This window comes from Malania oleifera, chromosome 7, assembly GCF_029873635.1.
Source record: "Malania oleifera isolate guangnan ecotype guangnan chromosome 7, ASM2987363v1, whole genome shotgun sequence".
Lineage (NCBI taxonomy): Eukaryota > Viridiplantae > Streptophyta > Magnoliopsida > Santalales > Ximeniaceae > Malania > Malania oleifera.
The window spans coordinates 110,284,695-110,428,873 of NC_080423.1; the positions used below are offsets into that span (position 1 = coordinate 110,284,695).

Sequence of the window (144,179 nt, forward strand, 5' to 3'; positions counted from 1 at the left end):
AAATTGGGGTTTATATATGATAAGGTCGTAAAGTAAGAGAAGAGAAATAAAAGGAAAAGGAAAAAGTGGGAAAAGTCATCACTAAAAAAATGATAAAATGGCTTTGTGAGAGTTGTGTGATTCTTTGTTATAAAGCCAGCATTGGTCAAATATTTTTCTCTTTCATAGTACACAGGGGATGTCATCCAACTCTCTTTGAACAACTTTTACCCTTTGGTCAAGCCAAAATTTGGATTTACTTATATATTTTTTATAATTAAAAATAAAATAAGATAACTAGATTGAGAGTGTTAAGAGAGATTATTGTTGATTAAAAGTACTTTTTTTTTTGGATTACGCACCGAGTTTCCACGTGTCCATTTTACGGTCCACGTGACTAATCTCGCGCCCCTTGAAGCCGACCCACAACTCCAAAGGGAGATTAAAAGTACTTTTTTTTTTTTTTATTTTATTACGCACCGGGTATCCACGCGTCCGTTTTATGATCTGCTTGACTAATCTTGGGTCCCTTGAAGTTGACCCAACAACTCCAAAAGTACTTCTTGATCCTGTGCTTGATGGTTCAAACTTTTAGGCAAGTTCGTTTTTTTGACGTCTTATAAGAAACAAGAGTTTGATTTGCAACTTCGTAATTGCATTGGCTAAGTTGCTTAACTCCCGCATTCGTTTTTATGCTAACACCGTGGTGCTTCAACTTATTCTCCCATATTAAAATAATCACTCCATTAGATCATTTAAGCTTATGTAATAATACTTATGTTTGGGGAGCCATTAAATTTAAATTTGTATTGGATTTGGATAAAATGTGATACAAAATTGTATTAAAATTTGTTCAAATTTACCCAAATCCAAATCTAAGTTCCAAAATCAAAGCTCCCAAACGCAGCGTAAAGTGTGAAGGAATATATGCTTTGATTTTGTAATAAAATTCTAGGATTTTGTGTTGAATAAACACAATTTTTTGCATTAGTTTAAGAATAAATATTTCCCAATGGGAAAAATTATGCAACTAACTTCCTTTTTCTTTTTCTTTCTTTTTTTGATATTTTCAATATGGGCTTAGGGAAATGAATAAAGTTTTTTTTTTTGGAAATAATGATTAAATTAATGTAAGACATTACGATTTTTCAAGAATTTCAGTTGGACAGGAGGTACCACTGCTAAGTTGATTTTCTTATGATGTTCATACTCTCATTACTTATTAGGGGGCAACACAAGGATTTCACAAAACGGACTCAAATAATAGTCATGTGACCTAATTACAGATATGAAACGGTTTTTTTCCCCCCTCTTTGAGACTTTAGAGAGTTAAATGTCATGGACCAAAGTTCATGAAGCAATATGCAATCAAGTGAAACTTTAGGGAATAGCTGTGTGTACAAAATGAACTCAAGGTACTTGTCACATGAGCTGACAATTGTGAGTCCATTTGACGGCAAAATGAGCTTAGGCATGATATCATAATATTTTGAAAGTATAAAGAATTTAAATGCTACAAAAGTTCGGGTAGCAATATACAATCTGCAAAAATTCACAAATTAACCACGTAATTTAACCTAAAAATTAATATTTTAGCACAAAATATTACAAGGATATGTTATAGATACCTAAAAATCACTTTTATGGCCACATCTAACAAATTAAATATCTAGATAAATTAGCTCTTTGACAACAAATATTTAATATATATATATATATATATATATTTACAAAAGAGATTAAAGTATGTTTAAGATATGTATGATCATGATCATGATCAAAATGATACCAAGATATTGATGTTCTAATTATATAGACCAGATAAAAACCAATTAATTGCGTATATTTGAAATGAGTGGAATGTATTCCATCATAAGTTTGAGCATCAATTATAAGATGATCAAAATAAATTAGATGTGACATGCATGTAATTTGAAATCGAATCTAATATATTCTCATTCCCCTTTAGCTATAAATAATGGCATGGCTTTTGGGAGCCTCAATTGTGTCCATCCATCACAATATTATAGAAGGATGGAGTTAAAATTGATACAAAAATAGAGTAGCCGTGTATGATAACGAAGAGGATGAGTTGATAAAGCATAATGCAATTATGCAAAATACATACCAAGGAAGAGTGGTCATGCATGAAGACAAAGAGTCGAGTTTGGTAGCCAAGAATGAGTTGCCGAATTCCACCTTAAGGCCTTTATATTTAGATATAAAGAGCAGCCTTGCAAGAAGCCCTTAATTTGGCAGTTAGGCACTCATTCTTGGCTAACCTAGTTGACCCTTGTCATTCATGCTAGATCTACTACTTTATCCACAAAAGTTAAGACTCTAATTAACATTTTCAATATGTATATTCTCAATGGTATATCTTCAATCTATGTGAAACAAATATGAAGTGGGAGGTTACATATATTGATGATGATGATGACGACAACGACGACGATGAGGATAGTGAAGAAGAGAATGATTATGATGAGTCAATCAAGACAAATGATTCAAGTTATATTGAGAAAAAGTGGCTTTACATGAAGATAAAGAGTCAAGTCTAGTGGCCAAGAATGAGTTGCCTAATTTCACCTTAAGGTGTATTTATGTATGTATACATAAACCACAAGATATACTACTCATTAAAGCTTGTGACTTCCCTATTGAAGGCATGGGAAGAAGTGTAGGATAGGGATGAACTACCTTCCATTGGGTAACTCAAGCCTGATGTGGGCATTCCTATCAAGTAAAAACAAAATATTTGTGTAGGAAGCTCTTTATTTGACATTTAGACACTCATTCTTTGCTAACTTTGTTGACCATTGTCATTCATGTCAAACCTACTATATTTTTTTTTACTAATAAAGTAAAACTCTAATTGTTATTCCAATTTGAATGTCTTGTCTTTGTATAAAAGAGATATATGTTGTGTGTCCCTCCTTGTGGGGCCCTTGACTTGAAAGCTGCACCATTCTTTAATGTTTTTGGCTTCCCAGGAAGGAAAATAGCTGCAACATGCTTTTTGTTTTAGGCTCCAAGGCCTCACGCGCAAGGGTAGCATGCTGCCCCTTCATCTCCTTTTTTACCATCTTGTCTTGTAATAGCAAATAGTCTACGCAACCAGCTGCCCTCTCCACTCTCTCTGTTTTTTTTATTGACGGAAACACCACACAGCTCCTCACGCCAACGTCTGCAGCCAATGCGGATCGTCTTCTCCGCTGCAGGCTGCTGTTCTTCCCTACTCCAGTTGTGTGTGTTATTTACAGCATATTTGGATTTCTTTTATTGTGGTCATTTGGTTGGTTCTTTGGAACTTTGTTCATAATATTTGGTGAGGCATTTCCATCTTGTTACATTTGTTTATACACTCTTGTGTATTTGTAAGGCTTGTACCTTTTTTGTATCCACTTTGTACAACATATTTGGTGATAATGGATTTGGACCGCCGTGCCCCATGGACGTACCTCAACATTTGAGGGAACCACGTTAAATTTTGTGTGTCTCATTTTATTTATTCATTTTTCATTACTCCATTGATTTACTTGTGGGAATTAGTTCATATTTAATATTCTTCCCTAACAAGTGGTATCAGAGCCGTGTTATTTGTACGCATTAAATTTGTGTAAATCATGGATGGTAATGTTGGCCGTATGATTAACTTCAATGGAAACAATTGGGTAACTTGGAAAACAAAAATGCAAGATCTTTTATTTTTCAAAGATTTGGATGGGCCTATTGAGGGTGATAGCCGAGACTAAAGACATGAGTGATGATGAGTGGAATAGGTTTAATAGGAAAATCGTTGGTGTTATCCGGCAATGGATTGATGATAGTGTTTTTCATCATGTTTCTACCGAAATTTCGGCATATGAATTGTGGAAAAAACTAGAGTCTTTATGATAGAAAGTTGGCTACAAATAAAACTTTTCTTTTCCGAAAATTGGTGAATTTGAAATATAAAGATGGTGGTCTTATTACTGAGCATTTGAATGAGATGAAAAATATTATCAATCAGTTTGCTACTATGAAAATAATTTTTGATGATAAATTGCAGGTCTTAATGCTTCTTAACTCTTTGCCGGAAAGTTGGGAGACTTTGGTTGTGACTGTTAGTAATTCGGCTCCCGATGGAATTGTTACTATGAATCAAGTAACTAGCAGCTTGTTAAATGAAGAAATTAGAAGAAAATCAGTTGGCTCTTCTCATTCAGAGGCACTTGTGATAGAAAACCGGGGGAGAGGTAGAAGTAAAAGTAGATATTCTCACCGTAATGATAAATCAAGAGGTTGATCCAGCTCAGTTTCGAAAAAAAATATTGAGTGCCACTATTGTCATAAAAAGGGGCATATGAAGCGGGAGTATAGAAAATTGAAATTTAAGGAGCAAAACAAAAAGAAAAATTTTGAGAAAAAACATGAAAACACAACTTTAGTTGCATCTGATGGTGATCTCATGGTTGTTTGTGATGAAAGTAGCACTAATTTGACAAGTGAAGAGACTGATTGGGTTATTGATTCCGGTGCATCATTCCATGTCACTTCTTAGGGAGATTTCTTCACCTCTTATTCCAAAGAAAATTATGGATTTGTTCAGATGGGAAATGAAGGTTTGTCAAAAATTGTTGGCATTGGAAATGTTTGTTTGGAAACAAATCTTGGATGTAAGTTAGTGCTCAAAGATGTGAGACATGTACCCGATATTCGACTAAATTTGATATCTACCGGAAAGCTTGATGATGAAAGGTTGACAACCATTTTGGTAATGGAAAATGGAAGCTCACAAAGGGTAATTTGGTGGTGGCTAAAGGCAAGAAAACCGGTACACTTTATATGATGCAAGGTAAAATTGGTAATGGTGTTATGAATGCAATTGAAAGTCATTCTTCCACTGATTTTTGGCATAAGCGGCTTGGGCACATGAGTGAAAAAGCAATGCCGTTTTTGTTAAAAAAGAAGCTCCTACCCGAGATGAAAGGTACCTTTCTTAAAGCTTGTGTTCATTGTTTGGCCGGTAAGCAACATAGAGCTCATTTTCGTACAAAGTTTGTTACTAAAAAATCTAATGTTTTAGATTTGATACATTCAGATATATGTGGTCCTTTGAAAGTTAAATCTCATGGTGGTGCACTTTATTTTGTTACCTTTATTGATGATTGTTCAAGAAAAGTTTGGGCTTACACTTTGAAGACTAAAGATCAAGTCTTAGATGTGTTTAAGCATTTTCAAGTTAAAGTTGAAAGGGAGACCGGAAAGAAGGTGAAATGTGTGCGCTCGGATAATGGTGGAGAGTACATTGGCCCATTTGATGCATATTGTTACAACCAAGGAATTAGACATCAAAAGACCGTCAAGAAAACCCCTCAACAAAATGGTATTGCTAAAAGGATGAACCGCACTATACTAGAGAGAATGAGATGTATGCTCTCTCATGCGAAGTTGCCAAAATCATTTTGGGGTGAAGCAATGAGGATGGCGATGGACTTGATTAATTTGTCTCCTTGAACTCCTTTACTTGGTGAAGTTCTTGAAAAAATTTGGAAAGGTAAGGATGTCACTTATGATCACTTGAAAGTGTTTGGTTGTCGTGCATTTGTTCACATTCCAAAAGATGAAAGATCCAAACTTGATGACAAGACAATGCAATGTATTTTTCTTGGCTATGGGCATGATGAATTTGGATACAGATTGTGGGATCCGGTTGACAAGAAAATTGTTAGAAGCCGAGATGTTGTATTTTTTGAAGATCAAACAATTGAAGATTTTGGCACGGTTGAGCAACCACAATCTAATGGGAATGATTTTGTTGACTTAGACTTACCTTCTCCACTTTTGGCACATGATGAAAATATGGAAGATGTTCTTCCACCTCTTGAAGATGTCGGAAATGATGAAATTCCTAATGATGTTGAAGATGAAAATGAGGGGGAGCAACAAGTTCAAGAGCAAGCTCAATTGAGAAGGTCTTCAAGAGAGTCAAGACCTTCATCTAAATATCCATCAAGTGACTATGTTACTCTAACAGATCAAGGGGAACCCGAAAGCTATCAAGAAGCCATGAACCATGAAAATAAAGTTGAATGGATGGAGGCTATGCAAGAGGAAATGAATTCTATAGTTGACAATCACACTTATGATTTGGTTAATCTTCCTCCTAGAAAGAAAGCTTTGAAAAATAAATGGGTGTTTAGACTGAAAAAGGATGGAAAGAATTTTTGGTACAAGGCTAGGCTTGTGGTAAAAGGCTTTGGTCAGAAAAAGGGAATTGACTTTGATAAAATATTCTCACCGATTGTAAAGATGTCATTTATTCGGGTTGTTCTTGGCATGGCAGCATACTTGAATTTAGAAGTTAAGCAACTAGATGTGAAAACCGCTTTCTTACATGGTGACTTTTAAAATGAAATTTACATGGAACAACCGAATGACTTCAAATAAAAAGGGAAAGAGAATTTAGTGTGCAAATTAAAGAAAAGTTTGTATGAGTTGAAGCAAGCACCACAGAGATGGTACAAGAAATTTGATTCTTTCATGATTGATCATGGTTACTCAAAAACCTCTTCGGATGATTGTGTGTTTGTGAAAAAATTTTCGGATGACACTTATATTATTCTCTTACTCTATGTTGATGATATGCTCATTGTAGGACAGGACTTCTTCAAGATTGACAAATTGAAGTTGGAGTTGAGCAAGTCTTTTGCTATGAAAGACTTGGGACTAGCAAAACAAATTCTTAGTATGAGAACTGTTCGTGATCGTGAAAAAGGGCTAATTTGGTTGTCTCAAGAAAGTTACACTGAAAAAGTGCTTGAGAAGTTCAATATGGATAAAGCAAAACCCGTTGGTTGCCCACTTGCTAGTCTCTTCAAGCTTAGTTCAAAACAAAGTCCTACAAGTGAAAAAGACAAGGAAGAGATGAAGAAAAATCTTTATGCTTCGGCCGTTGGTTCCTTAATGCATGCAATGGTTTGCATAAGACCATATTTAGCTTATGTTGTTGGAGTTGTTAGTCGGTTTCTCTCTAATCCAGGAAAGGAGCATTGGTTAGCGGTAAAATGGATTCTCCAATACCTTAGAGGCACTTCAAAGGTGTGCTTGTTCTTTAGAAATGGTAAATCTACGTTCCATGGATTTACGGATGCCAACATGGCCGGTGATGTTGATTCTAGAAAATCCACTTCGGGTTATTTGATGACTTTTGTAGGGGGAGCTGTGGCATGACAATCTAAATTACAAAAATGTGTTGCTCTATCTACTACGAAAGTCGAGTTTATTGCCATTACGGAAGCTGGCAAAGAATTGCTTTGGTTGAAGAGATTCTTGAAAGAGTTGGGGATGGAACAGGAAAGGTATGTTCTTTATTGTGATAGCCAAAGTGCAATTCATTTGAGAAAGAATTCTATCTTCCATTCAAAGTCAAAACATATTGATGTTAGATATCATTGGATTCAGGATGTGTTGGATAAGAAATTATTGCAGCTTTACAAAATTCATACTGATGATAATGGTTCGGATATGATGACTAAAGCATTGTCAAAAGACAAGCATGTGAAGTGTCGAGTTTTGGCCGGATTGGTGGAGTCGTACCCATAAGTCGGGAGGGGGAGATTTGTTGGGTGTCCCTCCTTGTGGGGCTCTTGACTTGAAAGCTGCACCATTCTTTAATGTTGTTGGCTTCCCAGAAAGGAAAACAGCTGCAGCATGCTTTTTGTTTTAGGCTCTAAGGCCTCATGCGCAGGGGTAGCATGCTACCCCTTCATCTCCTTTTTTACCATCTTGTCTTGTAACAGCAAATAGTCAACGCAACCAGCTGCCCTCTCCACTCTCTCTATTTTTTTTATTGACAGAAACACCACACAGCTCCTCACGCCAACGTCTGCAGCCAGTGCGGATCGTCTTCTCCGCTGCAGGCTACTGTTCTTCCCCACTCCAGCTCTGTGTGTTATTGGGATTTCTTTTATTGTGGTCTTTTGGTTGGTTCTTTGAAGCTTTATTCAGAATATTTGGTGAGGCATTTCCATCTTGTTACATTTGTTTATACACTCTTGTGTATTTGTAAGGCTTGTACCTTTTTTGTATCCACTTTGTACAACATATTTGGTGATAGTGGATTTGGACCGCCATGCCCCGTGGACGTACCTCAACATTTGAGGGAACCACGTTAAATTTTGTGTGTCTCATTTTATTTATTCATTTTGCATTACTCCATTGATTTACTTGTGGGAATTAGTTCATATTTAATATTCTTCCCTAACAATATGAAGTAAGACATCATATAATGGAGAAAAAAGTAGATGAGTGGATATAGAAAAATGCAATTATTACATATTAAGGAAAAGTGATTTGCATGAGGATAACGATTCAAGTTTGGTGTTCAACAATGAGTTGCCCAATTCTGCTTTCAGGGCAATATAAAACAATAATAACAAATCAAATCTTAAGTTCCCCATTAGGTGGGGTTGGCTACACGAATCCTTTTCCATCAATATACAATGATCATAGGCTCAAGCATGGAGTGGGTGGCAAGCCTAAGTCCTTATATCAAAAGAGCGCACAAAGGTTTTTCTTAAGGGATATATAATATATACATATATACATAGGCACTCATTTTTAGCAAACTTGATTCCCATGCCAGACCTACTACTTCTCCTTCATGGATAAAAGTTGAAATTATAATCATTATTGCAATATATTCATTCACAGAAAAAGGGAAAAAGAAAAAAACAAAAAAACAAAAAAAACAAATGCTCTTATTTCTAATGAAGAAGGGTCAATAATAAAGAATGCAATTATAGCATATATCAAGGAAGGGTGGTCTTGCATGAATACAAAGAACTAAGTCTTGTAACCAAGAATTAGTCATGTAATTCCACATTAAGGTCTTTATATATATATATATATATATGAAGAGTATATGATCCTATAGAAAGCCTTTAATGTGACATTCATGACTTATTCTTGGCTAACCTGCTTGGTTCTTTGTTGTTTTCTCAAAACCTATTATATCAATTTTACTGAAAAAAGTTTATACTTAAATTGATATTTCAATAGGTACATTTTCAATGCTATGCCTTCGATCCACATAAAAGAGGTATGACATTGGACGTTCCAATTATTAAAGAAGAAGGTGACGATGAGTTAATAAAGAAGAATAAAATTTTGATATATTGAGGAAGAGTGGTCTAACGCGAAGATAAAGAGTCAAGTTTGGTAGCTAAAAATGAATTGCGCAAGTCGTCCTTAAGGTCTTAATATGTATAAATAGAGAGTGGGCACATAAGAAGCTCTTAAAGTGTCATTAAGCACTCATTCTTGGTCAACCTGATTGGACCTTTTTTGTAATAACCCAAGAAAATTAATCAGGGCTTCGTCGATGAACGCAAGGGATTCGTCGACGAAGGTACAAGAGGATCGCGTCGACAAAGACGTGTCTCGTCGACGAGAAGATACCGAGAGACTATTTTTCCAAGTTCTGAATTTCGTCAACGAGGAAATAGCATTCATCGATGAACCTCCTTATTGACCTCGTTGACGAGATAACGTGGCTCGTCGACGAAATCCATAGTATAAATAGCTCTAATCTCGGATTTTACGCACAATTTACAGCAAAATCTCTTCCCTCTCTCTCCTCTACGGTTCCTCTCTCCTCTCTCTTTGATTTCGGCCCCGTTAGTCGCCAAATTGACGATCTAAGACCACCACGACGCTCCTGGGAAAGTTCTCTCCAAGTCTGTCGTAACGGATCGTTGGTGGGACGAAATTGAATTTCATCCCAAATTCATGGTAAGATTTTTATGCATTATTTGACTTTTCAATAGTTGTAGGAAATGTAGTAATCAAAGAAATAATGATATTTTTTTCTAGTAAATGTGATTTTCAGAGTGTTGAGTGGAGAACCCTGTAGGTGTAAAACCCGTCACAGTAGGAAATTTTAACAGGACTCAGGTAAGGAAAATATGTTATGTTAGGCAATTCTATTATGATTCAATACAAATCATATGTTTTTTTAGCAAATTATTGTTCAGACCATATATACAGTTTTTAGAGCTTGATAATATTGATATTTAACTGTGACATGAGTTTAATATTATATCAGCACAGGGTTTATATAATTTTCAGAATACCATGATTTACAGTATGCAGAAACTTGTATTTTACAGTATTTTCAGAATACTATGATATACAAACCACAGAACCATAACACTCAGTTACTACAACTAATCAGATATTTCAGTTATTTAGTTATGCAGATATCTCACATATTCAGTTATTACAGTTTATTCAGATCAATTTATATAATGTTATGGTTATTTCAGTTGTCACAAATCATGGTAAAAGGAGTATTTTAGAAATATCAGTAATATATATATATATATATATATATATATATATATATATATATATAGTATCAGACCCTAATGGACCATATTCATCCAGTAGAGCACGGTACCGTAGCTATATTCAGTTCAGAGTACAACCACTACTCAGATAGTATATGGTATTCAGAAGTCGATCGTGCCTATATTGTGACAGGCTCCCCATCAGATATAAGTTGAGGGGGCCGATCTGACTATCAGAGTTTAGTTGACTTACCCTGATCAGTCAGCCAGGTTAGGTCCCGCCTTCGGGCCACACAATCCTATCATAAGGGGTTAAATCATGACTTTCAGTTATCCATCCAAGGAATCTTTTTAGTTATTACATATATGTATGAATAGATTTACAGAAAATAGTCATACCTATAGTTATTAGCAGTATTATGAATAAATATTCAAGAAAATCAGTTTATGTTAAGCAACATAGGTATGGTTTATATTGCAACAAGTATACAGGTTTGACTCAGCTGTGTTATTTATGGTGTTTTCTAAGTTAGATTTTACTAGCATGTAGCTCACCTACCACACACTAGCAATAGCATATTTCTTCTTACTGAACGTCGTCTCATCCCAATAATTTGACATTTTTCAGGTGATCCAGTTAGGCGAGCAGGTCAGGCTCGCAGGTAGAGAGGCTACAGTGCTGCCCTGTCAATAGGATGAGTCTTTTGGGGAGGAGAGTATTTTTGTGGAGCCCTCGTTCAGTTATATATGTGTATTTTGAGAATATTCTGACACTCTTGTATTGTGTGTATATATATATGATTATGGATGTATGTGAATTCAGCTTCTTGCTGCTTAGGTTGTCAACTAGATTTGAATTAGCAGGTATCAGAGCAAAGTAAATTTCAGTATACATGAATATTAAATATTAAGAAAAATTTTTAGCAAGTCGTTACAGTTTGGTATCAGAACCTAGGTTGTTAGGTTGTGTAGACTTTAGAGTGCAGCGGAAGCAATACCAGAGTATAGAAGGGGATTTGAGGTTTGTTCTGTAAACTGAGTACAGGATTTCCGTGATGGTTTCTGTATTTTTCCTAGGGTGATGATTTCAGGAAAATCATAATAAACTATTGTCAGGACGTGTGTCTAGGTTGCAGAGCTGGATTTTGAATTAAAATCATGGAAAGTAGTTAACTATGAATATAGGGTTCAAGTTGAATGAAATGAATTAGGTTTGTATAGGAGATAAGGTTCTTAAAGTGTGTTCCTTGTTTTTCAGGATGGATCCAGGAAACAATGGCACGAATTCTGGGGAAGATAGGCCAGGACCTTCCAATATAAGAGGTGGAGATACTGATGTCATACTGCATGACGTCACCCAGCAGATGATAGCTGAGATGGCTAGGAGCTCAGGGGAGCGTAGCTGCACGATCGAGCAGCTTACGCAGATAAAGTCTCCATCTTTTACTAGAGGTGACGACCCGATTATAGCTGAAAATTGGGTCTAGGACATTGAAGAGGCGTTGGTTGTGCTTCCATGTACGGATGAACAGAAGGTGGTATTTGCAGAGTTCAAACTAACAAGGGAAGCGAGGCACTGGTGGAGGTCAGCGCGACTGATTGAGGAGTAAAGGTCGGTTCCAATACCGGTGACATGGGATTGATTCAAGGAACTATTCTTCGAGCGATATTTTCCCACTATCGTTCAGAGCGCAAAGACAGCAGAGTTTATGCATCTAGTACAAGGGCAGATGATCGTATCTCAATACGCAGCTCGATTATTGAGTTGTCGCATTTTGCCCCACATTTAGCACCAGATGAAAAGAAAAGGACAAGAAAGTTTGAAGAGGGTCTGAGGCAGAACTTGTTTGAGCAGGTGATTGGGTTCAAGGCTCAAACATTTGTGAAGGTTGTAGACAGAGTTACGATTATTGAGAGTGGTATACAAAGAGGCATAGCAGCTCAGAGTCAAAGGAAGAGGCCTGCATTTCAGGGTTTCTAGGCTGGCTCCAGCAGAGGTTCATGGAGAGGAGGCCGTGATAGGGGAGATTAGAGACAAACAACAGGACCTCGCGAGAATCAGGGTGTGCAGACTTTCTCGATATGTCAAACATGTGGGAGACATCATTTGGAGGAATGCCAGGCAAGGAGAAATGTTTGCTACCATTGTGGGAAACCCGGTCATATGGCGCGTGCATGCCCAAGTCCGCTAGATCAGGTCCCAGCTCCCAGGCCGTATTGAGAAGGATATCAGGTGCCTCATGAAGGCCAGCAAAGGAATGTGGCCCCAGCGAGGGTTTACGCTTTGACACCAGGTGATGCTGAGGCTGCCGCGGATGTGGTGACAGGTAGTGTTACTGTCTCATCATATCCAGTTATTATTTTATTTGATTCAGGTGCTACTCATTCCTTCGTCTCTACATCCTATGTTAAATTATCTGGAAGTGAGACCCAGTTATTTATTTTTTTCATTATTTCCAAATTCTGTTTTGCTAACATATGTTTAACTAACATAATATTAGAGGCATGGTTGCCAATCCTCCACCATTATTGGTGCTTCCCCACGTCATCGCTTGTCGTCGTTTATCCTTTTTCACCATTGGCACTCCACTACCAGCAAAGATCTCCCACCATCCACAAAATCTCTCTTTCAACCATTTCCCGTGCACCCAATCAACACCACTTGCCCATGTCATCATAAGATGCCTACTTCCTTGTTCACCTCTCTAGGTTTAGATCTGCACCTAGCTCTTTACTCTCCTCTTCTTGCTCAAATTTGCTCCTAACTCCTTGCTTATCTCTCCAAGCTCAAATATGCTCCTAGCTCCTTGCTCAAATATGCTCCTAACTCCTTGCACGCCTCTTCAAGCTCAAATATGCTTCTAGTTATTTACTCACCTCTTCGGGATCAAATATGCTCCTAGCTCCTTACTCCCCCCCCCCCCCTTCAAGCTCAGATAGCTTCTAGGATACTTAGCTCCATGTGCACCTCTCCAACCTTAAATTTGTGGACTACCATGACCACAAACGACCATGCTCCACCTTGCACTATTACCCCCTAAGTGCCTTATCCTAGTTGTTTTTAGCAGTCTGTTTTGAAACACAAGTTGGTTTCTTTTCCTCCTTAAGTTTAAGAGGAGATGTCAATAAAAGACAACTATGTGTGTAAATTATACATACCTACCTAATATAAATTGGCCCATGTGACACATTATACCTACCTTGTATAAATTAACACATGTGATTCATGTGTGTAAATACTTGTCTTCTATGGATTAAACCATGTGATCTATGTGTGTAAGAACGAACATTGCATTAATTGAGCCCTTTAAGGCCCAAAGAAGACACAAACTATCATTCATTCATTCTTTCTTTCTTTCTTTCTTTCTTTCCTATCTATGTTTTGCTAACAAATACAATTATACTAAATAAGGAAGAGCGGTCTTGCAAAGATAAAAAGATAGTTTGGTGGCCAAGAATGAGGTACCCATTTCCACTAGTTTGGTATCCAAGAATGAGTTGCCCATTTCCACCTTAAGGATATATATTTATAAATAAAATGGTCATGCAAGAAGCTTTCAAAATGGCATCCAGAGACTCATTCAACCTACTTAGACTTTACTATTCCTACTAAACCTACTAATACTTTATGTACAAAAGTTAAAACTTGTGCAATATATCCATTCATAGTTGTACGTCTATAAAGAGAGGCTTTTTATGAAGACAGAGTCTAGTCTAGTAGATAAGAATGAGTTTTCAAATTACACAAACGTCTTTATATGCATATACATAGATAAAGATCGATCATGTACAAAGCCCTTAATCTGGCATTCAACCAAAAAAATTTGTCTAACCTCTCAATCACTAAACATCTACGATTGATGTCCAACAAAATAAGATGAACCACAGTATCAACATCAAAGGGAACTTGCCCATATAATAGTAACTTTTAGCTCTCCAATTATAGTAAACAACAGCAACCTAACATAATTTGCGTACTACATTAGTTTGACCATATCAATGAACAAAAAAACTAGCAAAAGTCCTCCATCCAACTAGTAAAAACACCCTTGGAAATTGAAGTGCAACAGTAAATTTTTAAGAAGATTCCTTGGTAGCACTACAACCAAAGAAGAGGCGACTCTTATTAGTGTGTCAAGAACACACCCATGTTATAGAAGGGCCTCTTGTCATTCAAAGCTTCAACCAAATTGAGGAAAGCCAAGACAAAATAATCTCCTTGGATATTAAATGATTCCATGCTGAGAAGAAAGTAAAAGCTCCTGAGATAGGCAATTACAAAAGATATTTTTTAATGCTTATTAGAGAAAAAAAAAATGAGCAAATCTTGTACAGAATTTATAAACTATTACGTATAGATAAATTGATAGTGATAGGTAAATAATGAAAATGGTAGTAAGCATCACGATCTGATAGACATAAATATAAATTTAATTAACTCTTCAAATCTATTCTTAACTCTTATATAATATCAAATGCACTGAATCGGTTTGAAACTTATTGGAATTGTGAGAAGAACTTATGTTAGCATTAAGAGGCATACAGTTCAAAGTGAAACATGTTTACAGGGAGACGAATAAAAGTGTAGATTTCTTTGCCAAATTAGGTAAATCTGGTATTTCTCAATCATATAGTTGCCAAGATGATCTTCCTCAACAAGTCAGGAAAATGATTCAATTAGACTTGTTGCATTTTCCTTCTTTGCGCTCATGACATTTTGTGTTATTACACTTTTAGTGGTTTAGTTTCTTAGTTTTTGGGTTGCTGGTGTTTGATTTTTTGGTTTTATTTATGTTGATTAAGTTAGTTTTAGGGTTTTGAAATTTACTTTTGTTGTCCCAAAGTCTTAAAATTAAAGCTACGGTTTTCTTTCGCCATAAGTGAGAGGTTTTCTAATAAAGTTAGGAGGTGCCGCCCTCTTTTACCAAAAAAAAAAAAAGCACTGAATTGGCATTATCCCCAAATTCAATATTTGTAAAGTTGGAAATGTCAATGCTGAAAGGTGCAGTACCAATTTTAAATAGTCCAAACAGAACAAAGCAAAAGTGTGGGTGATTATGCTTTCTTTTTTGGATATTGGGCATGGGTTGTCTGATTCTTGCTTTACAGCATTGGATAGAGTATTCTTATCTTTTTTCATGGTGCGCAGAGAACCTCATCAAGTGCCATTGAACAGTGAACACCCTTTCGTGTTGTCAAATTTTGGATTTTTTTTTTTTTTTCATTCTATTGATTATAAATAAAATATTTTATATGTACTATTTTTGTGAGAGATAATTATGAATTAACCACGCTTAATGGCTTAATATGCATTTTAAATTGTAGTAAAGAAAAATATAAATTTTTATTAGTAATTCTGAGATTCTATATTTTAATTAATAAATTTAAGTATTAAAATGTTGTTTTAAAAAATATTTAAGTTATATAAGAAATTATGTAAATATAAATTTTAATTGTTACTCTTAAAAAAAACCAAATAGTTAAAATATATTTGTGTGAGATTAAGAGTAAAAATAATTACATTTTATATGTAATGGGCAAGGCATATACTTAAAAAAAAAGATTCCACATAAAAGCCAAGCTCCAAAAAGATAGATAGAAAGGTCCTATTTTATTTTATTTTTTCAAATTTTTTGCTGTAACAAAATTTCAAGAAGTTGCATAGCACAATAAAATAGGTGAGCTCTTTTCTTCATTGTGATATACATAGGAATATTTCAATGTACATAATTTTTAAAGTCTCATTTGAAATTCCAAAGAAAAAAAAATAGGGAAAGAAAAAAAAAATGTAAAGAAATTTACTTCTTCATATTAAATTATCAAAGAAAATGAGGAAAAAATAAGAAATATATTTAAATTAATGAATAATTTTTTTATTTATGGATAATTAATATTTAATTTCAAAAAAAATTAACCAAGTTAGAACAAATTTTTATTTTCAATAATATTTAATATAAAAGAATACAACAGAAAATAAAATTCCTTCTCATTTTTCTTTTCTTTATTTTCCTTTTTCTAATCATCCAAACAGACCTTTAAATAGTATATAAAATGATCCAATGCAATCAAATACCTGTTAGATTTCTTACTATTATTATATACCAAATCATCATTAGTCCCAAAAACAAAATTTATCATTGAGAATTAACATATAGTCTCTCACTTGTAATCAAATTAGACTGTTTCTAACATCAATTTGGTCCATCTTACCGAAAAGTTATAGCACAATTAAATAGAATTGTTTCTCAAATTTCTAATGCAGTTGAATCAAACTACCAGAAAAATGTGAATAGTAACTCATCGAGGTGCAAGTTTCACAATGCTTTAACCTCAATTTCCAAAAATAAATTAAAATGAATACCATTGAAAAATGAAATTAAACAATTAAACTATACAACAAATAATAACTTTCTTATTTATGCTATACAGCAATTAACTATATTCATAACTCATACCAATCAATCTTTGTCCAAAACAAATTGAAATTTTCAATGCATGAATATATTACAATTCAAAAGTTATTTTAATTATTTCACAAAAATAATACTGTCATCGCTAAAAAAAAATGATTTAGATACTTTCATGAATATAAGACCGAATAACTTTACACTTTTGGGTCAAATTGGTTATCAGTTGAACCAAATACATTAAACGTAACGAGTGGTATAAGACGATTTAATCAGAAATTTCACGAATTGATCTTTGCCATCCCATTCTTCTCATTAAAAATTAAAACTAAAGCACAACTAAAAAAACTTGTTCAATGGCTAAAATTGCTGGATTAAATTAGCTTTTTCAGGAACAATATTCAAAAATATTTACTAAATACACTAAAATAAATATACAAACATGCCCGACCATGATTGAAATAACAATTAACAAAGTTATTACAATCAAATATTGATCCTAATAGTCTAGAATAAATATTTAACCCCTAATTTTTCCCCTAACCTATATTCCTTTCCCTAAAAAATTTATCTCAAAACTGACCATATTCGTTCATGAATGGGAAGCCCCTGGAAACATACATTAACAGATCTTTTATTTCGACAAAGAATATATACCATTAAAAGTTTGAAAATTAACAATGACAGGACCAATCAACAAAAGGGAGGGGATAATATTATTGCCCACACAATGGGACAAAGGAAACAGAAAAATTAGCAAGTGAGATGCATAAACTTTGATTGCAATAGGTCTCATTCTGGTTTGGCTATAAATAATAGCATTGCAGTTGATAGCTTTAGTAGGATCCATCAACCAACGTAGTGTAGAAGGAAATGGAATCAGGGTTGTAGAAACAGAGCAGTTGTGTATGATAAAGAAGAAGACGAGCTGATAAGGACGGAATTATGGATGAAGAGTGGCCTTGCATGAACATGAAGAGTCAAGTTTGGCAGCCAAGAATGAGTTGCCCAATTCTACTGTAAGGTCTTTATATGTATATAAAAGAGTGGTCCTGTAGGAAGCCCTTGATCTAGCATTTAGGCACTCATTCTTGGCTAACCTGGTTGGCGCTTTTTGTTCATGCTAGACCTACTACTTCATTTTCATGGACAAGCTAGAGTTGAAAATAAAAATTTGTTATTTCAGTAGGTATATTCGTAGCAGGTATTTCTTTGATCTGCATAAAAGAGACGTAAAGTGGAAAGTTTCATGCAATGAAGAAGCAGGCATGGAGTTGATAGAAGAATGCAATTATGATATATTGAGGAAGAGTGGCCTTGCATCACGATAAAGGGTTAACTCTGGTAGCCAAGAATGAGTTGCCCAATTCCACCTTCAGGTCTTTATATGTATGTATAAAGAGTGAAATCCTAGAAGGTCCTTACTTTGGCATTTAGGCACTCATTCTTGGCTAACCTAGTTGGCCCTTGTCGTTCATGCTAGACCTACTACTTCACTTTCATGGACAAGCTAGAGTCTAAACTAAAAATTTGTTACTTTAGTAGGTATATCCACCGTGGGTATGTCTTTGATCTGCATAAAAGAAACATGAAGTGGAAGGTTTCAAATGATGATGAAGAAGAAAAGGAGTTGACAAAAGAAAGCAATTATGATATATTGAGGAAGAGGGGCCTTGCATGAAGATAAAGGGTCAGCTCCGGTAGCCAAGAATGAGTTGCCCAATCTCATCTTAAGGTCTTTATATCTATGTATAAAGAGTGATATCCTAGGAAGTCCTTAATTTGGCATTTAGGCACTCATTGTTGGCTAAGCTGGTTGGCTCTTTTTGTTCATTCAAGACCTACTACTTCATTTTCACAGACAATCTAGAGTCGAAACTAACTTTTTTATTTCAATAGGTATATTCACGCCAGTATTTCCTCAATCTGTATAAAAGGGAGATGAAGTGGAAGGTTTTGTATGATGAAAAAGCAGTCGAGTTGATAGAAGAAAGCAATTATGATATGTTGAGGAAGAGTGTTCTTGCATGAAGATAAAGAGTCAACTCTGGTAGCCAAGAATGAGTTGCCTAATTCCACCTTAAGGTATTTATACATATATTTAAAGAGTGATCTTCTAGAAAGTCCTTAATCTAGCTATAGGCACTCATTCTTGGCTAACCTGGTTAGCCCTTTTTGTTCATGCTAGACCTACTATTTCATTCTATGGACAAGCTAGAGTCAAAACTCAAAATATTTCAAATTTTAACCGGCATATTTGCAGTTGTATTTCTTGGATCAACGTAAGAAAGACACGACATCGGAAGGTTTCACACGAGGATGATGAAGTTGACTCAATAAAGAAGAATGCAATTATGATATATTGAAAAAGAGTGGTCTTGCATGAAGATGAAGAGTCGAGTTTGGTAGCCAAGAATGAGTTGCCCAATTCGACCTTAAGGACTTCATGTGTGTATAAATAAAGAGTGGTCACGCAGGAAGCCCTTAAATGCGATTTTTAAGCACTCATTCTTGGCTAACCTGAGCAGCCCTTATCATCCATGCCAGACCTACTGCATTGACAAAAGCAGCAATTCTGATCAATACTACAATACATGCATTCCCAGCACATCTCTGATCAATTCGATAGGAGTCCTACTTGATGAAGAAGAAGATTGACGCAAAAGAACACAATTACAATATACATTAAGAGGAAGATAAACAGCCAACTTTGGTAGCCAAGAATGAGTTGCCCCATTCAACCTTAAGATCCTTATGTGTGTGTGTGTAGAGCGACAGAAAGAGAGAGAGATCATATAAAGTCCATAATCTGGCATTAGGTACTCATTCTTCATTAACTTGGTTGGCCCTTTTCATTCATGCTAGACATACTACTGGACAAGCTAGAGTGAAAACCAAAATATTTGATATTTGAAATAAGTATGTTTCGGCGGTGTTTCTTCCATCCATGTAAAAGAGACGTGGAGTGGAAGGCTTCGTGCGATGAAGATGAAGAGGTTGATCCAATAAAGAAGAATGCAATAAAAAAGATTATTTGTTGGTGGTGTTTGATTCATGTTTTCATTGAACATTTTGCCTATACTCCACTGCTCACTATCATTCTGTGGACTCTGCAATAAAATAACCTATTAGTTTTATGATCTGCACATGCATAGGTCAACAGTGCATGGATAAAAAGAATAGAATGGAAGCCAGGACCAGACAAGGTTCATTTCTCCCAGACCATCCCCTACGTCATTCATTAAGAAGGTTCCTCCAAGATTGAAATATCACATACAGTATGAAGTCAATGCATGTGCATGTATATAGGTGTTCTACTCTTAGACATTTTAGCACAGATACAATAAAATTTGTCAATTGCAATCCTAAACTTTAACCCCAAGCTTGAAAACTTCATGTTCGAACCTTAAATTTAGATTGGTATGAGTTTAAACAAAACCATGATATAGAATAATATTGAATTTCAACTAAATCCATAAAAATTAAAGGCCTGAAATTGATACTCCCAAACATAATCTAAGAGAAATCATACATAAGCTGAAGCAAATTTCCTTTTTCCCCCCTCAAAAAAACTCCTTAAGATCTCTAGTTTACGAACAGGTTAAACTGTGATTAACCAAGAATCCATTTCCACTGGGGATGATGATTTCCTTACAATAATATTTTTATTGGAAAATCTTGGGAAACAACAAGTGTAAAACCGAAGGAATGTAAGGTGCCCTACTAACATTTATGCTCAAACTCCCTACTTTATTTTATAATAAATTCCATGGTATTCTTAAAATAAATCACCAAAATTGGTTACATATCATTTCAAATAACTTCTAAATTCTGTTACTACATGGTAGAAACAATTACAATTTTGCCAACAGAAGTGCTAGAGAACAGAGACGATGAAATTAACTGCTTGAAAGAAATGGTGTTGCATTTCCACAAGAGAAAGTCGCCCCATTTTCTACAATCTACAGTTGAAGAAATTCACGTGCAGAGATGCAAATGCTTCATTTTTTTTTAATTTTTCCTATTATTCTTTCCAGTGATTTTCTTTGCCAAGCAGAAGAGTAATACTGCAATCTCAACCGAAAAAAAGAGGGTATGAGGCGCAAAGGGATAGAAAATAATCAAATAATCTATAATCTAGAAGACCTAACCACAAGACCTGTTTAACTTGGGTTTGATTGCTTTGCCAAGGCAGCTTCACGTTCCTGATGACGACGTTCTCTCTGGAAAAATTCAATACACACTAATAAACATGAATAAACTGATTTTTTTTTTTAAGATAACAAAAACTTCATTAATGCAAGAAGGAAGAATTACAAGAGAGAGCATAAGCCATCCTCCTTTGTATCAAAAATAAACATAAAAAAAGAAACTAAGTTTTTACATCCATGTTGCCTTCCAATCTCTCTAGGTATTGGACAGCGAAATACCCATAAAAACCCCCCAAAAGAATGAGCCCGTAATGCAGCTAGAAACAAAGCTTTCTCACCAAAAAAATGCATTGGAATCTTCATATCTCTGAAAATCCTGGCATTTCTTTCCAAAGAGTCCATAATATAGCAAAAACAACACAAAACCATAACCCTTTCATTTTTTCTCTTCCTTCCAGAGTCCCAAAACTGTCCCAGTATGAAATCATAAGTAGTCTTCAGGGCCACCCAATCCTCACTGCTACAGGAAAACAAATTATTCCACAACACCCTTGCCACCTTGCAATGTATGAATGAATGACAACTAGTCCTACTTTACTTGCCACACATCAGACAAAACGTTAGGACTAAGAGCCTTATAGGGCTTCCTCATCTGAAGTCATTAGCATCAACTCTATTGAGAGCAGAAGTCGATATGGAAGCTCGAATATTAAAAGAGACAACGGCCTTCCACACTACTTTCTGCAAATGAAAAGGATTGAGGATAATAGGTTTAGTCGGATAGACAAAAAAAAATTTTGAAAAGAAAAAACCTGAAGACCGGTACTAGGAATGAAAGAATTAAATCCCAAGACATAAGACCCCTCTCAAAAGAATAAAATTCAAAAATAGGAACATCATGCACCAGTGAAGGTCTATGCAATGGAGTCACAAGGTATCCCAACTAAGTCTCACAAACCCACATATCGTCCCAAAAATTAACCCTATTCCCAACACCAACAAAAAAACAAGTGAGAGGAAAGAAATAGCCAGAAACTTGAGAGACAAATATGTAAGGGCATGCATGAGAACCAATTCCGCTCCCCTTAGTATCCCACCCATTCCTATGAATACCATACTTGCTCTTTATTACTTTATGCCATAATGAACCAGACTCTAAGGGGAATCTCTATAACCATTTGCCTCTAAAAGAGATGTTTTTAGAAACCAAACTACCGATGCCCAGGCCTCCCTCAGATTTTGGTCTCGTAGCTGCCCCCAGCTAACAAGATGATCCCATCTATCCTCCCCAATACCAGACCACATAAAATCTCTCATAAGGTGATATTAGAGAAACCAGTACCGATGAGAGTTACCCTACCACCCAAGGAAATATAAGCCTTTCTTCCATCCTTCTAGTCCCTTCCCTAACCTCTCAAGCACGGATCCCAAAAAGCTGTGGACAATGAATTACCCCCAAGAGGACAGCCAGGATACAAAATGGGCCAAGACAACAAATGCAACCCGCTAGAGATCTAAAAACCTCCAACTTCCTACTAATCAAATTAATGCCAACCAATTCAATTTTAACCAAATTAATTTTCAGTCCTGAAATCTTCTAAAAAAATTTTTAGCAGCATGATTACCATCCAAAATTTCTCTATAAAGTTCTCTAAAAAGAAAATAATACCATCAACAAACTATAAGTGAGATACCTCCACCTTATACCTACCTACCTCGTAACTCCAAACTCCAGGTCACACGACACAAGCCTACTTAAAACATCAACAACCTACATGAACAAGAAAGGAGATAAAAAATCCCTCAACTTAACCCCCTAAACATTTTAAACCACTCACTATGCTTTCAATTAATAATCATAGACAAGTTGTTTGAACTAAGGCAACCTCTGATCCACTGACGCCATAAAAACCCAAACCCCTGCTTAACCATCACATTATCCAAGAACCCCCAATTAACCATATTGTACGCTTTCTCAAAATCTAATTTGAAAAATAATGTCCTCTCCTTTTAACATCCTCTATGACTTCAATAGCTACCAGAACTGCAGCTAGAACCTGTCTCTCTTAAACGGAAGCAGGCTAAGCTAATGAAATAGTTTCCCCCAACACCTCCCTAAGTCTCCTAGACAAGACTTTAATAAGAACCTTATAGATGCTAGGGACTAAACTGATTGTTCTGAAATCTCTCACCTTTCTTGACCACTCTTTTTTCAATGCCCTTACACACTATACCATTATTAAGAAATTCCCCCCCCCCCCCCCCCCCACCCTCTCCCACCCCAAAAAAAAAAACTTATCATGTCATCTGACATCCCAACAAGCCAAAGTGAAACCATTTGGCCCTAGAGCTTTATCCTTATCCATTTCCATCACCACCTTTCTTATCTCTTCCAATTCATGAGGCCTATCAAGCCAATTAGCATACTCTTCCCCAATGTTCCGAAGCAAGCCCCTCCACCATCAACATATTCCCACAATCGTCAAAGTAAAAGGAAGTGAAAACATTAGTAATGTGTTCCTCAATTTGCAACTGATCCCTCACCATAATACCCGGATCCTATTCCAAATCTTTAATCAGACATTTCTTCTCCTCCCATTAGCAACTCTAGTTTACAATCTAGTATTGGAATCCCCATCCTTGGCCCAACGAACCCCAGATTTCTAATGACACATTCTTTCTTCTATCAACAAAAATGCTTCCATCTCTTTATTGAGATGAGCCCTCCTCTCCCTCTCTTCCTCTCCCAATAAACCACATTTCTCTAATCTACCTAACCTTTCAAAGTATTCAAAATGTGTTTTTTAAATAGCAATTTAAAGTATTCAAATGTCATCCTTTGGATCCCTAATATTCCCAAACACCTCTTTGTTCCACACTTTAAGCCTATCTTTAATGAACTTCAGCTTTTTCATCACCCTAAAACCTACCAACCCCAAAACTAGACACTCCTTCCACCACTCCAAAATTCTTTCCCTAAAAGACAAATAAGTCAACCACATATTCCCAAAACTAAAGGGAATGGGTCTCCACTGAATGCCTAGGATCCACAAAAATCGGGCATTGATTGGGGGGTAGGGCTAACCAGCACCTGTTGTACAATATTCGGAAACCTATATTCCCAAGCATCATAAAGAGGATTCTGTCAATGCTAAAACAAGCTCTATCACCTGAGCCCACCCAAATAAAGCCGCCATTATTAAGGGAAAATCTCTAAGGTTGCATTCCCAAATAAAATAATCAAATCTTTTTTATTCAGCCTGCAAACACCCCAATCTCTCTCTCGTATTACAAACAAAAATAAAATCACCCCTTGCCACCCATTGTGGGTTACAAAGACCAAACAAGCTAGCAAAACTCTTCGAAAAAACTATTTCGCTGAGAATAAATGGCAGGGCCGTACACAAAAGTAAACCACCACCCCCCAACTCCCTTAATATCTAACAAAATGGATAGGGAAAATGAAACAAGAATACAGTCCATAACAAACAAACTCTAGTACCACCCACTGAGTCCCAGAAGATGGAAAAACCACCCACTCCCTAGACCTCGTATCTGAAATACTCCTAAAAATCTGGGGGGAGACTAATGTCCCCTAACTTGATTTCCTAGAGAAATTAAATATCAGGACCAACTCTATTAATCAAAATCTAACTAAATATATTGAAATTAGCATATCAATGAATGCATAGTGAACAAAGATTTCCATTTAATTTGCTAAGACCATACATGATACACACTGCCGACATTACACAAGTCCATATCACCTAGTACTGCCCAAACAAAATTTCTCTGCTTCTCTGTTAGCCATCCACTTACATGAAAAATGATAGGAAAGTTCTCCTAATGACAAGTTCATCCAACTGGCAAATTTTACAAGGCCAAATGGGCATTAAGGTCTCACAAACACTGGTCAAATTGGCATTTAAAAAATTTGGGGTGAAAAAGAAGAAATATACATTACAGCTAATTTTCAGACAAACACGTATCTAGTTGAATAGCTTATAAAGACTTTCAAAATTGTCTTTTTCTTTTGGTGGTGCGGTGAGAGGAAGGGGAGACTACATTCACCTCTATTATTTTGACAATTGTAGGCACCTCCTTCTAGTTTTTGAAACAATGATCTCCCCTGAGGTGCAAAAGAGGTTTGATAACATCACGTATATTTTATTCAATAAGATAATCTTCAGTTAACATAGCCATTATTTTAATTCAATAGGACCATTAATGTAAAGTTTTAGGTGCTTATATCATTGCTATAGATTTAGAAATTAGGATTTTTTTTTTCAAGTTTGGAAAATTTGGTTATTCTTGAAGTTTGGTTAATTTAAGAGTTATTTTGGGTGTTTCAAGTACTTCCAGGTTATTTTGTAATTATTCTTTTTATCTTTATTATTGGGTGTATGAGTAGTTTGTGTATTATACCATGATGGGACAGGTATTATACTTGAATTCAGAAGTGTTTTCCCTCTCCCTCTATGTACAGTTTTTCCTCTTCCTTCCCTTTTCTTCTCCCCTTCTATTCTGTCTCTTTCTTCCCCTAATTATATATCACTTCCCTAATTCTATTTCCCTATACATACATTTTCTCTTTCTGCTACTGTGCCATTTCAGGACTCGAGGTTGAGTTCTCTCCAACAGGGGGAGTTCCATGGAGGGCAACAATGAACTTTAGATGCTTATATTGTAGCTATTGATTTAGAAATTAGGATTTTAGTTAGTTTAGGATTATTTTGGGTCTTAAGTATTTAAAGGTTATTTTGCAATTAATTGTTCCCTTTGTAATGTTAGCTGGATAAGTAGTTTGTTATTGTACCATGATGAGATAATTATCAGATTTGAATGCGTTAAGTGTTTCTCTTCCCTCTTCCTCTGCCTACAGTTTCTCCTCATCCTTCTTCTTCCTTCTTTCTCCTTCTGCTTCCCTTCTCTTCTCTCTTTCTTCCCTACTTCTCTCTCCATTCCCTTGTAATTCCCAATTGTCCTGCATCACTTAGCCTCCTCGAAGCTCATAAGATTATACAATTTATTATTTAAGTTTTCGCATATTTGTTAAACATCTTTCAAGAAAAGGAAAGACAATTATTAATCACCCCTACCCAGGGAAAAAACAAACAAAAAAAAAGAAACATATATATACACACATGCACATTTAACCATGCCGTTGCATGGACTGCAATGTCCTAAACAAATGGGTTCAATTTCAATTAAGCCCCCACCAACTAATCAAACTGATTACTACTTAATAATAATTTATATAATTAGATTCTTTAAATATTTTGAACATCCCTTAATTACTTCCCCCTGGTGGGAATTTTTTTTTTTTTTTTTTAAATAAAAAGAAAAGAGGATATATATACACACACACATGCACATTTAGCCATAGCACTGCATGGACTGCAATGTCCTATAGAAAAAAATTCAATTTCAATTAAGCCCATCAACCAGTCAAGCTGATTATTATTTAATATTAACTTTTCTAATTAAATTCTTCAAATATTTTGAACATCCTTTAATGATTTTTATCTAAAAGAAAATTTTTTTTAAAAAAAAAGTCATTAATGGGACATTTGGTTTGCAAAATCAAAAAATATTCCCGCAGAATCACATTCTTAGGTATGCGATGTGTACCTCATTGGGATATTTTTAATTGATTTGCGTTGTAAGAGTCTCAGAAATGTACATGGGACGCTTCTGTCAATATTTGATTTAACATGAGAACGCTAGTAGACTTTTCAAGAAGGTGACCACTATACCCTTGACCTAAGGATCGAAAACATATGAGAAACAATCATATTTTCAGCACAACAACCTATTAAGAATATGGATTTAATTAAATCCATGCCCTAAAAATTTCAACCAACAAAAATTAAAAAACTCAACACTTAATAATCTAATTAACCAAAATAATTGGGCTCAATTCTATTGTATTGTGTTATAATAATATTACTTGCATTTTTACTATTGATTTCTTTTTTTGCTGTTATATAATAATAGCATAGGATGGGAGCATTATTGTCTAACCAACCAAAATATTAAGGCAATTTGGTCCCAAAAACAGAAGCCTCATGGAAATGAGATTCCAATGAAACTCACACAGTGGGAGAAAAGAATAAAATTCCCATGCTTTGTGGGAATCCTTCAATTCCTAGGACTGTGAGATTACTGCCTTGTCAAATTCTAGCTCCAAAACAAGCATGGGAATGAGATGTGCTATGAACAGCACATTCCTAGGAATATTAAAAGATGTTGTGAACCAAATGCCCCTAAGGTTTTATTAGGATCTCCGTTTGGAAGATTAGTAACTTAGGAAAAGCATTCTAAATAGTCAGTGTCCGCAAATTGTTCATTAGAACATACAGATGTCTCCAAATCAGGATTATCCTTCAGAAGAGAGCCAGCTTAAAAAATGCTGGATTACAAATTATGACACACGTATAAGGTAAGAAGACAGGCAAACTGCAGAACAGGCAAATGAAATAAAAAATGACACTTTTTTAACATCCAGAAGAAAACTGACATTTCAAATCAATAAACAAATAGAAACAAAAACAGATGTAGTAATTTCCAGTTTCATTAGACAAACTAAAAGGAAAAAACTCAAATAACAGGAAGACAATTACAATGATCCGGGCGATGACAGTTTCCCAGCCAACCACCCAGGTGGATTCTGTCTCACTAACTTGCTGAGCCCCTTCATGTGTGAGCTCAGAAGCTAAACATTAGCACTTAATGGGAGATTTAAAGCAAATAATAGAACTTTTACTACTAAACATACATTTTTGCTCCAGTTGGGACAAAAAAAAAGTAATAAAGAGAGTTGATTATACTAAAAAATTGCATGTTCTCTTGTTCCAATTTGCAAAGAGACAATTAAGTTCAGGAGCATACCCTTCTTTCCCAATATGGAAGGAAACAAACAAAATCATAGACTGGAGTAATAGTTGACGCCAAAATAACATTGAGTCCAGTAAACAGCAAGAGTGCTGTCATAGGGCGGGTTCTATGTGGCATTTTCCTTATGTCTAAGCTTCAAGTTGCAATCACGAGCAGATGTTAAGAAATCAATCCCTGTTTGGATAATACACATAACTCATTATGCAAACCCACATGCTCAGTTATGACAGAGAAACTATTTAAGTTAAAAAAAAATTAAGGTAAATACAAATATGTCCTATGATTGTGTTATCTAAAAAAATGCCTTATGAATTATATAGACAAACTTGCCAGCAAGCACCAATAATAAGGCCAGTATTCAATGATTCACAAATAATAATAATAATAATAATAATACAACAACAAGCCTTAAGTCCCATTAGGTATAGTTGGCTACATGAATCCCTTTCCGCCAATTCACCCAATTTAGAGCATTTTCCTCTATTAGATTAAGGGCTATTAAATCCTTCCTCATTACCTCATTCCAAGTAATTTTAGGTCAACCCATATACTTTTTTATGCCAGAAACCATAACTAACTCAATCTTCCTCACACATGCTCTACTAGGCCTGCATTTTAAATGTCCAAACCATCTAAGTCGCCCTTCCCTTATCTCATTTTCAACAGGTGCTATGCCTAAATTTTTGCGTATATGCTCATTTCTTACTTTATCTTTTAATGCTAAACCACTCATCCACCTTAGCATACGCATCTCAGCAACTTTCATTCTTTGTATATGTTGTTTCTTAGTTGCCCAACATTTTGAAGTCTGGACCATAAAGCATAGCTGGCCCTATAGCCGTCTTATAAAATTTTCCTTTTAATTTTAAGGGTATTCTACAATCACACAACACACCTAACGCACTCCTCCATTTTACCCAACCTGCTTTAATTCTATGTACTACATCTTCTTCAATTTCCCCTTTCACTTGCATAATAGATCCAAGATATCTAAATCTATCGGTGCTATTAATCTCTTGATTATCCAATCTTCTCTTTGTTGCTACTCCATGCATTACTGAAATTACACTTCATGTATTCAATCTTATTCCAATTTATCCTAAACCCTTTAGACTCTAATGTGGCTCTCCAAAGTTCTAACTTAGATTCCACTCCGCTCCTACTATCACCAATCAACACAATATCATCAATAAACAATATACACCAATGAATCTCATCTTGGATATTCCTAGTAATTTCATCAATTACTAAAGTAAAAAACATAAAGACTTAAAGTAGAACCTTGATGAACACCTATTGAGATTGGGAACTCTCTAGACTCTCCTCCTATGATCCTGATGCTAGTCATTACTCTATCATACATATCCTTAATGACCTTCGTATATCCACTGCAAACTCCCATATCTTCTAGTACCCACCAAAGCCCTTCCGTAGATACTCTATCATAAGCTTTCTCTAGATCAATAAAAACCATATGCAAGTCCTTCCTCTTTTCCCAAACTTTTCCATTAAACTTCTTAAAAGATAAATAACTTCTATTATTGATCTCTCAGGTATTGAATCAAATTGATTTTTTGAAATCTTCATTTCTAATCTTATTCTATTTTTTTGACACCAACTCGTTGACTCCTCTAAAATAATATAGTCTAGCTCTTGCTTCAAAATTACCATCCTCAGTCACTCCTTTTTAGAAAGCCCCTCATGAATCTCATTCCTATCTAGCACATTCAACTCAAAATAATCCCTTTTATAATTATAACATCTCCCAACACCTTGAATTTCCACTATTTAACCTCCTTTTCAACTCTTTTAGCTTCTTCATAAATCTAAATCCTTCTCAACCAACAACATCATAACTACTCCAACACTCCCTAACCAAATTACAAAAACTATAATGATCAGTAAGGACCTGAACCCGAGTGGGTTCCTAAATATAAATTTTCTAGTGAAAGCAAATAAATCTAAATTATTTTTATTACCAGAGTACTAATTAACTTTATTACAAATATATATTTCAACTATTAAAATTAACATTCTTAAAATTCTAAAATACACAAACATATTCTAAAATTGCATTATGCTAAATTTTTATTCTACTCTACTCTCTCTATTCCCACCCATGCACTTGCTACGCTAGATTTCTGGTACACTCTTCAGAATTATCTGAAATGTAAAATAATGATTGGGGTGAGACGATACTCAGTAAGTAAATAAGATTATTATTAATGTGTGGCCAAAATGAACTTTCATAATATTATAATTTCGTAAAATAATATTTAATATTGAAACTTCAAGACTACATTTAAAATAAATGTAAATTTTTAAAAAAAATTATAAAACTTTTAACATCAACTATAGCAGTAAAATTTTATAATTATACACTGCAACTGTTAAATTGAACTTGTTAATTTTAAAAATGTATCTATAATACTTAATTATATATATGAATATTTTTCCTTATACGTTTCCTTCAGATCATTATTTAGGCACAAAAATGACCCTATTCACATAAACATATATTTTTCCTTCAAATCATCAATAGTACTATACACGTAATTAAATATGTATATACATATACTATTAAAACCTCCCTTAGGTCTGTTAATCGTAAGTCATGTTTACCTCCACGACTAGGTTGTACAGTTCAAAAACTTGACTTAACTAGCTAGTCGGCCGACCAAACTAAATTAATGTACATGATCATTAAGTAAGATTTTTCCTATTAAGTCCTGACCCGGAATCAAGTGTGCACTCAGAAGAAATCCACTACCATATATAATCATTCTGTAAACAGTATGGGTGCACTCTAATCCATTTAAACTTTAGGTTACGGTACCGAACATTTGTAATTTTCTGTATCCTCCGAGCCATAAGGTGTTTTGAAAACATCTTATTATATAATTTATGCAATTAAAATAATATCATGAAGATCTCATTTTAACTTATATTTTTATGAAATGTGTAACGTAAAAATAAATTCATGTAGTTTTTATTCATATTTTCGTGAAATATGTAACATAAAAATAAACTCATGCCACACGATTTTCGTGTTAGAAATATTTTCTTAAATAGAAATTAATGTTGTAAAATGTCCGAGGGGTTTAGAACATTTTTTAACTCAAAAATAAATGCAAGTATATTAAAAAAAAAGCTGGTATAATTAAATATGCATAAAAATAAACTCAAAAAATTTTTATGAAAAATAACTAACATGATCAAAATTTACTTACCATGACTTATTCCTGTGAAGCGGTCACACTAAACTTTCAACTCTTATAAGAGTGAGATTGGAAAAAGTGGAGAAATGAGAATTTAATGTATAACAAAAATTCTCCTAACGCCACTCAATTTTTTTCTCACTCTTTTTTTCTTCTTTCCGTTTCTTTCTCATTTCTCTTCTGTCTTTCTTCATTCCTCACAACTCCTTATATAGCCGTGGGAGTAATGAGGATATGATATATAGAATCATTTATTTATTTGTTCTTTCATTATCCAATGGAGCATAAAAGGCGTGGATGATTGAGAAAGCATGGGAGTAAATGGGGATGGGTGAGTGGTGGGGTGATGATGGGTGAGTGGTGGGGTGACGGCTATCATTATACATATATATATATATATATATATATATACATTATATTTCAATTGTGGGGGACATGGGGGCTGCTTACCTATTACATATTATATATATATATATATATATATATAGGATGGTAAGGCATGCGGCGGCTTTATATATATGTATATTATATGCATGTGCTTGTTTCATTATTTTTATTATTTCTAACAATTTATGTGCATGGCCACCTACTTTTTATATGTATATATATATATATATATACACATACATTATACGCAAGTGATTGTTTTGTTGCTTTTATTGTTTATGACAATTCATGCAAGTGTATGCATAATCACCTACATTATTATTATTATTATTATTATTATTATTATTATATCATATATTTCTACAATATATGTCAATTAAAAAATATTATTTTATATATATATACCTATATATGTACACTAATTGTGTCTACTCTGTTTATCCTATGAAATTCCACTTTGGCCAGGCCGACCTCCAGGGAGTGACTGAGCCGCAATGGTCTCTAAGCACTCGCTTAGACAAGGTCTTTCTTAGACATCAATCATGGAATCAAGAATCCTAACAGATAAACACCTTCATATTGATATTAACTTAATGACCATTTTTATTTATTTTTTATTATTATGCTTTGATCATATATACATTTTTTGGTCATTACATGATCCATCCACATATTCTCAAACTAAAATGGAGTTGGGCCTCTAGCCTTTATAGACTCCAACCAAACACGAAACTAGTTAGAAATAGGCCCAGCTAGAATCTCCAGAGTGAGATTAGGAAACTTGTCCTCCCACTCTTCAGTAAGTAGAAATGATCAAATCTACAAGCTATTGCTCTAACCCCCACCCCCCACCAGTCCAACTAAATGAAGCGCTCTACAACTAAATCTCTCTCCAACCATACTCTCTAATTAAGCAATAAAAACATTGCATACAAAACAAAAACCTCACACCAACATTTTTCTCTCACGAGAATCTCTCAAAGTTGAAGTCATCCTCAATCATTTACCCAGGATAAAAAAACCCATAAACAGCCCCCAATTCCTCCCAAAACTGAATTCATAGGTAAGTATAGAAGGACCATAAACCTAATTAATTCAACACTACCCCTACCCTATACTTCCCACAACACTAACAAGGAAAAAAACCGCTAATGCAGTTTGCTAAATTAACCACCCAAGTGCCCCTAATGAGCAAGATACCACCAAAAACCACTCAAAAAGATAGTGCAGCCCAATATTTACCTCCACCTAGCCAAATTTTTCTAATAATAACAATGAGACCTCATGAGAATATCAAGCCACCACTTTTCGAACTAAACATCTTTCCATCTCCTATCCTTCTAACATTCCAACTCATTGACCTCACATATTAACAATGTTACCTCCTCTATCAAACCCTCTGTGCCCCCCCCCCCCCCCCAAAAAAAAAAAAATAAACAATTAAGGATTGTAATCCACACGAGTCACAATTTATTTTAAAAAAAACGCAAACATAAATAAAAAACAACATACTGGGTGCCTAAAAATTTGTAGCTTACCAATATGATCAAAAAATTGTAATTAAAACCAACAACAGCAGTGACAACCAAGTCTTTAATCCCATTAGGTGAGGTTAGCTACATAAATCCTTTTTCCACCATTATGCACGATCTAGGACAACGGACAACATCCACCAACAAATGGAGGGCTATCAGATCTTATTCACTATCCCATTCCAAATTACTCTAGGTCTACCCCTCTCCCGGGGGGCCTCCTACTGCCACTAACATTAAATAGCTCACTCCTACTATTCGCCTATTTGCCCTACACTGCAGATGCCCCAACAATTTTAAGCACCCCTCCCTTATCTTATCTTCTACAAGTGTTGTTTTAACGACCTCAAAATTCTTATCATTTTTTTTTTTTTTTAATATATATAATAAACATTCCTACGCAGTGGAAATACAAATCATAAAACCATTTATACATAAACTGTACAATACCAGAATCCAGAATATACAAACCATACAAAAATGTCCCTCCAGTGTCATCTATCCAAAAACATACACCACTCTGACAAAAACTCGCCCTATAACCAAGGTAATCTGAGCTACACTCTATTCGCGAGCCTGATCTGCTCACCTCACTGGTTCACCTGAAAAATGTTAGAGTAATGGGGTAAGTCGACGCTCAGTAAGTGGAAATATGCTATCACTAGTGTGTAACAACTAAGTTAAAGATACTTTTAAAAATAATAACTGAATTGCAATATAATAAATCATCTGTAAAACATATCTTTCTTTCACAATTTAAAACATATTGTATCGTCTGTTTTTCTACTTTTCATACTGGTAATATCATACTATACTCATCATATACTGTAAAACTGTAAACATATATATATAACTGTGCTTTTATTCCTGGAACTCTGTACGTCATGATTTGACCCCTCATGACAGGGTTGTGCGGTCCGTAGGCGGGACTCTATCTGGTCGGCCCTCCAGATAAGTCATCATACTCTACACTACCTCAGCCTGGCCAAACTGCATCCTCTCCTAAGCTCGGGATTGGTTACTACCTCGTCAAACCGGCCCCCTCAATCCAGTGTACTGGGGAACTGCATACTCTCCGAGCACGGCTGACGGTACCCACATACTATCTGAGATATGTGGTTGCACTCTATTTGTATATAGCAACAGTACCGTGCTCTGTAATTCGTATCTATCTGTGTATCTTTCCTCAGAGATCTGATACTATATACATATATACTCTTTTACTATTTTCATCATGTTTCCAAAATTACCGTAACGCTATCTTTATATACTATATACATATAATGTAAAACTGTATACTGCATCTATAACATCTTGATGCTACCTTTGCATCTCTGTCTGTATATTACGGTAATAGGAAACATAGCATACTAAATTCTATATAAAACTGTGGTATAAATACCGATCTGAATAATACTGTATAGATGTATATGTATATATATATATATATATATATATGTATATATCTCTGTTTCAAGAAACTATTCTTATAAAACTGTAAATGCATGTACATTCTCTATATAATCTCTGTGAATATATATATATATATATATATATATATATATACATCTGTATATTCTGTATAATTTTGTATATTGAGAAAAACCATATAAACTGTACGTAATGTCTACTTCCATGCATTCCGTATAGTATGATATATATATTATTAAAGTTATATAAATTGCTTCATCTCATGAAAATCACTTAGGCCACACATCATTTAAACTCATATTCTAAAACAAATACTGTTTCAAATTCATATTCTGAGAATTCTGTATAGTAAAATGGTGGAGTTATGCATCTATAAAATCTCTAATATCGTTACAAAAACTCCTAGCATAGCATATTCCCCTTACCTCAATTTTGAAAAGCCCTTATAAAAATCTAGCTTTATACCCGCATGATTCCTAACTCAACATCCTGAAAACACAATGTCTCAGAACAAAACATCAGTATTTCTTAGTCTACATCATTTCCTATAACTGTCAGAAAGTCAAAAACTCAATAAAAGACCTTACTCTGAATTTGGGATGAAATCCAACTTCGTTTTCTCGACGATCCGCTCCGGCAAACTTGTAGAGAATTCCACCAGAAGCGTCGTGGTAACTTTGGATCGTCAATCCGGCGACTGGTGGGGCCGGAAACGAAGAGAGAAGGGAGAGGGAGACGTAAAGAGAGAGAGCTCGGTGAAAAATGATAAAAATCCCGAATTTCAACTATTTATAGGGTCAGGTTCATCGACGAGACACGTCACCTCATCGACGAGCCCTTCACAAAATTCGTCGACGAGACTTTGTGTTCGTCGACGAAATTCAGAGCAGCCCGAACTGTCTCTCGGTATTTTCTCGTCGACGAAACTCTGTGTTCATCGACGAAATTCTGAAGACCTTCATCGACGAGACCCTTTGTTCGTCGACGAAACTTGGCAATTTTCTGAAATTATGATTATTTAATATTATCTCCAAAATACAATGTCGTCGACGAAGTCTACGGCCTCCTTCTGTTTCTGTATCTATTTTCTCTCCCTCTTATTATTAAAATGTTATTATTCTTCAGGTCACTACAGTTGTGTAGATCACCACAAAAAATAATCATTCATTAATTTATCTTTCAGAGTTATACCGCACATCCACCTTAGCATTCTCATTTTAGCAACTTCTAATTTTTGGTTATGTTGTTTCTTAGTAGCCCAACTTTTTGATCCATAATCCATACCATAGTTGGTCTTGTAGCTGTCAAACTTTCCCTTTAAAGTTTAGGTTTTTCTACAATCATACAACCCACACAAAGCACTTCTTCATCTTACCCAACCCACTTTAACTTTATTTATTTAATTTTTTATATCCAAGGTATTGAATGTACTAGTAGCATTATTCTCCCATATTTCTTGTAACATGATTATAATTACTTTTGGAATATATTATTTCTTAGTTGCCTAACATTTTTATTCATATAGCATACCTGGTCTTATAGTCATCATCTAAACTTTTCTTCTAATTTTAAGGGTATTCTACGATCACACAGCATTGCCCAAAACAATTCATTTCACCCAACCTACTTTAAATCTATGTAAAACATCATCAAGTTCTCATATCTAATGCAATTAACTGAATCTACTAGTGCAGAAATGCTACTAATTTTTCAACTATCAAGCTTAATTTTTTATCAAATATTCCTCCTAATAGGCTACAATTACATTTTACATGTTTTGTCTTATTTCTATTTACCTTGAAACCTATTCTACAGTTTCTCCTCATAATTCTACTTAGATTTTATTCCACTTCTAATTTCATCAATATCATCTCCAAACACCATACACCATGAAACCTCATTATGTTCATCCATCACTCGGAACAAACCCTTGATGTACACCTATTGGGATAAGAAATCCGTAAACTCTCCACCTATAAACCTAACTCCTAATATTAGTTATTAATGCATTGTAAGCATACCTAATCACATCCATATACCTATTACATACCTTTTTTAATAGAACCCACCGTAAAATTTCCCTAGATACCCAACGATAGATTTTCTTTAGGTCAATAAAAACCATGTGCAAGTCTCTTCTTTTGTCTAAACTTTCCAGCTAATCTTCTTAATAGATATATAGCTTCTATAGTTGACTCCTGAGCACAAAACCAAACTAATTTTCTAAAACCCTCATTCCCAACCTTCACCTTTATTCAATTATCCTTTCCCAAAGTTTCATTGTGTAATTTAAGAGTTTAATTCCATGATAGTAATTAAAATTTTGAATGTCTCTTCTTCTTTTTTTGTACATAGGAGATCCCTTTCTACTACTCTCATGGATGAAATGGAAGTTCAATGCTCCTTGTTTGAGCATTGCAAGATGCACAACAGTTGTAACAAAGCCTGTCTTATCAAAACTAATTCAAAAATATAAATAGAAAAAAAATATGTGTGTGTGTGTGTGCGCGCGGAGAGGAATGATACGCATCTTCATAGGGACATCATGCAAGATTTCGTAAGATTTTGTGAGCAAGCCAGTGGACAACTTCTACTAAAGAGCATGTAGGTGTGATTCAATTTTTTTAATATGTATGTATGATATTGTATTAACTATTATTCAAAAAGAAGCAAAATACACTCACATAAGGGATTAGACAACAAACGCCCAAATTTAAGCATAAAAGAGTTAAGGGCCTTCCATTCACTTCATGTACTTATGCTATAACTACCAATAACTAGTGAAATTAAATTCACAATAAAGCAAATTAAATTCAGATTTGATGCAGAACAATAGCACAAACATAGGCAAATGAAAACAGAAAATCTTTTAAAAGCAAGTCATATAGTATATTACTGTATAGGTCCCTCAGTCTTGACCTCAACTTCCTCGCAGCAAAATCAGATTCCTGGAAAATTTTGTAATATTTTATTCTTCTCGCAGTAAAATGGCAAATACCACCAATTGATAATTGAACTGCACGTTGTAAAAAAAAAAAACAAACAAACATAAAAACTTGAACTAAAACTCAAAAACCTAAATGAAACAGCTTAATTAATTTGAAGAATACCTCTTATTTGTAAATCAAAACTCGTTAGAGCATTTTAGCAAACAACTTGTGTGCTCTTCGCTACGCAAGAGACACAATCACGGAGAGCCAGGAGTGGAGAACACCCGCGCACTAACGCAGAGAGACAGAGAGAGAGAGAGAAAGTGGCTGGAGAATGTCTCGACGGAGTCGACGGACGAACACGCAAAGACCGGAGTAATAAGACCAGACCGGAACAATCTCAAGGTTTTCCTTTTTTTTTTTAAATTCAATGAACAGCTGTGGCATAAAAAGAAATAGACAAAAAATAAAAATATTTTTAAATTCCTTGGATAAATTAATAAAAATTATCCAAAAAAACACTTATTATCTTCATTATTAAACTTCTTATTATATTTATATTCTTTTTAAAATATCGTATGCTAAATCTTTTATATATTCAACTAATTCACCGAAATAATGAGTTTACCATTCTACCCTTCTTCACTTAACTACTAAGTTATTATCTCAAATAAAAAGTCAATCTCGAAGAATGAGCTCTTAGTTTTGGCTTTTCCATATAGTTTTACGACATGGCCTATGCCCACATTCATTTTTTATTACTAATGCAAATTTTTTACCTTTTTAAAAAAAAAAATTGAACCCTAAGAAATATTGAATATTATATCTCTGACTATCTACATCCACACTAAGGTATAATTTGATCGTATCTCTGTGAATATGAGTGTGTCCCTAGTTGAAATACTTTTGAGAGCTATGTTTTCTTTACTTATATGGGATGAAGTACAATTGTTGCATTTGTAAAAATGCATGTCAACTAAATTACCACGTCTTCTTAAATTCCCGACTACTCTGGTGTTTTCTAAGATAAATTATTTGTTTTTTGTGTTAATTTTATTATAATCTGTTGTGTCGTGCTTATTCTTTCTTCTAAGTTCTAATATAGTTTCTTGTATTTATCCAAAAGAAGAATATAAATTTATTATATTTTTTATATTTGTGGTTTTTTTACTATCTTCCATTTCGTTTATACAAATCGTATGTTCATAAATTTGAATGTGAAACCTTCAATATAAAACTACAAAATTCTAAGTTGAGTCATCGGTTGGGATGCTAATTACAAAAAGAATGTATATAGTATTATATCGGTATTAGGACAAAAGAAACTAACTTCACATGATATTTACCATAAATATGTGAACCTCTTCCGATGATTAAACTAACAAAGTGAATAAAAATATATATATTTTACCATTATTATGTTTGAAATTATATAAATATTATCAAATTTTCAATTCTAGCTCCCCCGGGCAAAAAATAAAGCATGAGATGACAAAGTCAAATGAAAAATTGTGAATATTTTGATTATTTGATGGTAAGGTGATGAAAGAGGTCGAGGTGTGAGTCAAGTCTACTAGTAGGTCACTTGAACTGGATCTTTATAACTTGACTTTGTTAGATTTTACACGCATGAGTTGAGTTCAAGTTATTAGAGTAACTTAACAAATCGAGTTTGTAATAATACTCACGAGCATAACCAATGCATCAGAGAAGGTTATGCCCACATAAAATGTTTTGCATGCCCAAAAAGAGCTAATTGGTTCAACGAGACATTGTTTTAACAAAGAATGACATTATTTCCTTACAAGTTAAAGATCTGAGGGAGACATTCTTGAATGGGAGGCTTTGGTAGGATTGACATCTTCATTTAATTTGAAAGAGATATAAATAAATATATATTTAATATTATTGTACAATTAGATTGAGCTTAATCGAGTTAACCTTGAGCTTTAAGATTTTCAGACAAGTTGAGTTTGAATCCAACAATTTTGATTACAAACTTGATAATAATAATAATAATAATAATAATTTATTTTTTAAAATATCTGTACTATATAAAAATCATATTCATATATTTAGAGTATGCCTAATTAGAGCTACAAAACTAAATTTAGAATGTAAAATAATTAAGAATTTACAAATAGGCAAACTTTTAGCTCAAATTTTTTTCCCGGCAACATATAATATTTTACAGACACAAAATAAGAGGACTATGTAAAATTTATCAGGCATCAAATCTCATTCCGTTAAATCATCTATTTTTATTATTAAAAAAATGTAAACGGTGGACCGGTCAACCCGAATCCTCTCTCTCATCTTTCTCTCTCTAAGAACGCGGATTGCAGGATTCATCTTCTCAGCTCGAAGCTGGGTTTCGTTGCGAAGTTCGGAAGATCAAAATGATTACAATTCCATATTTAACTGCTTTAAGCACGTATTTCAGCTACGGGTTGCTCTTTGCGTTTGGCCAATTCCGCGATTTCTTCAGGAAAATCTTCGATTGGTGGCGTTCCAGCAATCTTGAGGTTTCTCTTCATTTTATATATCCATCTGTTATTGTTTTTGCGGCTGTATTTACAGATTTGTGTATCTGGATAATTTAAATGATTTTGGTTGATAATAATGTGATTTGGTGTTTAGGGTTACGCGCCGATCTGCTTAGGTCTTGAGGATTTCTACATTCGTCGTTTGTATCATCGTATTCAGGTATTATGTCATATAATTTCATTCATCTCAATGATTGAGAAGCTGTTATGTTCCAATCTCATTGATTAGAACATAGCCGGCTATTCGAAACGAATCAAGAGTTCAGGGAAGAGAAAACGAAGATAGATGAGAAGGTTAGAAGAAGAAAAAGAAGCAGAGAGAGAGAGAGAGAGGGTTATATTCGGATTCAATTCATTTCCAGAAGCTACAATAATTCTATCATTTCCAAAAACGAATTATTAACTGAAATCAACAATCTCTCTCTCCTTTGGAGGCCTTCCAACAAACAATTGCTGTATATATTTAATACACTTGTGCTGTTCCATTCCATACATCTGCTTCCGCCCTTAGCCTCTTCATGTGACTGGAACTTTAGTACAACATAGAGTCCTTCACAATCTGAGAACTTGCGCAAATGCCATTTCCAGCAATCCCATTGTTGGAATCTGTCAGAAGCATTCTGGCCACAAAAATGCTTCACTTCTTAGATGAGCTCTAGTGTTATTGTATTGGCTGAGTTCAAATTTTTGAGAATGGACTACACAATCAGCATATCCATCTTGTTGTATTTCAATGTTTTCATTGAGTAGATTTTCCATTTTCACCTGGAAAAAAAAATCAGATTTTTTTTTTTTGATGGAAGCAATTTGGTTAGAGGCGCAAAATCCAATTTAACCATCAATTCCACTGACATACTTGATTGTTGCGACAATAAAGTCTGGTAGCAGTTCCATTTCAGCCTTAAACACACTTCCTTTCAGCATCACTAGTTTATTTTTGCTTTGAATCTCATCAGTTCTCAAATATAATTGCTAACTTGCAACAAATTTTTGATTCTATGACCCTCGTGTCTTGTGATTCATTAATCATTTCTTGAACACTCAAGGGAATAAAGTTTTTGTATAGAATGTTGGTCATACCACAATCTTCAATATTGATTTTTCTAGCACTCTTGAGCCCTAGATAGAGTAGTGCAATGAAATATTCTGCAAAATTCCTTGTTTATGCCTCATATTAATTTTTGCTAGGGATGGGTTCTCGGATTTGATTTTGGAAAGATCTGTGGATGGGCAATGATATTCTAGCCACGTCTTTTCCACGTTTCTTTCATTTGAGCTTAGGGCAAGATAGTATGATTTCCTTCTTTGTGGTTGATTTGGCTAGCCCTTTGGTTTCTTGGAATTTTCATTCCAAAGGACCTCTTAACGTAGAGAAATGTTGGAACATTTATCCTTGTTGTCATTATCGAACAATTGTCATCTTCGTCTTGGTCTTGGGATTTGGATCATTTAGGGGGTTCCTCTTGTATACCTTTTTTTTTTTAATTTCTTTTTGAGTTTTTGACCCATTCTAATTCTTATTTTCCCTTATATTCTTCTATTTTGGAGGCAAAGGCTCCCTAAAAATTAAGTCTTTCACATGGCTGATCGTGCTTAAAAAAACCAATACTAATAACTTGTTCCAGACTAAGAGACCTATGAAATCCTTATCTCCAGATGTCTTTGTGTAATACTCTTTGAATTCTAAAATGGCACCTCATTTATTTTTACACACTGACTATGCCTAGAGAATTTGGAATAATTTATTTGGTGTAATGGGAGAATCTTGGACTGTCCAACATCGGTGGAGGAATTGTTGTCGATTTTGTTTGAGGGGTTTGTTAGAAGGAAGGAGAGGAAAACACTATGGAAGTGTGGTATTTTTGCAGTGCTGTGGGGATTATGGTTTGGGGGAGGATTCATTACTTGGCTTATGGTATGTTGGGTTTGGTTACTTTAAGGGAGGTAGTTTTCATATATTCCGCGAGAGTGGAGGAATCTTCTTCTCCTATGAATTTTTTTTTTTAGTTTTTGTTTTATTACAACAACAAAACCAAACCTTAATTCCCACTAGGTGGGGTCGGATATATGAATTCTTTTCCGCCAATTTATGCAATCATGAACTATTTCTTTTGACAGATTCAGGGATATTAAATCTCTACTCACTATCTCCTCTTAAGTTATTTTAGGTCTACCCCTACCCCCTATACTACCCTCCACAATAACTAATTCACTCTTCCTCATTGGTGCATTATGTGGCCTACGTTGCAAGTGTCCATACCATCTAAGTCGTCCTTCCCTTATCTAGCTACACCTAATTTACTGCGAATATGTTCATTTCTTAATTTATCTTTCAATGTTATACTTCTCATCCATCTAAGCATTCTCATCTCGACAACTTTTACTTTTTGGATGTTATGTTTCTTTGTCACCCAACATTCCGATCCATATAGTATAGCTGGTCTTATAGCTGTCTTATAAAACTTCCCTTTAAATTTTAAGGGTATCTTGCGATTACAAAGCATACTTGAAGCAATTCTCCATTTTACCCAACTTGCTTTAATTCTATGTATTACATCATCTTTAATTTCTCCTTCAACTTGTATAATAAATCCAAGGTATCGAAATCTACAAGTGCTATTTATTTCTTCATCATCAAGTTTAACTTTGCTTCCAAATATTCCTCTTATCATTACTAAAATTACATTTTATATATTTTTTCTTATTTCTGCTTATCCTAAAGCCTCTAGATTCCAAAGTTTCTCTCCATAATTCTAACTCAGCCTCTACTCCGTCCTTAGTTTCATCAATTAATATAATATCATCTGCAAACAACATACACTATGAAACCTCATTTTGAACACTCTTAGTCAATTGGTCCATTACTAAAGCAAAAAGATAAGGACTCAAAGCAGATCCTTGATGTACACCTATGATGATTGGAAATTCTCTAATTTCTCCATCTATAGTCATTACTCTAGTCATTACTTCATCATACATATCCTTAATGTCATCAGTATGCCTACTACATACACCTTTTTTTTCTAAAATCCACCATAGAACTTCCTTAGGTATCCTATCATATGCTTTCTTAAGGTCAATAAATATCATATGTAAGTCCCTCTTCTTTTCCCTAAATTTTTCCATTAATCTTCTTAAAAGATATATAGCTTCTGTGGTAGATCTTCCACATAAAATCAAATTGATTTTCTGAGACCTTCGTTTCTAACCTTAATCTTTGTTCAACTACCCTTTCCCATAGTTTCATCGTATGACTCATAAGTTTAATTCCACGATAGTTATTACAATTTTGAATATCTCATTTATTTTTGTATATGAGTATTAAAGTGTTTTTCCTCCATTCATCTGACAATTTCTTAGTTTTTATAATGTATTAAATAAATTAGTTAAACATATAATTCTGTTATCACCTAAGCATTTCCAAACTTTAATTGGGATGGTATCTGGTCTCATAGTTTTCCCTATTTTCATCTTTTTTTAGTGCAAACTTAACTTCGTTAACTCTAATTTTGCAAAAAAATCTCATATTTTTAGTTTTTTCCTCATTTGACAATTCTAAGTTTAAGCCTTCTTTTGGTTTTCATTAAACAAATTACTAAAGTAACTTCACCATCTTTCTTTAATGTCTTCGCCCTTAACCAAGACAATATCATCCTCACTTTTTATACATTTTACATTTCTTAAGTCCTTACTCTTCTTTTCTCTAGCTTTAGCAAGTTTAAAAATCTCTTTACCATTCTTTTGTAGTTAATCTATCATACAAACTATTAAATGATCTGTATTTAGCTTTGCTAACGGCCTTTTTTGTATCTTTTCTCGTCTCCTTATACTTTTCAAAGTTATTCCTATTTCTACATTTTTGCAATGCTGTGAGGATTATGGTTTGGGGGAGGATTCATTACCTGGCTTATGGTATGTTGGGTTTGGTTGCTTTAAGGGAGGTAGTTTTCGGATATTCCGTGAGATTGGAGGAATCTTCTCCTATGATTTTTTTTTTTCAGTTTTTGTTTTATTAGTTAGTTTATTTTCTTTTCTTTTTTTCCCCCCATATATTGACAGGAGAAGTCTTTTTCTCCTGAAATATCTTCTTTTGCTATCCAAAAAAAAAAAAATCCATTAAAGCATCATTTATTGCCAACGCAATAGGCATCCACTCCTCAAAATTTTCCTCACAATGAGCCGCTGGGGGTTTCTGTTCCATCTTCATCAATTCAAGGTTGTCTGGGATTGTGTTCAATCCTTCCATTTAGGGGTGGGCTAAAAAAAAAATAGAAAAACCAATTTGAACCACTAAACTAAACAAAGCTGAACCGAACTGGTTAACCATTTTTTCTGGTTCAATATTTTTTTATTTTTGTTTATTATTTTAGATTCAGTTCAACAAATTATATATTTGTGGAGTATAGATATTGATTTTGAGGATTAATATTTTTGTACATGTCCACTCCTATGCAGGACTGTTTTGAAAGGCCAATAGCAAGTGCTCCTGATGCTTGGTTTGATGTGGTTGAGCGTTACTCCAATGATAATAACAAGACGCTAAAGTGAATTTTCACATATTTCTATTGGAAATTATTTGCTTTATAGTTCGATAATCGTTTAATTTTTCTTTTAAAGCATGCCATTCTGTCTTCTTTGTTTGTTTTGTTTCAATTATTTTTCCAGTATACTGTACAAATACTTTTCAGCTGCTAATTTTAAAGGCTGTGCTGAGCAATTGGTAAATTCTTCAGCATACACGTAAGTGCATAACATGATAAACTATCTCATGAGAGAGTTGGATGGAGACACAGTCTAATAGGTTTGAAATTTGATATAAAATCAATAATTTAACTGTCAAAATGGTCGCTTACTCTTGTATGTGTTAAAACAATTGTTTGATCTAAAGACTTGAGCTCTTAGATTGATGTGTAACTGTATAAGTGTAATAGTGGTCTAGCAGTCTCCCTTGCATGTGAGTCCTCCCACACTCAAAGTGTAAATTTTGAATAGTGGAAGTTAATCCCAGCATTTGAGCATTGGACTTTGTTGCCATAATTGCTCTGATACCATATGATACTGCTACTGCAACTGAATGCATAAGCTGTTAAATTGAGGTGTAATAATGATGTAATAGAATGTAAATTCGCAGAAAAAGGGTAAAGGAAGTGCATCTAGGTTCTTTGTGAGAAGCCAAAAAAAGAGCCAACTCAAAAGTTCTCTCACTGAAACACTGGTAAAAAAATTAGTAATTTGTGTTTTGGAAGGAGAGAGGACTGGGCTGCATTATGGGGGTTATGGTTGGTATGTAATGCACATATCTTTTTAGGGAAGAAGTTGAACTGTGACTGAACCGTGTGCTGGTTTGGGAAAAGATTCACTACATGGGCATCGTTGTGGTGTGTTGCATATGGGCATTTCAAAGGAGTGAGGTTTTTTCAGATGTTCAGCAAGATTAGCATTATCTGATGGCTTGATTATGGGAGACGTGGTTTTTTGTTTGTTTCCTTTTCTTTGTTTCGCTGTTTTGTATTTTCATCCTGATTTGTCACAGATTTTCTTTAGGGAGATGTCTTATTGTCTCCTGTCTATTACCAATCTATCACTGAAATTTCTTATTTTGCTATTCAAAGATAAAAAATAGAAATCTGTTGCAGACTGATCTGCTTAATTTTCCCATGCAGACGAACAACAAAGACAAATAGATGCCTTAATCTGGGATCATACAATTACCTTGGCTTTGCTGCATCAGATGAATACTGCACACCACGTGCAATTGAATCATTGAAGAAGTTTTCTCCTAGTACCTGTAGTGCTCGCGCTGATGGAGGTAAGCATTTTATTTTGCAAGATGTTCCTGTTGATTTATCTTGGAGCTGCTAATCCCATGAATCATCAGGTACTACAGCATTGCATGCTGAACTAGAGGACTCTGTTGCAAAATTTATTGGAAAGCCAGCCGCTATAGTCATTGGCATGGGCTATGTGACAAACTCTGCCATCCTTCCAGTCCTGATTGGGAAGGTTTGTATATATGCTTTAATAAGGATACCATCTGTTGTATATGGTTCTTGTAATACTTGGTCGTGAAGTTCCTCGTAGTTAAATATTTTTTGTTTGATTATGATCATTCACAGGGAGGGTTGATCATTAGTGATTCTTTGAACCACAATTCAATTGTCAATGGTGCTCGAGGATCAGGAGCTGCTATTAGAGCTTTTCAACACAATAGTAAGTTCGTATGATGAATATTAGCTTTTCAACAAATTAGAGCTTTGCAACATATGTTAAATATTTTCTTCTCAGAAAACTTTGCCTCTCAATTAAATGGTTAGTTTGTATTCTCTTCATTGTTAGCGCCATCGCACTTGGAGAAGGTTCTGAGAGAACACATTGCTGATGGACAACCCAGGACTCATAGACCTTGGAAGAAGATAATTGTTATTGTTGAAGGAATATACAGCATGGAAGGGGAACTCTGCAAGCTTCCAGAGATTCTAGCAATATGCAAGAAATATAAGGTTGTGCATTTCTTTAATGTTATCTTATACATTCGGATTTTGAACATGATATACTCATTACAGATCATTTGAAGTTATTCTGCTTCGGGAATGAATAAGCTCGGTAATCTTTTATCAATGTCAAATATTTTTAAAATTTTATTTTGGTTCTCCCTGTGACAAAGTTCTACCTGATCTTTGTGAATTTTTATTTTATTCAATTTGTCCAGGGTTGGTTCTTGTTTTTGCATGTGATCGCTGCTTTTCAAATGCGATGTAGGCATCTTTATTCGGTTTGAACCTAGATGAAGTTCTGACCGTTTGTCATAGAAAGTGGATTTTGTAGAATTCTCTATAAATTTTTCAATTTTTTCTGTACTTGTCATATTTTAAACATTTTCAAGAACTCTCTGAATTTGTTGGTCAAGTTGAATGCTTCTGCCTATGTAGTAAGTCTTGTTTTTACTTTTTCTTTTCTCATCTATCTAATTAAACCAATAATTTACCAAGAAAAATAAATAAACAAACAAAATAAACCAATGATTTTGTTTTTTATTTTATATTTGTGCAAGGCATTTTACAATTTTATTTTTTACTTGCTATAGGCATACATTTACTTGGATGAAGCTCACAGCATTGGGGCAGTTGGAAAAACTGGAAGAGGCGTATGTGAGCTCTTGGGGGTAGATCCAGCTGATGTGGATATTATGATGGGAACTTTCACAAAATCATTTGGATCATGTGGTGGTTATATTGCTGGATCCAAGGTTTGACTCTTTTGCACCTTTCCTTTGTTCTCTTTTTTTACTTTAATAGATAGATTATAAAACAGAAACTATGGACAATGTATGGCTACCATTAACTGGTGTTGCCTCGTTCTTTCTAGGGGCTAAATTGAAGTGAAATAAAAGCAAGAGCATTTGGTGGACAGACATAGCCAAATAATGTAATGATGTGCCCAATTAACATTCCTTGATTGACAAACTTTTTTTTTCGGGGGGGATAAAAAACAAGATATATTAAGAAAGAAATTACAACCTAGATGAAGGCATGAAATCCTCAAAATAAATAAATAACAAAAAACATAATAAAAATAAATTCTTAACATTAATTATACAAGAAATCCTCTCTTTAAACCCTTCGTACCATAATTCACCGATCACTTCAAATTTGCTTGTTTCCTATGACCCTTCTTCATGTTAGTTTACCACCATCTAGCTGAATTTCTTTTCCTCCATACTCAGACATCTGTAAACCCAACCAACACCTCATGAGCCAAAAAATTTAGCCCAGAGCATACGGCATGATGGTTCGGGATTCATCCATCAACAGCAGCTTGTAAATCCTTCCTAGAAATCTCCTCTACGGGGATGGGCAAAATTTCATCCTCACATTTCCTTTTTATCCATACCATCATTTTCAAAAATACATATCCCCTCAAATCCTTTCATTATGGTGGTGGACGTTTTGCAAAATTATTTGTGGAAAGTCATGTTTGAAATTGAGGGACAGAAGCTGTAATTTTATTTTCTTTTCTTCCTTTTATTGTTTCCCAACATGCAGAATGCAGACTGACGAAGAGAGAGATGAGGAATTACTGAATAGCAAGAGAAATAGAAAGAGGAAGTGGGAAGGAGAAAGAGGAGGAAAGGAAGAAGATCAAAGACGGAGTGAAGTTGGTTCATGAATTCTGCATGAGGAAAATAAGGGTCTGGAATCAAACAGAAAAAAGAAGAACAATGAATTGGAAGAGAAATAGATGGGAGAAGGGAAGGAGAAAGGAGATACAAAAGAGGGGGGGGCATGACCACTTCAGTTTTCAAATTCACGAAAACTAACTCTTACATGGCTTTCACACCCTATTTATGAGCAAGCCTAAAGACACAAGAAAATTACTAATAAAGCCCGGAAGGTACGAAAAATTGTAAATGAATGTCTAAAAAGCACATATTTCAAACAACTCAAATCAGATTAACTGCTACAAATTTAACTAAGAACTCAATAATAACTACTAATTAAACAGATTTGGTTTAGGACTCGCCAATAATTTCCAATTCTTTTGAATTAGTCTCTAGGTCTACCCATGGTCCGCTTTTTTCCCTACATCACCTCGGTTACACACTTGGTAACTGTGAGCACATAAGGAGAATTACCTTTCATACCTTCATGACCTAGTAAAAAACCATCACTTCTGATATTACGTGTTGAACCACTACTGCTCACTAAGAGCTATAGACACAATAGAGAGAGTACGACTCAACTCCCTTAAGCGCTACATTGACTGATGTGACCCACACCTAGAGCCTTTACCGCATGGACTAGTTGCCTCAACACATTGGCCAACAATCTCCCTCAGGCAACTGCCTAGGTGGTGGGCAACAAACCCTTGAGCCATTTCACCCCAAGTGTCAGATATCATTCATTTTGCTGGTTAGTTCTTGCATATATATATATATATATATATATATATATATAATCTTGCATATATATATATATATATATATATATATTCCTATAAATATGGATTAATAAATGTTACCCTGATCTGATGATGTCATGGTGCATTGTACAGTTGAGCTTATAACTCAACTATTGCCATGTTTATTTTATAGTAATCATCTGTATGATTGAATTTCGGTAAATCATTATGCATTTGTCCTGATTAAATATATTCTATTATTTCCAGGAGCTTATTCAATATTTGAAACACACTTGCCCTGCTCATCTATATGCGACATCGATATCGCCACCAGCAGCCCAACAAATTATATCTTCTATCAAGGTTGTTCTTGGAGAGGATGGATCGAGTCGAGGTTTAAATATCTTACGTTCCCTTTGTCAATTTATTTATTTTTAACATACATAATGTATTTACCAAGGGCTTTAAGCTTTATAATTTTTCTTTACTCAAGTCATAACTTGAGCCACCATTTGTGTTGAATATAGGGGCTCAGAAACTTGCACGGATACGTGAGAACAGCAATTTTTTCCGGTCAGAACTGCAGAAGATGGGTTTTGAGGTTCTTGGGGATAATGATTCTCCTGTAATGCCAATAATGCTTTACAATCCAGCCAAAATTCCTGCCTTTTCTCGGGAGTGCCTTAAGCAGAATGTAAGTTTTGATTTTCTTATGCATGCATGTTTCATTATTTCATTGATCATTATGACTTGTATCTTTCAGTTTTGCTTTTTTGATGAGTTACTAGCGTCATTGTTGCCATTGCAGGTGGCTGTTGTAACAGTTGGTTTTCCAGCTACCCCACTACTCTTGGCCAGGGCTCGTATTTGCATATCTGCTTCTCATACCAAGGAAGACCTGCTCCGAGCCTTGGAGGTATGTGGAATTCATTTTGAAATCTTTTCCCAAATGTTTGTGATTGTCTTTTTCTCCCAGCTATAGTGGCACATAATATGCATGATTGATCATCTTGTAATGATTGGATGGTTTGACCAAAAGAATGACATTACACCTGGGCTTTGCAATATGAAAATGAAACTGTAATGTAAGTTTGGGAACCGCATCGAGATATTATTTCCATTTCATTTGAACATTTAAGTTCCTCATGGAAACTCGATTCCGTTGCCAAAAGATTACGATTATTAAGAAAATGTTCTCTCCTTTTTCTGTTGCATTATCACATAACTACAAATGATCCTAAACTAGGAAAATATACCTTTGATACATGTTTAGATGACTATATAAGTTCAAGATAATCCTAAGATTGGGAAATTGACCAAATTAAAACACCTTTTAACTTGATTTGGTGATAGGATGCGGAAGGAATGCAGTGGCTGAAATTTGGAATTATTTGGGCATGTTTTTAGCAGATCTTTTAGCTTCAGATTGTTCTTTATTGGCAATATGTGCCTCAAAATCACTCAAACATCAAGCAATTTAGGCCTCTTTCAGAAATCATATTGAAAAATGAGTGGGATTGAGAATCAGTCTTGTCATTCTCGTTCCCAGAGAATGGAAATGAGGATCAGGATGGGAATCATCAGGACGTACATGAGGTAGTTTTATTTTTTGTTAATGCATTTAAAGGATAATATTGCCATTTTGAAACATAAAAACCCATTCCTTACGTCTCGATTTGCAATTTCATACGGTCTTGGGGTTTTCCACTCCGAATTTCAAGAATGTGGGCAACCTAGATTCTGTGCTTAGGAACGGTTTTCAACATATAAGGTCCAAACATTGGAATGGAGTTTCATTTCTGTGGTGGATTGATTCCAATACACAAAAACATAACCTAAGGAATCTGATATTGTGTCCTCCAACTTGATAGAATAATGGATATTCCCTCATCTAATTTTGGAACCTTATGTTTTTGTCAGGTAATTAGCCGAGTTGGGGACCTGGTGGGCATCAAATATTTTCCTGCTGAGCCTAAGAAGCACCAGGAGGAAGGTGCGATGAAGTTGGACTGAGCATGGTGTTGACCTCACGCCTCCTTGTCTCCAAAAGTATGTCTAGGTTTAATTTAATTGCTGGTGGGTGTCAATCTCATCTATTTTGTTTGCCATGTTCACCCTGAAAATCAGGAAATTTTGTAGGTATCTGTTTATTCATACCCTTTTGGGGGAGCCTTTCTTTGTTTTTTGGTGTGTTATGGCATGACATTTTTGCATACTTTATGTACAGCTTCTATAATTCTTTTGTGTGTAATGATCAAATTGTTTAGCTTATCTTTGAAATGTTGCTTCTAGGCGCACCACCCATCCGAATCAGTTACAGCAGACGATAATATTTGTCAAAAACCTGCATGCTCAGGAATGCATTCCTGATTTTAAGGGATTAACATGGTCAATCAATAGATATCAGTGATATTTTCTTCCTTAAAATCTGCCAATCTCACACTCTTTGTCCCATCTTGTGAATAAGACAAGGGTAAAATTTACAAATAATTGATCAAATCAGGGACCACCGACAGGAGTTGAATCGGTTGATATATAAAACGCTCGGTAGCTGTGTCTTAAGGACCTACAGCTTTAAGAGTGGGATTTTTTCACAGGCCTAATGGTGGCCCTTCTTACTTGAAAACATGTTCAAGCTCCCTCACATTTGATTTGATTCGGAGAATGTTTATTCTTAAAAATAGTTTACTATTAATAAATTAGTCCAGAGTTAATTATGTAAGAAGTTATGTTGCTCCTATTAAGACAAAATAAGGCCATGAGAATTTCTATTCCTTTGATATTACATCTTGAATGAAATAATTACGATTATGTAAGCTCGCTATCATTAAATTTTAAGCTATATTTTATTTTATTAACGAACAAGTCAGTCCTAAGAGTCCAATTTGCAAACTTATGTGCTACTGTTGACTCGCCATTCCCATGGAATACACCTTCTCATTACTGACTACTCCCGCCGTTGCAATGAATCCCTACATTTGGGAAGAAATTATATACCCCAACGGTACAATCCTTGTAAATCAAGTGCCAACTACAAGCCTCGCATAATAAAGGAGCAGTAAGAGAAGAAAGCACGGAATACCTAAAACGGATCTTATATTTACCTTGGGCAACATTTGTAGTATTTCAACATGAACTACAAAGGTCCCAAATAGGGGCAAGAAATTATGACATTGCTAGTGATACATGACGACAAACATTAAATCTCAAAGTTCTCCAAATCCAATAACTCAAAATGGAGCCCTTAAATTTAAATTTATATTAGATTTGGATAAAAAGTAATAAAATTTGTTTAAATCTACTCAAATTTAAATTCAAGATCCAAAATTCATGCATGCTCCTAAAGCCAGCGTGAGATTGTAAATGATATAATGATCCTGACAAAGTAGAGTGCTAATTTCTCTTGCATTCACATTTCTGAACTGAATCTAACTAATCAAATACCTCATGATAGCAATGTATGGCATGTACATGTAGAGAATGAAAGCTTTCCTTCGTTTATGGCATATTTTCCGAATACTCCCCTATCTCAATTTCTGCAAAATGACAAATGTTTTCATCAATTATATTAGTAGATTGGTGTCATCATCATGTTCCCACAACTGTCTTCTTACCTGAACACAAATTAGCAAGCTCTTATTAGTAGGGGCTTTAAATGCTTATAAGGACTTTCTCAGTGCATGTATCACAAGCAGCAGTTCCACCAATTGAACACAATCCCAATACTAAGCAATGATTTTCATAAATGTCCATGCCTGTGTCTTTTTGTTGGTTTCTGGTCAACATGAGAATCTTACAAGGCATTTCAATACAATTACCAGAATACCCCAGATTTCTGTATCTAGCAATATATAAAAAAGGGACATTTTGATAAATAGTACATCTTATTTAATACTCTTAGATTATATAATAGCACAATGTATTATATAGTACTATAATACAATATGATATTGAAAGAGTTTGGGAAATGGATTCCCATGCTTGCAGAAAATCCAAATATGAGATTCCTACCACATCACTCTCTATTCACAAAACATTCTTGGGAACAACAGGATTCCTAAGCTTAAGAGAAAATCTGAATGGGAGAATGCTTTCACATCACTCACTAGTCACAAAACATTTGTAGGAATGGAATGCCATGGGCATCACATTAACTAGAATCTTGAAGGAGAAACAAAGGTCCATGAGTAACCATTCTTAAGGCAAGTCCTTGTTTGCTTGCAGTTATTAGCCCCCAACATTAATGGTCTAAAAATTAATGAACCTTAAGTAAATCTCTTGCTTGGGGCTGAAAAACCTCAAGCCAAATAAATAAATAAAAAATCTCTCGATTGCTAGTTTGCTAAGAGGTCAATTACGAGGATTTGTAAAGAATTTTTTATCCATGAAAAAAAAATATATTCACAATGTTCAATGCGTTTTATGACACACCTCTCAGCATCTCTCAAATCATATCTCAAACATGTTAGCTGCCAAACAGGTTAAACAATTTAGCATTAAGATTCAAAAACTAATCCAGTTATTGTCAGAATCCGCTCACATACTTGGAGCTACATTCATCGTTAAGCACTTAATACTATGTCAAACACCCCCCAGAGACTGCCCAAGACTTCTTTCATAGGAAAAATAAATTTTACTAAAAAGCTGAAGGGAAATATAGATAACAGCAAAGGAGCTCAACATAAAAATGTCAAGTATTATGTTCAAGAAATATGCACCAAAAGGATAATCACTAAATAAAATCTTCAATAAATCTTTCTCCCCACCTCGGCCCCCATGTCTAAGAATTCCATAGTTAATCTAACATAACCCGTAATCTCACAAAAAAAAATCCAAAGTAAAGCAACTGACTCAGCAATTTTATGAGGCTTCTCCCACCACAAGGTTTCCTCCTAAAAATGAACCAATAATCATTATCTCACACCACCATGGAGGCTTGAATCAATTGCTCAATAAATCTATGTACAAACAAAAATATTATTGAAGTCAACAAGCAAGGACAACACGAAACTTTAAAAGATCTGCAGAACATGCTTGATGTATAAAAACTCTACATGTGGCAACCTTTTCCCATAGCCCTGAAATAACTCCCTTCTCCCTATGGGAACTCATGCATTTTTTAAGTTCTGATTCAGGACTACGAAACAATGAAGAAAAAATACAAAAACATTCAAATAACTAGCATCTAGCAATACTTAACCACTCACCTTAAATGTGGCTATCCTCAAAATCTTCAACACAATATCCCCATAAACCAATCAGCTTATCGTCCAATTCAATGAGCTTTTCTCAGATCAATATGCAAAAATTTACTTTGTACAATAATATGTAGCATCATCGAGTAGAAGCTTGATATTTGGATGGTAATACCAACTTTACATCCTACTGAATTGCTTTTTTTTTAAGATGATGCCAAGCTTACTTGCCCCAGGCTAATTGATTTTAAGAGTTCTTAATGCATGGCCTGAACACCACTACAAAACATCTCATAACTTGCTTAAAACATCATAAAGAACCATGCCTAAGTATGCAGAACATATACATAGATATTCACCTTACCTAGAAAGGACAAGAGAAATTGAGTTAAATCCACATACAACTCTAGATTTTTACCAATCTACTAGGTTCCACCAAATTCGTATGTTCGGTTGAGGATGTTTATTTTAGAAATTCTGTGACATGGCACTCCCATTAGCTGCATCACAAATTGTAGATGGTACAACACACAATAAACAACACAGCAATACAAAGATTAGCTGGCAAACTTAGCACTAGTTAACTCTCGAATCACTTGCAACTGGACAATAATATCTATTAAAACATTTCATGAATTATCTCATTTAAAATGGAGTATTGTAAAACGGGTTATAGAAATATTTAGTCAGATATACGCAGCCTTTTTTTTCTGTGCCAGATATTGTATGCTTGTTAAAGGTTTTTTCTTGCCAATGAGAGCCAGAGAGAAATAAAAACGAGCAAAATCATCACTGTACTATTCATCAGGCCACTGAATTAACTAGAATGTACGTAGAGAGAAATACGAAAGAGGGCAAAAAAGCATTTCATTCAATACTAGCTTGCTTGGAAACATATATAAATCCCGAACCGATTCAGACAGGGGTCATTAATCACCATGGCTGAGGGTTTTCTTTTCTAGCATTACAGCGGACAGAACAAGCAAACCAAAATCACGAGAATCCCTTTCCTAGTTTCTGAATTGCACAGAACATTTTCCTTCTTGAACCAACCGCATTTATCCCCATATCCTTGAGATCCTCCAAAGTCAACATTGGCAACACCTCATCATCAACCTCATGTATCTCAAAAACGGGAGCATACCTCCCAAGCCCTAACCCATCCAGCCAAATTCGCACCCCATCCTCTGAATATCGACATCTCCCCCTATTTGTCCCCGACTTCCAATCCCTCGCGTCCGTATCTGACGGCCCATCCAATTCAATGCCATCCTGCTCTCTACCCTCCGAAGTCCTAGCCCTAATGTGCCGCCTCTGTCCAAAAAAATGCACCTCCCTCTCATTCTCTTGCCCTCTATCGGAAGACTGAATTGGGCTCTGCTCTTTTTCCGATCCCTCCGCCTCAAAATCCCGATAACCATCATCAACGTCCTCCCCGGCACTAAATTTCTCATCTCCTCCTTCGCCTCCTTCGTCCACCTTCGAAACCCCCCAAGTAGACCTCACTCTCTTCCTCTTGGACTTCAAATCCCTCACCTTCCAGCTCCCAATCGCAACGCTATCCAAGTTCCCCTCCTTGTCCTCCCCCTCTAGGGTTAGGGTTTCGTTGAACTCACCACCACCACTACTCACCAAGTTCGTCAAAGGACGAGTCTTTGACCCCTTACCAGACGCATTAGGCTCCTTCCGGGGCTTGAAATCGTTCCAGGGCTTACCCCTCCGGACGTGCGCGTCGTACGATAGAGTCGCCGGCTGGTCTCCAATGTCCCCTAACCGGACGCTCGGCCGGCGCTGGCGCTTGGACCCGACGTTCTCCGCCGCCGACGGCAATACCAGTGCACCCCCGTTGATCTGAGCTTCCGGTGGCTGTATTTCTGCCATTTCTGCACAAAATCAAAAGCCAAACAGTGGATAAAACCGATTCAACCTCTTCTCCAAACACCCCCCCCCCCCCTCTCTCTTCCTCCTCCACCCACCCCCTTCTCACTCCTAGGGTAGCACCCTGCCTGTTGAGCTCCAGCTGAGACCTCTTGATTGCGAGATTTTATATATACACAAAGTATAGAGAGAGAGAGAGAGAGAGAGAGAGAGAGAGAGACGAAGAGGAGGAGCCGAGATCTCGAAGCGTTTTGAGTGAGCAAGCGAGCTTCCAGTGAGTTTCATTCACGTGTTGAGTTGTGGACACGTGTCCGAAATGAGTAGATGATGATAAAGAAGGGGCATTTCCCACGCGCTGTCTTAGGAGCGTGGGCAAACTCTCTAATCTTCTCTTTTCCATATTTGGCAAAGGAAGTAATAGAGGGGGAAGGAGCAAAGCTGCAAAGGGCACATGGCTTGCTTGATGTCTTAAGTAGCGTTTGGGAGGCAAAATTTTAAATCCTCAATTTGCATTTATACAGATTTAAATAAAATATAATAAAACTTTATATCACGATCCATCTAAATATATATAAATTTAAATTTGAATCTCAAAATTTATGTTCCCAACCAAGTGTAATGAATTTTTAGAATTGTGCACTTTGAATTTGAATTCACTTATAATGAAAAATAAAACTCTTGTTTTGTTAATGTATTTTCTTTTTTCAGAAAATAGACATTGAAAGAAGTAGGATGATGATTTGTTTGCTCCTCATTGCAAGAAACTATTATGAATGAAAGGGAATTAGGTTTGAGTTGATAATTAATATTTAAATTTAATTATACTATATTTTAGAGTATAGTTTTTAGATCTTATATTTAGATTTGGGTAAATATTAACACAATTTAATATAATTTTATATTACGTTCTATTTAACACACAAAGTAAAGTCTAAGACTTCTCTTAAACATAGAGTAAATGTTTGAAAATTTTCGAAAAAAAAATTGAAATGATTCTAATTTCATTTTAAGAAATTTTTATAAAATTTATTTCATAACTTTACATTTATGAAATTTAAAAGTATAATATAAAAACTTCATCAAAGAGCAAAATTACAACAATCATTTTTTCTTTGTAAATTGTTATATGTGTATATGATGATTGTTTAATAATAAATATTGACAAATTTAGTAGCAATAATGGATACCACTATAACTCACATCCTACCTCAACTTTGAAAAAGAAAATTGCTCCCGATCTTATACTGCACTTCAAAAAAGGTAATAGCGAGAATGAGAACACAAAAAAACAGACAATGGTGTTATTTCGTTCACAAGAAATTTATTTTTGAAAAATGAAAAGAGGGAAGTTTGAGAAGATCTTTAACTCTATCCCATATTTTAAATTTATTCTAACTTTATCCTCACCTATAATGAGAGAGAGAGAGAGAGAGACAGAGGAAAAGAAGAATGATCCCCTTTAACAAGCAAGCAGTGCCTACCGATGTGCACTGATTTATTGAGTAAATACTTAGTCGAATCGAATCGATGTGTTTCCTACTAAACAAGTCATATCGAGAATCTTTTACTTCCAATCCTCCGAATTTTGTCCAACTATATTTAATAATTTCATATTTACTATTCATTCTATTACATTCCTTCTCCTCCTACACAAAAAAGAAAAAGGTATTATGCCAATTTGGCATTACACTCCTTTATCCAAACATTTTATAAAGCTCCCACAAAGGGCAAAAATGCATCCATTGCACCTTGCTTCATTTTGTGAATCTACTTCTAGGCTTTTAAAAAGGAAGAGCATCAAAAGACATGAACAAAAATCCACAAATATGCACGTTTTGTTCTTTTGGTGGAGAGTGACGGCTAAGAATGTGAGCATCTAATAGTCATGGGTGACCATCCAAGGCCTACGTGGACGCCCACGTGGATGCCACCTCACCCCATTGAACACCCAACAAGTGTCAACAGCCCACCTTCTAGGCCTGAGGCCCACATGACAATCATCAATTCCTCATCTGTTATTAATTATTTGGGTTTGCATTTTTGTTTTTTGGGGTAGTGGAAGAGAGCTTTCAAAACCTATTGAAAGAATGAGAAGGTGCAAAAGTCGCTTAGCTCTTTTCTGTGTCGGATTCAGCAAGAACCAGTTTAGAATGTATACACTAGTCCGTTTTTGTTTTTCATTTTTAATATGAAAAACCATAGAGCGATGAATGGTATATTTAATTATATATTAAGAGTTAATTGTTTAATTTAATATAACTAAGCAATTTCTAAATAAATTACTAAAAAAATATATTTGTCACGATATGAATATATTTTTTATTCCTTAAAAGAACAATAAATACAAATCTAATTTATGTGAGCCATTATATTTAGTATATTATTTATTTTGTTGTATTTGTGTGTGCGGCTCTTATACCCGTTGGGGCTCATAAACAAAGGAATAAGAAAAATATATGAATTCATTGGTACTGAGCAGCAGAGACTCATCGATGAGTAGATATCGAGAGTACGAGAATTGCAAAAGTTCTAAGATACCGACAGCAGGAAAACAGAAACTCGTAGACTCGTTGACGAGTGGCCTTCTCTCTCTCGTCAACAATTGTCTTGTTCTCGTCGACGAGCGATCTAGACTGCAAGAAAGAATTCAAATTTTGAATTGGAACGTTAGAACGATTTGGTACTTAGAGGGAAACCTCCAAGGGGTTGTTAAATACGTCCTTCTAGACATATTTTGAAAAGGGAGAGATCATTGTATGAAGTGTATTGCAAACTTTCATTTCATAGTAATATTATTGGCTAGATTGCTTCCATGGATGTAGGCATTGCCGAACCACGTATATTCTTATGTTGTTTCTTTATTTGCTTTCATATATATTGGTTGTGTTGTCTTGATGTTTCATCATTTGCTGCAGTTTACAAATTCCACCGTGCATCCTATACTCGATTTCCACAACATATTTATTTATGGACAAAACACACTTACCTCCCCTAAGATTTAGTAAAAAGACGAATATTTCTCTTTAAGTTTTAAAGATGTCACAGACCTCTCATGAACGGAGATTTGACAAAAAGACATACCTCATTGAAATTTCAAAAATGTCACAAACTTACCCTAAAATTTCAAAAATATCACAAACCTTTCCTAAGATTTGGGCTACCACTAATTCAATCTTCAAACCAAAAGCCAAATCTTGCTACTAGAAAATCGAAGGAGCCTTTTGACAAAAACGCGTAAACTTCCTTTCAAAACACTTACCTTTTCGCAAGATATATGAGGGGGGTTTGTATCATTTTGACACTTTTGAAATCTCAAAGGAGGTTCGTGAAATTTAGAAAGCTCAAAAAAGCTTATTGTCTTTTTGCCAAAACTTTAGGAAAGTCAATCTCTTCTACCCCTATTTTATTTATAAAGCTTTTTAAAATCTGTTCTTATCTTTTCATTTCATTTTTTTTTAATTAAAGTCAGCATTGAAATTTTGAAAGAAGAACCTATTGTTGTACTAGTAGGGGAGGCCGCCAATGAAGCCCCATATTAATTCAGTACATGAAATTTCTTGGAGCTTGTTTGCCGGTTTGGAATAGAAAAAATGAAAAATAAGTTAAAATTAATTTTTAATTTTATTTTTACATTAAATATTATCAAAAATTAAATTTTGTTCAAACATGTTAAAACTCTTTTTAAAGAAAATCAAAAGGTGTTGTCTATTGATTAGCAAAATTTTATTTCATCTTTTCATTTTTTCCATATAGCTAAGAAAGACATGCCTCTAAAAGGCTACTTTAATCATGATCAAAAGTGGATTGCTTCATATTTGCATTTTCTTTTCTTCGTACTCTCGAGTTCCAAAGGAACCTAAGGCAGACCAAAAGTAAACGTACTCGAGAAAGAAAATAGGAAAGAACTTTTTATGACCTAGAATATAAAATATATGACGAACACCAACAACCCTTTTTTGTTTTTCACTTTGGGCTTGTCATCAACCTTTGATTTTTCTTAAATTTCAATTATATTTGAATAAATGTTTGTTTTTAAATCATGTTTTAGATATAGAAACAAATTATAGTAGAATCTTACTATTTTGATTTCCATCTTAGTTTCTCTTTCTACATTTGGTTTAAGGGAGGATGTGCCTTGCACCAAGAATACTCCAAAAAGCAAACAAGTAGGGATCACAATATCATAAATCATAAAAGGTTTCATAAAGTCTTGAACCAAACCTGAAATGTTTAGTCATGCTACAGTGCCATTTCCCTGCAGCCAATGAACACAAGGAAGAAAGTTCAGCAAGAGGGAAAAAGAAAATCACCCCAACTCTGATGCTGCAAATTTCATAACTTCAAATTGAGCATTAAAAAAAATCAAATAACTTGGTTCCTCATCACCCAACCATGGGATGTGGTCCAACCTGCAAAGAATCTTTGTCAGCCAGTTCCTCCAGTCTAAAGACATGAACAAGGATTACAAAAAGATGGATCAAAATCATCATGCAGCAGATTTAAATGGTATGGGGCCAAAGAAAGTACCAAAGGGAACAAAAAGTTCGGGCAGGATTTGATAAAAGTTTAAGAAGAAACAAGAAAGTTTAGGTATCAGATGATAATCCACAAAAATGGGAATAAGAACCATTATACATCAATATCATTAATGTTGCTCGCAATGCTAAAGAACAATACTACAGTCTAAGGCATCAGATAAATTTTGAATATTCTTCATTTCTGGCATTTTCTTACATTTTCCTCATCGACAAACAGAAGGGAAAACTGTGAGCACTTCATAAAGGAAGAAATGTGAGAACTGCAATGCTTTCAAAATTTTGAAGAGCAGGATGGATGCAGCTGTTTCTAGGAGTATAAATGGACTTAGCACGCAGTTCTTCTCGTTGAAACCACTAGCCAGTGTCCAATGTACAGTGTGACCTACAAAAAATTTGTTTCATGCTGTGTCTTTCAGGAAGTGCCTCACATAGCATATCATGTCCAGTTTCCACAGGTTCAGCCGGTTGGCACCGTGCAAAGCAGACCGTGTCCAGGACTATGCTCCAGTGGGTACATGGTTGCACCTTTAACAAAATTCTGATGCTGAACAACAGCCCTTTTGAGTCTAAAAGTTTGTGCAGGCTTTCTCTTAACTTGTTTCTTAATAATTGAACATGCATTTAGCGGGTCGCCAGATCCTGCTCCAACTCTTCTATTAACAAAGAAAAAAAGGAAAAATTCCACATCAGAGTACTTCTTTAACTGATATGAATTAGATATTCCATATGAAGTCTAGTAAGTACTTGATACAATAGAAAATATGAAAGATTCATGATTTTATCCGATCAAAATAGATATATATGTATATATATATATATATGTTCATGCTACGATAAGAAGGTCAAAGGCAGAAAGAGAGTATGCATTTCAAAAGAAACATCATGCAGACTTTATTTTACATGCATAGGAAGGTCAAAATTAGTATTTTATTGTCTGTTTTCTATACAGTAGATTAGAAAATGCAGATTTCGATACAAAATTTTTAATCATCTTGTTTTACCATGATATATGTATACCCAGGATGAACAGTGGCATCTACGTACATATGAGTAATCTTTCAATTAAAACCCCTTAATGGTGCACAAGAAGGTGGTTTTAAGTTCCTGCATACTCATATTCATTAAGGATGCATTTGTTTCGGTGTTTAAGGTTTATAGGATTGAACTGAACTCGACTGGCCTGGCTATAAATATTATCCTGAACCATGTATGAATTGCAACACCTTGGAATAGGCTAAATTTTCAAAACGACCAAAATACCCTTGTTCAACTCTGGTGGGATTAGGGTATGCATGGAGATGGGGGCAGCATCACCTTATTTTGCAACACCACAGCAGCCAGCCAGAGCATCAGTCGTCCTCCCAAATCAAAAACTGTTTCTGATGCAATTCTTCGATCCCCTCTACGACTCTGACCACTGAAAACCTGAACCACTGTTCAACTCTGTCTAGTCCTTCCTCTGGCAAAGGTCAAGAACCTTGACCCCGGCTTTGACTTCCTGGGCTGTGCCATCAACAGCATCGCCAACTATGTCAACTTGCGCATCGACCCCCAAGTTCAAACATGGCATATCAGATAGGGGAGTTTGGAGCAGCATGACCAGGGCATCTTCGTCCTACAGAATCCTTTTCTGCCTTAGCCAGGGCTGGCCAGGAGGGAGGCAAACAGCCAACCCTACACCACACAAATGGGCCAAGCCACCCCCCCCCCCCCCCCCTTCTCTCTCTCTCCATTCCTATTCTTTTTGTATATTACACCAAACATGGGTGAAGGGGCTAGTCAGCAAACCAAATGCACCCTAAATGCATTTAAAGGCAATGGGTGTTTATACATATATATATATATATATATATATATATATATATATATATATAAAATCTATTATGGGAAGAAAGATTAGTTGGGATTTAAACAAAATCCAATGGTTTAGAGTTCAACTCACAAGATTACTTGGGCTGTTTGATAAAAAAAAAATTATAAAAAAACAAAAAACAAAGAAGAACAAGAAAGAATATTTAAAAACTAAAAACCAGCAAACTGTTGGTCAATATTTCTAAAACTAAAAAAAATCAAAAACTTGATTGAACAAATGCTCATTTTTGTTATGACCTCTTCTAGAGGCATTATCTAGAAAGCAATCCATTTTGAATGCATTCATACAAGAAGCCAACATAGATATTGTGGGTCATTTTTTTTTCCCTGAATTTCATTCACATCTTCGATCTAGAAATTGATTCATTTTCCATACCACAAACGAGCCGTTACTTAAAAAAATATGATTTAAATAGTAAATATACAAATTTTAAAAATATTATAATAAAAATAGAAATATTACAATTATTTTACTTAATTATGACATTTCAAAACGCTTTTTAGTGCTATAAGAACAATGTTACTGTAAATGACAACTGAAAAATAGCAAAAATATTTTTTGAATGAAATTTACTATTTTTTTCAAAATTCTAGAAGAAGTCTAAATATTTTTATTTTAATTAAATTTTAAATTCAAATGGTCACTTTATTTTAGTCTAATTTTGCCAATGAATAGGAAGGTGAAACAGATTCATCCAAGTTACTTCTACAATCAGACAAGTGAGCCCATGTGCACACTCTTTACTCCTGATTAATAATAATCACCAAGTCTAAGTTTTACGAGGTATTAGATTTACAAGGTATTTCCATTTTTGAGTTTAAGTTTGGCTTATCAAAAAAGTGTCAGATATAAACTTGAGGAACCACCATCCACTGGCCCAAAAAAAAGGCTAAGGAAAAGCCAAACCTCCCACTGAGGTGTCTGTGAAGGCCAACTTACCAAACGGCAAAAGATGGCATTCCATTAAAGGTCCGTCTTCAAATCACTTCATTACCTTTGGGTTTTTTTTCTCATAATTAAATTCAACACAAAAGAGAGTGAACCATTATTTATTGACAAGTTGAGTAGCCAAAATAAAAGTGGGCGTACACATAAATTGAAAGAATTCCATGCAATTATTTAAAATATATATATCTTAACCAAAAACTCTCAGCAACTTTCCTTGTCAGTTTTTTTTTTTTTTAAATAAAATGTATAACTCCAAATCTGCTGGCATAGAATATTTGTTATTAGTTAACGATCAAATTCAGACTAGAGAAGTCATATAATATTGAAGCAATTAGCTATTTAACATGTGGGATGGGGGAAAAGAAAAAATGGGGTTAGTCAATGGGTGCCAACATCACAACATGCGGGATATTGATGATGTTCCAGAAATGAGAGCCAATGTCAGCTAACACAATAAACAATGCAGGGGAATTTTTCACTGACATTTCGATATTGCCTTTATTATAAATTTTCTAATTAAAGGTTATGAATTGACACAACTCGCTATCTTGGTTATATGGTATATAAAAAATGTGAAGTCTTTAGAAAAAACGGCTTCTTTTTCTCTTCATCATATTCAGAGTCATCACTGGCCAGACAAAAGTGTATGCTGTTTGCTAGCAATTGCAGATAGTTAAAATCCAATTTAAGACCAAACATTACTGCCTCTTCAATATAATTTAATTTAAATAAAACAGAAGAGTAAAAGAACTGATAATACATTACCTCAACAATTTCTCAGACGCAATTCTAGCAGCACTAATCATGCTTCGGCTTGGCACCCACTTCACAACACGATTTGGATTTGCTCGCATAGGAGAATGGATTTTGATAAGCTGGGGAAGGGCCAGACAGGAAACATCAAAAGATGTTGATATTAAGGATCGAAGTGAATTATGGTTCTATCCTACTTGTCACAAAAGGATGATGTTGATAGGTAAATGAACAATTAGCGAAAAGGAAAGACATGATGAGTTGTTCTCCTAATCGTGACAAAGAGATGACGTTGACATTGAAGTGGAAAAAACTACTGCATGTATTAGATAATATCAGAGCAGGAGCTCATGATGGATTATTTTCCTACCAGTCATAGGGAACATATGACAAAGACACAAAGTAGATAACCACAATAGATGTATTTTGAATGTTTTGTTAGAATGAATGATGAGAAAAGTGCAGAACAGAAATATGTATCATTTGAAATAGTGAGATGATATTCAACTTGAGCATTTATAATGGGATATTCCCATCTGCGCTCCATGAAGGGTTAGCAAGGAGTAAATATTCCGACACACTGCATATGCACATTTGCACAACATATTTAAAATTAAAAAAAAAAAAAAACAATCTGATATTGTCATCGTGATGTTCAGAGAGAGAGAGAGAGAGAGCAGTAGCAAACTTACACCCAAGCACTCCATCATCTGGTAGTAAGCCCTACCCTGTAGAGGTGTATGACCTTTTCGAGATTCTGAGAAATATCGAGTCCTGAACGATAGTGTAGGATTCCTTTGTCAGCGAAATTAAGATTGTGAAACTAATTATGTCATATTAAATTTTCCCCAGAAATCTCTCACATACCATTCCTTGTAACCAGGATCCACAGTGAAACCATACATATCCACAGATTCACAAATTGAAAGAGCAAATTCAAGAGCCTTGAGCCCAGTTCCTTTTGCTGCAGAGCCAAAGGATGCGCCTAACATAAGATATACAGGATTGTGTATTGGAACTTCCTGCACAAGGTAGGAAACCAATACATTGTGACTCGAACCATTCATAATTGACCAAGCCTTTAGCTGGACACTTGTGCTTAATTATATCACCAGCAACGTCCCCCACCTCTGTGTGGCGCATGTGGGGAAGTTGTTTCCATGATTGGAACATATGACGCCCAAATCACAATGGAGCAGAAAAAGTGAAAGATAAATAAGCCACAATGGCATGTTTTTCTAGCCATTTATATAATGTGTACACATAAGATTTTTTTTCGCATGAAGAAGCCAAAAAACAACTAAAAGCCAGCCACATGTTTGTAAGAAAGATCAAACAGAAAACCAAAGCATACCAACCCGGATCATTTTGCTCATGATGTCATGAACTGTTGTTTTAATGATCAAAACCTCCTTCCGAGTTTCTGCAGAATGCAATTTTTAGTGTGCTTCTAATAGAAAGAGATGGACTTCAAAAACAAGTGGAGGTTTGCTCATACCATCTAATTCTACCACTTTATCAAGAGCTTTGGCTGATCCTCTATTAAGCAGGCGAAATGTACTTTTCTTGCCAACAAACTCTGTATAATTCTGCAATACACAAAAGAATAAAAAAAGAATATTCATGAAGAAATGAGAGAGCAACATGGTGGCTGCTTTCCTATGCTGAAGCAGCAGAGCAATACCTGGATTGGTGCACCATTTTCTCTAATAACAACATCATAACCATCTATCTCCTTGCCAAGTCTTGTCTTCAAAAGATCTCCTGAATTACCAATAACAGCACACCGACCAAACTGCCGTGGAAAATATGGTGGTGTTTCAGGGAGTACCAGAGAAAGTTTTTCCATGCAAAGCGTCTTATTCTTACAGTGGTTGCTGTAACACAAAAAAATGAGCTACATCAGAGCGCATATGTTTTCAGAATCTTCCAGTGCTTTTTAAAAATCCAATTCATTAGACTATTTTCGAAAATAAAAGAAAAATCCCAAATTCCTGTGGTCTTTGCAGCAAAAGAAACTCTTAGGAGATTTGACTTTCATTTTCTGAGATTTCGTAACATAAATCAAGCATTAGAAGCAATGAAAACACATAGAATTCCAATAAAAATGCATATTTTATATTTTTCTGCAATAATAATTTTTTTAGAAAAATTGGAATTACCAAAATACTTTGAAATCCCACCGTATTTCATTTAATATTACAAAGACAAGTAAATATTTTAGTGTTAGTTTCCAGACAGGTAATTGCTTTGAGGTTTATTCATTTTTCCGAGGAACTTGCCACATGCTTTGGAAAATTGGATTCAAAGCAGTATCACTATCAGCTTTATGCACTTCCCAAAAAGTAGAAGGATTTCCCTTTATTTTTTCCCTTTTCATCTCCTTTGAGGTTACCCATTTATTGAATAATCAGTCAGTCGTTCTATCATCAATCACATTACAATACTTACAGAAGCACTCCTTTATTAATCCTACGCCATGCATATTCCTCCCATCCATTCGGTAAAGCATCAATGAACTCCTTCGTTAGGATAGTGCTACTATTACGAACCTGAAGAATTCAACTGACTAAATAATAGATCAATTTGAGACCATAAAACAAAATCCTAAACAAGCAATTTAACTGGGAAAGGTTCCCATGGACTTGATCTAGCCATCTAGGTAAAGAGTAGAAGAATAGCAAACTTGACTTCAAGGTCTGCATGCACATTAAATAAAATTAAAATAAAATAAATAAAAAAGCAATTATAAACACCTGTTCCCATGTAGCCACAGCCTCACAAAGATTAAAATCAAATGATAAACCTTCAAGTTCTCCTGTTTTCAGATCTCTCTGCCACACATTCAATTGCACAGACAAAAAATAAATAAATAATTTAGTTGGAAGTATGTGATGACACTCATGGGCTCCTGGTGTTATATGAGAACATCATATTCTACGAAAAATTATAAGCCACACTATGCATGATTAACATATTATCCAGAGTAGATGACCAAAAAATATATGAATTGCAAGCATACATACAACATATGAATAAAAATGAAGGAATGAACAAGATATGAGCTTACCCACTTTGGGACGGTGTCACTCGGAAAATTAATTGTGACTTCACAATAATCTTTCCCACTCACAGCTTGCAAACCTAACCCATTTGCTCTCTGCATCACCATAATAAAACAAGGTGAATGCATAAAAAAATATGCCATCAAGCATGGACTCATTTATGCTAGAGAAATGTATAAATTATGGTTTCCAATCAGATGTACCAAGGGGTGTCATAACAACTTAAGAATCAAATTATTTATAGATAAAATGTTACAATATCACAAATAATGATGATAGAACTTGAGATATCTTCACTCTATTAGCATAGATAACAGTACCCCAAAAAAAAAAAAAAAAAAAACAGCTTGGTGCACAAGGGCTCTGCAAATGTGGGATAGGGTCGTCTAATATATGCAACCCTGGCCCTGCCTGCAGAAATATGCTATTTCTGTCACTGATTCTTGTGAGACAAATTGGTGATGCCCAAGTCGTAATGGAGCAACCTTAAAAAATACACCAAGGCCCACCCTGTTATTGATTATCACTAACTTATCAATATATTTATGAGAAGACAAATCAATAGTCAAATCAATGCATTAAACTAACATCGCATTTTTAGAATACAAACTTGGGACATTGAATTTTGGAATTGTATGAATTTGGACACCAGTACAAAACTATTAGGAGTTTTACCAAAATTCAAATCATTTCAAATTCACAATCCCAAATTTGTGTTATTTGCAAGGCCAACAAAAATAGCCTTCTACATTGACCAGTTTAGCCATAATTTGTGCTTGTTCCATGTGCAAGATGATGGGGATGACTTGCATCAAAGGATTTTTAGTTTTTTACTTACTGAAAAGTAACCGTTCTTTAACCCAGTCTCACTTAGGCGTCCATAATTGGTATATTCATCTTTGGAGAAAAATTAGTTCAACTAAATTCTTCTGATTATTATACACGTCAAATTTTTCACAAGTTTGTAAATGATAGGTAGTCTTTAACAATATCAAGCAATTTGTGTGTTATAGCAACTGCTACCTACATCTTGTGTGAAGCAGCATCAGGACAATTTCGTTGATCAAAGAAAGCAATTCATTCACAATTACATACAATTTGGGACCTTAGTTTCAATCCTTAAAATATGGCAGTTGAAATGGCCACTGTAAATTTTAATGGCCTTATTTAAAAGGTAAACCAGAAATGAACTACTGATAACCAAGAGGGTGACAACCAGTGCACAAAAATGGATTATAAAAATTTTTAGAGAGAGCGATAGATAAAGAGAGAAACAGGATATCCACAGAGGTATGGATAAAGATTTCCAAATCTCCAGCAAAAAGCAAATATATCAAAGAATCTTTAATAATCTGTATATAAGATTCCTTTCCCTCTAAATGCAACGCAAAGTGGACATTTTCCAAACTATTTTCCTGCCTACACCAATATTGCTGATCCACTAGCTGTGAAGGGTTGCTGAAACACTGCTTCACATGACCCACCTGCAGACCATTGGCATATGCGATCCCACATTTCTTGAGCTTTGACAGTGAAGAATTAGATGGTTCGTTACATTAGTATTCTCCCCTGTTTCCTTTGCATGAAGCACCAACTAATGTGAATGACCCCTCTCCTTCCAAGACTCTTATAGAACTGCCTGCCAAGCCAAAAGAAAAGACATTTTCTTTGGGGCTCCGGCCTTCCACATGGCTTTCAGGGAAACAGACTTCTGTGCTGCCATTGATAAGATTAAAACAAAACTTGACAAGAAAAATACATTTTTCCCTGCCTTCCATCTTATATGACATCCTCACCACTTGGCCTTAATTTGGAATTATGCAACTTTCCCAGTACTTCCAGTACATCACTTACCCTCAATCAGTCGTTTCCCTTCTAAGGTAGACATTCGATGCTGCTCTCTTCTCACCTCTGAATAAGACATCCAGGACCAACTCTTTTTTCCTTTTTTTTATAATAAAATAAATTCATTATTGAGAAAATAAAGATGAAAGATTTGAAGAGCACCCAGCTCAATTTTTATTGTGGCAAGATTGAACAACATAGGGTAAGATTTTTATATATCTATATATATTTTTAAGTGCTTCCTCCCCACAGAACACATCCAACTAGAATATGATCCAATCACCACTGCCGAACTTTAATCCAATAAATTTTGAAAACAACAATCATCTGCCAAAGACGAACTCCATGTGAGGCAGTAACTACTTTTTTGAACCATTCCTCTTCAGTTTTCCCAAATTTGTCATTAACTATCCTCTTCCTTAGCCCGTCAAACTCGGCCGCATGCCTTCAAAGTCATTTCACAAAGAATGCTTGATAAAAACTTGTTAAGTACCCCAGCCTCACACCTCCATCCTGTTAGGGTCACGCACTAAATTCCAGTTAATTAAAATGGGATTCTTTATCTTCTTTACAGCTGCCTCAAAGAAAACCCCACTGTATTTTTTCTAGTTTTATAGAAATTGCTCAGAGCATGGTAAAGAGAGACATGAAAGGGGTTGGAAGATCGGTCAATGTGCTTTTGATGAGCATGATTTTTCCCCCATAAAAAAAATGCAGCCTCTTCCAACATCCTCTCAAAGCTCTCAACCACCTCATCTTACACTACCTTTTGACTTGAAGGGGGCAACAAGTGAGATTCCTAGGTGTTGGGTCAGGAATTTACTAATTTGCACCCAATAATCACAGCAATTCTGTCAATATTGCTGCCCTCTCCAACAGTAAATTATCTCATTATTCTTAATCTTGAATTTAAAACCTGATAAGGCATTATATCACAAGAAAATAAATTCAAGTTGGCCAACCTCCTCTTCATCCTTAGGATTAGTGCACCTTGCCGACACGTCCTTGGGTAACAACACATCCGAATAAGAATTTCGAATTTACTAAGCCAAGTCAATCTACACCCATCAATAAATCTATATGCAAATATGTTTACAAAAACATTTATTCCAACCCCAAAATAAAGGCTTCTCTCCGCTCTATGGTCTGAAAAGCTTACTTTGTTTGGAAAACTTGAAGTTAGTTTCAATAACTAAAAAACTCATTAATATTCATTGTCATGTGTCACGGTCCGACTATTTTCACACCATTCTGAAAGGGTCATGCGACGCTAGCTAAAACACTCTTGTTTAACTAGTCAGCCTATCATTTACTAACATTCATTCACGAGCATTCGATCAAATGGCAATGGAAACAGTAAGAACTCATGAAAGCAGTGACAAGCAAGCAGTAAACATTAAATCTATGCAATTTATTAACAACATCTCCATTGGCATTGTGTGTTTAGCAAGGGAGGCAAGTAAGCTAAATACGTTGACAATAGCTAGTAAGTTTTACAATGACTCATGAACACTCACCCTCCCCTAAAGAGATTTTTATATAATTATCATTCTGACACTACAAAATATCAAAATGACCGAAAAGTTATACTACCTTATTTGGCATACAAAAATACAACTAGCAAAAACTAACCCAACACTAGTATTTACATGATGGAAATCCATCCCAAACATTCCAACAAGTGGTCACAGTCAAGCATAATGCCCTGAACAAGCTTATCTCGTAACAATGCATGGCCTCACTATGTGGCAATAATGAAAATGAAAATTTAACGGCATCATCAGCACACAGTCAAAATAAAAGTAGGAAAGTCGATACCCTTGAGCAGTATTAGAAAAAAAATCGAATAAAAACTCACCACGCACTTCTGAAAACCGCTTTGGAGGGATTGCAATGCTTCCAAATCTTCGTCTGAAATGGAAGATTTCCCGTCTGGACATGAAATCAATCAAGGTAGACAGCAAGTAAGATACCAAAGCAGCAGAATCAACCTCAGTAAAGTGAAAGAGAGATCGCCGCATGAATCAGAGAGAAGACGCGTACATAGATTGGATACTCCAGTGATGTAGATGAGAATAGCTGCGAATCCAGAAGCCAAAGCTAGCAATAAACCGAATTGCAAGAGCCTCATCGAATGAAAAATCGAGCAGCGAATGAAGAAGAACGCAGAAAACCCTAGTTGTCTTTGCGAATCTGGAGAAGAAGGGGAGGGAGCGAATGAATTCGATCCAGAGACTGGAGCCGCGTGCTCGTGTGTATCTGTTAGCACCAGCACGATTTCAATCACGCTTCCAGAAGCATTTCAGAACGAGCAGCGGGCCGTTTTCCCATCGGAAGCCGATTACAGGCCCGACTTTAGTAAAGCCGCTTTCTGAAAGACGATTTTTCAGAAAATGCATCTTTCAAACTCACCAAATAGAATAAGATAACCAAACTTAATTTGAATTAAAAACATATTTAGCTTAAAACTCAATTTGTATTTGATCAATCACAATTTGAATTGATTGCATGTCTTAAACATCAAGTGTACCTAAATTAAACTCAATTTTATTCTTAAACACAAGTGAAAATGGGTAAATTACGATATTTTTAGATAATAAAAAGTATTGAGAATTCGGAAGAGAACTTGATCCTTGATTTATTAAATGGAGTTGCGAGATTGATCATACATTCCTTTGATTTGGTATTGTCTAAGAGAGTACGAAAGGTTCGACTAAATAGGAGCCTCAATATATATATTATTCACATTAAATAAAAAATAATAATAATAATTACAAAAGTTTAATTACACTTGCGAGTAGTGTTGAGAACTTTAACTCAACTGGTTAAACTTGGTTCAAAAATTAAATAAGTTAATTCAACACAATTAGATGCCCAATGAACTCTTTTATGTTGAAGTCAAACTAAAAAAAAAAAAAAAACACAATATCAAAAATAGGATGCAAATTTTCAACATAATTGTACCATTAGAAACTACATAACAACACTCTGAAAACAAAGTTATTAGTCTATGAAATCTTGACGTAATTAAAAATATTAATCCTCACAATAGAATCTCACATTTTGTTCAACTGCACCATACATCTTTTCATCCTTTAATCTCCAAGTGTGATATAAAGAAACCTACAAAATAAGTTTTTCAAGAATTTGACTTTAAAATTGCTCAAATTTTTTTTCAACTTATCAATATTTCAAATCCAACTTATAGAATGTCTCTTTATATTCAATCAACACGTGCTCCGCAATATATCATAAACAAAAACAGTCAAATAATAAATTTTCATTTGTTTATGAATTAGCTGTAATAACCCGAACCCAAAAATAAATAAATAAAAGGAAAAGGGAAAATAAATAAAGAGAGAGAAAAGAATTTTAAAAAGGGCATCAAGCAGGGACTCGTCAACGAACTTGTTCTCCTTGTCGACGAACGTCCTTCTTAGTGTCGTTGACGAATACACGTGTCTCATTGACGAGGAATTATCGAGAGTAGGGAAAAATTAGGTTTTTAAACGTTTCATCGACGAACACGATGACCTCGTCGACGAATGTTCTTCTTGGCTTTGTTGATGAACCTTATAGACTCGTCAACGAAGGACAAGTTATAAAACGACCCTAGATCATTTATCCTGCGATATTTCTCTCTCATCTCGTTTTCTCTCTCTAGGGTTCGGCCTTACCACTTATTTTCTTCGAATCTGACCCGAATTTAGCATGATTCAACGATCAGAAACCACCACGAGGTTCCTGAGGAGTTTCTCTTCAAGTTAATTGAAGCAGAAACTCGATTTGAGGTACTTGGGCACCACTCCAAAACCAAGGTAAATAAAATATTTTTAATATTAAATTAAGTATTAAAAGTGTGTGGGCCTAAAAGATGTTAAATGATAAATATCCTGGGATTGAACTAATTAAGTTAGGATTTTTGGAATACAGGATTTCGTTTTCTATTCGTTTTGGTCAAAATTTCGAGGAGCAGGTAAGAGGAAATAAAATTATACCAGCATTTTTATTAAATTTGAATTGGTTATTTTCAAGTATAGGAACTGTATAATTATAGTATGATTTTTCGGACAGTTCAGAAAATTTTAAATAATGATTTGGTTATAATTTATAATTTGAGAAAAACTGTGTAGCGTGAAAATAATCCTTTAAAGTTAATTGATTGAGAATATTGTTGGTTGAGAATACTGTTTACTTGTAAATACTTATCAATTATAAATATTGTTTGGTTGCGAGTATTACTTGGCTGTGAACATGGTTTGATGGTGAATGTGGGTTGATTGTGAATACTATTTGTTGTGAGTGCAAATGTGTAGAGAATTACGTAGTTGCTTTATGTGGCCATGTACAGTGTAAGTACGTAGCTGCCTAACATGAGCCATGTACAGTGGAGTACGTAGTTGCCCTGCGTGGATCACTTATAGTGAAATACGTAGCTGCCCTAAGTGGGCCACGTATTGTGAGATACGAAGCTGCCCTACGTGGGCCACGTATAGTGAGGTACGCAGTTGCCCTACGTGGGTCACATACTGTGAAGTATGTAGTTTTCTTAGGTGGACCACGTACTGAATATAATAGATTGTGTTGTATCCTATGTGAATGAACTGTGGTATATATGTTTGCAGATTATGTGGAATGATTGATGTGAATGTGTGTGAATATTGGTATATAAACTTAAATATATAAATATTTACGGTGAAATAAATCTTTCAACCCAAGAGTTTGCTGAGAAAGGCAAGTGCCTTAATAGTTGATTTGTTTGATTTATAAAAATTAAAATATATTTCATATTTTTTTAATGAACAGTTATCCTACCAAACTAAATGAGCCGTAATATTGTAAGGAAATTAAAATACCTATATAATTACTGGCAGCTATACCAAAATATTTTTGTAATCTTGTTAAATGTACTTTTATAACTATTTATAATTATTCTAAAATATTTGAAAAGCTATTCAAAATTATTCGAAACCATTTATTTTAATTCTTTATTTCTGGATTATTTTTAATATCTGTTTTAAATTAAAAAAATGGAAAGTGGTGACTTGGAGTAAATAAAGAGCGAAGGAGAAAAGAGAGACCAAAAAGGTTCACGGAGCAGTTTTAAAACGACGTCGTCCGCATGGCCAGTTCAAGTTTTCCCAAATCGAAGCCGCGTATGTCAATTTCAGACGAACCCGACTTGCACGGAAGCTCGTCATCCTCCCTCGACCACCGATAATTGCACATTCATTTTCCTGCAGCTGCAAATAATCAATCCGCAGCAGCTCCACAACCCAAATCACCAATGGCAACGAGATATTGGGTGGTCTCTCTTCCCGTCCAATCATCCGCTTCCTCCCTTTGGAACCGTCTGCAGGAATCCGTCTCCAAGCACTCCTTCGATACTCCTCTCTACAAGGTCATCCTCACCATCACCTCGCATCTCACTTTTTCCATTTTAATTATCATCTGCGATGAGATCTGTTGCTAAAATTGTGAATTTCGTGAATTGCGAACTTCAATATTGCAGTTCACTACGCCCGATCTCCGCGTTGGGACTCTAGATTCCCTCCTGTCTCTCAGCGACGATCTATTGAAGGTGAATTTTTGGACAATTTCCGTGTTTGAGCTTGCGCTTGGTGAATTCTCTCGACTTGTTATAATTTGATGTGTGGAATGTGGAAATGTGCAGTCGAACAGCTTCGTCGAAGGAGTGACGCACAAGATACGGCGTCAAATCGAGGAGTTGGAGAGAGTTTCGGGGGTTGAGAGTAGCTCCTTGACGGTGGATGGGGTTCCCGTGGATTCCTACTTGACGAGGTAAATGAAATCGTTATTTTGGTTTGTTTGTGGTTTTTAGTGTGAGAATTATTGAATTTGAGTTGCTTTTGATGGTAGATTCGTTTGGGACGATGCAAAGTACCCAACTATGTCCCCTCTTAGAGAGATCGTGGACAGCATTCATGTACAAGTAGCCAAGATTGAGGATGATCTTAAGGTGCGTGTTAAATTTGTTAAGTGGTTGTGTTTTATTATCCATTATATCCATCTCTTATGTTTTTATTGTTTTAATATAATTTATTTAATTTTTTTCAAGATTAAATATTTAAAACAGCGATCACTGTAAGAAGAAGCCAATGAGAAATATTTGCCATTCATTTACCTTACCTAACCCTCCCTCCCCCAATTAAATGGGCACGGCTGCATGGTTATTTATTTATTTTTATTATTATTTTTCTTCATTAAGAGTTGGTTACTTACAGATTATTTATTTTTATTATTATTTTTCTTCATTAAGAGTTGGTTACTTACAGATTAATGCTCTAGTGAGAACCCCGGGGGGGGGGGGGGTGATTTAGTTATTGCGAGAGAAGGTAGGAATAGTAGAGGTAGGCATACAATAACTTGGACTAAGATAATGAGTAAGGCTTTGATAATACTCTAAACTTTCTAAAAATATTGTTCTAGATTGCATAGAATATCACAAAAAGATTCATATAGCTGACCTTGCTTTGTGGGAATTGAGAATTGGTTGTTGTATCATGATGTATGATGGAGTTATTTTTATGCGAATATAAAGGCCACTACTTTCTGTCTCCCAGCCTATAAAATATTCCATCTCTCTTGTCCCATAGTTTCCAAGAAGCAACTATGAGTCTGAAATGTGGTACATTTTTCATTTCGGAAAATTCTAAATCTAATGATCCAAAGCTTTAGTTCAGTATTACTCATTATGAATCTATTTCCCAAAAGAAAAATTTCTTGTAGATTTAGAACTATCTTGACTTGCTTCGAAATATACAAGTGCCAGTACATATTGTTCACCAATATACCACATTCTAGATGACATACTTCATTTTAGAGCATATGCCATACTTCAATTCTGTTCCCACTCCATGAACCAAAATATAGCACATTCTAGATGACATTGCCGTGTCCAAACTACCTAATGGATTTCTCTCATCATTGTTATCTCTGGTCATACTTCACAATTATTTTGGTTACAAGCCACCGCTGTTAGCCTTTCTTTTTCACATTTGTAAATAAGTTACCACAATGGTGTTCAGGCGTAATATGAACCGAATCAGTTAGCTCTGAAAAAAATAAAAAATGATAACTGCGTGGAGAATTAGCAATCAAAATGAGAATGCTATTTGTTGGACACACGTGTAAATATAAAATGATTCCAAAATGAAAATGTTTAAGTTACACATGGACAATATCAACGTGTTATTAAAAATATCTATAGCCGCCTCCCTAATCAAATGTAGAATTTTTATTGTTTGACTATGTGGCAATTTGTATTGATCAGAGTTGGATTTAACGCTATTATCATGATTGTAATTTTTTCTGGATTCATGATTATGGACTTTCTCTAGTTATGCGGGATTGCAATTGCGTAAAATATTAGAGCTACAATTAGTAGCCGAATCTGTGATCTCATCTCATAATAAAGTTGTCTGGCCTCCTTTTGAAGGTAGAAACTTCTGGACTTGACAATGTTTTAATTAATATTGTCTTTTGTCTTTTGTCGGCATTTCAACAGTAATTGGAAATCTGTGATTGGAAAATGATCTAAATTACTAGTCTTGGTTGAGATGTTCACTTCCCTCTCCTTTTTACCATTCTTGGCCAAGGATTTATTTCATCCATAGATTTGTATCATACAAATCTACCTAATCTTACACTTCTAAAACGAACTCAACTATGCCTTGAAACCAATTACTTGCGGTCAATTGCACAACTCATTAATTTTGATAATTTATATCACAGTACAAATTTCTGTTAAATCAATATGAATCATGTCTGTCCCTGCCTCAATTAATGCTTCTTTCGGACTTCCTTTTGCCCTTTTGGTGCTTTTAGCTTGAATCAAGTTTGTTTTGTGTGCTTGCGCATTTACTTACACCCCAACTCAGCAGGCCCTACCTGACAAGGATGGGCTCTAGGAAAATCCAGGGTTTCGACATAGCCCAAATGCTATCATATACATATATGATAGTATTCTACAAGAAAATCCGAAAATATTTTGGTTTATGGATAGCTTCCAGAATATTTCTTGGCTTGAGATGACTTGAAAAATTATACAAAATATTATTATATCCAAAAAGAAATCACACAATATGCAGCCTTAAAAAGAAGGTAGGTACATCGTAGCGCAAGTGCCTGCATAAAAAAAGATTGAAACAAATATGCAAAAAGAGGAAAACTTAGGCAAATACTGATGTGGTGAACCTTCTACTGGATCAAAAAGATAACTGCATCATGACCTGACTGCAGCTCATACTCTGCAACGGAAAAGAAGAATGGGTCTATAGAAAGTTCAGTGAATGAATAATAGAAGGCTACAAGAGCCTCACCATATTTTTATAAGACAGTCGGAAGACAGTTCACACAAACATCAAACCAATTTCACTATAAACAGAGCTTCATATCTCAGAAATTAACATATATCAGAAACACAAGCATTAGAAAAGACACAAAAACAGTAATCCAAGAGCATGTTCCAGTGGACAAACAATCTGCAAATCATAAAGAATCAGGTCAACAGTCTGGTTCTTCCTTAGAGGACAACTGATGTAGGACAGGGGAGGGTGACTTAGCCCTACTGATTCAACCCTCACAAGCAAGCATACACACTCAAACACTTTAAATTAAGAATTCAGTTATCCATACATAAACACAATAAATCATGCTATATAGTTCTCATGTTTAAGGATTTTGAAAAGGTGTATGATGCTGTTCAGAGATAAGTCCCAAGAGTTCTTTCACAAAGGAATCAAGTTAAATGCGGAAAATATGCTATTTCAATATTTCAAGAATAAAGTTCTATGTTAGCACAATTATATTCCTAAAATTGATTTTAAACTAGCAAGCTGAAATATTGAAGTCCATGGATTCAAAGGGCTTATCAAATATGGAATTTCAGATTTCCAGCAAAGGCTTCAATATAAGCAAGGGTTTGCAATATATAGTAAGGATTCAAACACAAGTACTGAAATTACTAAGAGAATTGTTTGGATGGCTTGACGCTGTTCAACACAAGTCTTAGACCATGCCAGAAAATTCCTTGGAACAAGCTTTGAAGCAACGAGACGAACGCAGCAATGTAATGGAGGGGAAGTGGCCGTGTGGGGGGGTATTTTGGTGTGGCCGTGTGGATGCATTGGAGGATAGTTAGAACTTGTTTGAAGTTCTTCGTGCACACTTTGAAATATGGGTATGTATGCAGCAAATGAAATGATGGATTGGTGGCCTCGGGGTGTAACTTGGTGATGGCCATGTGGGTGATGGGGGGAAGTCGTGAAGGTGGGATAGGGATGGAGTCGCTAGATAGAATAGTGGTCTCTCACCGCTTGATCTCCGAGGAGAACGATTTAGCCTCTCACTACACAATTACAAGGATTGGATAAAACTTAACAAGCTTCAACAAAGGAATTTCCTTTCAATATCAATATTTTTCTCTATACATAGTTCTTACAATGAAGGGGTATATATATAGCTAGCATGGGGGGACAAAGCATTAATAAACTTAGCTAGCATGGGGGGACAAAGACATTAAACAACTAACAATTCCTACACAAGCATGGGAGACACAAATAATAAAGACACCAACTTACTAGGCACATTAATTACTCTTACAAGTTACTAACAAAATAAATGCTCCAACTTTCTAGACACAATAAATACTAAGCACAACTTACTAACACTCCAACTCACAAGCAAGTTGTCTTGCATGTTTACAAATTAAATACAAACAAAAGTTAAAAGGAGGCCCAATGGAGCTGTGTGGGGCTTACAAGACCGTGTGGGGCCCACATGAGTCTTGAATTCAGACTTGCTTCGGCATCTCTACTCGGGTCTTTCTCACACGGAAAAGTCTTCAAAATAAGTCTTCAAATAATCCATTCAAAGTCTACAAACAATTATGAACCAACGTGGACATCGGGAGGTCGTCCACGTGTCATTATGTCGGCAAAGGAAATGTGGACATTGGGAGGCCGTCCACGTGTCACAACATCGGGAGGTCGTCCACGTGTCATTATGTCGGCAAAGGAAATGTGGACATTGGGAGGCCGTCCACGTGTCACAACATCTGATAATGACATAGGTAGGGCATGTTGATCCCCATCGACAACCTTATGGGTACAAGTCTGTCAGATCATATAGGTCAAGAATAGAAGCATGGTCATACATGTGTAGAGAAGGCCGATAATCAGAATACCTTAGATATTATAAAAATTGGAGATGTGGAGCATAGTGGGTTGGTCCTCACACTCCACACAGATATATTATCAGCCAATTAAACATCCAGTTTTTTCCTCATACATTTTTATAATCACAAAGTATTTTTCTTCCATAAAAGGATGCAGTTCTTGTTGATGTTCTATAAGTTGAAACTGAAGCTTCACTATTAAAGGATACAGCAAGCTTGATGTTGCTAACCTATGCTTTGCTGATGGCCATGTAGCTTCTCCAGTAAGTTCAAAATGCTCTTCGCTTGTTTCATTTTCTGCCAGGGTTTCAAGCCAATCTTTTAAAATCTACTCCTTTTACATCGGCATCTTTGAGGCTGTTAAGCAAGAAATTATTCAAATGCTTGAGGTGGTTGAAGGCTCTTTTTCTTTGAGGTACCTTGGTCTCCCCCTTGTAACAAAGAAAAAATAAGCTGGGCTATCTTCAGCTTGTGGAAAATCTCCTCTAGAATTTACAGCTGGAACTCCAAGCATCTTCCCTATGCTGGGAGGCTTCATCTCATAAAGTCTGTGTTTATGAGCATCCAAAGCTATTGAAGTTCTGTTTTGTTCTTCCTGTTGCTGTCATTAAAAGCATAAAGCATAGGTTAATGGCTTTCCCGTGGAAGGAAAATCACAAATTCCCTATGGTGCAAGCTCAGTTGGTCTGATATATTTTTGAAAAAAAAATATCTGTAAGCCTTTCTCTGAAGGTGGTTTAGACATTAAAAGACTTTCTAAGCAGAATTATATCTCAGCTATATGCTTTGGCATTTATATACCTCCAAGTATTTTTTATGGGTTGCTTGGGTTCATGCTTATAAGCTAAAAGATAAAGAGTGCTTGGGCAGTCAAGTTGTCCCCAGCCCCACCCCAATGCGTCCTGAACTTGGAAAAGGATTCTCACGAGGCTATGTCCATTGAAAATGGGGAGTCTACTTTTTTTCTGAATGTTGGCATCCGTCAAGCCCTCTTATAGGTATGGTCCTTCTATTGCAACTGACCTTGCTCTCCCTTTGACACCTAAAGTTGCCAGTATTATCAAGGATGGGAATTGGATATGGCCGAGAAGATCTTCAAAGAGAATAGCAGAAATTGGATCAGACCTGAACTTCAACAGTCAATCCTGCATTGCAGGATTCGATTACTTGGATCCACTTTCTTTCAGGTATTTGGAAATGCCTAGGTGATGATAGAATTGTATGATTAAGTAATTTATTTAAAACAATTTTAAAAACAAAGACATTCCAAATGAATGGAGGAAAAACACTTTAATACCTACGTACAAAAATAAAGGAGATATTCAAAATTGTAATAATTATTGTAGAATTAGACTTATGATTCATACAATGAAATTGTAGAAAAAGGTAGTTGAATAAAGATTAAGGTTGGAAATGAAAGTCTTAGAAAATCAATTTTTGGTTCTATGCCCGACAGATTTACTACAAAAGCTATATATCTTTTAAGAAGATTAATGGAAAAGTTTTAGTAAAATAAGGGACTTGCATATAGTATTTATTGACTTAGAGAAATTGTATGATAGGGTACTCAAGGAAATTTAATGTTGGGTTTTAGGAAAGAAGGTATTTGTAGTAGGTATACTAGTGTCATTAAGGATATATATGATAGAGTAATGACTAGTGTTAGGACTGCATGTGGAGAGATTAGGTAATTTCCAATCACAATGGGTGTACATCGAGGACCTTCTTTAAGCCCTTTTATTTTGCTTTAGCGATGGATGAACATACTAGGAGTATCCAAAATGAGGTTCCATGGTGTATGTTGCTTATAGATGATATTGTCCTAATTGATGAAACTAGGGGTGAAGTAGAATCTAAATTAGAATTATGGAGAGAAGCTTTAGAATCTGGAGGCTTTAGGATAAGTAGAAATAAGACATAATATATGAAATATAATTTTAGTCATAGTAGGAGGAATATTGGGGACAAAGTTAAACTTGATGATGAAGAAATCAATAGCACTAGTAGATTTCGATATCTTGGATCTATTATGCAAGCTGAAGGAGAACTTGAAGAAGATGTACTGCATAGAATTAAAGCAGGTTGGTTAAAATGGAGAAGTGCTTCGAGTGTGTTGTGTGATTGTAAAATACCCGTAAAATTAAAAGAGAAGTTCTGTAGGATGGCTGTAAGACCAACATGCTATATGGATCAAAATGTTGGGCGACTAAGAAACAACATATTAAAAAATGTAAAAGTTGTCGAGATGAGAATGCTAAGATGGATGAGTGGTATAATGCTAAAAGATAAAATAAGAAATGAACATATTCATGGTAAGTTAAGTGTAACTCTTATAGAAGATAAGATAAGGGAGGGATGACTCAAGTGGTTTGGGCAATTGCAACATAGGCCAAATAGTGCTAGTGAGGAAGAGTGAATTAGTTACTATGAGGGTTAGTAGAAGGGGTAGGGGTATACCTAAAATAATTTGGATAAGATAGTGACTAAGGATGTCATAGTCCAGAATCTATCAAAGAAAATTGTCTCTGATCGCATAAATTGGCGGTCAAGGATTCATGTAGCTAACCTCACCTAGTGGACTTAAGGCCATGGTTGTTAAAATCGCGACTTAAGTTGTAGAATTGTACTATTCTACGATTCAAATTCACCCCCACGATCCAACTCCCAAGGAAAATCGCATTGCTCTAGAATCGTGGCAGAATCGCTGGAATCGTAGAATCGAAATCGTGAGTAGAATCATTACGATTCACAATGCTGCCTGGATTGGGTCTTTTCCCTCTTTGGGCTTGAATTGTAAGGCCCAATATGTGTTTTTATATGTGCCAGAGGGCCCACAGTTTTTACATGAAGCCCAAAATCTTGAAATTTAGGGCAAACTAGCTCCCAGCAGCTCTGTTCGGCAGCTTTGGTGTTTGATACTTCGATCAGCAGCAAGGCAGCAACCAGCGAACCCTTCGAACACCTCTCATCTCTCTTTGACTTCCCTCTAGTCTAGTGGACTACTCTTGTAACAGTCTTGTTCCTGTTCGATCAGCAGTTCATCACTCTCCACGGTCAACTCTTCTGTCGGCACTCAGTTCTGATTGTTCTTTGGTGTTCAACTCCTTCTTCAGTCCCCTTCTCTCTGTCGAACACCTCAGCAGCCAGCAGAGTCAGCACTCTTCAGTCTTCAACCAATTTCTAGGTATGCTTGAGCCTTGAAGAGAAAGAACCATTTATTCAGCATAATCAACACTCAGCAGTGAGCTACAGCCAGCTACAACTACTGAGCTCTGTTTTTCTTCTTCTTCCTCTTCTTTTTTTGCTGAGTTGTTGTTCGTCTTTTTCTTCAAGAAAGAATCAGCAATCTCTTAAAATTATTCAACTTCATTGAAATTTTCTCTTTTTGATTGATGATTGATTTGGTTTTTTTTTGGTGAACTTGACAACTTGTTCAAACTTCTAAGTTCTAAGAGACTAAGACTTGTGTTGCAAACTTGCAGCTGTGCTTACTGCTTAGTGCTTACAGAATACAGATTTACAATATTGCGTGCTTAAGAATTGTTTTTAACTCGATTGACTTGTTAATTAAGCTTATAGTCTTAGGAATTGTCGTAAAATTCCATATACATTTATTTTAAATATTTTTTTTACACTGAAAGTAGAATCTTACGATTCTCGATCCGATTCTATGATCCGATCCTGCAGATCCTACATAGAATCCTGATTCTGACAACCTTGCTTAAGGCTTGGTTTGTTGTTGTTGTTATCCAAAATATATATCAAGAATATACCTATAAATAAATTTTCATAAATAGAAAATATTGCAAGAAAATAAATTTATTTTCTATCATTGTGAGACCAATAGGATAGTTTTGAGCTATTTGTCCTGAGATCACTAAACAAGGAGCCATTGGCACCTAAAGAATATGCTATGCACAAGTCAAAAGTTAGGCTATTGTCACCATGTGAGTACATGATTATGTGTGAGATGCATGGTTGTTTTTCCTTGAGTAAATTAGACCCATTGTGGTCTGCCCCTTCCCGGGGACCCACATACGCGGGAGCTCTGTGCACTGGGCTGCCTTTTTTTTTTTTAGCTGCTTCTTTAAAAAGATTGTGGCTTATATTAGTTCTCGTTCATCTCTTAATTTTTAAGGAAAATTTAGCAGACTTCCAATCGTAAATAGGATATTTTCCTCCTGCAAACTACCAGAAATGGGGCTCAGCCTTCGCAAAAAATGACAGCAGCAAAATAACACAATGAGACTTAGCTACTAAAACCAAATGCAACGACAACAATTACTCCCAACATAAAATCTTTAAAGATACAATGATTTTATTTTATTTTATTTTATTTTTGGCATAAAAAAGAGATTTCATTAAGAAAGAAAAGAACATACAAAGTGGAGGATAAAGCATCTTCCTAAAGAAAAAAAAAAAGAAAAAAGAGTACAGTGGATAAGAAGAAGAAAAAACAAATATCACATCAATATAGTCTTCCAATCATGCTAGAAATCTGAAAAACAAGTCCCCTTAAAGCAGCTAGCACCTACCAGAAAAAGCCAAATAAGATACAAGTTAATAAAAGCTTTGTGGGCAAGCCTTGACTCAATGGTAAGGGTGTTACATCCAAACCTAAAGGTCATGGATTCAAATCATGGTAATAAGCTCTCCAAGCATGGAGGTAAGTTGTTGGTAAATCATGCCCTCCCCAGACCCCTGATGGCATGGGAGCCTTATGCAATGGGTGCTACATTTTTCTTTTTAGCATCTCATCTTAAGCATCCAACTAGTCTTAACCCATATAATATTTTTTTAAGATAACAAAAAATCATTGAATGGAAAAATAGAAAATATTACAGAGAAAAGAGGTTGAGGTATCCTCTAGAAAACCTAGTCCTGATAGCGAGAGACCCTTGAGAACCTCAAAAGAATGAGCTCAAAAAGAAGCATAAAAAGTAACCTTCTCCCAAATTAAGTTTGGAGGAGTCCTCTTGTCTTTAAAAATTTTGGCATCCTTTTTGAAAAAAGTTTTATTTTTCTTTACTTACCCTCCATTTTATCTTAATTTATTTGTTACTAGCCGTATTGTTATTATTATCCATGCATACAATAATCCCCCATTATTATTGTTGTTGTTGTTGTTAAGACAATAAAACGTTAATGATATTTCACACTTCTAAATCTTCAAATATACAAGTGTTAAATTCATGATCATCATCCTCATGATTTGTTTATGCTTTTATTTTTTTCACTTAAGAAAAAATGTAATTAATTATACAAAAATCCCCAATGAATTAAAACAACAACAACAACAACAACAAGCCTTGAGTCCCACTAGGTGGGGTTGGTTACATGAATCCTTTTCCTCCAATTCACCCAATCGAGAGCGTTTTCCTCTATTAGGTTAAGAGCTATTAAATCCTTCCTCACTACCTCATTCCAAGTTATTTAGGCCTACCCCTATCTTTTTTCATGCCAAAACAATAACTAACTCACTCCTCCTCACAGGTGCTCTACTAGGCTTGCGTTTCATATGCCCAAACCATTTAAGCCGCCCCTCCCTTATCTTATCTTTGATTGATGCTATGCCTAAATTATATGCTCATTTTTTACTTTTCTTTTAATGTTATACTACTCATCCACCTCAACATTCGCATTTCAGCAACATTACTTTTTTTACATGTTGTTTCTTAGTTGCCCAACATTTTGAACCATAAAAAGCATAGCAGGCCTTACGGCCATCTTATAAAATTTTCCTTTTAATTTTAAGGGTATTCTACAATCACACAACACACCTGATGCACTCCTCCATTTTACCCAACCTATTTTAATTCTATGTACTATGTCTTTTTCAATTTTCCCTTCCGCTTGCATTATAGATCCAAGATATCTAAATCTATTAGTGCTATTAATCTCTTAATTAGCAAGTTGAATCTTCTCTCTACTACTACTCACATTATTGAAATTGCATTTCATATATTTTGTCTTATTCCTACTTATAGGCTCTAATGTGACTCTTTAAAGTTCTAGTTTAGATTCCACTTTGTTCTTACTATCATCAATTGACATGATATCATTTGCAAACAACATACACCAAGGGATCTCATTTTGAATATTCCTAGTAAGTTCATCAACCGCTAAAGTAAAAAGATGAAGACTCAAAGTAGAACTTTGATGTACACCTATTGTGATTGAAAAATCTCTAGATTCTCCTTTTACAGTCCTAACACTAGTCACTACTCTATCATACATATCCTTAATGACCTTTGTATATCTATTGCAAACCCCCCTCTTTTCTAAGACCCACCAAAGAACTTACCTTGGTACTCTATCATAAACTTTCTCTAGGTCAATAAAAACCATATGCAAGTCCCTTTTCTTTTTCCTAAACTTTTCCATTAAGCTTCTTAAAAGATAAATAGCTTCTGTTGTTGATCCTCCAGACATAAAACCAAATTGATTTTCTGAAATCCTCGTTCCTAGTTTTATACTATGTTCAATGAATTAAAAAAGTATACATAAGTTATAGCCATAAATCAAGGTGAATTATTAATAAATTCAAATGAATTGGTGAAGTTCGGATTTGAATAAATTGGCATCAGATTTAATCAAAATCTAGTGATATTACAATTTCTAGGACAAATACAGAAATGCCATTGAGTCTTCCAGCGGCAAGCATGGGTGTGTTCTAGCCAGCAATTTTTGTTTATGAGTAGAAAATTACCCTAGGAAGTGAGTGGAGTGGGGAGTGTGCAGCAAAGAGATTTGGACTGAAATAGATCAAGACAGAAGGGAGAAAAGAGATTGCCCAAGTTATGCAGCGCTTGAAGGTGGCTGAGGCATGTTCTCGCTGCAAAAATTTATGGTCTGATTGTTACAAGGGCTGTGGCGAATGAAGATCATAGGTGAGGAAAGAAGAGGGATGCAGAAAAATAAAGAAGAGGGGAAAAAAAAAAATAGTGATGTCTGAATTGAGTCTCTCTCTGCGTGGTTTTAGGGTGTTTGGTTAAGGGTGAGCCTTGGATCAATGGTAAGTTTGCTCCTTTGTGATCAGTTGGTAATAAGTTCGAGTCCAAGGAAACTGCCTCTCTGCATAAAATCTGGGGTAAGACTGTTTACACTGTGTCAACCCTCTCCCTACACTCGCAATACCAGGAGCCTTGTGGCTTGGGGATACCCTTTTGGGCCGGGGAGATTGAAGAGGAAAAGGAGAAAAAGGGAGAAGATACAGGGAATAATAGAAGATGGTGGGAAGAGTGATAAGGATGAGGAGATATTTCTTTTAACTTAAAATCCTACCAAATCCCAAAATTATTAGTTAGATGCAAATTTCCTTCACTCTACAGCCCATTGAGACAAAACGTTTACATTCGCACATCATTTTGGCACTATTTTTATCATTAATATTATTAGGGTCATATAATATTTCAGGCATATGATTATCCTCGTCTCGTATTTTATGTTAGTCCTAGTGTACTATGCTTGTGCAATGACTTGAATACAAGTGCAAACAATGAATGCTTGAATTCTGAATGTAAGGAGCACCAAAAATGCCTTGAGGCTCAATCTAAAGTACCAAATTCCATAAAGGCTAATGCATTACACGCTGAGGCTTAGGCACTTGTACAAATGACATGCATTTTACGCATTTTGGGTGTGTGATTTTCAAGTTAGATTTTGCTAGAAAATGTTAACTTTGTGTTTATATAAAAGGAATGTCATGATATGAGTTGATTTCTAAAATTCTTGAACCTCAGCCTTTCCAAAATGACTGGGAGTTGTATCTTAAATCATGGGAATAGTTTGAACTTTATAATAGCATAGCTATCTCTTGTTCTGATTTGCATCATGAATTCAAATTAGCAATTGAAGGGCCAATAAGTAATTCGCAAAGTATATTTAATTTTTTATCTTATATTTGTGTTTTTCTTAATTGTTTCTTTATTTTAAAAACAAATTTAATTTATTTATGTATTTTTATCGAAAAATAAATTTCTCAAAAGGCTTACATCTCTTCAACACCTTAAGGCTTATGTCTCGCCTCTTAAGGGTTGAAATGTCTTGCCTTATGCCTTTGCCTTTTAAAATATTGGGTAATCCTAATGCTGACTCTTTCTGGACCTATTTTTGTGAGTGGTTAGGAGACTAGATGGGTGGAAAGGAGCGTTATTCACTCTAGGGGCTTGTCTATCTTTCATTCCTTTGTAATATCATTCTGTTTTAGAATTCCTGTGAGATTAGCGTGGAGGCTTGAGAAGTTAATGAGGGATTTCTTTGGGTGGGGGAGAGAGTAGTAGAGTTCATCATATAGGCTAGGAGATTGTGTGTAGACCTAAAAGGGAGGGAGGCTTGGTCTTGGTAATGTGGTTTTCAAAAACATTTCTTTGGCGGGAATGGGTGGGATGCTAAAGTGGGAATTGAAATTACTTATTCGAGTCCTTGGATGTTTGTATCTTTGATCTATATTTCCTTCCCAAAGTCCGGTATACATCGTTATGGGGAGCAAATACGCTTTTGGGAGGATCATTGGGTGGGGTAGATGCCTTTGGCTACTATATTCCTCATTTTTTCAGTTATCTAATCTTCATGATACCCATATTTCTGCTTTTCTTTTGAAGGAACATAGGCATTCTTGGAACTTCCATTTTGGGAGAAATCTATACAGTGGGTAATGGGCAGCAAATTCGCTTTTGGGAGGATCATTGGGTGGGGGAGATGCCTTTGGGTATTACATTCCTCATTTTTTCAGTTATCTAATCTTCATGATACCCATATTTCTGCTTTTCTTTTGAAAGAAGATAGGCATTCTTGGAACGTCCATTTTGGGAGAATTCTTAATGAGAGAGAGATTGATGAGTTGGTTTGCTTGACCAAGTTGCTCGATTCTTTTCATGTTCAATTGGGAGTGATAAAAGGGTTTGGAGCTTAGATCCTTCTAGGTAGTTCTGTTCTAAATCTTTTCTTTTCTGCTTGACTCGTGACTCTACCGTAGATACTTTTGCTTTGTATCCTTTGATTTGGAAAGCCAAAGCTCCCTAAAAGTTAAAAGCTTTTATTTGGACTGTGATACTTGAAATAATCAACACCAATGATTTGCTTCAAAAGAGAAGACTTAATAAGGCATTGTCTCCTAACATCTTTGTCCTTTGTTTGAGGAGCGGAGAGACTTGTGCACATTTTGTTTCTTCATTGTCCTTTCATGTTGGCTATTTGGAATAAATTATTGGTATATTTGGTGAAACCAGGGTTTGTCCCTCCACATTGAAGGCGTTCTATACCATCATGTTTAGGGGTTTTGGTAAAGGAGAGGAAAGTGTTATGGCAATGCACTATAATGGCTATTATTTGGTGTGTTTGGTTGGAAAGAAGGCCAGAACATTCAAAGCTGTGGCTAGTGGCTACTGCTAACAATTTGCTTTGGGGTAGAATGGTTTATCTTGCTTCGCTGTGGGTATTGGCAAATGGCTTTTTTCCGACATGTTTCTTTGGAAGACCTGCAACACGATTGTTTGGATCTACTACATTGAGTTTGGTTTTTTAGTTTTATACTATGATCTTTATTAATTATTTTTTTTTATTTTTTTATTTTCTAATGTAAAGGGATGATTTCCCATTCTACTAGATTATTTCCTTTCCTTTTCTTCTCTCTTTTTTTGTTGTACATTCTTCTCACTCCTAATAAATTTCTTTGTTTGTATAAAAGTATAGTTTTATAAATTTTTATACATAGATAAGTATTAGCCATGGATGGGATCCTCCTCTCTCTCTCTCTCTCTCTCTCTCTTCACTTTTGGTAGTCAGGAAGGGTTTCTTGGCATGGATCTCTCTCTTTCTCATCCCTTTGTTCCCTCGTTCCATTTCCCACCTTTCTTTTATGAAAATTGACCTTTTTGTAGTGTGCTTTGGAGCTTTATGGGTGTTCATGTTGCATTTAAAGTTGATCAGAAGGTGCTTAACTTAGATCGTCTTGATTTATAGGCTTTTTGTACCTCAGAATTTGCAGGGAGGCATGCATCGTTCACCCTATTGAAGGAGATGAGTTTTTGTGGGTTAAGGAAGATGGGTTTTGTGGTCTGGAAGTAGACCACATGCATTATTCATCTTGCTCTCTTGCATTCTGTTGGCAAAGGGATTTTGATTTAAATTTGAAATGCCTGGGTTGCCCTACAGGGTTTGTTGGGAGGCTTTTGATTTTGTTGGTTGACCTATTCTGAATGCGCTAGGTAAAAATAAGACTTTTGGTACATGCATTGAGAAGAAAAAATCTCTACAGAACCTGGAGGTTTGGGGTGACCTAAACAAATTGAGTTGTGTACAGCCAAGCTTGAGGACAATGGGGTGTTTAATGATGGGCCTCATTTGGCAAAGAGAGAAGATAATGATGTACTTGAAGAGCAGGCCTTAGAAGGAGCTCAAAGGGGAGGCATGCATTGTACAAAATGTTAGCAAGTTGGGGGGCTAGTCTTTGGTAATTTTGCCGTAGCTCAAAGTTTGTTCTCCTCTTCAAGAAGGAGCTCGTAACCAGTTGGAAGGATTCTAAGAATTCTACCGAAAGAAATGTCTCTGTTAATCACGTTTTCTTGTTGTTGTTTCTGCTCTAAGGGATGTGTTGAGGACTCGGGTTGATGCTAAATCAGATGATGTTTCGGCTCTCGACTTAGAAGATGGTGTGGGCAACATGTGTGATTCTGCGAAAGGTGTGCCAGTAGATCAGCTGAGACAAAGTATGATTCTGAAGGGGGGATACTTTGTTTTACATCCCAAGGTGTGTTTTTGATATTGGTTCCGATGATCATGTGCTCGTGGAAGATGCCTTTTTGCATGAACAACAGCAAGTTGAGGGAAGTTTTCCTAAAAAGATCTTTGAGGACGTGTAGGTGGGTGATGACCATTCTAAGAACATGATAAAAGACTTAAGGGATCTTTGGCTACTTTTCTTCTTCTTGAGCAAAATTTTGATTCCCTTGGTGATCCTATTTTCCGCCTGCCCCCTGCGTGGGGGGGGGGGGGGGGGTTTAAGGAGCTGAGTGGTGAGGGTGGGGATGATTATGTGGTAGGAGTTTCTCCTTTGGGGGCTTTGAGTACCTCTATGTCTAAAGAAGGTATCCTTCCTATTCCTATTTGGTATATTCCAACTTTTGATACTTTATGCTAAAGGGAGGAGTTTATTGAGGAAGATGCTCTTTTGGGGGGTGGGGGGAGTGATTGAGACCATATAGACCTGCAAAAACTCCTTGAGCACCTGAGTTTAAAGCTAGTGAGACATGTCAGGCAAGAGGTGAGGGTGGGATTAGTCCTAAAACCCATAAAAGGAAAAAGAAGGTTTAGAAAGAGCTTAAAATTTTAGCTTCTTTGATCAATTATGAGGGAGTAATTGTGTAGGGAAGGGATGTAAAAAGAGTTAAAATCATGAAGATGAAATATGAGGGGCTTAGGGCACTATAGGAAGAGGGATCTTACTAGGGAAGTTTTGACTAGAAATTCTCCTAATATTGTGCTTATTCAGGAAACTAGGTTTGGGAATGTTGATTTCGGGGGTTGGTGGGGTTGGGGGGGTGGGGAGTTTGTTGTGAGGAGCATCTGGGAGTTTAGATGTAAGGACCAAGAGTTTCTCCCCTCTTGGGGTTTGGCTGTCTTTTGTTCAATTTCCTGAGTTGATGATAGTCTTGTTGGGCTTTTCTCTTTTTTGTCCCGGTAGATTTGAAGGATAAGGGTCAGTGGTGGGTTGCTTCTCTATGCAGGCCTTCCAGACTTACTTTCTGTACTGGCTTTTGGGATGTGTTTTATGCTATTTTTGGATTTTGTTCCCCCTAGGTGGATTATAGGTGGTGATTTTGACGTTGCTAGGTTCTTATTTGAAAAGGGGAGTGGGGGGGCTACTTTGAGCATGCATCATTTTTATTTTGATAGATTTTGGGATTGCGGGTTGAGTGTTCTCCGTTTGAGTAACACTCTTTGAGTATATGAATCTTTCCCAAATTGTCCTATTTAGACCTACGTCTGAACTTTGATCACTTTCCTATCTTGTTGGAGTGTAGCAAGGTTTCTTAGGGCCCTATCCTTTTCATTTTGAAAATATGTGGTCAGATCATAATTCTCTTCAGTCTTTGGTTAGGAATTCTTGGAGTAAGGATTTGGAGAGGTGGTGGGAAGGGTTTGGGTTTATGAGGAAGCTTAAGCATCTTGAAGGGACCTCAAACATGTGGAATAGGGAGGTGTTTGGTGATTTTAGGATTTAGGATTAGGAAAGCTAGCATTTTGGGTTGGGTGAGTAACGTGAGTTGGGTTACCAAGATAGAAAAGAAGGATATGTTAGTCTTTTGGAGAGTGAGCAAATAGGGTTTCATTGAAGAATGAGATGGAAGATTTGATTTCTAAGGAAGTGAGAAGTTGGAAGTAGAAGATATTTAAATGGCTTAAAGAGAGATTGTAATTTGAAATTTTCTCCTGAGTTAGCTAGTAGATGAGGAAAAACTTGATTGAGGAATTGGATTTCTGTAGAGGTGAGGTCATTTTTCAGATCCTTGTTTGATTACTTCTGGGATCAGTCCAGTTAAGGAGATATCTTATTCTCCTAGCTGTATATTCTTGTTCAATTAGTGAATTCTTCTTTTATTATCAAAAAATTACTTCTGGGATCAGTTATTTTTACTCAAACCTTTATATCAAGGAGGATCTTGTAGACCTATGATTGACGGGTTAGACTGGAATTCTATTTCTGGACGAATATCTTGGTTGGAGAGACTGCTTGAGGAGGAGGAAGTGAGGGATACTGTGTTTGGATGGATAGGGACAAGGCTTTGGGTCTGGTTGGGTTGAACATGGCTTTCTTTCAAGACTGTTGGGATGTGATCCAGGGGGATTAGTTGAAGGTGTTTAATGAATTCTATTCGAATGGGATTCTGAGTAAGAGCACGAACTCCACTTTCATCACTTTTGTGCCTAAGAAGAGTAGGTCTATTGAGATTTTAGATTCTAGACCTTATAAGATTATTGCTAAAGTGCTTGCTCATAGGTTGAGTGCTGAGCTTGATAAGGCTATTTTTAAGGCTCAAAGTGTGTGGACGGATTGTGGATGTTATTTTGATTGCTAATGAGGTAGTGGACACCCAGAGGAGAAATGAAAAGGAGATAATTTTTAAATTGGATTTTGAAAAAGCTTATGATGTTAGTTGGAATTTTTTGGACAAGATATTTGTAAGAAAGAGGGTTAGAGGGGGTGTTGTGGATGAGGAGTTGTATGTCCAATGTTTTTCAGTTTGTTATAGTGGATGGTGCACCAAAATCTTGGTTAGTGCCTTGTGGGGCGTTGGACAAGGGGATCCACTCTCCCTGTCTTGGTTTGTTCTAGTGGTTGATGTTTTGAGCAGATTGGTTAACAGGGTGGTGGATAAAGGATTGGTGAAAGGTTTGGAAGTGGGGAGGAGGAGGGGGTGGCTGTTTTTCACCTTCAATTTGCTGATGATACCATGTTCTTTTTAGCTGATCACATATCTTTTTTAAATATTTTGAGCCTCCTCCAGACCTTTTGAGTAAATTAATTTGGGTAAGAGTGGTAGGTTCTGTTCTTAATCCGAGTGTTGGTAGAGTTATGGACCTGGCCTCAGTACAGGTCGTTGTATTTTGGATTGGCCATTGTTTTAATTTAAGAGTCCTTTTGGATGATCATCCTAGATAGAGGAGCTTTTGCATCCAGTAGTGGAGAGGATGTCCAAGCATTTAGATGGTTGGAAAGGTGTATTATTTTCTTGCAGGGGTTGAAATACACTTGTTTAGGCTTGTCTTGCTAGGACGCCCCCCTTTGTTCTTTGGACTGCTAGTAAGCTCGAGAAAATTATGAGAGATTTCCTTTGGTTAGGGGTCAGGGGACGAGGCTCATTTGGTTGGTTGGGATGTGGTGTGTAAGTCTAAAATGGAGTTTGGTTTGGGTCTTGGAAAATTGGTGTCTAAAAACACAGCTATCATGGCTAAATTGCTTTGGCGGTTCCCTTGGAGGATTCATCCCTTTGGCATAGAGTCATTAAAAGTAACTTTGGGTTGCATGTGAATGGTTGGGATACTAACTTGGGATCTAGATGTTCTTCGGAAAGTCCATGGAGATCTATCTCTCATATTTATCCCCTCTTTATTCCTCACGCTAAGTTTGTTCCAGGTGAGGGTTCTCGTATACGTTTTTAGGAAGATCTTTGGGTGGGGGAATGTGGCTTTGTCCACTTCTTCTCCTCGTCTTTATTGCTTGAGTTCGGGGCATAATGTTGCTATTACTTCTCTTTTGTTGTTTCGGATGGTGCTACCTTCTTGAGATTTTCACTTTTATAGATCTCTTAATGATAGGGAGGTGGATAAGCGCCTTTTTTTTTTTTGCTGCTGACATTGACTAATTATCACCTCTTTTTTGGAGCGAATTGTTGTTCTTGGTCTTTTGATTTGGGGGTTTATTCTTGCAAATCCTTTTGCGATTTTTTAACTAGTTCTAATTTTTCTTTTGCTCCATAAAAAATCTGGAAGGCCAAAGTTTCCACCAATATTAAGGCTTTAGTTGATTAGTTGTGCTTAATGGAGTCAACACCAATGACTTGTTGTAGAAGGCTTTTGAAGGCACTTCCTCTAAATGTATGCATTTTATGCTTTAATTGTTCAAAAACAACTTCTCATTTGTTTTTATGGTGTGATTTTTCTTGTAAAGAGTGGAACAAACCTTTTGGTTTATTGAGAGAAAGTTGGGTTTGCCCGGGTATGGTGGGGGCCTTATTAGCAGTTCCTTTTTTTATCCTGATCGGGAAAATGGTTTTGTAGCATTATGATTGGAGCCTAGCCTGTCTTTTTTCTGGGAAGAAGCTGAATATTTTGTTGTTATCTGAAAAAATCCATTACCTGGCTTTGTTATGGTGTGTTGTTTTTGGCTGTTTGAAAGGAGTGAGCTTCTCACATATCCAATGGAATGACTTTCTTTGTTGGTTTGACTGGTGTTTTTTCCTTTATTTATTTTTTAATTCTTTTTGTTTTTGTTTCGATTAAGAGGATTTCTTATTCTCATGTTTTGTACATTCTTGTTTTTTTAATTAATTTTTTCTTTTTCCATCAATAAATAAATAAATAAATAAATTTCTCAACATTTTGCTCAACATTCTTTGATAACTTAAATTGACAAACTTCGATTAGATAGGATGAGTCATTTTTCACAATTCAAAGGATGAATTTCCTAGGGTAGTTTTAAAATTATTCATAGTGAATTTAGTTATTTTAGTGATTGTATGTGTGCATGCATGCATGTTTGTGTCGATTTTTGAGTCTAAATAACTAATCACATGGTCTGTAATTATAATCACATTTCCAATAACATTAGGTGGTTAGATTTATTGATTGATTTTTACTATACATGGTGTTAACTTTGGTGTATTCCCAAGAGGGGGGGGGGGTGAATTGCAATTTTAAACTTTTCTCCTAGGTTAAGTTAGAAGTCAATGTGATTTGGTAACTTAGGGTCTTTTTATACAAATCCCAAATGCGCAGATAATATAAGATGTGGAAATTTAAATCATGCGCATCATTCACATCATAACAAACACGTGCGATAAATATAAAGTGCGGAAATATAAACAGACACACGATATGTTATCGGGGTTCAGCCAACTGTGCCTACGTCCTCGCCTTGGCTACACCAGCACAAGGATTACACTATAAGCTCACTTAACGGGTGGAGCGGCACCGTTTATAATCAGGTCAATTAAAGGGGCTGACCTCAACCAACACGCTTTATCAAGATGACACACCTAACTTTCCTAACCGTGTTTAAGCCAATTCGGGACTATTCAACAGGGCTAGTATCCTGTATCCCTCTTCAGGCCCGCGCTTAGAATACAACCAATGTGTATAAAATTTGTGTACGGAAATATGCTTCTTACACAAGCAGGTATGTGTACCAATACAACTCAATATAATCAATGCACCTCAATGATGTAATAACTATAAGCTCGGTGCTCTACATGTGCAATCAACACTCAATATTATGGATAATTTGAAATATGCACAAGAGTGTATAAACAAGATTTTCTTTGAAACAAAATGCAAAATATCTCAATGTAAGCTTAGGGTTTCAAAGATGTCAATCAGAGTATTCAAACAACCTCAAAAATATTTTCTCAAATGTATCTAGCACAAGAGTTGTTTAAAATCTAGTTTTGTAAAATATTTTGCACACAAAAATAAAGTTATAGGAATCTTGCAATGACAATGCAAAGATCCATAAGCTTATGAGTTTATCCCAACACAAGATTTTATCAATAAAAATCTGTGGGATAAACTATGTCAAACTCCCCAAAATCAATATTAAATATTCAAGCAAGACAATGAGAGTATTAGCAATGCCTAATAAGCACTAGCACACAAAATATACTCACAATGCTAAGATGTATCAAGGGAATGAATATATGAGAGCATTTGGAGTGGAGTAGGCAAAAATAGGTTTTTGAGGTTTAGAGGATATTTGCTAATTGTTTTGCTAATCTCATGCTAATTTTTGCAAACGAAGGGCTATATATAGAAGTAGGAAAAATTATAGCCGTTGGGGACATATAGGATATTCTTAGGATTGTTTTAAAACATTTTAGCATAATTAATCCTATTTAAAAAATTAAACCACGGTCAAAATAATGGGGCAACCCGAGAGCACCGGTCGACCGAAGGAAGTTCGGTTGACCGAGCTATGCATGGTTCGGTTGATCGGGAACAAATTGAACTACAAATTTGGTCGACCGGACTTGTAAGTCCAAGGGCGATTTTTTCATTTGGTGCGGTTCAGTCAATCGGGAACCATTTAAACTATCTAGGTCGGTCGACCAGACCGTTGAGTTCTCACACGTGGGAACTCGGTTGACCAGGGTGTTGTTATTCATTTTGGGCACGGTCGACCAGATGGTCAAAATGTTGACTCCTAGAGAGTTCGGTTGACTGGGTGAAAATAAACTGGACAAGTTCGGTTGATCGGAGCATGGTCAAATTGTTGACCCGAACCCGGTTCAGTCGACCGGGAGGATTTTGTACTAACAAGTACGGTCGACCGAATGTGTATTTTTCATACATTTCAGTTCTTCTTAATTATGCAATCACCCTAATCAAATGACCAAACATATATATGCATGATTGAGTGTCGTAGGGTCATTTCTAGGCCTTTTTAAGGACACCGAAAAAGGCCTAGAAATGACCCTAGGACTTAGAGTGGGTGTTCCCTAAGGTCCATTTATGGTCTTGATTTTGTGTAGGGACTTAGAGTCGTTCTAAGGTCTTTGAGTTTGTACTTCATACATGCATGATATGCATTAAATATTGCAGATATTTTTCTCTTAATTACTATTACAGACCCGAATTGGATGATAATATAAATTACAACATCAACTAATCTTCAAGGTCTTTAGGCTTCAAGTTTTCACGTGCCATCAATGTATCTACTAATATAAACCTGCACATGAACTAGAAAGTCGTCAAATACTTGAGTATTTGTCATTATCAAAATCGGGATATGACCCATAGGGTCAACACACGGCCAATCAAGTAACTCTTAATATGATGGACGACACAAGCAAATTTTTGAAAAGTCAACCTTTTAACTCATTCAACTAGGTTACTTGGTCAGCTTGACTTGAGTTATCAGTGAGACCTACTGGTTGAGATGGCATGTATGGCCATGTCAAACTAATTATTTGCTTGTTCATTTTGGGCTACTAGTAATTGCGTGCACGTGATTGCATGTGGATAATATTGTATAAAACATTTTTATAATACTTAATAAATTTTAGATATATTTTGAAAATAAATTAGTAATATATGGTCATAATTTAGTTTAAGAATATTAAAGTATGAATATTCCAAGTTATTAATAAAACACCATGTAATACTCCACGGCCTTTTTAAATCATTGTTAATAACACTTAAAAAAAAAAATCTTATGATGAAGTAGAGGATAAGGATCTCAGTAGTGGAATGGGTGGTTTTAAGCATGTGGAGTTTCATTTGCTATTTTACCCCCATGAGAATTCAATCCAATAATGAGACCTCTTTTAGGTGGATGCCTATCCCTCTCATCTTGTAACCTAGTCCCCAGATGTAAAATCTCTTGATTATATGGGCTGATTTTCTTATTATAGGGATCAATTAGACTCGCCGCTTCTTTAAAAATGTTGTCTCAGAAAAAAATATTTTATTTATTCTTGAAAAAAATAAAATGGAGACACTACCAGCTTCCCCATTTTTGAATCAAGAGAAGGTCCCTTTCCGATCCATTGCTGTCCCAGTACTAATTCATGTTTGTTTAATATTACTGACTATTTTTTACAGATTTTTTATTTGCAATTCTTTTGTAAGAATTATCTTAACAGAGTTCATGGTGCATGGGTATGTATGCTTGTGTTTGTGTGTGTGTTTTGTTGTTGTATGTGTTAAATTACCACTTTACCTAAAACTAATGCTGTTAGGTTGTGTGGGCTAACAATGTATATCAGGCTTTAACATTCCTTCCACATCCAGCCTGATTGCACGTGAGAGATGAAAAAATATGTTAAATAACACTGATAAATTTTAACCACCACACAACAGATGTGGGCAACAAGACTAGAATCTAGGACCTCCTGGTAACTATCGCTTTGATACCATTTTAAGCAACTGCTTTACCTAAAAGCTTAAGCTGTTAGCTTATAGGCAAACTATGTATATCAAGTTCTATCCTGAATAACATTGGTTTAGCTTATTCCATCCCTTTTTTTGGTTTAGATTAGAAAAAGGATAAAAGAAACTGACCTCCATCAGTTTTGGTGAAAAGACATGAACCTCCCTTTAGGATTCAAAAATACCTAGAACCTCCCTTGATATTTCAAAATTTTCAGAGACCTCCCTTGAGGTTTTCTGAAAAGACAAAGACCTTCCCTTATATTTGTTTTGAGGGGTATAAGTGTTCCAAAAATCAAATGTCGGATAGGTGTATGGAATTTTTGAAACCCTAGGGGTGGATTGTGGAATTTTTGTAACATTAGGGGAGATCCGTGTCTTTTTGCTAAACCTCATGAGAGGTTAGTGTCTTTTGCCCTTAGAAAAATTGGGTGGTGCTCTTGCCACGAGATATTTTTGTGAAATACTTGACTGAGAAAATTGAGTTTTTCTCTGGTGAACCCTCATGTAAAGTTGATCATTATTTGTCTTATCTATGTCAGGTTCGTGTTGCTGAGTATAATAATGTGCGTAGTCAGCTTAATGCCATAAACAGAAAGCAAAGTGGAAGGTATGTCTTATATAAAGCAACTTGACAATAATATGATTGCTGCTTTCCAAGATTTAGGCTCTGTAGACTTATGGATTCATTGTGTGGAACATGGATGCTCATTTGCATGTGCTTGCATAATGCAGAATCATGGAAAATTTTCAGGTGCTTAACTTATTCAAATAACAGCTTCAATGTCATTGGGTAGTCATTAAGCATCTAGTGATAGTCATGTCTTTGTAAAATGTTTGTGAATAGAAGGGAATAACACATGTATCAGGTGCAAATAAATCTAGTCATTTTTGTATATGTTGCGTAGTCTGTGTACAAGTGCTCAGCATGCTTACAGTGATGGGAGAATTGTCTAAGATGTTGTGCTTTTGCTTTAATACAGGATACTGCCACTTGACTTCAAATTTTAGCACAAGGCCTTCTTTATCACGAGTTTTTGGGCTGATTTTTTGGTTTCAATTATTTCAGCTTAGCTGTTCGTGATCTGTCCAATTTAGTGAAGCCAGAGGACATCATCACTTCAGAACATTTGGTGACGCTTCTTGCTGTTGTCCCCAAGTATTCACAGAAGGATTGGTTGTCAAGCTATGAGTCTCTTGCGACCTACGTGGTAAAAGCTTTGATTTCTGGCTACATTGTTGATGACCACCACTCTTTGAAGCTTGTTTGCACCATGAATCTGTCATTTTACTTTTGCACTTATGATCTATAGTGGTATGATTACTTTATTTGACCGGTTAGTAAAATTTATTGATGAAATGCATTTCCATTGGTCACGTGTTAAGTGTTTACATGGTTTGCTGGTTTAATTTAATAGTTTTGGTCACGCTAAGCACAGGCCCATAGGCCATAAGTAGTAGTGAGAGTATGGACCTAGCCCTAGCCTTTTTGCATGCCATAGTTGCTCATAAGGCTCAAACAGCTAGGGCTTTTTCTGTTGCACAGGACCATTGCCTATGTTTTTTTGTTCAATAATTTATATGTTCACCTTAATAATTTAAATTAAATCATTTATCTTCTTTTTTTTATTTTTTCTCTCACTACATTCATTTTGATTTAGTAAATACTATTGATTGCTTGATCTAATTCATTTAGGTTCCCAGATCTTCAAAGAAATTGCACGAGGACAATGAATATGCTCTATATACTGTAACATTGTTTGCCCGTGTTGCGGATAATTTTAAGGCTGGTGCGAGGGAGAGAAGCTTTCAAGTGAGTTCATCATCGACATAGCTCATTTCTGACTGGAGGGATTTTTATATAAACAGTTTTGATATTTCAAACAGTAATGATATTTCATATTATCTGGGAATATCCTTGTTAGTATTCCTGAGTGAAAATCTTGCAAAAAATTTTTATAAAATTTTGGAATAAATCATTTGTTCTGTACTGGTCTTGGTTGATTGTGTTTTTCTGATTGTGTATGTCGGATACCTCATGTGATACAGATTCGTGATTTTGAATATAATCCAGAAACACAGGAGACTCGAAAGCAGGAATTAGAAAAACTGATGCTAGACCAGGACACGTTGAGAAGCTCTCTTTTGCAATGGTGCTATACCAGCTATGGGGAGGTAATTTTATTGTCTTAAAAGCTTCTTTATACTTTTTTTTTTTTGGTGGCTAATGATTCATTTTAGTAGTAAAATTTAATTGAATTATTAATTGTTTTCATAGAAGGTATTGAAGGATTGATCTGTGATTGGAATTTTAATGAAGAACTTGGAATCTTCAATGCCATCAGCTGCTTGTTTTTTGTTGAGGGGGGGGGGGGGGGAGGAGGGGTGGATTTTGTTGGGGTGGGGATTCCTCCTCTACAGGAACACAGGGAGGAAAAAAAGACATTAGTTGAAGACAAAATAATGAAGTATTGAAAAAAAAAGGGAGGGACTTTTTGTACAGAGTTATGGAAATAGTCATCTAAATTAATGGCTCTTTTTTATTAAAAAAATCTGCCTCCAAATTTCTATATCTCAGGCTTCAGTTAGAAAAAAATTAAACAAGTCTGGAAGCAGGATCAATAACCTCACTGTAAAGTCTAGAGTGTAAACTCAACTAAGCCTTAATGTCTATTATTTAGCTGTACGCCTTTCCTTCGGCTAGTGAATGATTAGAGATTTGAGACCATAGTGCTGGTTTTGTGTAATATTATCTCATTCTGCTGCAACTTCAGTAAGATGTTGAGAACTGATTTTTTTTGGTTTCTTTTTTTCTTTCCCTTGGCAAGTCCATGATTGTGAAATTTGAGACCATTGTGCTGGTTTTGTATAATACTATTTTCATTCTACTGCAACTTCAGTAAGATGTTGAGAACTGTTCTTTTTTACTACAAAAGATTGTTCGGTTATCTTATTATGTTATTTAATTTTTTAATGGGCACCATAAGTTCCAGACATGTGGAAAATGAAGTAGGGATTTATCCAGAAAGCATGATAACTATGTCTCTAGATTCTATAAAAGAATGTGTGATTACCAATTTTAGAAATTGCTCATGGTGGAAGAAAAAATAAAATTTCTCTTTATCTTGATGTGTCTTCAATGGCATTCTTGTTGCTTTTTTTGAACTTAGCAAATAGGATACATAAGGCTAAATGTTGGAGGTTTATCAACACACTAATCCTAGGAAAATTTTGAAATTTTAAATATATGACTTAGATTTTTGGTTGCGCATAATGATAGTCCTTGTTAGATGACCACTTTATCTAAAAGCTTAAGCCATTAGATTGTGGGCCATCTATCCATGTCAAGCTTTAACAATCCCCTGCATGCTGAGAGATAAAATAACGATAAATAACACCTATTGCAGGGAATAAGATAAATTTTAATACAACATAATAAACGTGGGCAACATGACTTGAACCTAAGATTTCCTGGCAACCATGTATCTCATTCCATTAAATTGCTACTTTACTAAAAGAAGTTGTGAAGTTGCAGACCAAAATTTTATATCAAGCTTTAACAAGCTTCTTATCTCCTCTTTCTTTCATTTCCTTGGTCAAAGATTTTTGGTGGCATGTATGCATGAAAAATGTTAAGCTGTACAAGACTAGTGATAAGATTTTGTTTCCTTGTTTTTGTTGTTGGTGTTGTTTTTCTTTTTTCTTTTTTTGGTGGGACTAAGGTTTTCAAATTTGAGGATGGACTAGAACAAAATGTCGTAAGGACTTTGAAACTTTTCATTTTTTTTTGGGTCTTTTATGTGCAAATTAAGTTTGGACGAATTAAAATATTGAAGTCCAATTCATCGATCTTAACTGAATATGGCTGGACTGTATTTTTATTTTGAAGAATAATATTTTTCAATATTTTTCTGGTAGCAATTTTTTAAAATATCCATTGTTAGAACATATGCAACATGGTTAGAATTAAATAGGTATTGTCAATCTATTGTCAGATTTATTCAACAAGTGCAATGACCATTTCTTTTTATTGAATATGAATTGTTTGTCATTTATGCTGTGTTTCAGAATTAGGAAAAAAAAATCATATTCTTCTAAGCTTAAAAATAGGGAATTTATTTCTGTTAGGATAAATAGCCTATTAATGTCTGATCCAATATTTTAAATGTCTCGATAGTATTTGCTAGGATATTTTTCTTTATTTCTGTTATTTAATTCGGTTTGATGATACTAACTTAACGGTGTCAGCAGTCATAGTTAGAGAAATTGATAAATCAAGATTTAAACTTTGGTACACTAGAAAAGAAAAATATAAGAATGGAGTTGGAATTATTATAGACAAAAACTTAAAAGATAGTGTTGTTGATGTAAATAGAGTAGGGGATAGAATTACAAAAATCAAGATTGTATTAGGACAAGAGATAATAAATATTATTAGTGCTTATGCTCTTCAAGTCAGCTTAGCAAAAAATCTTAAGAGACAATTTTGGAAAGATATGGATAGTATTATACAAGGCATACCGGAGACTAAGAAAATATTTATAGGAGGAGATTTGAATGGACACGTTGGAAGGGATAATAAAAATTATGAGAGGATAAATAGAGGATATGGATATGGAGACAAAAATGAGCCTGGGGAGATGATCTTAGTCATATGATTTTAGTATAACGAATACTTGCTTTAAGAAGAGAGAAGAACACTTAATAACCTTTAAAAGTGGACAAAATAGAAATCAAATAGATTTTTTTTTTTTTTACTAGGAAGGTAGATCGTTTATCATGCAAGGATTGTAAAGTTATTCCAGGTGAAAGCCTAACCACACAACACAGAGTCTTAGTGTTAGATATATGTATTAAAAAATGGAAGAAAAAGGATAAAATAAACTAGTGTAAGAGAACTAGATGGTGGAACCTAAAAGGAGAAAATATAATAAAGATTAAAAATAAAATGATCAAAGATGGGGATTGGATCATAGAGGATGGGATAGATACAAATACTCTTTGGAATAGATTAACTAGCTCTATTAAAAAGATAGCAAAAGAGATTTTAGGTGAATCAAGGGGAAGATTCTCGAATAGCAAAGAAAGTTAGTGGTGGGATAAAGATGTACAAAAAGCCGTAAAGACAAAAATAATTTGGTATAAAACGTGTAACAAATGTAGAAACATGGATAACTTTGAAAATGTAAGGAGGTGAGAAAAGTAGCAAAAAAGGCCGTTAGTGAAGTTAAATACAGATTATTTAATAGTTTGTATGATAGGTTAGATACAAAAGAAGGGAAAGAGATATATTTAAACTTGCTAAAGCTAGAGAAAAGAAGAGTAAGGATTTAGGAAATGTAAAATGTATAAAAAGTGATGATGATATTGTCTTGATTAAGGACGAAGACATTAAAGAAAGATGACAAAGTTACTTTAGAAAGTTGTTTAATGAAAACCAAATAGAAGGCTTAAACTTAAAATTATCAAATGAAGAAAAGATTAAAAATATGAGATTTATTTGTAAAATTAAAGTTAATGAAGTTAAGTTTGCACTAAAAAAGATGAAAAATGGGAAAACTATAGGACCAGATAACGTCACAATTGAAGTTTAGAAATGCTTAGGTGATAACGGAATTATATGGTTAACTAATTTATTTAATACAATTATAAAAACTAAGAAAATGTCAAATGAATAGAGGAAAAGTACTTTAATACCTATATACAAGAATAAAGGAGATATTCAAAATTGTAATAACTATCATGGAATTAAACTTATAAGTCATACGATAAAACTATGAAAAATGGTAGTTGAACAAAGATTAATGTTAGAAATGAAGGTCTCAGAAAATCAATTTGGTTTTATGCCTAGAAGATCTACCACAAAAGTTATATATCTTTTAAGAAGACTAATGAAAAAGTTTTGGGAAAAGAAGAGGGACTTGCATATGATATTTATTGACCTAGAGAAAGCATATGATAGGATACCTAGATAAGTTCTACGGTGGGTTTTAGAAACAAAAGGGTGTATGTAGTAGGCATACTAATGTCATTAAGGGTGTGTACGATGGAGTAATGACTAGTTTAAGGACTATAGATGGAGAAACTAGAGAATTTCCAATCACCATAGGTGTACATCAAGGATCTGCTTTAAGCTCGTATCTTTTTGCTTTAGTGATGGATCAACTAACTAAGAGTATTCAAAAAGAGGTTCCATGATGTATGTTGTTTGCAGATAATATTGTATTAATTGATGAAACTAGGGACAGAGTAGAGGCTGAGTTAAAATTATGGAGAGAAGTTTTGGAATCTAGTGGCTTTGGGATAAGTAGAAATAAGATAGAATATATGAAATGTAATTTTAGTAATGATAGAAGGAATATTGGAGACAAAGTTAAACTTGATGATGAAAAAATAAATAGCACACTTAGATTTCGATACCTTGGATCTATTATGCAAGTTGGAGGAGAAATTGAAGATGATGTAATGCATTAAAGCAGTTTGGGTAAAATGGAGAAGTGCTTCAAGTGTGCTTTGTGATCGTAGAAGACCCTTAAAATTAAAAGGGAAGTTTTATAGGATAGCTATAAGACCATGTATGCTATATCGATGAGAATGTTGAGCGATGAAGAAACAGAATATTCAAAAAGTAAAATTTGTCGAGATGAGAATGTTTAGACGAATGAGTGGTATAACATTGAAAGATAAATTAAGGAATGAACATATTTGCGGTAAGTTAGGTGTAACTCCTATAGAAAATAAGATAAGGGAGGGATGACTCAGATGGTATGGACACTTGCAACGTAGGCCACATGGTGCGCTAGTGAGCAAGAGTTAGTTACTGTGGGGGGCAGCAGAAGGGGTAGGGGTAGACTTAAAATAACTTGGAAGGAGATAGTGAGTAAGGATTTCATATCACAGAACCTGCCAAAAGAAATGATCCATGATCGCATAAATTGGCGGAAAAGGATTTATATAGGCGACCCCATCTAGTGGGACTTAAAGCTTGGTTTTGTTGTTGTTGTTTGTGTTAGCAGTCATAGCCCCGCTTTCAACAATCATAACCTTGCCCATATGGTGTATTTTGGAACAATTCTAGTGCATCTGGATGGATACACCTTGCCCATATAATGTATTTTTGACCAAGTTTAATGCATCTTTCCATATTTTAGTGTTATAATATCGGTGTCTCCATTGAAATATTATATCTAGTATTGTAATCAATATTCAAATATATACTTTTGTTTTATGTTGAAAACGATTTCTCAATGTTGTCCATATGGTGTGTTTTGTACCAATTCTAGTGTATCTGTGAACACCTTGCCCATATGATGTGTTTTTGACCAATTCTAAAGCATTTCTTCATATTTTAGTATTATAATATTGGTGTTACCCTTGAAATTTATCTAGTATTGTAATCAATATTCAAACATATATTTAACTAGAGCTTGTAAAAAGGATATTTGTATTTATGTAGGTTTTTGTTTAATGTTGAAAGTAATTTCTCAATGTCTTCAACTTTTTCATGTCCTGTTCCCAAATGTGTTTGAAAACTGAAAGTCAACTCCGAAATGAAATTTTTGACTGCTGTAGAACTTGTCTGATCAACTGATCCTTTCTTTTGGACGTTTGTGTGCCCGCCTGCTTGCTTGTGCATGCTCACATGCATAAACGTGCACACATATTTCAGATAATATCTTAGAGAACCAGTTTTAATGTATTTGATATGAGTTTGGTATCCCATAACATGGATGCATTGTCCAGTATTCTATTGTGTATGGCATGTGGTGTGATTGGAGTGGTCCTGTTGACAGTCATGCTTGCCCTTAAGTTTGCTCTGAACATTTATCTACAAGGTGCATGGACCCCCTATTGAATCAGATTTGCATATCGAAGACGTCTAATCTGATGGAGAGGATTTATATCCTCAATAAAAAGGACGTGTCATTGGTGGTGTTATCATTGTTATCACAATTGAAAACTGTTTGGCGAAGGATTGATCAATAAATTTCTCATTGATAATAGGTTTAGTACCAGTTTCTAAGTTTGTTTTATGGACTTCGAACCAGTATCTTTTAGGTTTAATGCTAGTTTCTAAGTCTGTTTTATGGACTTCGAACCAGTATCTTTTTGCAGGCTAAATTAGCTTTTTTACCCCTTATTTACTGCTTTTTGATCTCTGGTGACAAAATAGTTCATGTGGCCTGTGGCGATTGAAGGAAACACGACATGGCTCTGAACTGCTTAAAACAAACAAAGTTTAATGTTTTCTTTGGGATCAGTTCTGTAAATCATGGAAGTGCACAAATCTAGAAAATTTAGTTCTGCTGCACTTGTCCTGCAGGTTTTCAGCTCCTGGATGCACTTCTGTGCTGTGCGTGTTTTTGCTGAGAGCATCTTGAGATATGGCTTGCCGCCATCTTTCTTGGTAACTAAGTCCTACTCTCTATCACGATTCAATTACCTTTTTTTTCCATTACATTTATTTTTGGGCTAAGCATTTTTTTTTTTTTTTGGGTTGGATTGATATCAGTCAGTTGTATTAGCCCCTTCCACCAAAAGTGAGAAGAAAGTACGTTCTATCCTAGAAGGACTCTGTGACAGTGCACATAGGTAAAATTTGCTGTGTTCATCCTTCTGCTTTTTCTTATTTCTTGTACCTTGTGCAGCTCATATGACAAAACTTGGGCCTAGTCTGGTTCAAAGAAACTGGACTAGGCCTGTCACCTATCCCATGACATTATTTGTATTTGATGTACAAGTATTTGTCTCCATACAGATAGAACTTGCTTTACATGTGCATATATACAGACAAACTTGGCTGTTCTTAAGACATGAAAACTGTTAAGTTATGTTTGGGAGCAAGGATTTTCACACCTTAGATTTGGATTTGTATGAGTTTTAACAAAATTAAATGTAATTTTGTATTCATTTTGTCTAAATTCACATAAAACTAATCCAAGGTTCGAACACAAACCTTATGTTTAAGATTATTCAGATCTTAGATTTGGGTTTGTGTGGATTTGGCTGAAAATGGAATACAAAATTGTGCTGTATAATTTGTCCAAATTTACTACCTTGGCTCTCAAATACAAGGTTATATCTTTAGCATATGGTTGGGTGATTATCCTCAGACAAGCTTCAAGGTGGTCCTGAGACCCTTGAAGAAGATAGTTGGTCTTCCTGCTGCCCAATTATCCTGCTTTGTGACTGAATTTTGGAACGTGCCATGTGAGTCTGTGATAATAATGACTTAGTTTGCCTTTCTCCTATTCCTCCAGGACCACCTGGCCCTTTTTAAATTTCTGTCAGATCTTTGACTGTAATGTTCGATGAACTGATTGCATGGGTCATGTGTTTGTTAACTGCAGCACTTACTGGAAATCTGAAGATGACACAGGAGGGATGGGCGGTCTAGGGGGCGACGCAGACACTCGGGTATATGTCTCCTTCACCATAAACATGGTCTGAACGTAATCATATTCTCTTCTCACACTGCTCATTTGGTATCACCTCAAGTTAGGTTTTCATTATTGGCATAAAATTACTGTATAGTAATCTCAGTTATGTGATTCTTTGGCCTATTTATTACTATGTGAACTCCTGATCAAGTTATTTTGATTTCGGCTTTCTTTTGGATTTCTTTTTCCTGTTCTTTTGATGTATTTTGTCTTTCAAGTCCAGCACAGTGGGGTAGAAAATGGATTTTTATTTTTTATTTTTTTTGGAAGGAAGGATGAGTGCTTCCAAATTGTAGGATAATGACTTTGATATTGACAAATAATCATTGCAAGATTGAAGTTTATTCGAGTTCAGCAGGTTAGCTGACCTAGTGCCATTTGGCATTTTAGCAGTGAAATTATGTTTCCCATTTTGTACCTTATTATACATTTTTCCATTTGGTCTTGGACTCTTGGTGGTTGAAATTTGTAAAGGGAATAAGTAGAATCGCTAGGGCTCTGTTCAGGTAAGGGGTTTTATGAGAGAAAATGAATTGAGAAAAAAAAATGTAATTGAAAGATTAATGACATGTAAATTAAATGTTTGGTTCATTCATTTACAATATATTTTATTCTCTCTTTATATAAAATACTATTAAAAATAAAATAAAAAATGTTCAAATTATATATATATATATATATATATATATAAATTATATTTTATTTACTTTTTCTTTAAAACCCAAAAAAAAAAAAAAAAATTAAGCTCTTTATATTTTTCTTTCTTTTCCCTCGTTTTCCAAGTACTAAAAGGGCCTGTGTAGCACAAGTTAAATCACAGAAACTGCATGCATTTGTATTTAAACCTTCAAATGGTTTAATAGCTTCCATTCTTGGTTCATATGTGAAGATAGGGAAAATGGTAAAAATGATTATTTTTAAATTTTACCATCATGTATTTACTCGGATATTTTTTGGAAAGATATTAATTGTATATATGATCATTTATCTTATATATATATTAACACATTTATTATATTCTTATACTATTGATTGTTCTATTTTCATCCTATTTCATTTTGTGAATCAAATGTCATTTTAATTCAAAGATCAAAAAACAAACACCAACCATAAGTATTCAATATTGATAGAAACAACAATGTGATGGTAGGGGAAAATTATATCTTTTTTCTCTAGTGATGGATGAATTTATGAGGAGTATCTAAAATGAGGTTTCATGGTTTATGTTATTTGTAGATGATGTTGTCTTGATTGATGAAACTAGAGATGGAGTAGAATCTAAGTTAGAATTATGAGGGAAGCTTTAAAATATAGAAGTTTTAGGATAAGTAGAAAGAAGACATAATATAAGAAATGTAATTTCAGTCATAATAGGAGGAATATTGAAGAAAAGGTTAAACTTGATGGTAAAGAAATCAACAGCACTAGTGGTTTGACATTTTGGATCTATTATACAAGTTGAAGGAGAAAGTAAAAAAGATGTAATGCATAAAGTTAAAGCAGGTTTAGTAAAATAGAGAAGTGCTTCGAGCATGCTATGTGATCATAGAATACCTTTTAAATTAAAAGAAAGGTTTTATAGGACAATTGTTAATCAGTTAAGCCACAAGATTAGCACTTCCTATTATAATGGATGAGGAATCATCTGAGGAAGAGATACAGCCTCCCAGATCCACGATGATGACCTTGCCATCCACCCACAGATTGGAATATAACAATCTTATAGATGACGAAGCGATTGACAACAACATCAATCTCTCAGAAAACACCTCATCTGCTATTCCCATACAAAGTTTGAACAGTCCAAATGGTAATGTACCAACCATTTCATTAGAAGGAATACCTTCAAATCAGTGGAGGGATAAGATCCTTGAACTCCGTGCTTGGTATGCAAAAGAAATGATGAAGGGAGGGATTACTCTCGAAGAGGTCATTGGAAGGGTTGTTTCTAAATTTATCGGAAGACTTAGAATCGGGTGGATAAACCTTGGAGATTATAGGCGGTTATAAATTTCACAGGTTCCAAATCTGGATGTTTTCATATCCACAATCCTTGAGGAGTTTTGTGGTATCTGGGAAGACCACATTACCCAAGCTAGAGAGGAATACATAAAGATTAGATGCTACTCATTTAAGATAAAAGATATGGAAAAACATTATGATCTTATCTCAAAAAGATACTACACTCTCTAATGATATTAATCTCAAGATAGGTTATCTTAACAACTTGCCTGATCCACTAGGAGAGGAAATTCTCCAAGAACTTCAAATGCGTGGAAAAAGACTTGAAAGCACTTCTCTTGGTAAGCACTACCAAAGTGCTCTTATGAATCTGGATGCACTCTACAAAAAAAATTACATGTATAGAAGAGTCCAGAAAGCGTGCATGAAGATAACCAAAGAATGCAAGAGGAAGGATCTCCTCATCAAATGCAAAGGTAACAAGCAGTGCTTATGCCCAATGGGAAAGCGAGAGGATGTTTATCGTCCTAGAAAATCTAGAAAATTAAGTAATGAAATATCTCTCAGCATATTTCTTGTTCTACTCTTTCTCGTCTTGTATGGATCAGAATGTTAGGTGATTAAAAGAATAACATATTCAAAAAGTATAAGTTGCGGAGATGAGAATGCTAAGATGGGTGGGTGACGTAATATTGAAAGATAAACCAAGGAATGACCATATTGCGGTAAGTTAGACATAACTCTTGTAGTAGATAAGACAAGGGCGAATCGACTCGGATGGTTTGTACACTTGTAATGTAGGCCAAATAGTACGTCAGTAAGGAAGAGTGACTTAATTACTGTGAGGAGTAGTAAGAGGGATAAATGTTGACCTAAAATAATTTGAAATGAGATAATAAGTAAAAATTTAATAGTTTTGAATTTTTTGAAGGAAATTGTCCATGATCGAGTAATTCGACGAAAAAAGATTCTTATAATTAACCCCATCTAATAAAACTTAAGGCATAATTTGTTGTTATTATTGGATTGGGATTTGTATTTACTTAAATAAAAATTTCCCCTAAGATTTAGCAAAACAATACCTCGCTGAGGTTTCAAAAATTCCAAAGACCTTTCATAAGGTTTCAAGAATTCTAAGGACCTCCCTTGAGGTTTGCCAAAAAGACACAAATCTCATTTTATATTTTTACAAAAAAATAAGTTTTTTGAGAGGTTTGTATCCGTCAAACCTCAGGGGAGGTTTGTGGCAATTTTAAAAGCTCAAGGGAAATCTCTGAAATTTTAAAATTTTAGGAAAGATTTTTATCTTTTTATCAAAGCTCGAAAGAGGTTGAGTATCTTTTGCACTATTTTATATTACATTTAATTAAGGTTAATATTTTCTAACTCCCAAACATAGGTTAGGTATTCAATATTGATAAACATAACATTCCCACCAATTTTTCTATAGGGGACATCGAACACGCAGACCCCAACCTGGCTTTGTTGTACCATGAATAATGATGATTACAGCCAAACAACTGGATAGATATAGATGCATATGCCAGAAGGCTGAGGCGTAAAGCAGACAAGCTCTCTGGTCATGGTCCCCAGCTTTGCCTTTGTTTTTTTTGGGGTACTTATCTATTTCCATCTGGTTGGACATCTGTAGGATATGCATTAATCTTTAAGCTCACCCAATTATAAATACGTACACATAAAATAAAGAACACAAATGGACTGCAATATTAATTGCCTGTAGCCTGAAACAGTCACAGATGGAAAAGGAAATGCAGCGAAGGAGACATGGTGCATGCATTAGTTGTTTCCCTAAAAATTTATGCGACTAGTTTCACTTGCATGCCTCATGGATCAATTAGGATATGAACAAATTTCCTAGTGTTTGCTATAAGAAACAAAACAACATAAACCCACATACTTTCATGTCTTAAGGGATTGCTTTCTTAGGTATACCTAAAAGAGAGAGAGAGAGAGAGAGAGAGAGAGAGAGAGAGAGAGAGAGAGAGAGAGAGAGAGAGAGAGAGAGAGAGAGAGAGAAATTTTTATTTGTCTCTTTATATATGTATTAGTAAGCGAGATGCATTTTGGAGGGATGGTGTTTTGACCTTAGCATTTAGTCTGTACGAGTTGTAAGTTCATTCATGAGAGTTTTAGTATTTGCGTAGGTCTAACATTAATACATCTTCTGATTGATGGGTTACAAACCGCAGATGAAAGGGATCTATCACTGTCTTTGTCGAGTGTAATTGTTCATAGTCATGGACATTATATAGAACTCAAAGTTGGATGCCCTATAGTCGGCACCAAAAAAAAAAAATAGAAAGGCATTAAAAAATAATAATAATGAAAGGCTTGGGGATGAAGTATCTGGTCTATCCTTGGACAGCCCATGCCTCAGCTGCAAAGATGATGACCCTCCGACCCCCACCCACATGAAATCAATCTCTCAATCTCTCTCTCTCTCTCTCTCTCTCACACACACACACACACACACACACACAGGGCAATTGAATGGGGGAAGCTAGGGCCTTGTCATGGGGGCTTGCTAGATGTGGGCCCAACCAGCCCTAAGCGCAGCCTGCACCGCCCCAACAGTCGCGCCTAAACTGGGCCCAGGCGCAGCCCAGGCCCGGCCCAGATTCTGCCTTCTCCTACATTACACCACGGATGAGATCCATCGACCATCCATTGGTACACATATCATAATGATGCCGAAAGCTTCCTCTTATAACCTTATCATCCCTAAATATTCCAAAAATCTTATGAAAAAGGAAAGGAAGAAGAGACAAAAAATCTTCATATAAATTGTAAAATACCTTTTTAATGCTAAGCAAGTTGAAAGAAAGGGGAGCTTAGCCGCAATGACAAAGTCGTCACTAGTTGTTGCTGTGTTACTTGGGGGTCATGAATTCGAGGTGCGGAAATAGTCTTCTACAAAAATACAAGATAAGGTTTGCCCCCTTCCTTGGACCACGTATATGCGGGAGCTTTATGCACCGGGCTGCCCTTTACATGTAGCAAATTGAAATAAAAATAAATAAGAAAAAAAAATATTTTACATAGAAAATTCGGAATACTAAGTCACTAACATCAAGTAAATAATCCTTCTGAATATGGATCACAACTCAACATGAATAAATCAATCAAAACCCAAATGGGGAACTAACAGGCCCATGGCCCTCCACATTGGTATCTACCGTGATGGGCCTAATTAACTATTAATTAATTAATTAATTAATCAAATTACAGGTTGTGTTGATTAATGTGTTTGGTGAAAGTGATGGTGTATTTTTTGAAGGTATCGCAGCAACCAAAAGGGAAATCAAATGGGTTTTGATACTTAAAATCACAGCTAATGTTGCAGCCTTAGGTGTTCTGCACTTTGAACGGACCTCAGAGCTGAAATTGTTGCTTTAAAATGAAAGAGACCCTTTGGAGTATGAACAAATTAATCAATGAAAAAAATTGCAAATCAGAAGGAAAATGACAGAGGAATCAAACTGAGATTCCAGCCAAAATTGATTAAAATTTTGATTAGAAAACAGTAATCCCTCCACTTCGAGTGAGATGATTAATCAATGATTAGTGCTTGTGCTATGATTTTTCGTTTTGCTTTGTCCCCTTTTATTTTCTGTTCCCAATTCACTCAACAAAGTACAATTAATTCTACAAATAGTGGTAAAAATATTTCTTTTATGTCATTAATTTTTAATTTTTTAATTATCAATTACGTTTGAACAAATCATTTATTTTTAAAATAAAATTCTTTTTAAAAATCACTCCTTCGTGACTCAACTTCAACTTCATGATCGATAGTCACGAATTCGAGTCCAAGGAAATAATCTCTCTACATAAAAAAAAAAAAAAGGGATAAAACTACATACACGATGATGACAGGTTTGTCGATTCTGCCTTTACTCCTCGTTCGTGATCTGGGATTATTATTATTATTATTATTATTATTATTATTATTATTATTATTATTATTATATAGATAGAGATATGGGTATGTTAGACAAAATATCAATGTCTTAGGAAATTGGGGGTGGGGGGGTACCCTCCAATTCAAGGATGTCATTTTTAATTTTTGAAGTACTTTTGAAGTGGCAAAAGCAAAGAAGCAAGGTGCCCTTACTCCCCTGTCCATTTGGTGCCCAACACCCTCACGCAACCTACATCTTATTCTTTCTTTTTTATTAAATTATGTTGACCACATCCCTTTACTTGGGCCCTCCATATGTCTCATGGTTCCTGTGGGCTGGGCCGGCCCGGCCCATTCCTATATACATACATCATGCATCCAAACATGAGATGGTGACATACCATAGCTAGATCATGGTCATGAAATCCTTTTCTATGACCATTTGTCTTGAAGATGATGCATTAATTTGTATGTGCACATGGGCCATTCATGACCATGCATGTCCCCATTGCATGTCCCCATCCGATTATGATGGATCGATCATGCATGTTATGGGCACACTCCATGATGCATTAAAAAATATATATATTTGGAGTTTTAAATTTTTTTTTCGATTGTTTGTTGAGTTGGGCTACACAATAGAAGTATCATTGTACGTTTTGGTTTAAACTAGGGCAACAAATAGGTTGAATCGAATGGATGAGAAATTTTATATTTCTGAACTTGGTTCAATTAAAATTGCTTAGGTTTGAATTCGTGCTTGGAGTCTTATTTGATTTCAGTGATATATTTATTAGAGCTTGTGTTCAAGTATTATCCATTCAAACTGTTGAACTCGAATCAAGTTTGAGTTCAAGTATTATCCATTTAGGTGATAAATTCAAGTGTTTGATTCGAATCTTTTAATTTGAAATAATATTTTGGTATTTAAGTGGAGAAGGGTAAAGGACAGACCTACTATTCCAGTGGATTAGTCGAGTGTCTAAAGAGTCTTAGATACCATCGTTTAAAAAAAAAAAATGTCTAGCTTCTAATAAACCAAAACTTGAATTGTTCACAAGTAGTTCAATTCGTTGCAGCTTACACTCGAACAATTCCTGTAGTATTTGATATCACACTAAGGATTCGAGGATACCGAAAGAAAAAAGAGCTTTAAGTGTTTTTGAACAGGTAATTAGTTTCTGAAAATGAAAATTATCTATTGAGGAAAAACTTTTCTTCGGAGTTTTTATGACTTCTTTATGCTTTCACTAAATAAAATGATGATCAGATGCTTATTTAGAGAAATTTTTTTTTAAAACAATATGATAAGAAGACCCTATCAATAAATGAAAAGTAAAATATAATTTGTTATTTGATCTTTACATATTCTTTACTTAATTTTTTAATTTTAATTTCTTCTCACCTTATTTCATCCTGCAAACCAAACACAGCGAAAACATTTCAATCCACTTATCTTAATAACCTAAATTAATTTTTAGACGAAAAACTTAATGACATGTAATTTTCCGAACAACAACAAAATCAAACCTTAGTTCTACTAGATGGGATCGGCAAACCAAACAATAAATCATCGAGACCAATCCAAACACACCCCTAACTAATTTTTGAAAGGGCAAAGATAAATTGTCCAAATTAAGTAATCAACTTCCACCAATCAAAATATTACACTTGGACGACAGGAAGAAATCAATGAATTCATTGAAAATAAATAATATTAATTAGTGTAATAAATAATTGCTGATATGAAAATTAATCAATCTGATTTGGTAAGCTCTTTTGGAAGTTAAAATTTAAATGCTAATGATTCATTAAATCAGTGTGTTAAGATATGGGGGACACGTGTGCTAGTTGGGGGTGTGCCTGAACAAAAACTTTATTTTGGTGGCCCAAATCTGTAATTATTGATTAATGATTATATATTATTGCTAAAGCATCATCATCATCATCATTAACAAATCATTAATTAAGTTTTTCTTTAATTAAATTTTGAACACTCCACCACTGCATGCTTTAATAATTTTCAAAAAATTGAGGGGAGTTTTAATAATTTATTCTTTATTTTTTTCAACCACAAAAAGAAGAACTCTGTATATGATAAAACAAGTTATTGTTAACTTTAGAATTTTACATTATGTTTGGAACATGAAGTTTGAATTCTAGTTTTATGAATTAGAATGGTGTGAATTTAGATCATCATCATTATGAAATCATTATTGTTAATTTTAGAATTTTACATTATCTTTGAAAGCATGAAGTTCGAATTCTAGTTTTACGGAATAGGATTAATGAATTTAATTAAAAAATAGTACAAAATAGAATTAAAATTTTTTTCGCTAGTGTAAAATGCTATTTAAGTGCATTTTAAAAAAAAAATCAAGCAATATAAGCATTATTTTCAGAACGATCGAGGAGAGTTTCAACAATTTAGCCTTTCATTTTTTTTCAACCATAAAAAAGCAAGTCTATTTACGATAAAATAGTCATAATTATTGTTAACTTTAGAATTTTACATTATTTTTGAAAACATGAAGTTTGAATTCTAATTTTATTAATGAATTTAAACAATAAATGGTATAAAATAAGATAAAATTAACTCTCAATCAAAATCTCATACTGTAATGATTCTTGGAGGAAAATTTCAATGGTTTGAGTTTGGTAGTTTCTTATTTGAGGTCTCGAGCCCTAACCTTGTAAGCGGGTAGAAAGAAATATGAAATGAGAAATTGATTATCTTTCGTTTTGTAGTTCAATACAGTAGTAAGCCTCTAATAAATGAGATTTTTTTTTTTTGAAAAATAGCGTTAATGCAAGAAATGAGATGAACCAACAATACAAAAGATCAGTTGAACTGCAAATTTTCATATTGGATGTTTAATCAGGTCTAAACCTTGTGAGGGGGTTAAGAAAAAAATGAGAAAAGAAACATTAAAGTAAAGGGCTCCGCTCCTTCGACCGATTGTTTGCATCGGATCATTCCCACTAGTCATGGAATTGTAATGAGGAGGTTAGGATCACATGATTACCTCCCATTATGTAACCTAATGTAATAAATCTTTGACCGATAAAAACAGATAAAAGAAAAACGATTAATGCAAAAGATGGGATAGACAAACGAAGCCAAAGATTAATTGAGATGCGAAATTTTTATTAATAAGGTTTTCTAAAAACATTATTTTTGTTTTAAGGACACAAGATACCCTACAGAGGGTGAGATGAGTTGATGAGGACAATTCAACATATGGGTCACCATTAAAATCACATGTATTGTCCCCATTTGTATTCACTTAGTATGGGGACATAACAAATGCTTTTGCTTGAAGGGTGAGAGACCCAAAATGCTTATAATAATTTTAGGGATGTTTTATATAGTTAGGTCGATTTGATCAACTTGTTTTCGATGATGAATAATCCTACACTTACTATTCAAATTATCATTTTTTCTTCAAGCTTGAAAAAGTAAAATTGAATTCAAGGAACTGTTCGTTTTTACTACCTTGTTTCTTAGTGGGTAGAGTACACATTTTCCACAATTGAAATTTTAGTCAATGATTTAATATGTTCTCTCGACATGTCTATAGATAAAAGAGTAATTAAGTATTAATGTTGGAGAGGTGAATTTTACTTCTATTTTAGATTTTTTTTTTTTTTGCAAGTAAAGTTAAAAGGAAGGCTACAGTTTATTAACAAAAATTCTTATTTCACGGCTTTGTAAAATTATTTGTACTTCTAAAGTTCATAGATATTCAATACTTTTCTAGACAACTTAGAAATTCAAGGGAAAAACTCTTAATTTGTAAGACAAGATGACTCCTAAAGAGTGTTGAATATTTTTAAAAAGTTATCAAAAAGTTTTTTGAACGACAAGAACCATAATAGCTTCCAGTGTTATAAATAAGATTTTCGATCGATCTGTCAGGATCGTCTAAGACTATACATGCATATAATACTCTTGTAATGATTCAAAAATAACTTTCAACGTTTTCACGATATTGTTTGTTGATAAGGCTCATATAAGACCTTTTATATGTATACTATTCTTATAATTACTAGAAAATCAAAAATCGTGAATGTAATTAGATCTAAAACTTAATTCATGAAGATTTCTTAGAATTACAAAGGTTTAAAAATGTTGTTCATGCAGTGCTACAAATCTCTAAATTATTATTTATTTCAACTCCCGGAAAACTTGTATGTCACATAAGTGTAAATCTATACTCCATTTTGTAACCATTTTTTTTGTTAGGTATTTTGCTAATACTTGTGAGGAATGGTCAGGGGAAAAGACAATGCTAAAAAGGGAAAAAGACACTGACCTACCCTAAGGTTTGGTAAAAAAATCTTAACTTTTTTTGTGATTTTAAGAATTTTAAAGTCCTGTCCTAATATTTGTCAAAAAGATACAAACATATTCTTATATTTTGTAAAACGATACTTTTTTTAGAAAGTGTGTGTGTCTTTTTGATAAATTTTAGGAGATATCGTTAATATTTTGAAGTTTTAAGAAAGTTCCATACGTTTGCCAAACTTAAGGGGAGATGAGTATTTTTTGTTCTATTAATAATTAATTATCTGAGAAAAGTAAATATTAATTATTACTAAAAATGATTTATTTAATCTTCCTTTTGTAATCAAGCATTTTCTTTTCAACAAAAAAAAAATAAAAATAGCTGTGTCAGAGATGCAACTCGGTGGGAAAAAGAGGAAGGGAAAATTACAATAGACGGAGGCATCAAATCAAATGTGAGCTAGAACAGGCTGCACAACATCAGATGCCCAGAGAAAAAGAAGCCAAACCCTATGCTATGCACAAATCATTATAGCCCTGTCCTCAGCTGTTCATCAACCATCACCCACATATATATATATATATATATATATATATATATCAGTGTAAGTTTGTGTTTCATAAATGAATTTTAAACTCTTACTTTGGATTTGTGTGAAATAAAAAAAAATTATTTTATGTTTGAGAGTTTGAATTTTACGTATTAAATTTATATATAGATTTGAATAAAATATAATAAAATATCTATTAAGTTTAGTAAAATTTATGTAAATTCAAATTAAAAGCTTAAAATTCATACTTTTAAATATTACTTTAGTATAATTTTGGAGTGTATTTTATTTAATTTTATTTAAATTAACATACAAAATTTAAATTCTAAGTTCTAAACATGATCGATAATTTTATACTGTGTCTTATCTAAAGTCATACCGGTAAAAATATAAAATTTAAGAATCAATTAAAATTATTTTTCAAAATTCATGTGTGGATAATATAATATAAATTGCAGAGACATGTGAAGAGGACAAAAGCTGAAAGCAATCTACATAACTGTAAAAACTAACTGTAATAACAGAATAACTGTAACACTAAAAGAACAGACATAAATAAAATCATACATATATTCATAATAATGGGCAACTGGGTACTACTGTTTTTACATTACAATGGAAATTAAATATTTTTTTACAGATAATTATTGAATAATTAATAATTTATATATGTTGTTTGATTAAAAATCAATAGCTAATTAAAATCAAGAGCAGCAGCAGCAGCAGAGGGTTGATGATGTGATCTGGGAATTTGTGCTTGGGGGGAGAGTCAAAATGGACAGGAACAGGGGATCGGACAGTAAAAATCTTTGGTCTTATTTGGTCGGTTGCAGGCACATGCCCCTTTTGGGTCCTCTCTGTTCTTCATCCATCAATTCTAATTCTAATTCTGCTTCTGCTGCTGCTTTCTCTTCCCCTTGCTTTATTCATTCGTTGTTCTAATCAAACAAAGTTACAAACAGACACAGACACTTTACTCATCTCCATCAATGGAGATAAGAGTACTTGGAATTTATGATGATGGTGGTGGTGGTGATGAGCTTGGCCTTGATCGAGTGGTTGACTCTGCCAAGAGTTAAATTTGAAAGCTGCCTGTGCTTTTCCTGATTAGGGTTTCGCCTGATTTTCTATCTTTTTCTGGGTTTGCTGCAGGAAAAAGAAAATGCGTAGAAAAAGAAGTCAATGTAAGGGAAAAAACAGAGTACAGAGAAGATGAGCTAGCTGGGTTGGAGTTATTAATTAGTTAACCTGATGGTGCTGGTGGGGGACAGGTGATCTTGATTTTATGTCAATGAAAAGAACATAGGCTGCTGTTGAACCCAGATTGATTGAACAGCTTTTGTCTTTGCTCATCCACTTCCCATAACAAGCTTGCATTGTCCTGAAATAAAAAAAAAAAAGTGATAATAAATTATTATTGTTTGATGATCATATGTAATTTTCTAATTTTTTTTTAAAAAAGGGCTAAGATGGGAATTGACAATACCTGAGGGAAGGCATTGATTGGCCTGACCTGCCCTTGTTGAAGGAAAACAGAAGAGGAAGAGTCAAGCAGGGGATAGCAGCTGTTGGCTGTGCAGGGGAAGGTGGCTGTGGTTGTATCAGCAGCACCAAAAGCAGTGGGCGGAGTTGAGCTGCATTGCTGCACAATTATGCATTACCAAAGAAAAAGAAAAAGATTATTCTTTGTTTGTTTAGTTTGTTTTGTTTTGGTTTTGGTTTTGGTTTTTGTTTTTGTTTTCTTACCTCTGGTCTGACCATAAATGCATCCAAGTCCATTCCAAAGTTGTAAAGCATGGGGTTCACAGTAGCAAGCTTCATGGAGAGGAACTGGAAAAACATTGACATAATAAATTTTAAAGATAAAATATAACAAGGTGAAAGGAGATCAAGAAAATGAAGATCACCTCAACTTGATTTTGTAGGGACTGAACATAGTTGATGATTTCATCCAACATGAGGGCCTTTCCTGTTACCTGTTTTAACATAAAGCACACATGAAGCTGTCAGAAGAACACATCTACTCCTGAAGGGGGGAGAGAGAGAGAGAGAGAGAACATTGTTTGTTTAATTTATTTATTTTTTTCTTGTAAGAGACAAAGTGAAGACAAAAGGGTCTGTGAACTTCTTCACCTTGTCACAACCAGGAACAAGAGATTGCAACAGCTTCATCCTTTCACTTATTTTCTCTCTTCTCACCTGATACCGATTTGCAGAAAATCATCAGACCATTTTCAGTAAACAAACATAATTCATGCGGGCATTATCTGAATTTCATTAACTTCTCGCCTCTCTCTCTCTCTCTCTCTCTCTCACCCTTTCTGCAAGGCTGTGGCTGTCTGTTGCTTGGCCTCTCCTTGCTCTGACATGAATGTAGCCTTTTGGGGCTTCTTCAGGACCTTTCTTCTGATCTTTCCTTTCAGCCTTTAGCTTCTTTTCTTCATCCTTCAGAGGACCATTGATGCACTTCCTTTGTTTCTTGCCTTCTCCATCTCTTGCATCCTTATAATCAATTTGCCCATGAAAGAAAAACCAACAATATCAAATCAGCTAACAGGAAGATATTGAAATTTCACATAATTCAATCTTAATTAATGAATTGAAGGCCAAAATTACCAAAACCAGATGGGAAAATTACGAAACTCAACCCAATTCAAGATCAACTAATTAATCCCCAGTAGGTTTAATGTTTCATTAATCAATTTTTACCTTGGACTGAGAAGAGCTCAGGGAAGACCCTTCTCCATTTTTTCTCTTCTCCGCCGAAGAAGTCATCATCTGGGTCACCTGCTCCCCGCTCTCGAGCTTGTCCACCACCACTGAAGAATCTGTGTTCTGTTTACTCTGTTTTTTGGTCACAGAGAGCTGATTATCGCTGAGAGCAAGCTTCGAGCAGTGCTCGAGGCAGCTACCTTCTTGAATTTTAACATCTTCTGGGATCTCCTGAACAGGCTCCGGCGGGAAGAACTGGGAAAAGCAGGCGGCGTCGATGCTGCCATCCTCCAAGAAAGCAGAGGCCTTGACAGAGTTATTGTTCTGATAGAAAACAGGGTCGAGAAGAAACGGTGGGTGCTGATATGAGAAAGCTGCCATTGGAGGAACAGGGTATTCGAAAAGGGAAGGAGCTGTTGAATGAAATTGCAGAGGCGATGTCTGTTCAGATGCAGAGATTGAGCAGAATGGGGACTTGGAGAGAACTAGGAGGCAGGGGATTATATAAAAGATGAGGGGAGAGAGAAAAAGACATGGAAAAAAAATGCTAAAATCTTTGTGACTCGTCCACTCGCCATGCAATTAATGCAAAAATTTCTCTGCATTGACTGGTCCTCTCTGTTTTTCTCTCTCTAGACGAAAAGTAGAGTTCATGGGGAATGTGGGATTAGGCAAAGATTATGTTTTTCTCATTAATGGGATTAGTGAAGAATTTGCCTCTTTCGAAAAAAGGAAAGGGTCTTTTTTTCATCGCAGTTTGATGGATCTTGAAGCACAGAGCATCAGTGATCCAGAATTTGAGATAAGCTATTAAAATATTACTATTATTATTATTGTTAATTCCTCTGTTTTGGTTAATGTCATGAGAGTGATATGGGCACTGAACTCACTCACTCCCCTTCTCTTTTTGGTTTGTAGCACAGAAACAGAGACTTCCTCTGTTTCGCTTGAAATTATTAGTGCGACTGATGGATAAATGGGTCATTTTGGGTTTCCATTGCACCTTAATTAATGGATAAATGGGGTTGAGAAATTCTATATTATGGATTCAAATATCTATTATATTAATTATTATATTTATTTACTATTATAACAAAAGAAAATATAATTATTTTAAAAAATAATTAACAAAAGACACCGACTTCTTGAATTTGATAAAAAAACTGTTAAAACTTGATATACATTATTAACTCACAAATTAAAATTTTAAAATTTTTGGTAAAGTGGTAATCTAATATGGTATTAGAGTTTATTTTCAGGAGGTCATGGATTTTAATATTGTTGTCCATATTTTTCCTATGGTTTATCTCACCATGTGTTGTCGAACTGCACGAGGAGTGTTAAAGTTTGATAAATATTATTGACTCACAACTAAAAAGCTTAAACTTTTAGGTAAACTAATAATCTAACCTAGTATCATAATCGGTTTTGAAAAGGTCATGAATTCCAATCTTGTCGCCCGCATTTATTTTATAATATTTAAAAGAAAAAAATTGTTCCCTATAATGATGTGTTACATATCATGTGTTTATCTCTCCATGTGTTGTTGCGCAGCAGAGGAGTATTAAAGTTTGATATACATTGTTTGCCCACAAACTCATAGTTTAAACTTTCAGGTAAAGTGACAATCTAATAAGAACAAACTTCTTCTAATAATCTAAGATTTCAAAACCATTATAAACTATTCTATGGTATTTTTGAAATCTTAGGGAAAATTTGTATTTCTTTCTTAAATTTCAGGGAAAGTAGGGAGTTCTTTAAACCTCGAGAAATTCATGTCTTTTTCTTAAATCTCGGTGACATGCATTTAATTAAAAAAAATAAAGTTAAGAAGTTTTTTTTCAATGTTTGGTAAAAAAACACAAACTTTAGCTAAGATTTCCAGAATCTCACACACTTTCGATATTTAATTTTTTGGGATGCTTATATCTTTCCTTTTGGGCAAGTATAAGGAAATATTTGTATTTATTTTTTTGACAAATCACATAAAAAGTCTATTAAATGCCTAGTTAGATTCCATCTTTTTCTCAAATTTGAGAAAATAATTGTGTTTTTTTACCAAATTTTACGGAAGATTAGTTTTTTTTTACCCAAAAAATAAGTATAAATTTTTAAAATATATATATAATAAATATAATTTTCTATTTATTCCAAAAAAAATGTAGATTTTTTCCTTTGAAATATATTTTTTAAAAATAAATTCTACTATTAAATTGGTACACATTTAATTTTTTTGAATTTTAACTTATATTTATTAAAAGTTTTTAGGTAAAGAGCAAAAAAAAAGAAAGAGAGAAATAATCGTGATAATGAACAGTATGAAGTACTGTCACCGGCAGCCGATGGGTACCATCAAAGGAAAAACAGATTCCTGTCAGTGAACAGAGGACAATTAAGAGGGGAAAGAGGAGAGAGACAGAGACTTCAATAATATTAAGGAACAATTTCATAAATAACTTTTGATTATGAAAATGAAATAAAATTTGAGTGAAAATATACTAATTATGTAAAAAAATTATTTAATGAAAAGTTTATGAGATTTTTATATGAGATAAAATAAGAAAAGAATAATTATCTTTAATATAAAATTTAAAATAAAAGACGCTCTCATCTCTTTAAAGTTTAGTAAAAAGACAAAGATCACTTTTGAGATCTTAATGTCATACTTAAGGATGAATATAATTCGATTTTATCCAAATTAATCAACTAAATTTGGTCAATTCAGTTCGGTTTTATAATTTAGTAAATTCAATTATTCCATTTTTGGTTCGGTTATAGAGAAAGTGAATTTCGGTTAATTGATTTATGTAATTAATTAATAATTGAATATAAATTATATAATTTAGGGTTCCTATAATTTCCTAAATCATTATGTAACTAATTAATAATTAAATATAAATTATTAAGTTGAAATTTGAAAGCATACAAATTATACAATTATTTTTTTTTATTAATTATAATTTGATTTGGTTAATCGAATTAACAAAAAATTCGATTTAGTCGAGTACGATTCAGTTAAGAAGTGTAATTCGGTCGATTTAGTTACAATGGAGAGTCAACCGAAAAAGATCAGTTAATTTGCTGAATTGGCTTAACCAATCGATTGCACACCCCTAGTCATAGCTCCTAAAATTTTAAAAATATCTCAAACCTTTTCTGAGATCTTGTCAAATCAAACCTGTCTTATAAAATCTTTTCTTTTTGCAAAATATAAGGGAAAATTTGTATCTTTTTTAACAAATTTCTACAAAATCCTTGAAATTCTTAAAACCTCTAGAGGGGTCCTGAAAATTTTTGAAACCTCAGGAGGTCATTGTATTTTTTGTCAAATCTCATAAGAGGTCAGAGTCTTTTGTTCTAAAATTTAAAATATTTATATATTTTAGATGTTTATTTATGTTTTTCATTTTGTTAACGGTGACAATTATTTTTTCTTTTGTAAATTATCTCGTTTGCAAGCTAGAACCATTATATTTTTAGGAATTATTAATTCAAAACATAAACTTTGTGATTTTATCTTGTGTCTAACTAATTATAGGCATGTGTTTTATTTTATTTTTATTTAATAATTTTAAGATTTTTATTAAATACTTTCCTTTGACTAGGAGTGAGCATAATTTATTTTTAACCGAATAACCAAATTAACCGACTGAATTTGGTTGGTTCGGCTTGGTTTCATAATGGGGTAAATTCAGGTATTCTATTTTTGGTTCGTTATGGGGAAAATATAATTCGGTTAACCAAATTGCCCGAATTTTAATTAATTAATAATTAAATATAATTATTAAATTATATGATTTTAGGCTAGTGTTCCAAACTTCCAATGTTACATTCGATCATTCTCAGATTCCCTTCCCATGTGGTCATTCCCATTTCAGCATACAAACTATGCATTCATAATTTTTTCCCTATAATTAATTTTAATTTTATTTGGTTAAATTCGATTAACCGAATTACCCGACAATTCGGTCAGTTCAGTTATGTGACAACCCGAATAATAATGGAATTTAAATAATAAAGAGGAAAGGAAATGAAAACAGTAACAGAAGGAGGAGTTCAACTTCGTTGATGACGTTGCACTTTGGAAGGAATAACCGAGGGGAATCAACAGGACTTCGTCGACGAATACAGGGGATTTGTCGATGAGGGCTTAAGAGAATTCGTCGATGAAGACTGAATTTCGTTGATGAGGACTGAATTTCGTCGACGAAATTATTGAAGGATTCATCGACGAATGGCGTGGCTCGTCGATGAATCCAGTTCTATAAATACAAAAATCCGGATTTTACTTCACAATTAAGCAAACCTTCATTTCTCTCTCTCTCCCCTTCCGTCCTCTTTCTCTCTCTCTTCGATTTTGGGTCGGATTTACGCCGGTTCGACGTTCTGGAAGTCACCACGACGCTCCTGAAAAAGTTCTCTCCAAATCTGCCAGAGTGGATCGTTGGTGAAAGCAAGTTGGAAATCATCCCTGAGTTGAGGTAAGACTTTTTAAGCCAAATTCAATCCTATGATAGTTATAGGAAATGTACATGTAGAAATATTGAAGTTTAGTACTGTGAATTTTCAGTTTCAGGATATTGATCAGGAAATCCTATGGGGGGTAGACCAGGATATTTTAGGGGCTTTCTCAATAGCCAGGTAAGGGAATAAACTAAAACCGTTATTTTTCACTCAAATTGCTATTATTTATGAGCAAACTGTTTTCCTGAAAATATGTATGATATTTGAATATTATGGAATTAATTCACATTTGGGAAAAATACCGTTATTATGTTGAAACATGTATATATGTATGAGACGCCAGAAAACATGATTTTCAAAATATAATGTATAGTTTTATATAGAAAATGTGTGACATTAATATTATTTTACGCGAAGAAATATTATGATATGAATGCAGTATGATTTGAGAAGTTATGAAAGTATACAGTACATTATAATTGTGATAAATGCATGATAAAATGATTATTTTCAGAATGACGTATTTATGTATGATATGTTCGGCACGAAGCCGTAATTATGATATGTTTGGCACGAGACCGTAATTATATTATGTTTGGCACGAGGCCGAAATTACGATATGTTCGGCACGAGGCCGTAATGATGTTATATATATGATCATGTATTATATGTTATTAGAACCCGAATGTTAGTTTAGTTCAGTTCAGGGGCTCGGTACCGTAACTTATAGATCAGATGTTTATGATCAAATTAGTACTAACCACCCCACGAGGGGGTGGGAGATGGATAGTCGATGTGGCTTTCAGTAGAGTGTGGACGTCCACCTGGCAGTCCGGACCAGGGTGTGGCGGACTCATCGTACTTACAAACATATTTGATTCGGTAGTGGTCGACCAGCCATTGTCGGGTCCCGCCTTCGGACTGCACAACCTGTCATGGGGGGTAATACATGACATTAGCTAGCTATTCATCCTCGGTATGTTTTCAATATTATCAATTATAACAGATATTTCACGTACGATATGATTTATTAACAAGTATGGAAGTAAAAGATTATTCAGTATGTTACGATAAATGTCTATACATATATGAAATGTATTTTATATATATATATATATATATAAATGCCTTAAATATTCATGTTGTTACACAACTGTATTTAGTTTATTTTCCTTTACTGAGAAGTATCTCACCCTTGAACTTAATATATTTTTCAGAAGACCCTGAGTGACCGACGGGTCGTGACCGCCATTGAGTTTACTAAGCTACCCCGATAGGAGGGTAAGCAGTGTACTAGGATCAGAATTATTTTGATTATGGGATCCTAGATGTATTTTGAAATATTTTGGAGAAATATGAATGGATATAGTATTTAGGAAATGTAGATAACTCTGGTATTATGCTTCTAGTATTATGCTTTATGGATGAATGATTTAAATTTTATGTTTACTGCTGCTTAGGTTTCCGCTGTAATTGACAGGTGTCCCCATTACCCACGGGTTCGGGTCGACTTTTCCATATATTATGTTACATATTGTATTAAGAAATTGAGGTTGTTACAAGTTATGTTGTGAGGTTAATTGGCCGAATTGACCGAACCGACTGATTGCACACCCCTCCCTACCTTTGACACGTTCAAAAGTTTCAAACTAGAATTTAAAATTCGATATGACTCTATCTTCACGACTTTTAGTTGTGATTTTTTTATTCTTAAACACATTTATAATAAAGTTAGAGGAAACTTTTAAGCTTAGAAAATGAAAGCGAAAAAAATTAGAATAGCAAAAAAAGACACACACACACACACACACACACACACACACACACACACACACACACACACACATATATATATATATATATGTATATATTTGTATTCACATTTTGTAACGCCACGACTTGCCACGTAGGCCTGGGGTGCTACTTTAGTAACATTTGTGTACCTGATACCATAATCAGTAATATAAATGCAACGGAAATAAATAAAATATTCTCCATAAACCATTACCAGAGTTCTAAGGTACCTTTATACACAATAGTCTCCAATTATTCATATTACAACCCATTAAAATAGTACAAACAAAAACAACTCATTCCATACACCCATATTACATACTCAAGGCTTCAAACCCAACTTATATATGGTAGAGTTCTTACCGACACTCAAAAAACTAACTAGCTATCACCCCGCCCCGGAGTTCGCTAAACTCGACCTCAAGATGGTCCTGAAAAGATAATTTTTATATTAGGGTGAGATACTTCTCAATAAGGCAGATTAAGTTAACATCAGTGTGTAGTCAGCATGCATTATGTTTCCAACTATGCCTCCTCCTTCCTTCTTCTCTCTCACCTCAATTTTCTCGGCGAATATTCGACCAATCGGGAGACGGAAGGTACCGTTGGATTCCTATCTCTGTCACCAATATTTCTACTAGAGTGGATTTATCGTGGGGGCGACCTAGGCACCACTCCTGGGGTAAGGTATGCTCCATATTTTTCCTTAATTTCTCTTTAGATCTTGATCTAAATCGATGATCAAGCACTACCACGGGGTCCTAGTCTCGATTATCATCGTTTTGGTTAAAGTAAATTTTCAATTTGGGTTTCCTAGGCAGCACTCCAAAGCGAAAGTGTGATTTGGGGAAATAAGTAAATTGGTTATATTTGAGATTTTAATAATTTATTTGGAATTTATGGGTCTAGGAAATGTTGAAATAGTATTTTATTTATGCTTGATTTAATTGAATTAGGATTATTGAATCAGGGTTTGGGTGAGGGCTGCAGACATCATTTTGGGATCCTTGTTGACGTAGTTCAAGAAATCAGGTAAGGAGGGATATATATTAAACTAGGTTTTATGAATTAAACGGATAAATGGATTATGTTATGTATATATGTATATGTTTTCATATGAGTTTAAAATGCCAACCGTTTAAATTATGATTTCTGAGTTTAGGGCTGTTTTATTAGTTATGTATATGTGAAAATTGATTGATGAAAGTGAAAGATTTTTCAAGATAATTATGTAAGAAATTAAAGGTATATTTTCAGTATATGAATGTTAAATGTAGGTTAACTTATTTTACAGGAAATGTATGAATTTTACTGCTAAATTGTGTCGCATGAGTAAAATGAAAATTCTGTGTAAATTATGTTATATGTATGAGATGCAGGTTATACATGGAATGCACTGAGAATGAAAATGTTATATGAATTATGCTGCATGTGATTATTAATGTAACCATGAAAACAATGAACAACTGAAAGGAGCTGTAGACTAACTGATGACAGCTGAAAGGAGTTGTAGTAGTAGGCTAACGCATATCTATGTGGACTAATTGATGTACAACTGAAAGGAGTTGTAGTAGCAGAATAGCATATATTTATGTGGACTAACTGATGAACAACTGAAAGAAGTTGTAGTAGTAGAATAAAACATATTTATGTGGACTAACTGATGTACAACTGAAAGGAGCTGTAGTACGAATGTAGAAAATGAAATGAAATATGAAATGTAAACAATGTAAAATGGGAAAGAGTCATGTAAAGTGAAATGCTACAAAATGTCAAAACTGAGAACATAAATAGATGAGAAATACAGAATAAATGACGAACAGAGTAATGTATTATTGTAGTATCAGTATCCATGCTAATATAATATGTATTTATATGGGCGGGGCAAACTCTTCGTCCAAGGGCTTGCTCAAAAAGGCGAGTGCCCTGGTAGGTATCAGATGTAGTAGTAGGTTGCATAACGTATTAGGGCAAAGGGAAATTACTTGCATGGGCGGGTAAATTTCCTTATTCTTGGGAGCCTTTACTGATAAACCTTTGTATGAACTGTGTGAGTACGGGATTACTTTTTCACCCGACGGCTTACTAAGTAAGGTAAGTGCCCTGATATGCTTCAACTATAACCATTGGTTGCCTAAAGTATCAGAGTAGAGGGGTGCTACTCGAATGAGCGGGTAATCACCCCAATCCTTAGTAAATCTCATTGGTAAAATACCTTACATGTGTTTGATTAGGCTCAGGAAAGGAGAAATTATGATTAAATGCAAATAATGATTTTATTTGTTATTTACAAACCTCATGTTGGCCACACGCTGATTTAATATATTGTTTCTTCCCTTACTGAGATGTGTCTCACCCAAATAAAAACTCATTTTCTTCAGGACCTCACGTGATCGAACTTAGAGAGCTCGGGGTTGTTATAGCATTTTTGGATATAGAAAGAAAAAAAGGGTATAAACTTTGATGATACTTTTGGGATGTGTAAATTTTATGTTTTATGTTTTAAGTCTTCTGAGTTGTGAATACCGGAAGTTGTAGATTATGTTTTTGGAGATATGTATATATGTGGATACAGGTAGATGGATGACTTATTCTAGCCATGCCCTGAACTCAAAAATGGGCCCCAGGGTGTAATTTAGTAACCTAACCTGTACCTTTATCATACAACCATCCATGATACTACACAATATAAGGGTCCGACCCTATAGGGTTCACATATACCCTGTACATCATCACCTACATAATGTATATATGCAGTGGAATAATTTAACCTAATACATTCATAACACCATACCATCATACCATAGCAGAGTTTAAAGAACATCAAAGTCTAGTCCCATAATACAAAACATAATCCCCGGGTATCCACATAACCCAAAAAATGACACCCTGGCCATGGTTCAGTACTTACCCAAGTACCTAGACAGTGCTAACCAACACCCACGCTCCTGAAATGCTAGAATGTTAGAGTCGGCTACTTGAAGGACCTGAAAAACATTTGCATGATAGGGGCGAGACACCTCTCAGTAAGGGAGAAACATGTTATATCAGTGTGTGGATACATGAGTGTTATTTCAACAGTAAAACATAAACATTTCACAATTCCAGTATTTTCACAACACAATTCCAGTATACATATCACCAAAACACCTCGTTCTAGTGTCGTCACACTCTTCGGCCTAAGCCGTCCGCATGACACCGTGCCCTCAGTAACCTGGCGTAGCCTAAGCCCCACAGCGTTCAACCGGTGCAAACATGGTGCAAACTCACACCCTTCAGTAACCAACCGGAATCATAGGTGGTATTTCACACCCTCGGCCTCAAGTTGGATATCTAAGCCTATGGTAGTTAACCGACTCGGCTGCCTATGGTATTATTCCGACACGCCTCATATCTCAGCCTTCAGCAGTTAATCGGCATGCTTCGATTGTCCTAGGCCTTCGATTTTATCCCGACTCAGCTTTTCACAAAACCTGGAACATTTTGGAACTCACATTCCGATATCTCATTTCAATCACTCACAGCCTACGGTAGTTAACTGACACGCTTTTTCACAGAACACATTATTCAACATATCAGCTCATTCCACACTTATTTGGGTAACAAACAATCTCATATCAGATATTCCGAAAATATAATTTAAAATAATCAAAGGTACGGTCATCTTTATATTACAGTTTAATCAAATATATAGTTTTCCAACAGAAACGGAGATGATACCCGAAACCCCTAATTTTTCCTAAAAACTGTAACTCTAAAATCCTGTCATTTCACCTGATAGATTTTCCCAAATAAATAACCAAAACATTCGTATAATCATAAACCACAGTTTTACCGATTCATATTATAAAATAACTGATATAAACAGAAACCCCTTACCTTTCCTCAAAAATCAAAATACGAACTTAATCAGCTAAAACAACGACACAGGATCCCCAAAACCTAAAAATCTAAGAACAATCCTTTAATATAATTGCAACCACTACATATCTACCAAATTGAAAACGAAGTCGGACCTTTACCTTGATTTCAGGACAAAACCTAAAAATCCTCAAAATGAAGATCTAATCCTCTATAACCGTAGAGATTCTCCTTTTGATCCACGTGATAACGTTGGATCTTTGATTCGGGTAACAGATGACCCGAAACCCTAGAGAGACAATCTCCTTCGAATTTTAGAGAAAGAGAGAGAATTTGAATTTTCTTAGCAATTAAACAACCAAAAATTTAATTTATAGACCTTTGACCCGACTAGCCTCGTCGATGAAGTGGAGCGCCCATCGACAAGCAGAAGAAGGGTGTTCGTCGACGATGGCGTGGCCTCGTCGACGAGCCTGACATTTCAGAATTCTCAAAATCTCTATGTATTCGCTCATTGATGAACCTTTGAATTTCATCGCAGAGCTATAGAAGGGACTTCGTTGAGAGCCCTGCTATTTTTATCTTTTTTAATTCCCCTCTCCTTTTCTTATTTATTTAATCAATATTTCTTGGGTCAGGTTCTTACAACCTCCCCTCCTTACAAAAATTTCGTCCCCGAAATTTGCAATCTCTCATTCGCTAACTCATCAATATACCAAAATGCATACTTGACTCTAAGAAGAGCTAGTGGCCACCCACATAGCAATCCCGTCCCAAATATATTACATACCCTTACTTATGGTGGACGAATACCGTGGTTACATACATAGTCAGGAGCTCACAATTTTACGTTCGTCAACGAACTAGCCTCCTCGTCGACGAAGTGCCTTCATGAGTCATTGACGAATCACTTGAATTTGTCGACGAACGCTAGCCTATAAATATGTAAACCTCATTTTCAGCGTGATTTTCTCTATCCTCTCTCTCTCTCTCTAAACCTATGATTTTCCTTCTCTCTCTCTTCGATTTCGGCTTCGTCATAGCTCGGATTGACGATCGAGAACCGTCGTGAGGTTCGTGGGGAGATTCTCTACAACTTAATTAGAGCAAATTGTTGATTTGGAGACCTTGGGTACCATCCCAAAATCAAGATAAGTAAGTTATTTTAGGGTTTAAGTATTTATTTGGAGTATTCGAAACCTACGAAGTGTTAAATAAGAATTATTGTGGGAGATGACTTAATTAATCTGGGAAAAATGTATTTTTAGGGTTTTAAGTTTTGAACGCTACAGGCATGGTTGGATTGTTAACAGGCCTCTCAGTAATCCAGGTAAGGAAAATAAATTATAACAGCGACTTTTGGAAAAGAAATTGCTGATTTAAAGTATGTGAAAAATGAAATATGGAATTTTACCTGTGATTAATATGTTATGAATATTAGATAAAAATTGTGTGGCATGAGAAATTTGATATAACAAGTTTATATTGGGAATGTAACTGAAATTGGGATATACGATTTGAGTTGAGGAAAATGAGATTATGAAATATATATATATATATACTGAACTATTTTATACAGAAATGAAGTTATGGAAATTTAATTATGTTTTATATACATAATTGTAATGAAATGAGTTTGTTATATGGAAATGATAAAAAGTGGTATATAGAATGATTTTATGGAAAAACGAAGAAATGTGTGTGTGTGTGTGTGTGTGTGTGTCTATATATATATAGATGTGCAATTTACTGGGAAATAATGAAATGTGGTATTGATATGTTTTTACTAAGAAATGTTGAGATACGAGAAATGAGATATTTAGTATGAGAATGGAATGTGTACAAAAAATGATGACAATACCACTAATGTGATGAAATAAATGTGAATACTAAATAGTGAATACTGAAATGTGAATACTGAACTGAGAATAATGAAATATGAATTCGAAATGTACCCTGATAGGCTGTTGTTGATAGAGAGCATGGTACCATTGCTAGCGAGGTGTTAGTACAACCACGCGGTCTCGTGAAGAGTGTGGCGTGGCAGTTGATTGGGCCAGTGATAAGGGTAGTTTTGCCACCTGGCATCCAGACCAGGAGTAGGCAGGCCAATCGTACTACAGACACGTGGTTACATTATTTTGATCTATATGGGAAGGCCAACCGCAGTTTAGATCCAGCCTTCAGGCCGCACAACCCTAACCATGGGGGGAAGCATGACGTGGAGAATATCCTTAGGGCAGCCATGAGTTACTGACACGTTATGGATTTTGTTACTGGCGGATACTCATGTGTTGGATTATGATTACTCATTATAGACGCGATAATGAACAACTATGGGTTACAGACACGTTGAGATATTTATATAAGGATACCCATGGTCTAGAATGTGAAAATGAGAATGAGAAAGAAAAACTTATGTAAGCTATTGAAATATGAATATGAGAAAGAATAGTCTATGAAAGAAAATGTGAATATGATTTTGAGAAATGAAAAAGTGTGTATATGATATGAAAATGACAAGAGAGCTTTGAAAATACGTTTTACATCCATATATGATTATGACAACACACACACGCACACACACACACACACTCACACACTCACATATATATTTTCTTCCAGCTGCTATATTTATTAAAATGAAATGTGTTATAATGTAATTGAAATTATACTGCCACATATTATGAATAATTTATTCCGTCTTACTGAGAGTTGTCTCACCCAAATATTTAAATATTTCAGGGAATCGTAACAGGTTAGGAGATGGAGCTCCGAGATAGAGGGGAGCTAGTACCTTGATAGACAGGGTAAGCATTTTGTGTTGGGAAATGTGTTTGTGTAATTCCTTGGGTTATGTTATGGATTTTTAGAGATGTTTATGGATGTTTAGTACTCTGGTTATTAGTATTCCAAATGGTATGTAAATATGAACTTCCATTGTTAGGTATGTATTTTACATGATAGATCAATTACCTAGTATCCCACCTCGGGTCGGGTCTTAATGATATATGGTATCAGGGTTTTGATTTGATGATCATGTTGATTTTTATTATAAAAAAAATTGATGGAAAAATCGAGTCGTGGCAGTTTGGTATTAGAGCCTAGGTTGTTAGGTTTTGCAGACTCTAGTAAAACAACGAAATACAATACCAGAGTATAGGAATGAATTTTAATGGGAGTAGAGGATAGGTAGATTGGGATATGAGTCTGTCATTGTGGAGTATAAGATGGATATTTAGGGTTCCATCTTGCGACCCGGAGGCAGGAGTTCCGTGGTTGTTTCTGTGCTTTTCCTGGGTGATGTCTTCAGGAAAACCATAGTAAACTATCGCCGGTTCTTGTTTCTATGTGGTAGAACTGGATCTTAAGTTGGGAGTGAGGATGTTAAATGGTTGTAGTAGGATATTTTATGGATTCTAGTTTTTTAAGCGTATTAATGGTATTATAAGGATAGAATTCAAAGACTGTTTTGTATCATTTTCAGGATGGAGCTTGGAAGTAGTAGTGCACATGTTGGAGGTGATGATGGAGGGCTTTCCAGTATGGGTGGCGGAGACCCTGATGTAGTATTACGTAGCGTCACTGTTAGTCTTGGTATATTACCAAGAAGGGAGGTGAATTGGGTATTTAAAAATTAATCCCCTAGGTTCAACTAATCTAGTGTCACGCCCCGAACCCAGTTTTTGGACCTGAGGGTGAAAAAGTAACCTAGCCTGTCCCTGTATCATACAAGATCAAGATACAGTACAATGAATGAGGGTCCGACCCCATGGGGTTCCTAGGCACCCTATACATATCCACATACACAATAGGTACACAGCGGAAAATAAGTCTTTCTATACACAAACTGTACCATACCAGAGTCTATACAAGGAGTCAACTTCACAAAAATACAACACAAACTCAAGTGTTAACCAAAACCACCAATAGACCACCCAGTACAGTCCTAGTACTTACCTAAGTACTTCTTGTAGTACACCAACTACTATGCTTCAAACAACAGGACACTAATTTCGGTTACCCGAAGAACCTGAAAAAAATGTACGTACAGCAGGGGCGAGACATTTCTCAGTAAGGCAGATACAAGTTATATCGGTGTGTGACATTTGAGTGTTATCATGATAGCAAAACATACACAGTTAAATGCAATTCCAGTATTCTCACAAAATGGTTCCAGTACAGTGCATACACACACACACACACACATGATCAACCCGTTGTCGTCACACCCTTCAGCCCATAGCCGGCTCGCGATATTTGGTGTCAGCCTATAGCTGATCCGCGATACACGGCGTCCCCGGCACATGGAGAACCCTAGGCTCCCATGGCATCGTATCGGTACAAACTGGTGGATCCACACCCTTCGGTGATCAGCCGGTAAGGCTCACACCCTCAGATATAGAGCCGGACACTCTTGCCAAACATCGCCTAACAATTTCATATACCCACGAATATAGAGTCAAACACTTTTTCAGTACCTAGAACAACTCGAAACCCAGTTCCTGTTACATTTTAATAAAACACAATCATGCATGCTCATATAACCAAAAAAACCACACCCATTTGGAAATCCGAAAATCATGTTTTCCAAACATATACAGTTTAATATAAAGTCAATGCACGGTCATCCCTATTACACAGTACAAATCACCATATACATACGATTTTCAACAAAACCAAGGATGCAATCCAATACCCCCTTTTTCTCAAAACTGTAACATGAAAAACCCATAAATTTACCCGTCAGATCCCCCCCAAATGAGTAACTAAAACGCACATAGAACCGTGAACCACAGTTCTACGGAGTCTGATTTAAAAAATAACTGACATAAACTAAATCCCCTTACCTTTCCCCAAATAACAAATCCCGAACTCCGAGGCCCCTAAACAGTGAACCAAGTTCCAAAACCTACATACCACAATACAAAATATGCTCACAAGCCTATTCTCTACACAACTACTAGATTAGATTTGAAAATCGAGCCTTACCTCAATTTTGAGCCAAAGCCCGAAAATACCCGAATCAATGATCCGATCCGTAGAACTTGTAGAGAATCCTTCCCTAATCCTTGTGGTAACGTCGGATCTACGATTCCCGCTACATACGATGAAGAAATCTAGAGAGATAGAGAGTAGGTTGAGCTTTCATAGCTGAGAAGTAATGAAAATATTTATTTATAACTGAATTTGAGCTTTCTTAGTTGAGAAGTAATAAAAATATCTATTTATAAACCTTTGACCTGGCCACTCCTAGTCGACGAGACTCTGCACTTCGTTGCCGAGAACTACAAAGACTTCGTCGACAAACTCTGGCTTTGTCGATGAAACTTGCTCAATTACCAATCTACCCCTTTCTTAATTAATTAATTTCCCTATATCACAATTCGGGTTCTTACAACCTCCCCTCCTTATAAAAATTTTCTTCTCAAAATTTGCTACCTCTTATTCATAAACTCATTCATGAAATCAATTATACCCTCGACTTTAGGAAGAAAACTGGCGACTACTATAACGCAGCCCCGTCACAACATATACATACCCTTACTTATGGCGGAGAAATACCATGGTTACAAACAATCGTCTCAAGAGTTCACAAATACACACACTCCTCAAGACCAACCACCTATTCCAATACAAAGTAGGGTAATGTACATAACTCAGAACAACTGTGGATACTTCTGGCGTATTTTTGCTTCCAATTCCTAAGAAGCTTCCTTAACCTCGAGATTCCACCACAATACCTTCACCAAAGATATGTCCTTGGTACGTAGCTTCTGAACTTTATGGTCTAGAATATGAACACGTATCTCCTCATACGCTAAACAATCCCCAATCTCCACATTCTCGTAGCTAATAACATGTGAAGGATCCAACACGTACCTCCTCAATATGGATACGTGAAACACATCATGGACCTTCAAGAGTGCTGGGGGTAGTGCAATCCTGTAGGCTACCGGACCCACTAACTCAAGAACCTCTAATGGTCCAATGTACCTCAGGCTTAGCTTGTCATTCTTCCCAAATCTCATCACCCTTTTCATTGGAGCGATCCTAAAAAATACCTTACCCCCCCACCTCGAACTTCAACTCACGGCTGTGAACATCTGTGTAGCTCTTCTGCTAACTTTGAGCTAATTTAATCCTTTCTCAGATCAAAGCTACCTTCTCAAATGCATGCTGCACAAGTTCAGGTCCTAACACTTGACGTTCACCAACCTCACTTCAATACAGAGGAGATTGACACCTCCGACCATACAGAGCCTCGAACGGTGCCATCTCGATACTAACTTGGAAGCTGTTGTTATAAGCGAACTCTACTAGTGGCATAAACTGTATCTAGCTACCACCAAAATCTAACACACAAGCCCGCAACATATCCTCCAAGATCTGTATCGTCTTCTTCGAGTGTCCATCAGTCTGGGGGTGGAACGCTATACTGAAAGTAAGCTTTGTCCCCAATGCTTCTTGCAAGCTCGTCCAGAATCGAGAAGTGAACCTTAGGTCTCGATCTGATACAATGGACATCGGTACCCCGTGCATTCTAACTATCTCATGCACATATATGTCTGCTAGCCTACTTAAAGGGTAGCTAACCTTCATCGGTAAGAAGTGAGCAGATTTCATCAACCTCTCCATGATAACCCAAATAACATTCTGCCCGTGAAGTGCTGGCGGCAATCCGGTCACAAAGTCCATGGAAATATGCTCCCATTTTCACATCATAATAGCTAAGGGTTGTACGACCCTGTCAGCTTTTAATGTTTAACTTTTACCTGCTGACACATTAGATACTGCTCCATAAAATGGGCAATATGCCTCTTCATACCACTCCACCAGAAGGTTTCGTGCAAGTCTCGATACATCTTTGTACTACTTGAATGTACCGAATACAAAGAATGATGCGCTTCTTCCAGAATCGTCCTTCTGATCTCATCGTCGTTCGGAACACATAATCTAGTCCCAAACCTAACCACACTTTCCTCAGAAATGTTGAACTCTGAAGCCAATCCCTGTTGTACCTTTTCCATAACCTTTGTCAACTTTGCATCACTAGCCTACGCGGCTTTTATACGCTCAAACAAAGTCGGCTGCACCACCAAACTAGCAAGGAAAGCCTGATGATCACCACGCACTAACTCTATACCCGAGCTCTCCAGATCCTGTTTGATGTGATGCTGAGCTACAATTGTAGATACTACCACGTGATCCGACTTCCGACTTAACGCATCGACTACCACATTAGCTTTTCCCGGGTGATAACTGATGGTGCAATCGTAGTCCTTATTCAACTTAAGTCATCGTATCTGCCTCATATTCAACATCTTTTGTGTGAAAAAGTACCTGAGGCTTTTGTGGTTAGTAAAAATCTAGCATTGCACACCATACAAATAGTGTTGCCAGATCTTCAGTGCATATACAATAGCAGCCAACTCTAGATCATGCATCGGGTAATTCTTCTCATAATCCTTCAGTTGTCGAGAAGCATAAGCTATTACCTTACCCTGCTACATAAGCACGCAACCCAAACCTTTCAAAGACGCGTCGCTATAAATCACAAAACCGCCATCCCCAAAAGGAATGGTTAAATCTTGAGTAGTAACCAGCCAATGCTTCAACTCCTGAAAGCACTGCTCGCAATCACTGGTCCATTCAAACTTTACCCCCTTCCTGGTCAATCGAGTTAGAGGCCCAGACAACTTAGAAAACCCTTCCATGAACCAATGATAATAACCTGTCAGTCCCAGAAAACTCCGAACCTCCTGCACACTCTTCGGCCTCACCCAGTCAACCACAACTTTGATCTTGCTAGGATCAACTGAAATACCGTCTCCAGACACCACATGACCGAAGAATGCAACCTGATTCAACTAGAACTTACACTTCTTTAGTTTAGCATACAACTTCTTCTCCCGTAGAATCTGTAATACTAACCTCAAATGGTTCTTGTGCTCCTCCGAACTATTCAAGTACACCAAAATGTCGTCAATAAACACCACTATGAATCGGTCCAAGTACTCATGGAAAACTCTGTTCATCGGATCCATAAATACTGCCAAAGCATTCGTCAACCCAAAAGGCATGACTAAGAATTCGTAGTGGCCATATCTAGTTTGGAAAGCAGTCTTCGCCACATCCTCAGATCGAACCCTCACCTGATGATATCCTGACCGTAGGTCAATCTTCAAAAAGACCTGAGTCCCCTACAGCTAGTCGAAGAGATCATCAATACGAGGCAACAGATAGCGATTCTTCACAATCACCTTATTGATCTCACTGTAATCAATGCGTATATGCATCAACCCATCCTTCTTTCTCACAAACAGTATTGGAGCTCCCAAGTGTGAAACACTAGGTAGAATGAAACCCCTATCCAGTAATTCCTGTAACTGCTCCTTGAACTCCTGAAGTTCTACTAGAGCCATTCGGTATGGAGCTTTAGAGATTGGTGTCTTACGAGGCAGCAACTCTATTGTGAACTCCACCTCACGATCCGGAGGTAAAATAGGTAAATCATCTGAAAACACATCCGGGAACTTGCTGACTACTCAAATATCCTCGAGTCTCAACTCATCCCGTGGCAGTTCCTTCACACAAGTTAGGTACCCCTGACATCCATCCAAAAGTAATCCCCTCGCCTAAAATGCAGATAGAATCTGTGGCGTCGAACGCACACACGATCCCACAAAATCGTACTTCTGCACCCCAGGAGGTCTGAACACTACCGCCTTCCTATGATAGTCGATCACAACATATATGGAGAATAACCAATCCATTCCCAATATAACATCAAACCCTGACATGTCATATATTACAAGGTTTACTGGTAGCAGCTTCCCCTGGATTACCACTGGGCAGTCCTTTAACATCCTCCTACAGAATGATATATTCTCAGATGGTGTGGCTACAAACAATTCCCCTTCCATGACTTAGGTCTCCACCCCACACAGTTTCACAAAATTAACAGATATAAAAGAGCGGGTCGCACCCAAATCAAATAAAACTACAGCTCTATTTTAAAAGCAACATCATAGTACCTGTTACCACATTCCCCGCATGCTCAGCATCCGCTGGAGTAAGTGACTACATCCTCGTTAGAGCTGTATTCGTCTAGTGGGTTCCTCGGGATACTTGATTACTCCCCCATTTCTGACACAAAGAAGGCGTACCCCTCTTTGGTGCGTGACAATCTCGAGCCATGTGACCTAACTGACCACAGTTGTAGCAATTACCCCCAAACGGCTAGCACTCATCGTTATGCCATCTGCAACACCTGGTACAACGATCACTCACTTAGCTCATCTGAGAACCCTGATGCTCGGTATTCTTGTCAGTAACCCGAGCCCCTGTTCCTCTTCTTCCATGATACCTGACGAGATCCAGACTGAAAAGAAAAAGATATTGGCCTCTTCTTCGGCTCCTGATCCACCTCTTCCTCTCTAATACTAGTCTCAATCACAATGGCTTTATCCACAAAAACCGAAAACTCATGGATCTGATGCATACCCACTAATCTGCGGATGTCCTTCCTCAAGCTTTTCTTGAACCTCTGATTCTTATCGTACTCATTCGAGATCAAACATGGCGCATATCGAGATAACTCTATATACCGAGCAGTATATCCCTGCACCATCATACTCCCTTGTGTTAGCGTAGAAAACTCGTCTGCCTAAGCGTCACGTACAGAAGCTGGGAAGTATCTGTCGAAGAACACTTCCTTAAAACGGCTCCAAGACATCTCCACAGGACCAACCCTCTGCTTCTCCAGTGGACTCATTGCAGTCCACCATCGTCCTGCCTCCCTAGATAACTGGAAGGCAGTATAAAGAACTTTCTGCCTATCTGTGCAGTGTAGGACCTCAATGATCCTCTCAAAATTCTCGACCTAATCCTCTGCTATCGTCGGGTCATTTTCCCTTGAGAACGTCAGAGGATGCATGCATATGAACCTTTCAATGGTGCATCCCACAAACGTAGGAGAACGTTCGCGTCTCCTAACACTCCGCCCGATTTCCCATAGGACCTGGCTCGTCAGTCCTTGAGGCACAATAGGAGACTTATCACTCGTCGTCTCCTCGGAGCCACTTCCCAAGTCATTATCCTTGGGCTCTATTCTGAAACACAATAGAGTTCTATCAAGACTCCTACAACATGTACAGTTAATACAATTATCTAACCCTAATCATGTTAACTATCACCTGTCAGGTCCAGGTCTGTCTTATCACCTGACACGGAAGTCATCAATGGTTTGCCGTGATTTCACTGAAATCGTCATTCCAAGAAAAACATAGAACACCATCGATGAGTCCCGATTTAGCAACAAAACATCCCTCAACCAACTCTACCCACATCCAACCTCCTATGCTCTGGTATGTACACACAGCTATGCCTAACCAAGTCTGCAAGACCTAGCAACCTGATTAGATTTGATACCAAGCTGTCACGCCCCGAACCCAGTAATTGGACCCAAGGGTGAACAAGTAACCTAACCTATCCCTGTATCATACAAGATCAAGATACAGTACAATGAATGAGGGTCCAATCTCGTGGGGTTCCCAGGCACCCTATACATATCCACATACACAACAGGTACACAGCAGAAAATAAATCTTTCTATACACAAACTGTACCATACTAGAGGCTATATAAGGAGTCAACTCCATAAAAATACAACACAAACTTGAGTGTTAGCCAAAACCACCAACAGACCACCTAGTACAGTCCTAGTACTTACCCAAGTACTTCTCACAGTACACCGACCACTACGCTCCCAACAACATGATGCTAGTTCCGGTTACCCAAAGGACTTGAAAAATATGCACGTACAGCAGGGCTGAGACACCTCTCAATAACGTAGATACAGGTTATATTGTTGTGTGACATTTGAGTGTTATCGTTATAGCAAAACATACACAGTTAAATGCAATTTCAGTATTTTCAAAAAATGGTTCCAGTACAGTCCATACACGCACACACACACATTGTGATACCCCATGGATGAAAGACTTAAAAAGATTAGATGTTACTACCCATATCAATAAGGTGCACCTTTCTTTTCGGGAGCTTTCCCATAAGAACTCCATAGTTAAGTGTGCTTGGGTTGGAGCAATCTTGGGATGGGTGACCACTTGAGAAGTTTTCTTAGGAAGTGTGTGAGTGAGGACAAAACACACTGAAGAGAACACGTGTTGGTTTATGGGGCCAGTCTTTAGTCTGATAAGGCCCGTCCCCCTATTGTCTGGTCCAGGTGGAGGAGGAAAGACGCAGTGCTCCCTGGCAGACCCTGGTTGGGGCGTGTTCCAAATGGTATCAGAGCCAACACCCAGCTAGAAGTGTGATGAGATTGATATTGCCTAGGTTTGGAAATGTGGGTTCGCAACGAGGACGTTGCGATCTATAAGTGGGGGAGAATGTGATACCCCATGGATGAAAGACTTAAAAAGGTTAGATGTTACTACCCATATCAATAAGGTGCATATTTCTTTTCGAGAGCTTTCCCATAAGAACTCCATAGTTAAGTGTGCTTGACTTGGAGCAATTTTGGGATGGGTGACCACCTGGAAAGTTTTCTCTGGAAGCGTGTGAGTGAGGACAAAACATATTGAAAAGAACATGTGTTGGTTTGTGGGGCTAGTCATTAGTCTGATAAGGTCCGTCCCCCTATTGTCTGGTTCAGGTGGAGGAGGAGAGACGCAGTGCTCCCTGGAAGACCCAGGTTGGGGCGTTACACACATGATCAACCCGGTGTCGTAATATCCTTTGGCCCGTAGCCAACCCTCGATATTCAGTGTCGGCCTGTAACCGGCCCGCGATACATGGCTTCCTCGGCATATGGCGAACTCCAGGCTCCCATGGCATTGTACCGGTACAAACTGGTGGATCAACACCCTTTGGTGATTAGCCGGTAAGGCTCACGCCCTCAGATATAGAGCCGGACACTCTTGCCAAACATAACCTAGCGATTTCATACCCCCACAGATATAGAGTCTGACACTCTTTCAGTACCTGAAACAACTCGAAACCCAGTTCCTATTGCATTTCAATAAAACACAACAATGCATGCTCATATAACCAAACAAACCACACCTATTTGGAAATCCAAAAATTACAGTTTAATATAAAGTCAAGGCACGACCATCCCTATTACACAGTATAAATCACCATATACATATGGTTTTCAACAAAACTAGGGATGCAACCCAGTACCCCCTTTTCCTGAGACTGTAACATGAAAACCCCATAATTTTAGCCGTTAGATCCCCCCAAATAAGTAACCAAAACGCACACAGGACTGTGAACCACAGTTCTACCGAGTTTGATTAAAAAATAACTGACATAAACTGAATCCCCTTACCTTTCTCCAAATGACAAATCTCGAACTCCAAGGCCCCTAAATAGCGAACCGAGTTCCAAAACCTACATACCACAATACAAAATATGCTCACAAACCTATTCTCTACACAACTACTAGATCAGATTTGAAAATCGAGCCTTACCTCAATTTCGAGCCAAAACCCGAAGATACCCGAATCAACGATCCTTGTGGTAACGTTGAATTTACGATTCGCGCTACATACAGCGAAGAAATATAGAGAGATAGAGAGTAGGTTGAGTTTTCTTAACTGAGAAGTAATGAAAATATCTATTTATAACTGAATTTGAGTTTTCTTAGCTGAGAAGTGATGAAAATATCAATTTATAACCCTTTGACCCGGCCACTCCTCGTCAATGAGACTATGCACTTCGTCGCCGAGAACTACAAAGACTTCGTCGATGAACTCTGGCTTCGTCGACAAAGCTTGCTTAATTACCAATTTACCCCTCTTTTAATTAATTAATTTCCTTATATCACGGTTTGGGTTCTTACATCTAGTAAGCAGTATTTCACAAACCTAGGGTCTTTTTATGTATTCACAATCCCAATCAAATATTTAAACGATAAACATAAACACACAAGTGCAGAAAGTAAATTGCGGAAAATAAAATCAACACCAGATATGTTATCGGGGTTTGGCCAACTGTACCTACATCCTCGCCTCTAGCTCGCAAGCTCGAGGATTCCACTAATGGCTCACTTCATGGGTGGAGCGGCACCAACTACAACTAGGTCAATTCAAGAGGCTGACTTCAACCAACACGCCTTACCAGGATGGCACACCTAACTTTCCTAACTGGGTCCAAGCCAATTCGGGACTATTCAATAGGGCTAGTCTCCCTCTTCAGGCCCGTGCCTGGAATACAACAAATGTAGAAAATTTTGTGCACAAGGAAATGCTTCTTACACAAGCTCATATGTACCGATATAATCAACACACTACCAAATGATAAGATATGATAAACTCAGTGTAGCCTTAGTGTCTACTCTCAAAATTAATGCCAATAATGCAATCTGTACGTGAGAGTGTAAGTGATAGGATCTTTGTGTCAAAATAATATTCTTAATCACAATGCATTAGCAAAGATCACAAGTATACTTCAAATGTCTCAACAGAAGTTTTTATCAAAATAAATCACAAGAGATATTCAACAATGGTTT

General features: G+C 35.5%; 6 protein-coding genes across 15 annotated transcripts; 2 read left to right on the top strand and 4 right to left on the bottom strand.

Annotated features, from left to right (window-relative positions):
• Positions 1-14,205: 14,205 nt before the first annotated feature.
• On the bottom strand, positions 14,206-37,683 carry LOC131159643 (uncharacterized). 7 transcript variants are annotated; one of them, XM_058114693.1, is made up of 6 exons: positions 37,447-37,672; positions 37,233-37,352; positions 33,377-33,507; positions 27,763-27,942; positions 20,880-20,943; positions 14,206-14,575 (listed from the first exon to the last, which is right to left on the bottom strand). In XM_058114693.1, the coding sequence occupies exons 4-5, from the start codon at positions 27,883-27,885 to the stop codon at positions 20,884-20,886; spliced, it is 183 nt and encodes a 60-aa protein (XP_057970676.1). In that variant the 5' UTR covers positions 27,886-27,942; positions 33,377-33,507; positions 37,233-37,352; positions 37,447-37,672; the 3' UTR covers positions 14,206-14,575; positions 20,880-20,883. The 7 variants fall into 7 exon arrangements, 6 of the variants coding, with proteins under 6 accessions (XP_057970676.1, XP_057970678.1, XP_057970674.1 ...); XM_058114695.1 differs by lacking the exon at positions 14,206-14,575 and adding an exon at positions 20,450-20,787 and having other exon boundaries at positions 37,233-37,284; positions 37,447-37,683; XM_058114691.1 differs by lacking the exon at positions 14,206-14,575 and adding an exon at positions 20,450-20,787 and having other exon boundaries at positions 33,382-33,507.
• Positions 37,684-39,514: 1,831 nt separating this feature from the next.
• LOC131159644 (long chain base biosynthesis protein 2a) lies at positions 39,515-50,990 on the top strand. 2 transcript variants are annotated; one of them, XM_058114697.1, is made up of 12 exons: positions 39,515-39,791; positions 39,907-39,972; positions 44,268-44,356; positions 45,476-45,621; positions 45,691-45,815; positions 45,929-46,022; positions 46,149-46,312; positions 46,897-47,058; positions 48,978-49,104; positions 49,238-49,404; positions 49,519-49,626; positions 50,631-50,990. In XM_058114697.1, exons 1-12 carry the CDS (start codon positions 39,666-39,668, stop codon positions 50,721-50,723), a joined length of 1,467 nt encoding a protein of 488 aa, XP_057970680.1. In that variant the 5' UTR covers positions 39,515-39,665; the 3' UTR covers positions 50,724-50,990. The 2 variants fall into 2 exon arrangements, with proteins under 2 accessions (XP_057970680.1, XP_057970681.1); XM_058114698.1 differs by lacking the exon at positions 50,631-50,990 and adding an exon at positions 50,064-50,306 and having other exon boundaries at positions 39,559-39,791.
• Positions 50,991-54,748: 3,758 nt separating this feature from the next.
• Positions 54,749-56,030, bottom strand: LOC131159646 (uncharacterized). Its single transcript, XM_058114699.1, has one exon. It carries the CDS (start codon positions 55,784-55,786, stop codon positions 54,899-54,901), a length of 888 nt encoding a protein of 295 aa, XP_057970682.1. The 5' UTR covers positions 55,787-56,030; the 3' UTR covers positions 54,749-54,898.
• A 2,106-nt stretch (positions 56,031-58,136) lies between these two features.
• Positions 58,137-71,173, bottom strand: LOC131159647 (sialyltransferase-like protein 2). 3 transcript variants are annotated; one of them, XM_058114703.1, is made up of 13 exons: positions 70,849-71,094; positions 70,664-70,737; positions 66,966-67,055; positions 66,652-66,729; positions 66,347-66,447; positions 65,580-65,772; positions 65,394-65,484; positions 65,254-65,318; positions 64,763-64,917; positions 64,588-64,669; positions 63,908-64,017; positions 60,005-60,038; positions 58,137-58,416 (listed from the first exon to the last, which is right to left on the bottom strand). In XM_058114703.1, the coding sequence occupies exons 1-12, from the start codon at positions 70,934-70,936 to the stop codon at positions 60,023-60,025; spliced, it is 1,143 nt and encodes a 380-aa protein (XP_057970686.1). In that variant the 5' UTR covers positions 70,937-71,094; the 3' UTR covers positions 58,137-58,416; positions 60,005-60,022. The 3 variants fall into 3 exon arrangements, with proteins under 3 accessions (XP_057970686.1, XP_057970683.1, XP_057970685.1); XM_058114700.1 differs by lacking the exons at positions 58,137-58,416; positions 60,005-60,038 and adding an exon at positions 60,316-60,974 and having other exon boundaries at positions 70,849-71,173; XM_058114702.1 differs by lacking the exons at positions 58,137-58,416; positions 60,005-60,038 and adding an exon at positions 60,316-60,971.
• A 2,702-nt stretch (positions 71,174-73,875) lies between these two features.
• On the top strand, positions 73,876-107,486 carry LOC131159380 (V-type proton ATPase subunit C). The gene is made up of 11 exons (XM_058114256.1): positions 73,876-74,206; positions 74,318-74,386; positions 74,480-74,607; positions 74,686-74,785; positions 98,191-98,258; positions 98,718-98,859; positions 99,345-99,461; positions 99,698-99,823; positions 105,972-106,055; positions 106,161-106,240; positions 106,999-107,486. The coding sequence occupies exons 1-11, from the start codon at positions 74,093-74,095 to the stop codon at positions 107,096-107,098; spliced, it is 1,128 nt and encodes a 375-aa protein (XP_057970239.1). The 5' UTR covers positions 73,876-74,092; the 3' UTR covers positions 107,099-107,486.
• A 10,877-nt stretch (positions 107,487-118,363) lies between these two features.
• On the bottom strand, positions 118,364-121,332 carry LOC131160425 (transcription factor BC1). The gene is made up of 8 exons (XM_058116094.1): positions 120,521-121,332; positions 120,128-120,313; positions 119,945-120,010; positions 119,719-119,787; positions 119,558-119,641; positions 119,298-119,453; positions 119,060-119,192; positions 118,364-118,957 (listed from the first exon to the last, which is right to left on the bottom strand). Exons 1-7 carry the CDS (start codon positions 120,902-120,904, stop codon positions 119,100-119,102), a joined length of 1,038 nt encoding a protein of 345 aa, XP_057972077.1. The 5' UTR covers positions 120,905-121,332; the 3' UTR covers positions 118,364-118,957; positions 119,060-119,099.
• Positions 121,333-144,179: the final 22,847 nt, after the last annotated feature.

Excerpts from the sequence above, each read along its gene's own strand:
- LOC131159643 (XM_058114693.1), bottom strand. The coding sequence starts at position 27,885 with ATGCCACATAGAACCCGCCCTATGACAGCACTCTTGCTGTTTACTGGA. Across the intron at positions 20,944-27,762 it reads TTCCATATTGGGAAAGAAGG|AGAGAACGTCGTCATCAGGA; the intron begins GTATGCTCCTGA and ends GAATTTTTCCAG.
- LOC131159644 (XM_058114697.1), top strand. The coding sequence starts at position 39,666 with ATGATTACAATTCCATATTTAACTGCTTTAAGCACGTATTTCAGCTAC. Across the intron at positions 44,357-45,475 it reads GATAATAACAAGACGCTAAA|ACGAACAACAAAGACAAATA; the intron begins GTGAATTTTCAC and ends TTTCCCATGCAG. Across the intron at positions 47,059-48,977 it reads GTTATATTGCTGGATCCAAG|GAGCTTATTCAATATTTGAA; the intron begins GTTTGACTCTTT and ends TATTATTTCCAG.
- LOC131159646 (XM_058114699.1), bottom strand. The coding sequence starts at position 55,786 with ATGGCAGAAATACAGCCACCGGAAGCTCAGATCAACGGGGGTGCACTG.
- LOC131159647 (XM_058114700.1), bottom strand. The coding sequence starts at position 70,936 with ATGAGGCTCTTGCAATTCGGTTTATTGCTAGCTTTGGCTTCTGGATTC. Across the intron at positions 67,056-70,663 it reads GCGGTTTTCAGAAGTGCGTG|AGAGCAAATGGGTTAGGTTT; the intron begins GTGAGTTTTTAT and ends ATGGTGATGCAG. Across the intron at positions 65,319-65,393 it reads TAAAGTGGTAGAATTAGATG|AAACTCGGAAGGAGGTTTTG; the intron begins GTATGAGCAAAC and ends TGCATTCTGCAG.
- LOC131159380 (XM_058114256.1), top strand. The coding sequence starts at position 74,093 with ATGGCAACGAGATATTGGGTGGTCTCTCTTCCCGTCCAATCATCCGCT. Across the intron at positions 98,860-99,344 it reads AGTCTCTTGCGACCTACGTG|GTTCCCAGATCTTCAAAGAA; the intron begins GTAAAAGCTTTG and ends TAATTCATTTAG. Across the intron at positions 99,462-99,697 it reads CGAGGGAGAGAAGCTTTCAA|ATTCGTGATTTTGAATATAA; the intron begins GTGAGTTCATCA and ends CATGTGATACAG.
- LOC131160425 (XM_058116094.1), bottom strand. The coding sequence starts at position 120,904 with ATGGCAGCTTTCTCATATCAGCACCCACCGTTTCTTCTCGACCCTGTT. Across the intron at positions 119,788-119,944 it reads TTGTTCCTGGTTGTGACAAG|GTAACAGGAAAGGCCCTCAT; the intron begins GTGAAGAAGTTC and ends ATGTTAAAACAG. Across the intron at positions 119,642-119,718 it reads CCCTACAAAATCAAGTTGAG|TTCCTCTCCATGAAGCTTGC; the intron begins GTGATCTTCATT and ends ATGTTTTTCCAG.